Below are 118,060 nucleotides of genomic sequence, written 5' to 3'. Positions count from 1 at the left end.
CCAATTTGATACTCACTACAAGGCTTTCTGTCTAAACACCACTTGATTCAGTTAATATAGAAAACTACAATGGACACGAATAAGATTTCGGGTCACTGTCATTTCCGATGTGGTCAGAAACTGCCATCACTTCTTCCCTTCTGTTTTACCCTTTTATCAGAATTGCATGAGGTAGGGGCACAACAATGGAAGTATAACAGATGATTTCTGGTTCCACAGAACAGTACAGAGCTAAAATATTAATATTGTCAGTTCTCTTGGGAGGATTTTCCAGGTTTCCTTTAGATTGATCAAGAAAATGTAGTTTCAGAGAAAATAAACTTTTGCAGCCCATGAAAGCAGAGACTTTTTACTTTTCAGGATCCTTGTTTTCTAATGCCTGACTGCTGGACATCCGCGGTGATAATGGAAGGCTTATATAATGTCATTGCAGACACAGCTGGAGGAGGCTCATGGTGTGACTCTACTAACAGCACTTGTGTGGCCTTTGGTGACAAATCAGATGACTTACTGAAGCTAAATGACATTTGTCTTTAACACATTTATAGTAAAGGTATCAGCATATCTGGGGTTAAAGTGGAACTTAACTTTCTAACAACTTTTGATTTTCTGTCAGTATTTGTAGCATTAATACATTTTGTAATTTCATTTATTAACAGATTTTGTCTTTTTTTTTGTGACATCCTGTGCTTCTTTATTCTATCTCTTGTTTGCCGGGAAGTGGAGGCTGAAGGGAGAAGGGGTCACTTCCAACAGTTACATCTGGATCATTCCAAAACCTAAAAATGTGAAATTGTCATCTTTGATAGGACACCAAGACTGACCTACCGATATTATTTTCAGAGACATCTACCGCTGATAACACAGTCCGGATGGAGAGCAGCTGCAGCTGTGTATGAATCTGGCAATCCTTGTATTTTCATCTGGTGATTCCCCTGGAAATTTTACAAGAAGAACTGCAATCTCGATGTCATATGAAACTGGGAATCATATTTTATATCACAGAACTTTTCTCAATTTTCTAATTCCTGAATAACTGAAGTGACCCTCCATCCAGCCTCAGCTTCCCTGCATTATACAAGAACCCCCTCCTATACCTAGAAAGTGCCTATACCCCAAAAGGTAAACCAGAGAAAGTGCATAATTTCACAGAAAGGAACTAAAGTATGTTAAGAAAATACATTAAAAGCTGTAATAGTGACACAAATGCTGCCAGAAAACCTAAAGTTGTAAGGTGTAGTAACATTTTAAGGATAAATAGTGCTGTTTGTATGAGGCTTTTGTTTCAATATATAGTAGATGAATCTGTAAATATATTTTGTTGGACACTTGTCATTTGTTGCAATTTTAAAGGGAGGAAAGTCTGCACAACATGTCTGCACAACATGTCTGTCCTCACACAACCGCCTCCAAGATTTCTCCCGTGCATCCCCCATACTCTGGAACTCATTACCACGACACATAAGACTGATCCCCACAATCACAGGCTTCAAGAAGGCCCTGAAGACTCACCTATTCAGGAAGGCCTACAACCTCCAATAACACTATCACCACACTGCCATCTGTACAATCTCCCCCTCTCCTTCTGTCCCTACCCCCTTCCCTCATAGATTGTAAACCCTCGCGGGCAGGGCCCTCTACCCCACTGTGCCAGTCGGTCATTGTTAGTATTATACCTACCTGTATATTTTGTATATTGTGTGTAAACCCCCAAATGTAAAGCACCATGGAATTAATGGTGCTATATATATATATATATAAATAAACAATAATAATAATAACTTAGTCTTGTGTATTGGAATGGGCGCTGCTCCAGTTTGCAGATTAATGAATATGAAAATATATCCAAATGAAAATATGTTTATCCAATCAGTGAGAAGCAACCCATCATGTGACTGAGTAACATTACTCTGAAACTTACCTGAATAGGTGGGGTATACTAGATTCATTTTCATTATATATTCAGTAGCAGGGGAAGGTTCACATCTGCATTCGGTATTCTGTTCAGGGAGTCCGCTTGGGGACCCTTGAATGGAATACTGAATGCATTAAAAAGCGGTGAGCAATGAAAGCACATGGACCCCATAGATCGTGTTTTCTGTGCAGTGTTCACACAAATCATGTGGACATCACACAGAAAATACAAGGACCCCATTACAGTCTATGGAGTCCGTGTGCTTTCATTGCTCACTGCTTTTTAATGTGTTCGGTGTTCTGTTTGGTGGGTCCCCAAGCGGACTCCCCGAATGGCATACCAAATGCAGATTTGAATTGGGCCTTACACAAAACTCTTTTAGCCAAAACCCTTCATCTTTTCTCAAACACATGCACTAGCACTGGATAGAGAGGAAGGAAAGGGAAATAGAATGGATATCTCTTTACAGTATTTAGAATATTGGAACAAACAATATTGAGAAAGAGGCAGATGTCATATTTTAACTAAATCGAGAAAATGAAATTAGTTAATATTCATTAATGATATAATGAACTGAGTTACACAATACACAAAATACAGACACCAAGCTAATTTATGTCCTACCATTATAAAGACTTTATGTCCATCAGCTTTGTGTCTAAAGTAACCAAATCCAACATCTCCTAATTGTGTTCCATTTGTTTAATTGCGCTATATCACTTACTTTCTGCTATAGCTACCAATAAATGTAGTAATCACCATATATTTCAACACCATTTTAATTTGGTATTACATATCCCTATGTGGAGCCCAGCTTTATATGACTCTGCCAATGAATGTTTAAAAATAGACACCTTAAAAGATTGCTCTTGACAGATGTCTGTGCGGAGTGAGCAATTATTGGATTACTGCTAAAGCCCACTCTGCCTCAGGGATCGCACTATCCATACAACTGACCCAGATTCTCCATTGTAAATTAACAATAACAGGCCATGTGTTTACAGACCTCTAAATGAATTGGGAGCAGAAAGCCTCCTCTTGTTAACAAGGCTCTTATATTTGCTAATTTAAAAGTGACATGTAATACATAATGCAGAAACCCAATATGCCTTTTGGGACAGCAATGGCAATACTTGAATATTTCTATTTCTTATGTAACTGTGTGGAATATGGTATATTATTTTGTGTGGTCACACAGGCAAAATTATGAAAAATCAGATAAAATATCATGTTTTACTAATTTCTGAAAATATTTATTAAGATTTATGGTAATTATCAGGTGTGTAACTTCCAGGTTAACAGACATAGCAGCTGTAATGGCCCCCAACAACTAAGGGGGTCCATTTCCATTGTGTCCTAGGGTGCAATCAGTGATAACTATGAATAATCGTAGGGAAGATGGGAAACCGAATGAGACACATTTATACTGTGCTTTTCTCAGCAAGGGACTGATAGCACAGGGAGCATTGTGGACTGGGGGAGTTAGCGGCTGTGATACAGACGCTCATCTACAACACCCACAAGGGTCTGGTGTTTCACAGTAACCCAATGTACCAATCAGTATAATTTGGCACCTCTATTACTTTACTGGGACATCATAATGCCAGCATGTGACATGAATATAATTACTGTATTACATATGCTGTGATGTCACAGTGCACACGGTGATCTTTTTGTGTGTGCATTATCACTGTATAAATTATCCCTATACTGTGACATCATCTGTGTATATCATAATTGTAGTGTGACATGACTGTGTGCATTAACTTAATACTGTGACATCATCTGTGTATATTATAACTGTAGTGTGACATCACTGTGTGAATTACCCTAATACTGTGGCATCACTGCATTTATGTTCCCTATGCTGTGACATGACTGCGTGTATAATTTGTATTGTAAAATCACCATGGGTGTTATCCCTGCATGTAAAAAAAACATAAAAATATCTGATACTTTTCAGTTTTTGAACTTTCCACTTAAGTTGGTCATGACAGAGTCTGGCCCTATGGTTACTTATTACACCCCTTGGAATAATTGTTGGTATAGTTTAAATATTCCTCCAATGGAAGAAAAGGCATTTTTTTTATTTTTTATTTCTTTTTAATTATCAATAGGAATATTTAGAGAAATGATTTTTTTTTAGGAAATTGCATTTTAATGTTTTATTTCAGGTTTTTTTCTGTTTATTTCCATTAAAATCAATGGATAAAAATAATTGATAGAACATCTTCACACTGCAGATTTTTCTGATATCACTGAAAAACTGCAAAAAAATAAAATGGAAGGGTCATACATCATTTTAACTACAGTTAAAAAAAAACTATTTAAGCAACTAAAAGAAATTCAGTTATTTTCTATACTTACTGTATTTATGCATTTATTTTATTAGTTATTATCTTGGCTATTAAATGGATTTTGTAAACATCAGGCCAAATAAGGATTTTTTAAAGCAAAAAAAAATAATAAAAATATACAACAACATTACTTTCAATTTTTTTGCCCTAGGGCACCATAAAAGCGCATTTCTTTTAAAAGCATTCCCTTTCCTAATAGTCCATTACAGTGATGCTCTATATCATCTTAAAATTGATAGAAGTTTGCAATGCTTCCTCTACAGGGGCAGCTCGGCCTGATCTATGACTACTGACTGCAATATTTCATTATACAGTTGCTTATCATTATGAACTTGGTGACTTCCTTTGTCTGTGACACATGTGACTCAGTCAGCCAAGGGAACACGCTGTGCTCTAGTGAAAAACAGAGTGGCACAAACAAACCGAAAAACAGACACAAAGCAGACACTTGAGCTGGCAGATGATAGGGCACAAGATGGATTTCTCTATGTAAAATATATTTGGCTTCTTAAATAGATTTTAGATTAAGACAAACAAATTCTTCCTATTGCAAATGTAGTAAATTTGAAAATCACAACAACTTGGCACAGAATGTTAATGCATTTTCCTGATACGGGCTTTTATGTCTTCTGTGATAAGATATCACACCGCAGAGTGTCACGTGAACTCTGCTACTTATGTGTCCTTCCATTACTAGAACTGCATTGGCAAATGGAAAGGTTTTGGGACAACTCAGTAATAATTTCCCAGTGTCAAGAACAATATAAAACAGTTCTCCCTAGTATTATTAGATGGAGTATATTTCTTTAATATTTTAATTAAACCTATTATATGGAGGATTATTGTTACAATAATTTGACTGTCGTATGTATCCGAGCAGAATTTCAGAAATCCACATGCTGGACACTATAACAATCTCAACTAGATTAATACTGACTTCCCATTGCAGACATTTTCTCAATATAATCTGTTGGCTGTGAATCCATCTCAAGACTGACCCCCTTATATTATACAGTGCCAGAGTATGGAAAGTATCTTTGAATTATCTTAAATAGACTAAATTTTAAATTTCTCAAGAAATATAGAACCATTTCTGTCATTTTCAAATAATGTTGTGCACCCATCAAAATCTGTGATGTAGTGACTTGGCTTCTGTCTTTATAAATCTCTGTACACAATACATGTGTGAACTTTGCTCTGTGGATTCACAAGGGAAAGCGCCACAGTGCCCCATTTACATACTGAATACTACAACACTTTATAATACAATATAAAAATGTTTGGCATACTGTCTGTCACAGTCTTCCATCTGTATTATATGTCTAGAATAGAGATGAGCAAGTAGTGAAATATTTGAGATTCGATATTCGTTTCGAGTAGAGCCTCAATAATCGACTACTCAATCGAATATCGAATCCCATTATAGTCTATGGGAAAAAATGCTCGTTTCAGGGGAAACCACTATTCAACTAAAGGAGAGTCACCAAGTCCACGAGTAGCAAGAGGAGAGTGTTTAGGAGGAGCGCTGTGCAATTAAAGCGCAAGGACCCCATAGACTAAAACAGGTCCGTACGCTTTAACTGCACAGCGCTCGTAGTTGCACTGATATTCCGTTTGGGGGGAGTCCTCCTGCGGACTCCTTCCAGATGGGAGGCGAGCGCTAATGTGAACTTACTCGTCCTGCAGAACCAGCATTGATTGGCCGAATGCTATACAGTGTATAGCATTCGGCCAATCAACGCTGGTTCTACTGCAGGCTCTTCTTTTCTAGTCGGGAGAGCTGGCAGCTTGCGTTATGCGGGAGCTGACTTTTTCTCATAGGAATGCATTGACCAGCGTTGATTGGCTGAATGCTATACAGTGTACAGCATTCGGCCAATCAATGCTGGTTCTGCCGGAGGCTCGTCTGTGACGAGGCGGAGTCTAAGATTGGAACACAATGGAGACTTCTGTGGTTCGATCTTAGACTCCACCTCGTCACAGACGATCCTCCGGCAGAACCAGCGTTGATTGGCCAAATGCTGTACACTGTATAGCATTCGGCCAATCAATGCTGGTTCTGAATCGACTCTTTACTGTGAATAGCGAGTAGTATTCGAACAAGTATGAGTATTTCGAATACTGTAGTATTCTATCAAATACCTACTCGATGGAATACTACTCGCTCATCTCTAGTCAAGAAGTCTTCCCAATATATTATTAGCTGTAAGGCTGAAACATAATGGGGGGATTCATGAAGACCATTGTGTTGCACCCCAGTCTTATTGTCCCCTGCAACAACAGAGGGCGTGCTTAATTCATGATGAGACTCCTCTAGAATTTGGTACATCATCTCAGCATCCTTGTACTAGGCGGAAAACATCACCAGTGCCTCGCCTCTTTGCCATAAATGATGATAAATTTGGCCTAGGCGATAGCTCCCCCACTCCCTGCCCACCCCTGGAAAAGAGGCGATGCCGCAGTAAAAACACCACTTCTGACTATTTAAGTTGCAAGTGGAGTTAAATAGTTGCAAATAGATGCAAACGTTGAATGTGGAAAAAGTGGCATAACATTAATATTGTCCCTGAGATTTTTGTAATCTCATATTAATACTTTAATTGTAACATAGGAAACATTAAAGTTGGTTGCTAAAGTTATGGTGAAATAAAGATGTATTACTATTGTTTCCCTAGTCTTTCTACATCAGACAACTTTGACATTATTCTCAGTTTGAGGATGACGACTGAGCAATAAATATATGGTTAGCACCATCTGGCTGACCTGACTTTTGAAGTTCTGGTGTGACCGTGTACTTAGCGACTAAATTCAAGAAAGCAATCATTTAGCTTCAATAGCAACTGCCTTTATTAAGGAGGAACAGCAGCAGACACGTTTAGCGAGATGATGTCCATGTTCTTTCTATAATGCCTGTATCCCAGGCCAACCAAAATCCAGGTCATCATTCACTTAGCAACAAGATCTATTGTATTCTGCTTCCCTGGTGTCAGAACAAACACAAGGAACTAACAAAGCAGATGGGAAGTTAAGACTGTTGAGAATATTATTTAAAGGGATCCTATCATTAGATACTCTTTTTTTTCTAAATAACAAGTAGGAATAGCCTTAAGAAAGGCTATTCTACTCCTACCTTTAGGTGTCTTCTCCGCACTGCCATTTGGTAGAAATCCGTTTTCTTTTTCGGTATGCAAATGAGTTCTCTCACAGCACTGGGGGCGGTCCCCAATGCTGCAGGAGAAATCTCCAGCGACGCCTCTATCTTCTTCTGGAACGCTCTCCCCATGATGTCTTCTTGCGTCCTGGGTTTCAATCTACTAGACATGCGCAGTCGACCCTGGCATTGGGCCTTGGGCAGAGCTGACTGCGCATGCCCACGGCCCCAAGAAAATGGCCGCTTACACAGTTATTGTGTAAGCGGCCATTTTCTTGTGGCTGTGGGCATGCGCAGTCGGCTCTGCCCGAGGCCCGATGGCAGAGCCAACTACGCATGCCTAGAAGACTGAAACCCAGGCTTAAGGCTATTCCTACGTGTTAGTCAGAAAAAAAAGGGTATCCAATGATAAAATCCCTTTAAGGAATTCTGAAATTCATATTATTCAATATCAGTTTTCCAAACAGTATTTTGGACATTACACATATTAGAAGATAATACAAGTAGGAGAATCAATGATCAGTTTTGTTAAGTGTGCCTACGTAATGCGTGCCAATGCTTAGTTGCGTTTGAGGAACAAGTCCAGCCTATATGTTCTGATACCAAGGATGAGCTACTATAGTAGTGAGTACTATTGGGATAGTGAGTACAAAAGGTCTAATATATTGAATTACATTACATTTTTACATATTAATCAGAATTGCTAAAAAACTTACTGTTATGTGCAGCAGGACCTCTGTGTCTCGCTCAGCTCCTCCTCTCCTCTATGTACATTTCTATGTATCAGATCTGTCGGTGAGTTGCTAACCTGTCTTCAGTGAAAGACGGAACAGAACAGCTGAGAAAGAACCATTTCATCAATAAGATATACAACAGCGTTGTAAAATTAAATAACCGGTACTTTTTATAGGGAGGGTATCAGAAAATGCTGAACTGATATTTCAAGCTCCTTGGTCAAGTCATATTTTACTGTGTATTGCAAAATGTAAATGAATGTCTTACAGATGGTAGAATATGGAAGTTGTATAAGACCAGGCAGATGTGTACACAGATGTGAGACTTCACTGTATTATTCCACCAACAGCTGGGGTGAAGTTTGGCTATTCTCTATGAGAAATGAGATAATGGAAGATTGTTCTCTGAATTACTCTTTAAGGCGTCTTTCTACTGTAGAGGATGGTGTAGGGGTAGACAGTAAAAATGTCAAAATACTTGAATTGAGGAACAATAACTGGCACTGTCCGCGTAAGAGAGAGGTGTATTTGTCGCTGTCATTGTGACGACAATTGGAAATATATCAGTGGATTCAGGGAAGACATGACTAAGCACTTACATATAACATATGAGAGTACTAAGCAGTTCTGTTATGAATAGCATTGGAGGGATTGTATGCGACAAAGGCTTATATGTGTCACGTATATATGACTCTATGGAGAAAAACGGTGACCTCTGTAGAAATTATTGGATATGCTTTTATTAATGTATATTAATAGATAATAACTGGCTTAGAAGTTTACTATGTGACAATACTATTATTTGGAAATGTATCGATGGGTGTAATGTTTCTTGTGTGCTTAAGGGATGAAATATTATTTTACAGTTCAGTGAGAAGCCTGATATTGTTGTGTCATACGTTAGTCTTAAAGGGGTTTTCTGAGGTTTATAGATATTGATTACCTATCCCTAGCATGGGTTATCCATATCAAATCAATAGGGGTCCCACACATAGAAACTCCACCAATCTCCTATACCCAGCAGCCACCTGATATTACACTAAGGACAGAGCTGGAAGCAAAGTAGGAGAGAGTTATATTGTAATTCAGCACTGTGCAGAGCCCCATAGAAATGCACACATAGTAGTTACAGCACCATATCAGGGACATGTGCATAAGCCATTTAAATATTTTTTCCCAAGGTATATTTAATGGCTCATTGTCCATGCCTAAACTACATTCATTGACAAATAAAATAAAAATCAAACAGAGAAAAATGTTGAATGGCTGTAAAATTCATCCGACATGTAAATGTTTACAGGAGTGGTCTGATCAGGCACTTGGTCTCAAAAAAAGTGCATCCCTGCAACCCTATATAAAGACTTCTTTTGGGTAGTGTACTGCTTGGTGATAAATCATTGACTATTAGACATTATTTTGTGAGCAGGGGTTACATGAGAGCAAGCAAATATGGTGAACAAGGTCTGGAGACAGACAGACTACTAGTATAGAAGATTAGAGATGAGCGAACAGTGAAATGTTCGATATTCATTTCGAGTAGCCCTGCAATATTCGACTACTCGAATCGAATATCGAATCCTATTATACTCTATGGGGGGGAAAATGCTCGTTTCAGGGGTAGGCAACATTCGATCAAATAGAACTTACCAAGTACACGAGCGAGGGTCAGGCTGGATCCGCCGAGAAGTCTTCTCCGTGCAGCGTCCCCCAGCTCTGAATTCTCTCTGCCAGGCACCTGGCCTGGGCAGAGCCGACTGCGCATGTCCGCACTACAAGAAAATGGCCGCTTACAGTCAAAGTGGCCATTTTCTTGTAGCGCAGGCATGCACAGTCGGCTCTGCCCAGGCCCGATGCCTGGCAGAGTGAATTCAGAGCCGGAAGACGCCGTGGGGATGCTGCGCGGAGAAGACTTCTAAAGGTAGGAGAAGAACCAGCGTTGACTGGCCGATTGTATAGCATTCGGCGAATCAATGCTGGTTCTGCATCGAATTTTTCCATTCGAATAGCGAGTAGTATTCGATCGAGTACGAGTATTTCGAATACCGTAGTATTCGATCGAATACCTACTCGATCGAATACTACTCGCTCATCTCTATAGAAGATCGTATAATCCAGCGAAAAGCATAAGTATCTCCCACAGTTTCCATGTCCATGATGTAGACACAGGGGATACCATTATTACAAACCCTTGTCTCTTCTCAGGTCATTTCCAGGCTCATTGACAGCCAACCACCAGTGCCTTCTCTTGCAGGGATGTTTTGAACAAGAAACATGGACTGCTAAGAACTGGAACCATGTCATCTTAAGTGACAAATCCAGGTTCTGTTTGGGATCCAATGGCGGTTGGATGTGAATATGGAGGCACACGGTGAGTGCTTCAGTCCTGTCATTGCTGTGGATTTACAAACTGCCCCCACTCCTGGTGTGATGTTCTTGGGAGCTATTGCCAATTACAGTCAGTCACCCCTAGTAATTATATGAGGAACACTATGGGCAAGTTCACACAGAGTGTGCTACAGGAAGATTTTGAGGAATCTCCCATCCATTTCAATGGGGTTCAAGTACAGATTTTTCCCCCCTGATTTTTCTGCTAATGGAAAAAAGAAGCTTCATGACTTCCTCTTCAGGCAGATTTTTCCTTGCAGACCCCATTGAGTTGATTGTAAGACAGAAAAAAATGCTAGCTTTTTGTGCAGTGGTTTTTGCAAAGTACAGCCTCAAAAAAAATTCGTGTTTTATTCTGTCCCCCATTCATTTTAAGGGGATCCGCCTGCAGATAAATCCTGAAGTTCTTTTTTTGCCCCCAGTTGCAAAAATCCTGCCAGACTCCCTTTAAAATGAATGGGAGAAATGGGAAACCTATGTTAAGGCAGATTCTGCCTCAAAAATCCACCTGCAAAAAAACTCAGAGTGAATTTACTGTAACATCTCAGCAATTTATGCTGGACATCCTGCAGCCACGTGTGTTGCCTCCTATGGCAAGGCTTTTTTTTCAGCAGGATAAAACTCAACAAACACACAGCAAATCTTTCCGTAATGGCTCCACCAGATTGCATCAATCCCTCGACCTGTTTGGCCTCCAGATTTCTCGCCAATAAAGAATTTATGGGATCAGGTGGGATGCCGGTGTTCAGGATCTTCAGGCCCAGCTGCAACATCTGTGGGCAAATGTGCTGCAGGATGCCATACACAACCTGTATTACATTCATACATGCTTTACTACCATTATGAGCCTATTGCATTTATAGCTTCCACCATTATATGTTGTGCAATGGCTGAGGTGAATTGTGTCCAATCTTTAGTCTACTTTAAGACTCATTTTTGGCTGATAAGTTTTCCAACGTATCATGTTTTATGGAGCTGTAGTAAGTAAAGAAGTTTTGCCAAACCTCTCTCACACCATCTTGAAGCAATTTTAAAATCTTACATTGTATGTTGTAATATTGAAGGGAAACCCCAAATAATAAAAAAAAAATGCCTCAGATTACTATGTCTCCTCCTCAGGCCTCCTGGTCTCAGTTTCACAGCTACAAAAACACAAGTTATGAAACTCCTTAAAGGTATCTAATCATTGGAATCCCATTTTTTCTCACTAACACGTAGGAATAACCTTAAGAAAGGCTATTCTTCTCCTACCTTCAGAGGTCTTCTCCGTGCCACCGTTCGGTAGAAATCCAGGCTTTCTTCTGTATGCAAATGAGTTCTCTCGCAGCACTGGGGACGGTCCTAAGCGCTTAAATGGCACTGGGGTCTCCTCAATGCTGCGAGAGAACTCTCCAGTAACGCCTCTATCTTCATCTGGAAAGCCTCCATTCGCCTCTTCTTCCGGCGCTGGGCTTAAACCTTCTAGGCATGCCCACGGCCATTTCTTTTTGTGGCAACTTACGCACGCGTAGCGCACATGTGCAGCGCGCTCCAGTAGCTCTATGGGGCACAGAGCATACTGAGCATGCACGTAAGTAAGCCAGGAGTGGATTGAAGCGAAGGGAAAAGTATAATAACTTCCTATATATTTCCCATTCTTTTGTAGTCATTCTTGGCTTTGGCTCAAAAAAACACAGCAAAATCTGCAACAACAAAAAACTGTGTTTTTGCAATGTTGGGCCCCAGCCTTTGTCAATGTTTCCTTCAGGTATTATGAAACCTGGGATAAAGTACTGTAAGGACAGAGTCCATTCTTGAGACTCAAAGGATAAAGAACATGGTTGTTTGTTCCATTTTAGCTATGGGTGTTGCTGAAATGTCTAAACTAGTGCCATGATTCACAAATTTTGGTCAGGCACTGTCTTATTAGAATGTAAATATCAGTTCTGATGCACTATCCATTTGTAAGAAATAAATGTGCTGCCAAATGTAATGCAATGCTACTCTTCCCTGCGGCGGTGTGGTATGCACAGGGCCAACATACGTGGGAGCATGGCACCTAAGAATTAATGATTTTATAGTTTGCGACTTGGAGAACGTGTCATGCTTTGGAGTAGATGAAATTCCACCTCCATCTTATCAGAAATGGAAGCATTCACTTTGTGAAGAAAGAAAACAGTTTTCTCGACTGCTCCCTCTAAATATTCAAAGTGCAAAATGTCACTCTTTTCCCAGGCCAGCATTGCCCTCAACACAAACATAAAAATGCCTGTGGCAGAGCAGAATAATGTTGGTGTTATTGTCTGCTGGATTTACTTGCCCATCCGAAATATATTATTCTAATTACAGAGTCGGTGGACAAGACTCCCTTTCACTTGTCCTTTTGGTGGCATCGAGAAAGGGTTAATTATCGAGGACACCCTGGTTTTAATAACATTAGGTTTGAGTTAGAAGCTTGATGTGTGGGAAATCTCTGCAAATCAAATACTGTCAGAAGATGCCAGAGACGTTGTATTCCAGCCTCTTTATGCAAAGAATTTTTGGGAACTTAAATAAGACGATGACAATAACTGGCATTGTTGGTCACTTGAAAAATGTAATCTGAAAAATGTTTAACGCCCAAGTAAACAGCTTAGTAATTCAACAACGTTCTTCTTTATCCCCAAAAATCAAATAATTCATGGTTGACGTACATGAATACTTTTTCTAAGAATGATGGCTATCTCTGTGGTTTAACAAATCCCAACACATAAGACGTCAATGAATATGTACTATTCATATATGCCAAATATGATTTATTGGATAAAAATAGTGAGAATAATGGTTGTAATGTTTTGTCACTCAGTTTCATTCCTTAAGGTGCTGAGAAAAGGCACTCATAGGTACTTTCAAAAGAAATGTGTTTCATTGCATCCAAACAGTGATAAGTAAACGTTTCTGTCTAGTCGACCTTCTTCAGTACAACGGATGCATAGCAGTGATAGAGGTGAGGTGGAAGTCACATGGAAAGTCTCTCACGAATCAGGAAACACATTTCATCCTCTCACTCACATGGTTTTTCCACTTGTGTGAGGTTACAAGAATTCCACTTTAAAATCTTATCAAGATGGTACAGAACCCCCACCTAGCTATTCAATAGGAAACTGTCAGACTCAGTTATTTGTTGGAGGTGCAAAAAGTGCCCAGGATCAGAGTTACACATATGGGGGGAATGTGAAATTATCCAGAAATATTGGAAAGAAGTCCTATACCAGATTGCCTTAATTCTAGGTAAGAGACAGTCCCTCAGACCAGACTCAATTCTCCTAGCGAGGCCCTTGAATCACTACTTACCTTAAAAAATTAACCTACTGACATCTACTTGGAGCAGCCAAATGGCTCATCCCGTTACAATGGCTCCAAACAAGTCCACCGAACATGCAAATGTGATGGAAAAAATCCACCAGATAGCAAGATTTGAGGAGCTAATAAGTTGGAAAGAAAGAACCCACGACACATATAACCAAATATGGACTCCTTAGTGGCGATACTGTTCTCATAAAACACATACTTTTACATCCTCCTAAAATACACACAATCCGTGCTATGTAGTTACTTCTAACATTGACATCTCCCCCCCCCCCTCGTCTCTCCATCCCCCAGTCTCACCACTCTCCCCCTGTTTTGTTAAATACACTAGAAAGGTACTTCTGATCAATGTTTTATACCAATTTAGTATTATCACAAACGCTATTATCACTAATGTCTCAATGAATATCCAAATGTTGAATGTAGGGAGGAAAGTGTTGGGATATGGTTGCGCTCCTTCTGCTTCAATATAAGGTTTGGCTGGCTGTTTCTTGATTATTCTCAAATCTTGGGATTACCTGCCAGGCCCCTTGGGGTATGGAACTTGAAGTTTAATGTAGCTTGTGGGCAGGGGTTGAATTCACCTGGTGGAACGGGTCGTCTTGATTGACTAACAGTGTAGCACGTACTGTAGATACACACTTGGAGCCAAAGACTCTCTTGATCCCAGGTATTGATATGCTCAACCACAGTGATACAATAGGATGCCTCAGTTAGATAGAACTAGGCTTTATTAATGTGATAACACGTTTCAAGGTAAATATCCAAATGTTACTATAAGGACTGTTGTTACGTCAAACATTCATATGTAGATGTTATGTTTCTGTTATGAAGAATGACCGAAAAAGCAATTTTTACTGTTTTATGTGAACTCATACTTGTAAAAATCGTAATAAAATTAGAATTGAAAAAAACAAAACAAAACAAAACAAAACAAAATCCAGGCAAGACCTACGCCAAAACACTTTCCCTTAAGGTCCATTCATACGGAGGAATACCGATGCATCGTGGTATTCTGCTCCAGATTAGTCCCGAATAATTGGGCCTAATTGGGACGGAGTTTCGCACCACGGCTGAGTCCGCCGCAGAATCTGCGACAAGATAGGGCATTTCGCTTCTTTTTTCTGTTAGTAGCTAGTGGAAAACAGATGCGAGCGGCTCCCATTGAAGTCAATGGGAGACGTTTTGGCAAGCAGATTTTGAGGTCGATTCTGCATCAAAATCCACTGCCAAAAAATTCCGTGTGAACATACCGAATTCCGTGTGAACATACCCGTGTGAAAAATGAAACGAAATTCATATCACTAGTTAATAATAATAAAAAAGAAGCTATAGCTGTTATAATAACCGTGCAAAAAAAAAGGATATTCTTGGAGGACCATAATAGTCTGGACTGAAATTGGTTAATCTCATCTAAACTATCTACTTTAAAAGAAAGCAGAAAAGTTATTATTAAGTGAAAGTTAAAAATCCTATTATTAATCCTAAGGGAATATGACTTTAAATTAGAAATTAAGTCCTTGTGCTGTGGTGTCCATTAAATTGTGCCCCTGTTCAATAAGCATGCAGAAGCAGATTTAGCTCCACTATGGCTGTAGATTTAGGCCTGACTTGTTGCAAGACACAGCAGAAGCAGCAAATATTAATCCCCTTTTCAGTGAAAATGAAAAATGTTTCTTTTAATGCAGTAAAACCAAGTGGCTGTATGTAGACAAGATCATCTGGCTTGTTCATTACTCTTAATAAGTGGTGTTCCAGTTCTTTAGAAGTGAATGCCTATGTTTAGGTTTGGCCATCAACATCAGATCGGAGGAGGGGTTTGTTAAATAGAACCCCCCTTCCCCAAGCAGCTGATGAAGGGGCTGCTGCAATTGGGAAAATCCTGTTGCTTCTTCATCATTCAAGTCAATACACAAAGCCACAATTGCCTGCGCAGCCAACACTAAATTTATGGCTTGGTGGTATATGCAGCAACGTAAACCACATCCCGAAATATGAGAGGGGGACCCAAAAGTTTCCAGAATGAGGCTGCTGCGCGCCCAGTTTTCGTAGTACGCGATTCTGCAGCTAGTTATTTGTTCAACCACGCCTTCTCAGACAGTGTGCCAAGCGGCGTTGATGTGGAATGTTTCGTCTACCCGCAGTAAATTTTCTTGCAAGAGCCATTTTGTCCAGCTGTTTTTTTTTTTCATGGAGAAGTTTTATGAGCAGCGCGCGGCTGTGAAGCTTTGTTTTCTGCTCGGGAAAAAAGCATCGGAAACCGTTCAATTGTTGAAGACCGCTTAAAAGGATGACGCTATGTGTCAAGCTCAAGTTTACTCGTGCTTCACCCACTTTAAAAATAGAGATGAGCGAACACTGTTCGGATCAGCCGATCCGAACAGCACGCACCCATAGAAATGAATGGAAGCACCTGTAACACTGACTTTGCAGGCGGCCGGCCAGGGTCACAGGTGTTTCCATTCATTTCTATGGGTGCGTGCTGTTCGGATTGGCTGATCCGAACAGTGTTCGCTCATCTCTGTTTAAAAATGATGAAATGTCAATTGATGATCAACCGCGTTCTGATTGTCTGTCAACTTCCCGAACGGATGAAAGTGTCCAAAAAAAAAACCAAAAAAAAAACAACCAACGAGCTCATGCGTGAAGATCGACGACGAACCATTGAGGAACTCGAAGAGTTGTCTGGAGTGAGTTGGAACTCGATTCAGTGCATTTTATCGGAGGATTTGGGCATGTCACGGGTCGCTGCAAAGTTTGTGCCGTGGCTCTTGACTGATCAACAGAAACAGCGTCGCATCGAAACATGCCGTGCCATGAAACAACATGCTGAAACTGACCCAGAATTTTTTTCTAAAACTATTATGGTAGATGAGTCTTGGTGCTATGCTTACGACCCGGAAACCAAACAACAATCAAGCCACTGGAAGACGCCATCCTCGCCAAAAAGGCTCGTCCAGTGAAGTCCAATGTTAAGACAATGGTCATTTGTTTTTTAGATGCAAAAGAGATTGTGCACTCGGAATTCGTTCCAACAGGTCAGACCGTCAGTGTGCGGCGAAAAAGGCCCGAAATGTGGAAGTCTAGTCATTGGTTTTTCCACCACGATAATGCCCCAGCCCAAACCGCCATCTCACCACTTTCATGGCAAGAAATGCATGGCTGTCTTGCCCCACCCACCCTATTCACCCGATATGGCTCCCAGTGTCTTTTTTTTTTTTATTCCCACGAATGAATGAAGAGGAACCTCAAGGGGAAGCGTTTCGCCCACGTGGAAGAGGTGAAGAGGAAAACGACAGAGGCGCTTGCATACATCAAAGTAGATGAGTTTAAAAAATGTTTTGAACAATGGCAGACGAGATTTGACAAGTGTATTGCCGCTAAAGGAGAGTACTTTGAAGGAGATTGAAGGAATTTTGTACAAAAACAATAAATACACGCTTCAAAAACAACTTTTCTGGAAACTTTTGGGTACCCTCTCGTATTTAAGACCTGTAAATTTATCCAGAGGACAGAACATCAGTTTGTGATCTGTTGGGTTTCAACACCTGGAAGCTTCACCAATCAGATGACCTGTGTGTCGGTGGAAGGAGGTATTTGTGGACCAAGAATGTGCGCAGCATTGCTCTTATTGAAGTGATAGAAGCAGAACTGCAATTGCTCTGAAGCACTGCTATGCAGTGAATGGACCAGCATTCGGCATGCAGAGGCTGCTAGAATATCTTATCTGTGGATATCAGTATGAAAAATCACTTTGGGGCTGTAAAATCTCTTTAAGCAAATGCGTGCAATGATTATTTTTACCATCTTTCTTAAAAGTAATAAATTGCTGACCACGTTTCCATGAAATAAAAGGGGTTTATTTAACTTACAAAGGTAAACTAACAATGACTCTCTCCTTTCTATACATACTTTATACCTTTACATCGTCTTTGAGGAAGGCAAAGTTATAAGAGAAAGGTGCATGAAATGCCATTATATTTTACAGTACAATACACACAAAACTCTGCATTAAAAATAATAGGACAACTTGGATGACAGGTAAATACACAGACAGTCAGTAGTCCTGGATAGCTTATTAACAATGTGTTTACAACAGAGAAAATACATCAAAATAAGACAACACCGCTTAGTATTTTACAAGCCAACAATATTCAACTCTGCATAGTTATACATATGCTGTGTAATAATTTAGTTTATATCGCTTTCCACTATTCACTATCTGGCCACAGGAAGCCTGACATTCATTTTATAATGTGTTACTGTGAAATCTATCAGACCAGTGCTTAGATCCTGTTCGGATCTGTTCAATGCCAGATAGATGGGCATCCAGCAGGTTGTAATCATTTATGTGCGCAGACTTAAAAAAAAATGCAGAAAAAAAAAAAAAAAAAAAAAGACTAAAAGCATGAATGCAGAGAACTATGGTCACGTTCACTACAACCAACACATAGATTTCAAAGAATAAAAACGACTTAAAGCCAACATTTCATACGGACAAGTGGTCATGTGCAAAGTAAAGGTTCTGGTAAACAACAGTTAAAGTGTGCAAATTACAATGTCTGATAACAAAATATAAATAAAACGATATAAAACAATAAAAAGATGCCCAAGGAAGGATAATAATGATAATAATCACCGGCTCAAAAATAGACGAAGGGTCTTCTGGCCCTAGACAGCTATAAATGAGTTTTAGGTAAATTTCAGTACTGCCCATCTTGGTTGTTGTATCTGAAAGAGACGCTACACATACATTACCTTCATTGGAAATTTGAGAAAAAACAGAGACATGCCTTCTGAAAAACACAAGAGTCTGGAAGCAAATGTCTAGAATATGTGTAAACAGTTTAAAAAGTTAAAAAAGGAAAGAACTTCAAAGTTTTACTCTCTAAAGTGACCACAAGGAGAAGGTGAATGACAACCTTTTTGGTGGACTTGGATCCATCTATGATTTGTGTATATGTACTTGACTCCAGTGATTCTCCTGCGGTGTAGAGTGGTTACGTGTTTGCAGGCATTTACGACTAAAACCATGTAAACCTTAAAGATCACTGCATCCCTTTTGGTCCTTTGTCCATCCCTTTTTATAATCAATCTATAAACCATAAAGATTACAGCAGTTTATGGTGTTCTGATCTACCTCAAAATAAATTGTAGCATCTCAACAAGAAATGTGGATGATGCTAAAAAGTTCTTGCACGCGTGCCCGAGGCTCACCAGGAAAACCTTCATGTACTCGGTATTACAGATCTATATGGCAGACATGCATATCCATTTTGTTCAGCAGCACGAAACCTGGCTCTAATGTGAAGAAACCCTTTTATGCCTCTCCCCTAAGAAGCTTCTAACGCCTCAGTTTCTAAATCTTCCTACACATTTTGCATCAGTGGATTGACATCTGGCGGTGGAGACGAGCCTAAAAGTTGAAATGTCTAGAGAATATCGAAAATGCCCGACTGGGTCCTCAAGGCAGTAGGCAACATCCGCATTTTCAGAGTGCCATCTGCTCCACAGGAAAAGATTCTCTTTTTCTCTCCTACTTCAATCTGCATGACACCAGCACCAATATTCCGGAATATGGACTGCTTTGCATGCTCATTTTTAAAGGAATGAAGTAGACCATGGCCTGTTAACTTCCATACCTGCATCAAATAAGACAATTGTTTTAGAAATTGTTTTAGTGGATCTTTATATAATGTGACACAATCAGGCACATACGGGACAAGTCTATGTTTTACCTTCATATTTCCCTCTGCTGAGCCAGTGACAAAACATTCTTCAGAAATATCCAGGGCAAGAGCTTTTACTGCAGAGTCGTGGGCCTGGAACGTATGAAGGATCTGCCTTTGTCTAATGTCGAAGATACAGACGTACCCTTTCCTGCCACCGGTTATCAAGAGCTGCTGTTTTGGTGCATATTGAAGAACGGTGGCACCATTATCATGGCAGTTGAAAGCTAAAATAGAAGAAAAATCATTACAGAATAGTCAAAGTTACAGGCACAACACCTATACGAATGATAGGTGGATTTTATATTAGTGACAGAAGATTTTGTCCCGTGTGAAGAGTGTTTGTGGTACATCCTACAGGAAGTCTCATTTTCTCCTGCATAATTCCATGTCCTATTTGTTAGGTCTGAGTGAGATCAGTGCTGAAACTAACAGCACTGATATCTCCAGAACTGTGGTGCCCACCGGGAAAGCTGAGTGTCCTGAATTCAATGCACTGTCGGGATCACACACAAACATTGGACGCAACGACATAATTCATAGCTTCCGGGCCCCAATACAAAATCTGTAACAGGGCCTTTTGGGGTCTCTTAAGGTCCAGGGCCTGTCTGCAACTGCTATCACTGCACCCACTATATCTATTTCCATTATTGGACGCCTCTATTAGTAAACATTAGGATATTTTTAATTCAGGACTAGCTGGTGGTTTAGTGTTCATAAGTCATGTGACTGTGGCATCTACATTACAATACAATACCCTTTATTAGCATATAAACACAGTACTGTAGTTATTTCTTACCATGAACAAGACTGTTACTTGGTGATATCAAAGTGTCCCACAGACAAACATTTCTAAAACAAATAAATACAGTGTTAAAATAAAATAGTCATGATATAGGCAGCAGAAACTTAGTGTAACGCATAGGAAAGGTATAACGTCCAAGCAACAGGGATCTCAGTTGCAAGATGAAAGTGATTTTTATTTTTATAGGATAACACTAAGGTAAAACAATGCTCAATGAATGGACAGGTATTTACAGGTATCACACATACGTATAGGTAGTCTGGAAATTATTATTTGGTCAGTTTATTTTTTAGAATATAGCCCATACAGTGCTCAGTAAGCCAAGGGTTACTCTCATGCCCCGGCAACCAATCAGAAGGCAAAATGTAGTGTTCTATGGATATCCTGGTAAGACAAGTGCAGCTTGAGTCTGGCAGAACGAGAGCTAGTTGCACAGAGTAGTCGTATAGGGCAAGGGGACAGGTGTCGTCTTTATGAGACAACCCCTTTAATTGTTTACACTTCATTGTTTACACTGCGTTTCCATAACCAAAGGACCTGGTGATGGTCTTATCTCTCCGCCCAGCCCTGCTCTCAGGGAGGAGGGGGGCTGAGTGCTCAAAGCAGCTTATATTTCTGAGCTATTTATCTCCCTCTTCCAGTTATCAGGTCTGCTAATTGAATTTTGCTGGTAAGGGCTGAGATAGGGAGTCTGCTACCACTGTATGTAAGCACAGACCTAAAACGTTGTTTATTGCAAGCTGACCCTTGGTCCTGTAGCATGTAAATTTGGGATTCTCATCACCTATCAAATCCAGCTCTGCTACATCAGCTTTATATTGTGCATCTTCCAGTGATACTGTGCTAATTTATTTACAACCATCCCTCATTACTGACTGCAAACATGTACTGCTATGAAGAGAGCTAAGCAGAGCTGGCTTTGTCTGGGAGACAGCAAGTCAAACCCCGACCAAAAAAAACCCTGCGAAAACCAGGAAGTGAACAAAGCAGACAGCCTGCAGGTTGGTGAACAAACAAGTTGGAAATAGCCTTTTAAAAGGCCTATATCTGTATAGAGTTATTATACAATACTACTATACCGGGGAGAATTATTACTGCTCTGCAGACAACTCTTGAATAAAAACATATGATAAAGACTAGTACCACTAGTACCAATAATACATAATATACAAGTCTCAGATAGTAAAATACTTCCATTACCACTACATAGTGACACAAAGATAATAGTAGTTCACACCAAAAAGTAACTCTGCATTCACACAACAAAGTTTCTCCCAGGACTCTTAGCATTATAGGTATCTACAGTCCGACCTATAGTCACTACCAAACAATATATCACTGGGTCGTAGGAACTCCTGACATTATAGGTAACTAAACTGCTAGGAGTTCCTCTTCCGGCATACTGTTCACATTGATAAATCTGGTGAACACATGGACTGAATTTGACGGCTGAAACTCTGCCGTGTGAATGCGGGGTAATAGTGCCCACATGCTTGTATCCTAATAAAAATCAGATCAATTAAAAAACTGATTTAATATCATCCCCTTTCTGCCCCCAAAACAGTAATAACCCTTTTTTACTGACACAGAATACAAATGACCATCTTATTAGTTATTATAAATAATAGTCCTTGCATATAAATAATAGTCTCCCCTTATCAGTAACAGTACCCCCTATCTAAACAATAGTTCCACAGCATTATTAGTACTCTTTACTTTTAAAGGGGGCTAATTAGAAGGAAGAATTATTAATATTAAATCTGGGGGAACTATTATTTATAGGGGGGAGGGGGGGGGGGTCAATTTATAAGAGCTTCCCCGTATAAATTGTTCCCCCTTAGAAATAATAGTTTCCCTGCTGCCTTATTAATAAAAGTTCTTCCATATAAATACTTCTACATAATAGTTCCTCCAGCCTTATTATTAATAGTTCCTCTTTACGTATAAGGGGTTATTTATTGTTCGTATAGTGTCCCCTTCATATCCTTTAATAACGCCCTGATGAGTGGAGCAGTCGGAGTCTCCCCTGCCTCACTATCTGCCTACACTCAAACTACACAGCTCTATATTATGTATACTATTACTTCATACAATGTTGCTTAGCTACCAAGACGAAACTTCTAGAGGTTAGTAGCCTTCAGATTTACCCATGAACTCATTTTAAAGATCGACATGAAACAATAAAGAACATGGACTGAATACATTATGGAAATCGGTTCTCTCCTTGGGAACATTTATACTGGTATATGTACAATACAGAGGACATTTACTTCCACTGTGCAAAATGGAAATTCTCTAAGAATTGACAGGCAAATGCACAAAACTGTGAAACGTTATCAGAAACAATGAAAGGTTAAAACTTAACGAAAAAAAACCACATTATTTGTAGTTTGTCAGGATTTGCCATGAAATGTGAACTATGACATGCATCTTACCTATTATCATTGGATTGTCCTGTTGTAGCAACCAAACTCGATGAGGTAATAAATGCAAAGTCACTTGTGGTTTTAGTATGACACTGCCAAGTCTGAAACAAATGCAATACATAAAAAAATATATGGAAGGAAATTTCTGGGAATATTATAAGTTATTGTGATTGTCAGCTAATATTTGATACACATACAAGACCAAGATGATCAAATGTCGGGCAACCTAAAAACAGATTTCTCTCTTGAGTTGCATTTGATGAATATTATAGTCATTTTTAGTGAATGTGTTTAATAACTGCACATGTAACCAACACTAGGACAAAGGATTACTGACAATATAGACCTAGCTGGGCCAAGTTTACTAAACTAGGGGAAAGACTGTCAAAAGCATCACTTTCCACGTCACATACATTAACCAACACTTGTACGTAACAATGTGGTGAAACATAATGTCTAAAAATAGCTTAAACTAATCATAACAACCCACAGGTCACGTATACTGTGAAAAAACAATGGTGAATTGCTTTTCCCCACCCTTACCCCCGGCCACCCCCTCCCCAAAAAAGAATTACTCTAGACCAGGGGTGCCCAATACGTCGATCGCGATCTACTGGTAGATCGCAATGGACGTATGGGTCGATCGCGGGATGCAGCCAGGGATCCCCGGTGTCTGCTTGTTCACAGTGCAGGCTGAGAGTCGACTCTCAGCCTGCGCTGTGAACAAGCACTCCGGACACTTGCAGGCCGCTCTTAGGGATGGAGGGGGCCGGGGTGCTGCTTGTTCACATCTACGGACACTGGCAGGCGGGGAAGCCGCAGCCCCAGCCTGCCAGTGTCCAGAGATAACTCTCAGCCTGCGCTGTGAATAAGCAGACAGCTGGGATCCCTGGGCGGCCACAGAATGCTGCTGTCTCCTGCTCTCACGCTCCGTCCGCCCCCGCCCACAAGAAGTGGGTAGTAGATCTTTCAACTTGGTCATGTTATAAAGTAGCTCACATGCTGACAAAGTGTGAGCACCCCTGCTCTAGACTATGTATAATGGATCCATTGTCTGCTCTTCTTCAAATAGAATTAAAAAAAAAATTGTTGTGTTATGAAGTCCTAATGTCAGGAACCATGACAGAAGCCCAGTTCACATTACAGCCAATGACGCTGTACATATCAGTTGTGCAACAAATCCACTGCTTCTATTATTTTTGATCTGCTCTCATAACAGTGATGTGAAGGAAGCCTTAGCTACAAACTGGTACACTAGTACAGTCTTCTCATAGGCATATTTGGTTTGTGGCATACAAGTCATATTTACTAGTGCGATTCTAAGCATCATACTTATCTATGATACCAAGAGTCCCACCTCATCGCAGGACTATTATCTTGTACGACTGACATCCGGTCTGTATCTCACGTACAGAATATGCCCATGTGAAGCTGGTCTTACTGGTATAGTAAAAGATGCCTATGCATAGTAAAATGTGCTACACGCTACTACAATAAAAAATAAAAATATGTAGTTATTGATTTTTAAATCACTTTAAATCTGGCATATTTTAGTTTGACGTGCCTTTGGTCCTACAAGTGGAATAATAAATTTTTTTTAATAAGCCAAACAAATCAAAAACATAAGTCACAAAACCCTATTTAGCAACTTATTGACGCCAGAATTTCACGCATGACTTGATGGATTCCCCCAATTTATTTTCACATATGTGGAACCTAACCCACAATGTGGAAAAGCAAGGTCTATGCTACATTTCCTTCCAGAAGCACACTGGTTAAATCCGTCAAGATGTACCACTCTGCAATCAGGAAGCTTTAGAGAAAAAAAAATGGCTGATTACTTTGAGTTTTACGGAAAAAAGTAACGTAATTGTGCAGAATATACTAACGGAGTCACAGAAATAGCATGCGAGTAATTTTAAGGTTTGCTGGAAGCCCATGATTATAATTGAATTCAACATCTTCAATGTGAATACATAATCGAAACCATTATAATGGGAAAGTTTAATCCGGTTATCGCTCCGTCTGCAGCTGTAAACAGAAAAACTCCTTTTCTAACTATACCTTGGTAATTTTTTTAGGTACTTGGCCATGGACGTGCACAGCACTAGCTTCTGGATGAAAGGGTTCTCAGTTCAGACCAGTGCTGAAAGCCATAACCAGAATAAAAGTTCCTGATTTTACTTTAAATCTCAAAAAAATAAAATAAAAATGGGAATGCAGCATTTTCATCGTCAAGTGTAACCTTGACTTTGTCCTGACGACAGAAAGCCTGATAAACTAGACTAAAATGAATATTATACAAGTGTGCCCATTTATCACACATCTGTAGACTACACAGGCTCACTACCATACAATAAATGATTAAGAGAAACCTTTCAGGAAAATGGACTTTGTAGATGCAGTTAAAGGGCTATACATACACACACATTTTATAATTTTATATATATATATATATATATATATATATATATATATATATATACATACATACTGTATATATACACATATATATGGGTGTGTTCGTCATTCAGATATTACTGCCCCATTTTAAAGATAGGTTATCAATATAAAAATCTTTTACGACTCCTTTAAACAGAAATTGGTAGAATTTGTGCAAGGGATACACATGAGTATTTTTTTTTCATAGTACGCAACAAATGTCTGATTTCAAGATGATATTCTGCATTATTAAAATGGTTTAATAAAGCTGGGATTACTTCGTTATATAATCAGCAGTTTGGACAACCTACAAAACAAATAAGACTTTAATAGAATGTGTATAAGTGTGAAGGTGTACAGACTGTGACCTTCTTTAGATAAGTGAAGTCCTTCATATTATCAGGGGAATGTTCAAGAATTGCGTAACTGTTCATTCTAGTGATGCTGTGTGTATTGATGTAATTGTAGGGACTGTGGCATATTACAGCATGGGCAGCACTGTATAGTAGTCTGCTGTCTAGACCTTGTCTTAGATTGTTTCTGTCCTAGGGTTAAGTCAGTAGTCTGCTGCCTGGTTCTTGCCTTGAAATAGGGCTCTCTTAGCAATGGTGATATGTCCCCCTTACCCCCCACAGTAGAAGGCCTCAAGCCACAGCAAGATAACTGGGGAACCTGCTGGGCAATTCAGAAGATGGGGCTCAGAGAGGAAAGATACTGGTTGGCGTGACTCTGCACTTACAGTAGATGTCATCTTAGACACCCAATGTGAAAATAAATATAGTAGTTTCTTAAATTCTACCAACTATATATTATACGAATGTGTAGCCTGTACTATAACGGTCTCCATAAAGTACAATGAGTGCACTGTGCCATGCTAGGATGAACTCACTTTTACATTTGGGCCATTACAAGCATGTATGAAAAATTTACAGGGTAAGCCCTTTTTGGGACGGTGAGTGACAACAATGTCTGTAAGGCATTTGGAATAGGTTGGTGCTATATAATAAGCAAAATAAAGGAAAATAAAATCTCTCGGATATGCCATTAGTGCTGGAGACCAGTTACTGTTTTTCCTACACATTGGTCTTCAACAAACTGCATTGTGGCCCAATTCATTACTAAAAAACGATGCCGCAGTTTCTCTACACAGGGCCACTGAGCATATGTGGAAGTGCCATCATTCAATGAAATAGGAAGACGTCTTTGAAAATACCTCAATAATTATTTTTCTAAAGATATAGAATTCATAAAAAAATAGATTCTTCCAGATAATATACTGATAAACTAGAGTTACTTACCAAGTAAGGTTTAGGACTGGAGACTGTCTGATTAACTTGCCAAATGCTCAAGAATCCTTCTCCATCAGCAACACCGCACTGCAGATGACAAAGCCACATTATATTACAATGACAGAAAACTGGGGCCTATCTGATCAACATAATCTTGGGCCCTGCCAATTCAACTGTATCAATAACAGAATGAAAACAATGACAAACCTTATTGCCTTGGGAATTAAAGTACAATCTTGTAACACGGGCGTTCCCAGCTTGACGGAAACAAATAAGCTGCTGGGGCCGACTCCACTCAAACATGCGGACACTGCCATCTTGAGCTCCAGTAAGATCTAGCATAAATGACATTTCATAAAAATTGGAAATTGTGTAAAAATTTTAATTTTTTGGACACACTAGATTTTCAGTCAGGGTACTTACAGTACTGGTGGACAGGGTGCGATGCCATTCTTTTAACATTATTTAAATTCCTTTTTATCAGCTTTCAGAAGAGAGAGAGAAAAGAAAAACTACATATAAGAGATCTATATATTTGAAAAGCTCCTTGAGGGTTAGAATAAATGAGGCAAATGTATGACAGTGCTGCATCCACAGCCCCTCCTCCACAGCGTGCGGCCCACTGGTCACAGTGCTGGATCCTGGGCTAGCTACATTGTGTGTCCTTACCCTCAAAATACACTGCATAATCTAAGTAACATTTACATGAAAATTACGTCATGCATCTAGCACATTATGCACCGTACATTGGACATTTGATTTGTCCGGCATACTTGTAAGCAACCCTAATTAACCCCTTAAAGGGTTGTGCAGGACTTCAAAAACATGGCTGCTTTCTTCTCAGAAAGTGACATCATGTCCATTAATCACAGGGCCATGCTGCAGCTCAGTCCCATTCATCTTAATTGGATGGAACTGCGGTATTGCCAAATGTCAAACAGACGTGAAGTCACTTCCTGAGAAGAAGAAAGCAGCCATGTTTTTGAAGTCCTGAACAATGACTTAAAGAGGACCTTTCATGGTTTGGGGCACAGGCAGTTCTATATACTGCTGGAAGGCCGACATTGCGCTGAATTCAGCAACACCGCATCTGTGCCACGGGTGAAGAGCTTTAGGTCTCGATACCGTAGCTCTTTACAGTCTGAAGGGCGTTCCTGACAGTCAGCCAGGTACATCCTGCTTCAAAGCAGCACCTATCGCGCTGTACAGTGTGAGCAGGGAGGAACTCCTCCTCCCCTCCTGATAATACTCGTCTATGGACAAGCACTGTGAGAAGAGGGAGGAGGCGTTCCTCCCCGCTCACACTGTACAGTGCGATAGGCGCTGCTGTGGAGAAGGACGTACCTGGCTGACTGTCAGGAACGCGCTTCTGACTGTAAAGAGCTACGGTACTGGGACAGAAAGCTCTTTACCCAGGGCACAGATCGTATATAGCAGCAGCAGTATATAGAATTGCCTGTGCCCCAAACCATGAAAGGTCCTCTTTAAAGAATTGCTACTAGGCTGATCCTTAATTTTTCAGTAAATGTAACTTGAGGGCTTGTTTATCATGACAATTTCTTTATTTTATGTATCAATTAACTTTCAGAAATGTTTTTGGAAGGAAATGAAACAATTCTGCCATTTTTTTTCTCCTTTTTCTTATTTTTGTGAAGCAAAGATAATATAAAAAGAATAATTCCATACAAACAAGAAAATCCAAAATATGCATGCAAGTATGTTTTTCCATTAAAATGGGGAGGGGGAGATGAGCCTCTGTATTTACTGGTTACATTTTGGGGTACTTAAAAATTTACTAACTAATTTTTACAAAAATGAGAAAACAGCCCCTATCCTCGCAATAGATAATAAATTAACAAGAAGTATCTAAGGACACTTTTACACGGCAGTATATTTTGCATCATTATTTGTAAACCAAAGTGAACCATGAGCAGGTCCAAAATATGGAAGAGGTAGAAATCTTTCCATTCTAGATTTTTTTTGGCGTAAGTTCCATTCTTCCTTATGGCTTCCAAAACAATGAAGCAAAATACTGATTAAGGCCGGGGCCACACGGGACATAAACACCACAATTTGCACACGGCGGCAAAGTGGATGGAATCCCATGCCCACTTTGCCATAAAATCCGCGGTGCAGACATGACGCGATATCCAAAACCCGCACAATTTTGGAAATCGCAGCATGTCAATTATATCTATGGAAATACTGGTGGTTTCCCCATAGGTATAATTGTAACAAGGTTCGCAGAGGAAAACTCCGCAAACTCTCTGTTTAAAGTGCTACAGGAAGAACCGTGATGCGTTGCTGTCACGGTTTTTCCTACAGCGCGTTTTTGCTGTGGGTTTTTGATGTGGGGCTTTAGCCTAAAGGGGTTTCCTGGTTCCTGGAATGACTTTAGTATCGCTCACCAAATCTCAGCTGTCCAGCTGATTGCAAACGTACATATTTTGCCCAAAAATTACAACAACAACAAATCGTTGTGGCAGGATGTGGCCAGGTCCTGTTATATTGGTTGAAGGGGAATGAAGTGCTAGTACTAGTTGGGTATATAGGTGCTAGATAGCCTGCCTGCTGCCTGATCAAATAGTATGGGCATCACTAATAGGCTGTAAGTCAACACTGTGCACCTTGCATTATATGGCACCATATACAAATCTCATCTGAGTCCATTAGGAAAACTAGGCAAACACAGTTCATGGACTGATGTGTAAGGGGATGTTTTATCAGTATTTTTCACCTGTGAGCCTCCTCCATATACCATTTAGGCTTTCTGCATCCTGAAGCAAACCACTGCTTCACCGAATATCAGGTAAATGTGACCGATTTTCAGTAATATGATTTATAAGTAGGGGCTGGGCAAATACGACCAAATTCAAAATCACAACTAATTGAATATTTTATCCCTTTTTATATGCCACAATCCCTATTTATAGGTTTTGATTATTAACATATTAGCAATCCTGGTTGGACAATGTACAGATAGTGATGTATCCTTTAGCAAGTGGCTGTGGAAGGCTGTATCCAGATCATATTTTTATTACATCCATTTAACGGTTGCAAAAAAGGATGTAAGTTTACCATCAGTTTTGGTTATTTTTCGATTAATCGCCCAATTATTATTATTATATAAATATGCCTTGCCATTGTGGTTCTGGCAGTAGTATTTCAATATTTCATATCTCAAAACACTATTGCCTGTCGGTGTTAGGGTAACTTTACACCATAGTAAGTCAATTTTAATGTGCTGCATGGCATACATATATTTTTTACTGGATGAGACTACATGCAGTTGTGAAACTGGCACAGAAGGTTGCAGTTTCCATGAAGAAAAAAACAAAAACCTTCTTGATTTTACTTGAAGCAATTTTTGAGGCCGCCCTTCTTGCCAGTCAAGTTCAAATGCTGCAGTTGCATTTCGACAGCACCATTTAAGAAGAGAAATGGCAGGAATAACCCTTTGTGTCTGTATGAGCCCCTGCCTACACAGCATGGAGCCTTTGGACAAGGCATTCCATGATGTCAATAATGTAATTAAATCTCCTTACAATTTAAGACTTTTTAACAACCATATTAATATATATATGAGTAATTATCATGAAACCTGCAAAATATACATACAATGCCCGCTCCTGTGCTTGTCTGTCCACTCCCCAGCCAAGGCATGGATGAAGATGGCTGCATCTGTCCTAGGTGAAAGGGAGTCACACCGGACTGATGAATGGCTGTAGTAGACCCTCTGAAGTCGTCATCAGAACTAAGGGGAACAGCAGAATAATTAGAATGATCAGATTTATTCTAAACATCTAAAAAAATAGACATTGAGAGAGGCTGACCTTTTAGATTCTCTGTCATATTCCTCTCCAATCCATATGTAAGGTTGAGCAGCCAAAAGACTTGACACATCCAGTTCTTGCACATCGTGTGTAGAAGCCAGGACAATTTCATTGTTGTTAGCCTTAAGAAAAAAACAAAACAAAAAAATTCTTTAGGTCTAATTTAATAAAACAATTTTTTTTTTTTTTTTTAAAGTAGTAAGCCATAAAGCATAAGTAAACCAAATAAAACTATCATGGTGAAAATTGGTGACCATAATCTAGAATTTTAATGCATGGCCTTTCAAAAAAAAAAAAAATAACCCCAATATGAAAAGATTTTCTGCTCCTGACATGGCTCAATCTTCTGCCCCGGTCGAGCACATTCTGCCACATCCACTTAAAGGGATTCTACCATTAAACTACTTTTTTTTCTAATGAACACGTCGGAATAGCCTTAAGAAAGGCTATTCGTCTCCTACCTTTAGACGTGGTCTCCGCCGCGCCGTTCCGTAGAAATACTGGTTTTAACCGGTATGCAAATGAGCTCTCCGCAGCAATGATGGCGGGCCCCAGCGCTGAAAGGCCGATGACCGCATCCCTATTGCTGCCCGAGAGCTCTTTTCTGCGCCGCCTCCTTCTGCAGCAACTCCGCCTCTTCTGGCTTCTCTTGCTCTTGTAGTTCATTTTTGGGTAGCCGCTGTTGCAGTTCAATACAGGAGCCGGCCGGCGGCCATTTTGGGGTGGACTCTCTATGCTTCTGTATCGAACTACAAGGGCAAGAAAAGCGAGAAGAGGCGGAGTTGCTGTAGAAGAAGGAGGCGGCGCAGGAAAGAGCTCTGGGCAGCAATGGGGACGCGCTCATCGGTGTTTCAGCACTGGGGCCCGCCCTCATTGCTGCGGAGAGCTCATTTGCATACCGGTTAAAATCGGTATTTCTACGGAACGGCGCGGTGGAGACCACGTCTAAAGGTAGGAGACGAATAGCCTTTAAGGCTATTCCGACGTGTTCATTAAAAAAAAAAAGGTAGTTTAATGGTAGAATCCCTTTAAGGAATCGGCCAATGTTTGCTTCTTCTCATCTATTAGAAGGCACTTTTTTGGTCATTTCCTTCTGTCATCACATACTTAATAACAATGGGCAGTACACAGACTATAGTTTAGGCAGAAAAACAACTGTAGTACATCAGAGAAACCTTTTGGGATTTGGTTTTCTGAAAAAATGAAATTATTCTTTATTGTTTGCCTGAATGAGGTCCAATAATGCAATCGGTATTTATTTTGATGGCAATGACTACATCTTGATCTTAAAGCTGTTCAGTTGTGATTTACTTGTGAAGTCTTTGGTCTCATCAATCTTGAATCAATTTTCTTTTGGCCTCAGTCCCATTTGCCCTTAGCTTGTCAATAAGAATGGCAAAAGTGGTCTGTGGGTTATGGACCTCTTTAGAGATGGCCTTAAGCTTCTATAGCTACCGTACTTTGAAATTTTTGGTTCAATGTTTAGTGATGCACAAATGTACTGTGAGAATCCTTCAATTGCCAGTTTGTGATCTACTTTCCTACTGTTCAATTTCCACTTTCATTTATTTGTATTGTATCATTCTGGTTCTGAATTTTACCCTTGTGATACTCGTGCCCCTATTGTTATTTTACTTACTGGCTGCAGATATCTGGCACACATACAACTATATGTTATATATAATATAGATTATATTATAGCCTTCATATAGAAAGTTATTTGGCCAGTAAAGATTAAGAAAAAAATGGTCAGAATGACGGACTGGCATAAAGATAATCATAAACGACAATAACTTCACCAATCCTCTTCTTCTCGCTAGTATAGGAAAAGACTGCCAGCCTGCTGTGACTAGCGACTGTCTGAGCGGACATATCCAATGTGTCAAGAGGGTTTAGGGAACAGAAACCAGTTCAGAACTGATCATGTATCACACGGTAGGTTTTTTTTATTCCATCCAGACAAGTCCTTATAACTTACCCCTCACTTTTTTTTTTTTTTTCAATTTGCTTATATTTACAGTATTTTGCAACCATTTTCATGGCCAATAATGCATAAATAGGACAATTAATATATACAGTCACCTTGTATATTAAGCGTAAATGTCCTTACCTTATTAATCGCAAAAGCCATTATTATATCAGACTCCTTGTGAATTATTTTTGCCTTTCCACCTGGATATCCAAGGTCAGCTTCAACCTGAAAATAAAATCTGTGCATCACCACTGCAACTTGTGCAACATACTTTCTTACATTCACAGACTCGTATGTAACAAGATTACGTTAGTGCGGCTACAAGTTACAAGTTCACTTGTTCCAGCATTTCAAAGATATTATAGTTTTTATTAACTCTTTATTTGAAGGCCCAGCACAGAAATAATCCCCAAACCATATTGAAAGAAAGCACCAAAGTAGTTATTAGTATGAAACAGAAAGTTAAAAAGGATGGAACAGAACATTGCCTGTCAGTTTGGTGCCGTCAGACGTTGCTGAGGGTAGGCACACTTGCTGTTATTCACCACAAACGCTTACTTAATCCGGAATTGCAAACGGAAGACTATTTCAATGTGGAGTGATATTAGTTGTAGCACTGCGTACCATCAGCAAGTAATGTGAAACATTTAACAAAGCAATGAACTAGGAGAAGCCAGGAGAAAAAAATGAACATAATATACTGGTACCAGTGAACATATAGGTAAGTGCGAGAGGAGTAGGAGCCTTTGTAGGACATACTACCTGTTTTTTCTGACGAACTGCTATGGAGTCTATTCTGAAACGCTCCGCACTGTCTTCTACAGACTACATGACACCACACAGTCACAAACACGAAAACACATGCACAAAGAAACACACATAAAAAAAGAAAATGTATGAGACATTCCAGATCACTATTAAAAAACAATCATATCAGCATGACAAATATTTGTGTGATGCTTTGTCATGCACAATAAATGCAAGTCTACAGCAACCACACAATGATCAGACAACACATGAAATTATAATAAAAGACAAAAATAATTAAAAAACAAAAAAAACAGGGAATGGTAAATAATCAAGGAAACAACAGGATGGAAATATCATACTTACACAGACATTTCCCAAACTCTGTGTTCCGCTAGCAGTATTTACCATCTACATCTATTGCAATTCTCAAGTGGACATAGTTAGGAAGTCCAGATGTTTTTAGAGATGCTTTCTAGTCATATAGGCCTTTTCAGTGTCCATTATAATAGACTGTTCAAATTAGCATTGTGATACATAAGCAGAAAATTGGAGGACAATGGGGTAATAGCTGCAAGGACGCAAACCAAAAAGCCAATAGCGTAACACAAGGTAAGAATACCTCACTCTGTTTCCTTTTCTTGGTAAAGATGTATCTAATAAAAGTTTCTTGGAGAAGTTCTTGCTTGACGAGATAATGCCAGAGGCGCTTGACAGGAAGTGCGGTGTAATCTTTGGATCTGTATTAAAATGGCACAATTACATATTCAACATTACAATAATTATGAACTGATAAAATATTGAGAACTACTGAATTTTATTGTACTTCCAACTTTGGACATATTTTTCTGCTAAGTTGTTATAACACCAAAAGATATAATAATTTTTTTTTAATAAGTGATAACTGGCTACACAGGCTGATGCAGAGCATATGCAGGAGGAACGGTTGGTAAAGAGATTGTTCCGTGGGCATATAATTTCATTGTTTGCTAGTAGCACGGCGACTATTACATAGTATGATGTGCTGCTCACGGACAAGGATTTTTTTTGTCTTGCCCCAATGAACGCACAAATGTTCAGCAGGTGATTGGATGCAATATTTTGGGAATGAGCGCTAGTACAATGGTTTGTTCCTTAATAAATGGTCCTGAATATTAGAGTCTTTGACATTTTGAATGCTAAAATCGTGGACAACAACAGAGCCTGATGGAACCCATTGATTATAATGGGACATGCCAGGTATCCATTCTTTAAAACTGAAAATGGCAGCTGAAAAAGCTGAACATGCAGGATTTTTTCTCCTGGTGATTTTCAATGTACACTTTGACCAAACACAGACTCTAATGCAGATATCAACGTAGCCTAAAAGGGTTTTCCTATGAAGGTAACCATATTTAAATTCATAGACAATGAAAAGTTAAACATTTTTGAAAATATTAATGATTAAAAATTATCTAATAAATTCTAAGTAATGTCAAGACAATTTTTAAATGACTAAAAATAATTTTTAATGAACTTAGTTCCCTACTTGAATGGTGTATTTTCAGGATCCAGCATAGCCTTGTGACGCAGAATGGCAGGTCCAGTCCCTACGGTCAGTTCACTAGGAATGGTATTAATATAATTTGGTGGTGGGCCCCCAAACTGGTCCATCGTTTCATGGAGAATTTGTTCCCAGTTTTCTAAGTTTTTGACAACGCCAATGCCAAGTGGAGATGTTACAGGAAGATCTAATAAAATAATGAAAATCAGCAATCATATTGGATTGTACAAAGTAGTAAAAATTAATATTGAATAAATTCATGAAAACCGCTATAAATATATATATATATATATCTTTTTAATCCAGAATGCAACAAACCTGTGAGCTCTAATCCAGCAATCGGGAAGAAACTCTTCAGATTCTGGATTGCAAGTTTCACCATTGCTAAACGGATAAGTGTCCAACTGAAAATAGACCAACCAACAAATATAGTAGCTTAACATTCCATTTCATGAGCAGTTCAGTAAACATATACAGGGAAGAAACATAAAGGAACTGCATTAATAGAAATCTTCTTATATTGTACTAGTAATTGGCTTTATGTAACGCAGCCCAATGAGTAACTATTACTTTGTCTATATTGAAATTGCTGACCACTCTGACATAAAGTTTAATCAGATTTCCCTTTCTTATGCACATTGGGGTGGATTTAAAATCCCGAAAAAGAACCCTCCTCTGTTCACGCTCACATTACTCCTACAGGTATGATATTGTATCGGACTGCAATTTTATATGTCCAGGCACCATCTGCACATTATAGGACACAACTGTGATGGCTCATGAAAAGTAACCTCTATCACAAACTGGTTCTCCACTGTATAAGCAATGCTACCTCCGATGTGGCCCCTGCTACCTCTTGTGTCACCCCCTCTACCTCATAGATTGTAAGCTTTTACGAGCAGGGACCTCAGTCCCATTGTGTGAATTGACTATTACTCTGTAATGTATCTTTGTCTGTACTTGAACCTTACAATTTGCACAGTGCTACAGAATATGTTGGCACTATATAAATAAAAATGTATTCTTATTATTTAATAATATATGCCTGACAGACTTTGCTGACATAGACTAGGTAATGTACCACATCATTGGCTAACGCTGGAAGATAACATTGGTGTATCATTTGACTGTCTAATCTAAATTTATACCACCTTATTTCAGAATTTTGGAGTGCATTGTTGAATATTAAGCCATGCTTCTTCGACAAGCCACACCCCCTTATCCAATATGGTTTAAAACCCGCGTAAAACATATTAACAGAAAATAACCAGGATTCTGCTGCATTTACAACAAGAGGTATTAACCTCTGAAGACCTAGTACTATAGACTACTGTAGACATATGCAGGAAAAGAAAAGGAAGATTTCCAGCACCCAGGACTTCAGATGTAGCAGTTAAAACTTTCTTTTTATTTTTATATCATTAAAAAAGGAACATCTCAGATGTATGAATAGATAGATGGTGTGCGGAGGTGAAGCCACTGTGCCTACGCGTTTCGGTGCCGTGGCACCTTAGTCATGCCATGACTAAGGTGCCACGGCACTGAAACGCATAGGCACAGCAGCTTCACCTCCGCACACCATCTATTCATACATCTGAGATGTTCCTTTTTTAATGATATAAAAATAAAAAGAAAGTTTTAACTGCTACATCTGAAGTCCTGGGTGCTGGAAATCTTCCTTTTCTTTTCCTGCATATGCTACGACTCTTACCGGAGAGAGTCTTTTTTCCCTGCATCTCTAAGGATCTTCACGTTGAACACCGACTGAGGCATACTGACTGTAAGTGCATACTTACCTCCTTAATATTGTGTTGGGGCTGAGTACATACATCTGTATTTTTGACTTATTGTAGACATATACCTTGGCTAGCTAGTATGGCCTCCAACTATACCTACACGTGGCTGAAAGCGCACTTACGTAATCTCTCTCTCTCTCTCTCTCTCTCTCTCTCTCTATATATATATATTATACTTAATGTATATATTTAATTTCCTTATGTAGCACCATCATATTCAACACTGTTCCATATAGGGCTTACAATCTAAATTCCCCATCACTAAGTCTTTGGAGTGCAAAAGGAGTGTTAAAGGAAATCCATGCAAACACTGGGCGAACCTAGAAACACATGTTATATAGATAAACACAGTATAAAATGTATAATGTCGGTCTATTAATTTACTTCATCATCATCATGTCAGTTAATCTGTTTAGAGGGTGCAAACATTTATCTTTACCTGTAAGAACTAGAATCGATATGCTCTTGTATTTGAGTATCAGAAAGGAATGCATCATCATCATCCTCATCATCATCACTTGGGATACTTTCATCTGAGTCATAAATGACGCCACTGTCTGATAGAGGAAGAAATGGCTGCAAGAGAATGAAGACAGACAATTCAGAAAAATGTCTCTGGTTTACAAAGCTTAGATAATGGTAGATACATTTCCGCATGACAGTCTGTAAACTTAAATCCTCAAGTCCCTAAGAAACCCAAGAACATAAGCAGCCGGTGGTAGAGATCACTGACAAATAAGATAGGAAACCAAACGTGATTTACAAAGTCAATTTAAAGTGGTCATACGAGAGGCAAGACACAGGCTTGAGGTCACAGTCAAAAGCTACAATTCCAGGCATCAGCATGCAGGATTTTGACAAGGGGAAAGTTCTCGGGACAGTTATATAACACGCTAAACTATAAATGAATGTACAGCTACACGATCTGTGTCCTGGTTGATGGTTTACTGTAGATGATGCTAGATAATGCTGAAATACTGTACACAAAATCCCATTATAATGTATATTACCACCTACATATAACACTGCCATACTGTACAAATAGTGGCATACTCACATCGAAATCAGGCGTTTAGACCATTTAAAAGAACAAAGCATGCCGTGATATTCTAACCAGTAACATGGATCCTATGAGGATTGGCTTATCATAAGCCAATCAGGATCAAATTTTGTGTGTGTACATATTAGATTAGTATTTCTAACCTGCATAAAACACCATACTATCTGCAGCGGGAAGGGAAGTGTATAAATGATAGAAAATAACCATAGTAGTGCCACTTATAGATGGTTAACCTGACTTATAGTGCAAAGTAGCACAGTTTTCTTCCTCCTGAAGGAGAGCTATTTTGTATGTATATAGTTTGTAACTGGAAGGTTTATTTTATGGGCAAACTAGTACAATGTCTACATTGTGCACTTTTCACAAATTTTCTACATCTGCTTATGCCACAGAGTGATATAAAAAAAATAAAAATACAAAAACTGATGTAATAATGCTTTAGGACTGCAATATTGTGTCTTGTGGATAATAAAAAGGAAGGCAAAGAGAACAAAGTACATTTGTAACCTTGAAATATTATGTCTGCTGAACAGAGTGGAGTATGACGTACAATGCAGCACCGTCATTCGAAGTCGTGTCTGTCCAACTACTTCATAGATTAAAGACGTCTAATAATAATAACAATGCGCAAGTAACAAAACCTATCAAGCCTCATAACTGCTTAAGAATGTCCCGCTAACAAACTAGTCTTATTTAACCCACAGAAAATGATTTTTGTTTCAGCTCTGCTACAGAAGAGAATAATGTACCCAATAACCCGCAGACTGACCTCTAGCAAGTAATTTAGTAGATCACTTTGAGGGTATGTACAGAGATGGAGGAATATTTCCAGCACAGATCATTGAATATTGTTCTACATGAAGATTCACAGTGGATTTCACCCCTGCTAAACTCAAAAGTAATGAATTCTGAAATGAAAATCTACTGCATGTCTGCAACTAAATGTGCACGTAGCTCATGTGAATTCTCAGTTAAAGGGAGTCTGTCCCCAACACAACCCCACAGACAGATAGTTAAACCCAGGGCTGTAACTTTAAGGGATGCAAAGGGTGAAGGCTTAGCTGGCTCAGGAGCCCATAGGATGATTTTTCTTCCAAATATGAGTACTAATAAAGATATATTATAGCTAGAGGGCCTAATACAAATTTCGCACTAGGCCCAAGAGCTTGAGGTTACACCTTTGTTACTGTCGCCTCAATGAAACGGCGTTTTCTTCTTGTGAATCAGTGCCTTTATCTGACCCTGACTTATCTATCTGCAGGACTATATCAATCTATTGGGTTCTGGTAACAAACTCCCTTCAAGAAGCCACAATCTGCTGTAGATGTATATTAGACGAAATGTAGGTAGGGATTATTTTTTAACCTGCCTCTCTTGGTTACATTTCAATAGATTTTTTTGTATTCCTTTTGAGTGAACTTGCTCTTCCTGGTGTGAGGTTTACTTTTTTTTTTTAAGAGCACAGCACCAAATCTTCGATTCATTGTTTCACTACAGAAAGACTTGTGGCACACTGAGGTGGCCTCTGGACCTTTACAGATAGCCTGCAGGCACTAATGTGGAAGGTCAAAAGATATCAATTTTAACATTTATATATTTGTATATGTCACCGATTTATGTAGAAAAACTAGGTAATATGTTTCGTAATGGGACTGGCCATATCATGGGCTACGCTAACTAATGTACGATTAAGACGAATATACCTCACTTAGTGACATAACCTTTTGTAAGTTCTACACTACTTTGTTTAATTTTTGCTTAGTAAGGCAAAATTACTTAGTAAGACCTGGTTCACATCTGCGCATGGGTTTCTGTTCGGAGAGTCTGCTTTAGGGACCCTAAGCGGAGTCCCCGAACTAAAACCTAATCCGCATAAAAAAAGCAGTTACCTTAGAAAACCGGCAGACTTCATAGACTATAATGGAGTCTGTGATAGTTCCACACAAAAAATGCGGAGAGAAAAGTGGGGAGAGGGGAACGGAATGGCACGAACGCAGATGTGAACTGGGTCCAAGTGTGTTGTCTCTGGCTCATGTCCATAAGATGGTTCCTGATAATGGTATGTGTGGCCATACACATCATTTGAGATTTCTGCCCTATGAACGTTTCAGTGCTTTTGAAGGGGGGAGACTAAATAACCTCTATGGTGACATGGCCCTCCATCAGCGGCCATCTTTTGGATGTAAGCCAAGTGCAAACTTGGTCTGCCAAACAATGGGACATAAATTAAAAAAAAAAAAAAAAAAAAAAAAAAAAAAAAAAGGGCAGAGCAAAAAAACCTAACACAAAGTGTGGTATATTCATATTAAATATAACATTTACACTCATTGCCCATAAACTGGAGAACCCCATTTAACATTTCCGATCAGTATAACTACATTGTGATAACTTAGAAGAAACACAACTAAACAGCACACACTAATAAACATACTTTGGCCACAAAATAGTCCCACATGCTTAGTTCTGGGGGAATGAATTTCTCTTTGTAGGTTGGTCTCTCAGCAGGGACTGGTGGTGGGGTAGCCACATCTTTCACTGGTCTTCCCGGCACTAGCATTCTCATATTAAAGCGACGGCGATGCTTGTCTATTTCTTCAGACAGGACAGGGATTGCTGGAAAAAAAGCAGATCAAATCTCTTAAGATTCAGCATCACTTTACTGCTTATAATTGCACATGCAAGATTAAGCAACTAATTGAAGACTTGCAATAGTGATGTAAAATAGAGACTTTAGCAGTGAAATTTTAACAGCAATTTCTAATTTGGTCTCATTTTGTAACATGCAGTAATTACAAGATAGTGCTTGAAGGAAAAGAATTCCAAACACGGCAGCCATCACGCTGGTTTCTCACCGCACACTTGAGACTCCTGCCCTTTATCAATGACACAAGCATTGTTTCTAGTGTTAGATAAAGCACTTTCTGCTGCAGGTTGCTCCTCATTTGGCAATGGCAGAGCACACTGTGGTCTTTGCACATCAATGCTCTCACTTCTACCTGGATGAGATACACCAGTTTTTGACATATCAACTTTATGCCAAGGTCAGTAGGCATAACTAGTTTAAAGGTAGCAAAAACAAATGAAACTAAAGAATATCAGTATTATACAGGAAAATAACTAAAATAAATACATAAATAAATAAATTATATATTTCTGCAATGAGGAAATTATACCTGGAATACTCTCTGGTGGTTTTCTTGGTTTCACTACAAGCTTAACACCGCCCCCAAAAACAGCAGCCCACATGCGGTTGTTCAGAGGATGAGCAGCAAGACGAAAGAGTTCAGTGCTAGAGTCGGTAGCAAGGGCGTGAATCAGCAGGCTCACATAGACAGCCACAACAGCTTCACACAGCAACACATTGAGCTTTGGCTGGTCCTCATCTTGGGCTGTATTTAGTAGATTTATTAGAGAGCTAACACCTGCAAAAGTAAAGGTGAAAAATTAAAGAAAAATCCCAAACAAAAAAAACAAACAAAAAAAAAACCCCAAAGAAAACAAAAAACAAAACCTGCATTAGCAAAAAAAACACTTCAAAACCTGCATTATTATGTATACAAAAAAAATATTCCGTCATTACACACTGAAAAGGAAAATCTAGTAACAATTAATATTAACAAGTAAATACACCTGTTAAATAAAACAGAGATTACTAGTTGTTAAAGGGATTTTCTGGCCCCAAAGGATAGGACACCACTATGTAATCCGTGGGGGTCTGACACACTGGACCTTGCACAGATCAGCTGTTCCAGCATCCTCTTCCAGGTGGGTTGCAATCCAACTCTCAGCACTCCAACTGAATGACTGTTTAAAAGGGCTGATCTCTATTGAACACATTTGTCTGTACCCAACAACTCCATGCACATAAGATAGGCTATCAAATAGTACAAATTTGCAATACCAGAACCACCATTACTAAGGATAGAACATCTTTGTTGTGATTCAGAAAATCTCTTGAATACTGAGGACTCACGGTGCAGAAACTCAGCTTTTTTTGTTGCAGATTTTGCTGCGTTTTTTTTTTTTTTTTTAGCCAAAGCCGGGATTGGATTGAGCAAAAGGTAGAAGTATAAGAGCTTCCTATATATTTCCCATTCCTTTTGTAGCCATTCTTCACTATGCTCCTGTAACATGCTGAAATTTCCCCACTGTGGGACTATTAAAGGATTATCTCATCTTATTCTTGGCTTTGGCTCAAAAAAACAAAAAAAAACAAAACAAAAAAAAAAACGCAGCAAAATCTGCAACAAAAAAGAGCTGCATTTCTGCAAAATGGGGCCTCAACTTAAAAAGGTTAACAAAAATCTGACGAACCAGCACTAATCATAATGCAAGGATGGAAAGATCTCAAACAGTATTCACTATTATAAATAGGAATTCATGTTTATTTAGAAATGACCTCCCTCCCACCTTCAGAAGTTCCCCAATGGTCAGTCCAAGTTAAGGGAAAAACATGTGACATGGCTACAGAGGAGGGGGTTCAATATAGTTGTTACCGCAAGCTAGCAGTGTTCTGCTGTCTTGGTGTTGAATGGGGCAGTAGGGTGCACGCCCAAATGCTACTCCATTAATGCTCCTGCTCCTCTTCAATGTTTAGGGTGCTCAAGTAATTGGTGAGTCCCAGAGCTGCCAGCAGTCAGACCTTCATCACTTATCCTGAGGATACGTGAGAAGTGTCCATTGTGGCTCCACACTTTTAGGGGCATATAAAAATACATGTTGTAGTTTATTTGGCCACTTATTAGCTGAAATTAAGATTTCTTATAGTGAAGGTGTCCCCAGACAACAGTCTTACCTGGCCATGAGGCGGGTGCTGAATTTGGAGTAGCATGTTCCTCAATACTTTCTGTTCGAAGCCTCCTACGTTCACTAAGGAGGAGGCCTTGGTAAACCATTCCTGTGAACTGATTTGCATCTGTCTGACTGCTGCATAAAAATAAATGAGAGAAGATGATGACACATGAGCAAGCAGAAGCAGTAATATAAAGCTGTTCGAGCTCTCCAGCTTAGGTCTGACTGAGGGTTTCATTTCATTTCCCATGTAAATTGAGTATTTTTTTTTTTTTATTGCCACATTGGCATTTGAAAGGTGTGGGAAAAACACTCATGTATACACAATTTAGAAAAATGTATTTCCACCTATTTCTTCAGATTTTTACTGCAGTGCACTGGTAATGCCCTAGATATAAATCCCACGGTTACATTTTCCTCCATATTTCAGCCTTTATTTTTCCTAGCTTTGCAGAATATTCACAAAATATAGATGTAGAAAAAAGCTTATGTTTTATTTAGCAAAATATGCCGGTCAGATAACATTTCAATCAATTTAGCTGAAAAGCCAGTACACACGGAAAAGATGAAAGTCTGCTCATCCCACATAGTAAATCCTTTCATCAGGGTCAACCCTTCACAGGCCTGAAAGAACTTTTCCTTTTAAGATTACATTCTGCACTTTGTATTTTCATCTAATGGATTTGCCAAAAACAAATGATCTTCTAAGGTTACTTTGATATATAGTTGCTGTTTCTGCAATCATACAAGAGGATGATGGCAGGCACAAGATGCTGGCACCTCACAAGTCAATAGCTAAGGAAGCTCAGAGAATGGTGACATGTCCTGTACATAAATTTATCACTAGTGCACAGATGTCGGCAGTACAACACGGAGACCAAGAAAGCTTTATTCTGCTGACTGTGGATTTTATCATGGTGATATCTGAGAAGTGACACCATGGGCGCTCACAGGATCTCTACATGTACATACAGGTGGGTCTGGCATAACAAATGCATGTGAAAATATCATTTGCAAACAACAGAAACCAAGCCTGTAGCTAAAATATAGTAAAATATCTCACACATACACTCTCATTTTATACTGCATGGTACCTATCTAGATCTATCTATCTATCTATCTATCTATCTATCTATCTATCTATCTATCTATCTATCTATCTCTATCTATCTCTATCTATCTCTATCTATATCTATCTATATCTATCTATATCTATCTATATCTATCTATATCTATCTATCTATCTATCTATCTATCTATCTATCTATCTATCTATCTATCTATCTATCCCCTGTAAATATTCTCCTTATAAAGGCTTGTAGATACAGAGTAGCAGACAAGGTGCTGTCCCATTACCAGGGCTCTCCCACTAAATGCACGAGTTCCTAATAAGTGCCATATTTTGGAACATTTCGGGCACTTTTCAGTGCATAGTCTGTTCTGCAATATGACAACTACCAAATTCTATTGTACAGCAGAATGCAGCACTGCATCCGTAGTCATCTGAATCATTCTATAGAGTAATGAATACCATATAAGACACAGGAGATCTTGATATACCTGTAGCTGTGACTGTCACAAAGTGCTTGGTATATTGATGCAGAAAGTGAAGCTGCCAACAAATGAAGTGTGTAAACCTATTGGAGAAAAACATAGTGAGAAAACTATGGCAATAATTATATACCGTCAGAAGTCACTTATCTTATTGTGTGTGATACAGAGAGCAAACAATGCTGAAACGGCTGAATAAATAAATTGACAAGTTGGTGCTACCATATTCTATCCAATGGCCATGTCCCTCCATAGTCTAACACTGTCAGACCACAATGGAGAGCACAAGTAAACACCCTCAACTAGCAAGGCCCACTTGTCAATGTATTCATACCCTTCCAAAAGAAATAAGAGAGGAACAAGAAAAGTTATACAGTTCCTTTTTGGCATTTACTAAAACAGGAGGTGCCATGGCCTGAGACCCCTAACAGGCAGCAGAAACACATGATGAATCTCCTGCTGTGGGAGTCGCACTTGGTAAGTCCTTAGACAGAATTTTTTAGAACTTTGGAATTTTGTGGTTTAATAACAGATTTTACAAATTTTCAGCAGCAATCTCTGTAAGAAAATGTCAATATCCAAATGATAGAATGTCCTAACTAGTCATGAAGAAAATAAAAGGCGAAAGCTGGCCGTACATATTAGACTCATGTCTGCCAGGCTAACCAACAATATAAATGTATAGGGGACCCTTTATGTTCGCTACCCCAACAGCAAAAGTTGTGGGGTGGGTAAGATCAGGCATTGGATTTCAGCATACACAGTCCTTTTGTTCTCAGGGAAAATAAGGCCAAAGGTATCGGATCCAGAACATATAATGCTTGGCTGAGTGGAGCGTGTATGTGTGTATATGGGTAGATGTTGAAATGAATGTATATATGTCAATTTACTACAAAAATAACACATTATAACCAACAAAGAAGAACAGTCTAGAATATACTGGAAGAGTAAAACAAAAAAAACCTGAAAGTGATCCAATAATTTTACCACCAAGATTAAATATCTGTGGGCTCTCCCTACCTTTGGATCCTGGCTGTCTGGGTGTGGAGGATTCTTCATCTGAACAATGGTATAGAGAATGTCATGGATATGATTGTTAAGGTAAAGCACCGGATTAGCAATCACAGTTTTTGTCACAGCAATGCTGGCCGACAGTAACGGAAGTGTTGTAGGAAGAGGAAGTGGAGACTGAAGCTGCTTCACCGTTGTTTCCTGTGGGTAAAAGTGAGAAAACCACTGAAAAATGTACACGTAAAATGACTTCTATAGGAAGTACTTATACTTCTACTTTTGCTCAATCCACTCCTAGCTTTGGCTCAAAAAAACGCAACAAAATCTGCAAAAAAAAAATGGGGCCACACGGTGGTTCAGTGGTTAGCACTGCAGCCTTGCAGCGCTGGGGTCCTGGTGTTCAAATCCCGCCAAGGGCAAAAAAAAAAAAAAACACATCTGCAAGGAGTTTGTATGTTCTCCCCGTGTTTGCATGGATTTCCATCCCATATTCCAAAAAAGACATACTGATAGGGAAAAAATGTACATTGTGAGCTCTGTGTGGGGCTCACAATCTACATTTAAAAAAAAAAAAAAATCTGCAAAAAAAAAAAAAAAAATTGCAAACGTGGGGCCCCGGTCTAAAGGTGTTTTCCATAAACGCAACCATATTTAAATTTGTCGACAAGTGTTAAACATTTTTACAAATGTCATTTAAAATTTTGGCATTTCAAAGATTTTCTCTAACCATCTTAGTGGTGACATCTGTTGTCTTCGGCAGTTGCCAATGAATACGACCATAAATGCAGGAACTTTCTATGACCTGAGGAATTGTCAAACCCCCAGCCATATTGTGGACAGGTTATCAGTCAGGGACACTGCATATATGAGAAGGTAATCCAGCCACAATATGGAAATCATGGCTTTGTTTCTGAGAAGTCCTAGATCATAGTAAGAGTTTTGCATTCATGGTCATTTTTATTGGCAACTAGAGATGAGCAAACAGTAAAATGTTCTAGGTTCGATATTCGTTTCGAGTAGCCCCCTCAATATTCGACTACTCGAATCGAATATCGAACCCTATTATAGTCTATGGGGGGAAAATGCTCGTTTCAGGCATTCGGCAAATCAATGCTGGTTCTGCTTCGAACTTTTACATTCGAACAGCGAGTGGTACTCAATCGAGTACGAGTATTTCGAATACCGTAGTATTCGATCGAATACCTACTCGATCGAGTACTACTCGCTCATCTCTATTGGCAACCAATCAAGACAAAGTCTGTCACCAATAAGATAATTAGAGAAAATCTTTAAAACTTTATTTGCAAAAATTTTAACTTAATTGTCTATAGATTTAAATAGGGTTCTTTTCATGGGAAAATCCCTTCAAGGCTGGGTCCCTGTGTATGGGATTCTAGCAAATCCGATACACACATTGCAGAAAAATACCCTCAGCAGAAGTGATGCCATTTCCACAACCGTTGCATTAGCTAGAATTAAAAGCTTGTGAAAAGCGCTGCAGGAAAAAAACTGTCATGCGTTTCCACTCCAGTTTTTTTTGTTTTTTTTTTTTGCAGCAGAACACTATGTGGGGCCTTATTGATCACACGAGGGGGGAGGAAGCTCCTCGTTAGTGTCAGAACTAATCTGGAAGTGAATTTTTCCATATCAATAGGATTACTTTAGTTTCCACCGCAACTTAGTTATATAAATTGAAGTTGATTTTATACTCTGTGAACATGGCAGCATAGTTAGGACCTCTCTTTTTTTTTTTTTGATAATCAGAATTACCGTATATACTCGAGTATAAGCCAACCCGAATATAAGCTGAGGCCTCTAATTTTACCACAAAAAACTGGGAAAACTCAAGTATAAGCCGAGGGGGTGAGCGGAATGCAGCAGCTACTGGAAAATTTCAAAAATTAAAATGGAGTTTTTGGGTGCAGTAGTTACTGGGTGCTTGGGAAGGGTAGGGGGTGTTTTGGTTGTCTGTCTGCCCCTTCCCTGAGTTTGAGGACTGCTTTTTTTCCTCCCACTTGGAATTCAGCCTGGCTGAATATAGGGGATCTTCGGTGCTCCTATTAACCCCTTCCCAACGGAACAAGAGCACTGCAGATACCCTATATTCAGTAGACTGGGCACTTCAGACACGAGGGATACCTAGCGTGCACAAAAACTGTGCTGAAAAATTTGGCTTATACTCGAGTATATATGGTAATCCCTCCTATGATTTCCCCAAGATCTACACTAAAATTATGCTGTAGGAAATGAACTTGCTGCACTTTAATCTGAAACTATAAAGAAGCAGCAACTGTATTGTCTTACTGTAAAAATAAACAAAAAGAAACAAAGATCCATATTCAATAAAATAACAAATTAAAAAAACAGTAAACTTGACAAAAACTCTTTCACCCCTTTCTGTCCACCTTATCTATATAAATGAGGTAATACCACATTTCCCATTAACCTATATCCTGGCTTTGCTGGCACTGCACGCCGCTGCACTTTGTACAATTGGTACTGACAGCCAGATCCTTTATAGTGTTTGGGAACAGAGTGTGTGACATACTTTATATGAGAAGTCTCCTTCCCGTTTGTTTGCCTTTTATCCGGATCCTAGCTATACACTACATAGATTGGTAAGTGTTCCAGGTTTCTAGAACTTGTGCTGCTTAGTTTATGTGTCTGTCTTACGGAGCTTGGCTTTGTATTCCACTGGAGTGATTTATTTAGGTCAGCTCTATTTGATATATCCTCTACTAATCTGTGCCACTTGCTTTCTTTGGATGTGCAGCACCTACATTGTTACCCTATGAGTCCTGCCCAATTCTGTTTTGTTAAATAAAAAAAACAAAAAACAAAAAACCCAAATCCTGAAAATGTGAAGGATAAATGAAAAACATGTTATGCACCTTGTTGACCCAATTAGGTTTCCTTTTCAATAGTGAAAACCATAAAAGAACAGAGGAGATCTGCAATGTCACTTTCTAAGTCAGTCTTGGATTAAATGTAGCTGTACATGGAAGGTGAGTTAATTGAATGTTCTAGGGTGGGGCTAGGTATTCTGTAAATATGATTTTATCATTAAAATGAAGCTAATATGAGGTAGTTACAGGACAGGTTCGGTATTCAATCAACCAATATGTGTCTGAATTTGCAAGACACTGCTATAATGTTTAACGGTATTTATAGTGTAGATGAACCAGGTCATAATTTCTCAGTGGACATATTATCCCTAATTTTCTTTGCAGGATTTGTTTCCTAAAATACCTTTCCTATTATACTTAAAATTGCTAATATTCTTCAATAAAAATATATCAAACCTCAATATAAGTCGGAATAGTAGAGAAAAAACAAAACACCACCACAAACTACTGCTTACAGCCTTTGTTTAACAAAAGCCATGACCCAGGTCCAGATTTGGTGTACAATGGTTTTCAGCACGGAACAAGTTCGAGAACATTTTTTTTTTTTCACAATGTGTGAACTTAAACGGGTATTCCCATCACACTTGTTCATCAACCTCCAGGCTCTGTGCTCTCTTCACTTCCTGGCTTTCTCAGCACATTGGTGGGCAGGGTTTCACTTGCTCTATCTGCTATGTTTGCAGTCAGTAATGAGGGATTGGTTGTAAATGAATTACTACAGTATGTAGCTGATGTAGAAGAGCTGGATTTAAGTCAGTTTGTAATACATACAGAGGTACAGAGGACTCCCTATCTCAGCCCTTATCACTCAAATTCGATTAAACAGACTGATAAGTGGAAGAGCAGGAGATAGAACAGCTCAGAAATACCGGAGCTCTCACCTCCCCTATCTGAGAAGCTCTGTTATTTGTCAGACATACACAGCTCAGAGCTGCTCCCAGCCCCCCCCTCCCCCTGAGAGCGGGCAGCTACATCACTTGGGGACTCAGCAGATTGTGGTCTGGGGCCCAGGGTCATAGAAACGCATGTAAACAATGAAGTGAATAAATTAAGATAGCGGCCAAACAAAGCAGTTTTGATAAAGCAATGTATTTAGAAAAAGTCTTATATCCACATAAACTAACAGTATAGATAGGATCCTTGTTATGGGACAACCCCTTTAAGATCTGAGCATAAACTCCAAAGCTGCGTTCACACAGAGTTGTTTGGTCAGGAATACGCCTCAAAATCAGCCTCCAAAAAAAGCTTCTCAAAGGAACTCTATTGGGAGGGGTTTTTTTGGAGACTGATTTTGAGGTGGAATCCTGACCAAAAAAACTCAGCGTGAACTTAACCTAAATCAGCAGTTCTCTATGGTGGAAACCTTCCTAAAGTGGCTTGATGCTCTGGGGGACCCCTCTGTACACTGTAACAAGCCATAGGGAAGATACTGGACATATGGAAATAAAATTACATGCATAAAAGCTTTACGTCAAAATAAAAAAAAAAAAAAAACAAAACAAAATCTTAAACAATTAATGATTAGCAAATGAATTTGACTGGATTAAAAATATGATCTTTCTATTGTAATGGTAATGAGTCCTAAAGTATGTACTAAACACAGAGATAAAAAAAGTGTCATGTTATTTATTACCTGCTGAGACTCTTGTAATAAAAACTTCAGCTCCATCCTTACAGAGGCCAAGCCACCACCCTGTGCACCATGTAAACTGCAGTAGCTCAGAAAGACTCGAAGAAGAGCCTGGTTCTTCTGTAACCACCATTTCCGTTTTTCAGCATGCTCGCGCTTAGCTTGTAACCTGCGGCGTTCAATTTGATGTCGTTCATAGGATCCTATATCTGATTTATCTGAGAATTCCTGACTGTCCAACATATCCACAGGTGGAGGAGTTTCAATTGTGAAGTCTTTGCTATCCGCTTCATGGTTGAATATTTTATGCATTGCAGCTATTTCTTTCTCCAGCCAGTTATACAGCTGGAATCTCAGTTTTCCACCGTCTACTTCATGTCCTGTAGCCAACGTCCTCAGTTCTGTCATGAGAATCTTCAAGCAAGCTCTAAATTTAAGCTGTTCTGCAATTACGTCAACTTCATTCCCGGTTGGTATAGAGTGGTCTATGGTTGGCGTTTCAGAACTGATGTCTTTTGGGCTTTGATCCTTTTGCTCCAAATTTAAACATTTTAACACCAAACCTTCATCCTCTTCCTCTTTTTCGCTCTCTTTATCCTCTCCCCAATCCAGCTGAAGTGGCTCGTCCTCAATTTTAATAAGTGGAGATCCCCAGTCAAAATCATTTACAGATTCTTCAAGATTTGGCTGCTGTGTTGATGACGTTGCAGGGGTGAACCATCCCGATTCACTCCCTTCCTCAAAGCTAGCTTTTGCCATAAACTGCAAACTGTCTGGCCCAACAGATCCCACGCTTAGAAGATCTTCGTTATTAAAGATTGATTTACTTAGCTTCGGTATCTTAGACAGAACTTCTAAAGCAAGAACTGGACATCCTACTTTGAAGTGAGCATTTGCAGTGGTAAAAAATAATTTCCTTTCTATAAGATTTATTTCATCTGCATAGTTTTTGTCTGTTTTTAAGCCAGCAGTTGCAACATTCGCTTCTGGAGTAGCGAAACGTCGGCGGATTAGAATAGGATGGGTGCGAAGGAAGTTGTAAAAACTAAACACCACAGGATTGCATGACTTGACCAGAACTATGAAAAAAAAAATTAAAAAAAATGCACAATTAAGCCCAGCAAAAATACATCATATGTACATTTGCCTCTACGTATACATACTAGATAGATAGATAGATAGTAAAATAAATATCAGAACTAACAGTGCTGTGGAGTCAGCAGGCCAAACTGACTACAGTTTTGTACAGCCCAAAGCTGTAAAGCTTCTCTGATTCATTAAAAAGCTAGTAACTGAATTCCTATGAAAGTAAATGTGCAGCAAACCATGTATCTAATTAATAACACGATATTAATCATAATTAAACATTTTAGTTTGAAGCCAGAGTCTATCTAGACTCCATAGGCCTGAAGACTAAATGCACAAAAAGTTTGCTGTAAAGGAAGATATATCTACCAGGGTTTTCATCATCTTCCTTAGGCGTTTGCTCCAATAACGTATCCAAGGCCTTGGTGTAGTCTTTCATTATCCAATAAGAAATACTCCGAAGGAAAGGGTCAGGATGCAGCTTTGAACAGCAGAACCCTGTGCCATCTTTCTGACATCCCAGAACTCTTTCATAGAGGAGAGATTCATATGTGGAACATGTGTCAAATTCTGATTCATACAACCGAGCAATAACCAGTGCCAGCTGAATGTCCTCCATTTTTTCCAGACAGACCTATCAAACAAACAAAAAAAAGTTTCCACTTCACAAATGCAACTTCTGGAATAAAAAAAAAAAAAATACGGTAATAAAAACTAACAATATAAATGGTATCACTGTTTACCTCAATAGCATCCTTTAGTGAGCCAGCAAGTAAAAAGAATGCTGCAGACTGCTCAAAGCGCTGCTTGCCAAGCAAAGAAAATGCATTCTTAAGGGCAGCTTTTCTCCATCGGTCCTCTTTAAAACTATGGCTAAAAAATTGTGTCATTTTCTCATCATGTTGGGACCTACAAAAAATATATATAAATTAATAAATAAAATCAATATATAAATAAATATTACAGAACAAAATGTGTAATCTGCACAGCTAAAGAGGGAAACAAAACTAAAATGTTTAATAAAGAAGCAGATTTACAACTGCTGTTTTGTAGATGTTTTATATAAGCTCCTAGGGAACCATTACAGCCTTTAGGCTGAGGCCCCATGTTGTGGAAACAACTTTTGTTGTTGTTGCAGATTTTGCTGCGATTTATTGAGCCAAAGCCAGTAGTGCACTGAAGAGAAGGGAGAAGTAGGGGCACTTCTTTTAGATTTCCCATTCCTTATGTAGTCATTCTTGGCTTTGGCTCAAAAAACTGTAGCAAAATTTGCAAAAAAAAAAAAAAGCTGTGTTTCCGCAACTTGAGGCCTCAGCCTTAAAAGGTTATTTTCTAGGATAAATGGTTGGCCTGTTCTCTTGTACGGCAAGACCCTCACCAGTCAGAAGAACAGGGAACTTGTCCACACAAAGCTTCCTTTATTTCAATTGAAGCAACAGAGATCGTTGAGTACTTCGGTTTTCTCAGGCACTACCACTGAAATGAATGGAGAGATGTGCTCCCTACCGACCATTGCTCAGAGCAGTCAGACCCCCAATATAATGTTAATATATGCAAGATATTCCCCGCCATATGAATGGCGGATAACATTCTTTGGCGGAAGTCCTCTTTAAAGCTAAGGCCGTACGTTGCAGAAACAGCATTTTTTGGTTGCAGATTTTGCTGCAGTTGTTTGTGCCACAGCCAGGAGTGGATTGAGCAAAAGGTAGAAGTTATTGCTATATCGTTTCTATTCCTTTTGTAGCCATTCTGTAACGTGGGGCCACAGCCTTAGGCTGGAACCACACAGACAATTTTATACAGCCAAACACTGGATTGTATTAAAAAAACACAAGCAGTATAGTGCTTTTCTTGACAGGCTACTATGGTGTAATCCCGATATTCAAGCTAAACATTTTCAAAAGATCATATTATTTAGATGGAGGCCAAAACTGTTTTCTTTTTGCCCCAATCTGGTCTTTATATACCAGTATAAACCACTACAAAAAGAGGATGAAATCGTACAGTGAACTATGCTGTGCCATACAATGGTATAAAGTTACCTTCTGCTTACATGAGAAGAGCATGTGTTGCAAACAGTCTTAGGCAGAAAGTAAACCACATAATGATTTACAATCTCATACTTTACATTCCATGCATCATCCAAGTAATGGGAAGAGTGGAGCACCTTTGTAAAGTCATCAGTGTAGAATTACATGGACAGTAAACACATATAGCATTTATTTCCCCTACGATTTCTCTCTGAATTACATCACTATGAATTACAACATGGTAATGTTTTGAAGAAAATACATAAATAAAATTACATATATATGTATGGAATTAAATGAAATTTCTTTACAGAGTACTTGCCTGAATAAACCCCACAAAACTGCCTTTTTCTTCATGGCTAAATAGAAAATTGCAGCATCTAATGGATCATTGTTTCTCTGAAATGCTGCTTTAGCAACCTGTTGAAACAAGTACATTCAAATTAAATACATGAGATCATACAAAGACATTAAGAGGTATTCACCTGCTCTGCTGTCTCCTCTCCACCTCCTGGTTCCATTTACAACTTGCTGGTTGATCTTAGCCCATGTGATGCACAGGTCAGGCCAGAAGGGCCAAGATTAAACTGCACACCGTTATACCTGGTTATATATACAGTATACATACAGAGATAGCATGGGCAGTGATCAAGCACTGTTCTAGCCCTTACCAGGGATCAGCAGCTAAGTGCCCTTTGAAGAGCTGACAGATTGCTGCTCCATTAGCAGTCAAGCACAGTGACTGGGAGCAGGGAATCTGATGTCAACAGCCCGAACACTGCAGCTAGATGGTACTAGGCTAAGTTCACACTTGCGCTAGAGTGTCCGTTGGAGACTCTACTGCAGAAACCAAAAAAAAATAAAAAAAAATAGGTGAGGGGGAAAGTCCTGCATGGAAGACTTTTCTCTCTGCTGTTTTCAATATGAAACCAGTAGACACCCAGGGGACCCCATTATAGTCAATGGGGTTTGCCAGTGTCTGCATGTAACTGCTGTTTTAGAGGTCTGACTCTACGTTGCTTGACCCTGAAATGGGAATACCCCTTTAAATATATATTGGCAGATTACCCATGTAGAAGTTTACATATTTTACTGAATCTCCTGTTAGTTACCCACACTACAGTCAGCCTCTTTTTTCCTCATTTTGATGGCAGACAGACACCTAAGGGTATGTTCACACAGAATTTTTTGCAGGTGGATTTTGACACGAAATCAGCCTCAAAATCTGCCTACAAAAACATCTCCCATTCATTTCAATGGGAGTCGCTCACTTTTTTTTTTTCCCCGCTAGCGATTTTTTTCAGCTAGCAGGAAAAAGAAGCAACACGCCCTATCTTCCCATGGATTCCATGGCTGAATCAGCCTCGGTGTCCGCGGCTCGAGACTCACTCCCTATTAGGCCCACTCATTCGGGCCTAATTAGGAGCGGGATACCATGACGGGATGCCGATGCACTGCAGGAAAGTCACATGCTGAAAAGGTTTCCGCCGTGTGAACATACATACCCTAACCAAATTAGATTCTATTGTGATTGTCAGAAGATGGAGGTTGTTTTGTCAACCCAAATAGCAACCTGTAATGTATGTGCAGGAGTTTTCAGTTTCCCAATATATTCATGTACATATAAAGTCTTCAGCAGAGATGAGCTACCCTGGGGGGCATAAAAAATTAATTCTTGTACAGAATGTCTGCTTACAGTGCTTTGGACTAGATTTCTCAGCTTGGGCTAGAAGCGCTGCTTGCATACGATCAATACATACCACCATAGCCATTCCGCTAATTAAGTAGAGACACCAATGACCTCTGAAGAAGGTTCAATATATATTAGGGTCAGCCACATTTTTCAGCATCTATTACTAACCACCAACAAATCGGGTTTGCACAGAAGACGGTGAGAGTAAAATAATATTCATCTGTGAGTCTAAAGTGATACCACATTAAATAATTGCGAAACTGCAGTTTTCCCATGATCTTTTTTTTCTTAAAGGGGTATTCTGGGTTCTTATATTGAAGGCCTAGCCTCAGTATAGGTTATCAATATGAGACTGGTGGGACTGCAACACCTGGCACCTCCATGACCAATGACTAAATGGGCTGAGGTCCTTCGAAACAAGCTGTCGCAACACAGACATATCTCTAAGGATTGTCTGTCAATATAAAAACTCAGAAAACCTCTTTACAATAGTTCATTAACAGGCGATAGACTCCAGCATACTTAAGTCTTTTGTCCTTAATATGCATCTGTAGCAAGTTTATATGCAAAATACACAGATTCCTTCATGTAACGATAAGGAACTGTGTAATGGATGAGATTCTACAACATAATTAACAAAAGGAAGCCAAATCGCTGTGAATGAAGTTTAAGTCTTTTTATGTACAATTTTGTAAAGATATATTAAACATTTATTTTCTAGGCAACTACCTTTTCTATGCATCTGCGCAGGGTGTTGATATTCCTCACCCACCAGCCAATTCCCATTGCTCTCAGTTCGGACCACTGTGGATCACCCTTCTGAATTGCTGGGATCATATTGATTACTTCTTCTTCGGCCTCTGAGTGAAAAGCCCATGCAAAATGACACGTAGACAACCCTACGGAATAAGTGAGAAAATGTAAAGACATGCAATCCAATAATATATATATATATATATATATATATATATATATATATATATATATATGACTGAAATAACTTGTTTTGGTGCCTTACACTACTCCCTGCCTTGAAGTCTGAATTATCTTGTCAACTCCAATTCTATGATCTCCTCCACCTGAAATCTGTTGCTGATATATCAGCCTCTGCTGGTTAGGCCTTGCCATACTACATGATGATACTAACCAGAGTGTAACTTCCTATACAGATTCCAGGTAGTGTTGAGCAAATCGTATTCGAAACTATTCGTCGAATACCTCGCTCCCATAGGAATGCGTGGAAGCGGCAGAGCACCAAGGGGTTAAGCGCAGTGAATATTTGGCGGCCACTAACATGCATTCCTACGGGAGCGAGGTATTCGACGAATGGTATTCGCTCAACACTAATTTCCAGGGTATGAATATTAACTTTATTATATTAGGATGTAACGTGGGAGTGAAGAATGGCGGCACATTCTGTAGAATAAAAGGAAGTCTTTTTATTCACCCTCATCTTACAGACCTGTGGATTTTATCTAAAGCACTACTATATAAAGCTGTGGTTTTCATATCTTCCACTGGTGGAGAATAACAAGTCTGTAATAGCTAAACTGAGAAAAACCATCTGTGCAATACACCAGGGCTTCTGGATATACAGTTTTCAAGATTGGTATAAACCACTAATTCTCAAGTGTCTGGCCAGATATGAAGATTAATCTCATAGTCTTTCAGATCAGAAGTAACTTCTGTTATAAAAGCATAAAAACAGTACCTTGGTGGAGCAGCTGAAGACGATACAATGGAGGAAGGGACGTTAATAGACAAGTGTGCAACCTCATAGCCAATAAGTATCTTAAGCCACATTCATCAAGGTTATCTCCTCCTAGAAACACAACATATAAAGAGTAAGTACAAGCTTCATGCTGTGATTTACTGTATACAGGAATATACTAATAGTAGGTTTTACTGTAAACCACCAAAGCAGGGTCAGGTCTGAGATCCACACCAATAGCAGCGAAACATAAATCATATGTGTTATCTTTATTAAATATGCAGCATGCTACTGTGGTAGTATTAAACAAAAGCTTAAACTGTTACTGCCTTTTCAGGCATCTATAGGAAAGGTATTTCTGGACACCATTTTCTTTCTAAGGAAAAAAAAAAAAATCACCAGAAATAAAACCTAAGCAAAATAAAATGCTGGCCTTTCCAATTTTCTGGAGGATAGTTCAATGCAGCAGCTACCTCACTTATTTGTACACTGAGCTGCTGCTGTACCATGTAACCGATGGACGTGACGTCATCAGTATAGGGAAGAGGCTATGGCTTCTTCACACAGTTGAAGAGAGGGGGTCCTGAATGTTGGACCCAAAACAATCACTTACTGACGATCTATACTAAGGATAGGTTATCAATATACAAGTCCCAGAAAACCCCTTTAAGAAATCATCATCTGTCTTGACTATTAGTTTCCAAGGATTACCTGTGTAGGTGTTATCTCTGGTTTCCCCGAGCTCTGTGCTGGTTGTTGCCACTGTGTCAGCTAGAGCCACTAGAAACATTTGTTCTAACCGGGTCAGGCCAGGTAAACTGGAGTGCATGAGATGGCTTGAAAGTACACTGGCATGCTCACGGCCAAAGAAAGTAGGCCCGTACTGAGACAAGTTGATAACTTTTGATTTGCTTTCTCTTTTTTCCATTTCAAAGCCTATGTAGTCATCAGTGGTCACATGTTGTATCTGAAATAAGTCAGAATACTGGTCATCTGTTTTATTATTAAAACTAAGTTTGGTGGTTTGTGATTTTTTGGTGGATTCCTCTGGAGCAGAGTAAGGTGCGTCTTGATCAGCAGATAGTAGTGCATAAAGTGGTAGCGGAGGAATGGAGTCAATCTCTGTGTACTCTCGCGTTCCATCTTTTCCAGTGATAATCATGTCCTTAGCGGTGCTGCCGCTTACGCTGATAGTCCGAGAGAGGTGACGTTTTGGAGCAGCGTCATCCCCAGCATCTAAATCTTTTACAATTGCAACCTCCCCAGCAATGCACTTAACTAAATGTGAAAGGATGGCTTTTGCTCGTCTAACTTTTCCCAAGTCCATCAGTTCAAGCAGCTGAGTTGGGTGATACTGAGGAAGAGTTGGAGAAAGCACATGGGCAGCCTCAAAAAGACCACCATCCTGAATAACAGTTGGGCTGCCAAAGACATCATCGACAATAGCTGCTCCATCAATTACACTGGTTTTCTTGGAAATTGTTTCAGACTGTTTTGTATCATCTTCAGAGGCTGAGACATCGGCGACACCTAACTTCACGTTGTGTTTCCACTGAGCGTAGACATGCATTTCACAATCCATCCCAACTACTAATATGCCATCTCTAACCCAAGACAAAGATACTGGTAATGAAGGTGTCCCATCCACTGAAGACACCAGGTCGATGGATCTGAGCAGTACCCATTTGGATTTTATGCCCTGTTTTATACTACCACCTAGTGGTAAAGTGATGACAGCAATCCCATCCTTGCTATTGGTCTGGTCAGTAACAATCCCTGACAATCGTCCATACATAAAAATATTGGATCCAACTCCAACAGTAAGTACATGTGAGCCGTCTTCTTTTGATACCCAGTCCAAGTGGACCAAATGTTTAATGTTCGGCATGAGATGCTTGTCTCTATTTAGAAATACATCTGATTTAGAGTATACAAATAAATTACTATCTACGCTCACATGAGCGTCGAGCATGGTGCCAACTCTTATTAAGTCATCAAGATGGATGGTTTGTTCTAAAACCCATTCTGATCCGCCAGTGGATTCACATTCAAAGAGACATACGTGCATAGAAAATTCTTTGGAGACACAGCCATTATGCTGAATGGGCCGCTTATATGCCACAGCAAGTCTTCCAGTGTACGAACAACTTACTGCAACGGGTTTGCCCGCTACACTCACTGAACTGCTGTCCTCATCATGCCCTTCATTCATTAAAGACCACTGTTTCCAGCAATAGCTATACTGGTCTTCATTCCCGTCAAGCTCTTGCACGCTGCATCTCCAGAATCGCACTTTGTTGTCTGAGCATGTAGTAACCACTAAGTATGGGGCAAGGCACACTGGGTAAATCGATGAAGAACTAAGATGGCCTGTTAAAACAAAACAGAAAACCCTTTAATAATTGATCACAACCATCTTGAAAATGATTACAAAACAGAAAGTGACAACAAAAACACAGACTCACCTGCCGAAGGCGTCGCTCTTATTACTTCTACACCATCAGGGATATCCAGTGGATGGCTATATACTAGCTTGGAGCTCAGAATCAATTTACTGGCTGTCTGAAGATTCGCTATTGAAGCAGAGCGCGTCATGGGGCTTGTTCCAGGAGATGTTTCTGGAGAGGACTCAACAACAGTTTGTCCAGGAATAGTAAGAAAGTTTTCTGATGGAGCGGTCTCTGCAGGTTTTGCTTTAAAATAAGAATAAAAGTTACAGTGCTTGTAAGCAAAGGTTAATGGCCTTATCAGGATAACAAGTAACAACTTGCTTCAAGCAAGTGAAAAAAAAGTCTATTTTTACTTTTTTCATGCAAAACGACTGGAGCATAGGGGTCAAATGACAAGTATGCTTTCTGATTAATAATGGGGGTGCTAACATGAACAAAAGTTCATGGCCTTTCTGCAGGATATATGTGGATATGTTATACACACACACACACACACACACACACACACTTACCAACACATGCCTGGACAGACTTCAAGTGAAGATGCCACATATTAAGAATTGAACGGTTTTTGCCATCTTTCTCTATGACAACTAAGAAAAATTTTTCTGAAAACGGAGGTGGCCGGTAACCTGTACACAATAAAACACATGCATGTCATAAGTAATATTTACCATTATAAAATGTACTTTTCTGACCTTCAAGAGGGTTTTTTTTTTTTTTTTTTAAATATATTAGCCCAAGGAAGGTGAAAAAAAAACTAAACCAAGATGAAGTCACCTGTCCCTGGTGCTCTGGTGCCTCCTAGAGCAATCCGGCTCTGCAGCTACAATGTTTTCTTTTATCAGAATTATTTGCTGGCTGTGATATCATATCAACAGCCTAAGGCAGAGGTAGGGAACCTTCGGCTCTCCAGCTGCTGTGAAACTACAACTCCCAACATGCTCCATTGACTTGCATGGGAGTTCCAAGAACAGCAGAGCAAGTATGCATGCCGAGAGTTGTAGTTTTGCAACAGCTGGAGAGACTAAGGTTCCTTACCTCTGGTCTAAGGAAAGGACTTAGGGAAGTCACAGGTAGTGACATCCCGTGACCTTCACTGAGGCCACTTATCGGCCTCGTTGGTCAAGTGCAACAGGGACTTTCCCCGGAAGAAAACACCGGAGTAGCAGAACCAGACTATACTGGAAGACACTGGAGCACCAAGGACAGGCGAGTATGTATTTTTTTTTCACCTTCTCTGCCTAATGTAATATATATATATATATATATATATATATATATATATATATATATATATATATATATATATATATATATATATATATATATATATATATATATATATATATATATATAGTGAAAAAAAAAAAAAACAGTCATTTTATGAAGCTCGATATTAAAGGGGTTTTCCGGGCAAAAATGTTTATTTTCTATTTAAAAAAAAAAAAAAAAGAAAAAAAAAAAGGTCTGATGGGGCTATTTAGGGTATTATGTGTTAACAAATGCACCCATATACCTTTAGCAGTGTTTTGAGATATTTCTTAGTGTCCTTGGGAGCTCCGGGTATCTTCTGTGTTTGTTTATTTGGTTCAGCTTCCTGCTATGTAACTTCCACTCTAACCTCTCCCACCATATTCCCCCCTTCCATTCTCCCATACACCCCCCTAACTGTCTCTCTAGCTATTCCACCCAATACTAGCTCTTCCAAACCTACTTAGCCTAACCTGCGACCCCATTATATACTTACCTCTCTCCATTCCTTCCGGCGCAGAGCGGCGCTCGGAAAAGCACCGGCAGTCAGAAAAGAAGGAGGAGCCATCCCGCAAGAAGAGGCCTGGAATGTAAATACGATGGAGTGGATGAGGGAGGGGGGTAGTATTGATGTTCTGGTTCCGGAAACAGGGAAATGGAACGTCACCGGATAACCAGCAAATGTCCCTGGGGTGGTCACATGACGCCCCAGGTATATAGATAAATATACATTTTTGATTAATTATGTTATTTAGAAAGTAAGAAGGTGTTTAGATTAGTGTAGGGATTTCCATTTATCCCGGATAACCCCTTTAAGTAGAAATTAATAGAAAATGATGTTAATTTAACCCCATAGTCAGTAGAAATAAAGTGATATTAAATATAGATATTATTTATAAGCGTTAAAACTTTTCTAAACAAAAATTTGTTTCTAGAGAATAAAAAAAATAAAAAATAAAATATACCAGCACCCGATCTCGAGCTCATACCTTGTGATGGCTGGAAGAAAACCTCAGGTTCCTTCACTTTTTCTTCATCTTTGTGTGGCTTGTATCCCAAAATGAAGTCTTCTTGAAACACGTGAAGTAGCTGAGTCCGTGATCCACACTGTAAATATTAAATTACATGGTGGTCATCTCTGTAAAATGTGTTTGTTATCACACAATTCAATCCAATCCAGTCTTCTACTTAACAGATCTCCCAGAACTGTATATTAAAATGATCAGGGCTATAAGTGAATTGTTCAATGGTTGACACACCATACAAACGTAAACCATAGAGACGAGTCTACTTACAGGTATGAATTATAATTAAAAAAAAAAAAAAAAGGTAGAGCCATCCCCACAGAATACGATAGGCTAGGCGAACGTTTGAAGCAAGATTGTGCCAAACGTACGCCACCTCATGCCTCTAGGCCAGGGATGGGCAATTAATTTTCCCATGGGGCCACGTGAGAAATTTTAACAGTTCTAGAGGGCTATGCGCGCCATGGCAAGTTTAGCTCCACCCACTTCTACGCTGACTCTGCCCATTCTCAATCATCTTTCCATGTGCCCCCACAAAGTATAATCCTCCTACAGTCACCCGTACATTATATGCCCCCACATTATAATGTTCCCTTCCAACTGCCCCACAGTATTAAGTCCCTCTCCTAGTGCTCCAGTATAAACTAGTAGAAACTAGAGGGGACATTAAACAGTGGGGATAGTTGGAGGAGGACATTAAACTGGGGGCAACTAGAGGCAGACATGCCCCCCTCCAGCTACCCCCCCATGGTTTAATATTCTCCTCCAGTTGACACCAGTTTAATGTCTCCGCTCCATCTGCTTTCAGTTTAACTGCCCCCCTACATCTGCCCCTAGTTCCCCCCTCTTGCTCATACATGCTATCTCTTCTCTCTTCTTTATTATCCAGCAGCCTCCATTGCCGTCAGCTTGAAGCAAGCGTCCTGTGTGGCTCCGCTCAATAAAGAGTCATAGCCTATCCTGGTGATAGGCTGTGATGACGGCATCACAGGTCCTTAAACAAACTTCCAAAAGCTAAGGGGGCCGGACAGAAGCAGTCAGAGGGCCGAATGTGGCCCGCGGGCTGTACATTGCCCAAGTCTGCTCTAGGCCATAAAATTGGCAGAGGGAATGATTAATTCCCTCCGATACATGCAAATTTTGTTGCAAATTGTGCTGTAAACTTCCCCCTAGATATTGAAGGGGTAAAACCTGTGGTGAAAAACTGCAACGTTTCTGCAGATGTTAAAATCTTCTGCTTATGGATGGTATTTTTTCTAAACTCTCTCCAGATGTATTGCACTGTAACTTACTGCAAATCTGCGCTGCAGAATCCCTTACACTTTAAGGTTCTCACTTACACGCCTTTTTAACTTAAACAGTTTGTCAATCCATGGAAAATAAAGCATACATTTCAGAAATACTGAACTACTTACCTTGCTAGTGATGGCATCAAGCTCAATGATGCAGCCAGGGCGCGCTGTAGACTGTTGGCTGACAATGTTAAACACCTCACCAATAAGTTTCTGAAATAATCAAATAGAAATAGCATTTTGCTTTGAAAAAGGTTTAGGATGGAATACAGATAATAAGGCATATTTTAATCATTGATCTCTGTTGCACTGAACCACGGCCACTGCTTCCTTCAGTGATGACAACACAGACATGTGACTCTTGTAGCCAACCACTCAATGGTTCACTACTGTGGACAATGTGGTTATCGCAGAACCAGGAAATACAAAGATCAGTGTGGGACTAAGAACCGGCAGAGTGGCAACGATAAGTGAAGGATGATTTTTTTTTTTTTTTTTTAACCACTTCCGGACAACGCAAAGACTATAAATGTCTCGAAGGTGGTTGCCTTATTCTGACAGGACGTACCGGTATGTCCTGTCAGAACACAGCAGCTACACAAGATTGTGCAGCTACTGATATTGGGAGCCGGCTGTAACTTCAGCCGGAGCTCCCAGAGAGAAGGCAGGGAAGGTTTATTTCCTTCCCTGCCTTTTCGATCGCTGTGTATACAGCGCTGTATACACAGCTATGCGCGCCGCTATGATGGGGCCACCCTCTGACCTGGCGGTCCCATGATCTGCCGGGTCCTACAGGGCCCAGATCAGCTCTGTAAGTCTAAAGAACAGCGTGCAGGAGGATGGATTCCTCCTGCAACTGGAGCTAAATGTACCAGCTCCAGTTGCAGGGAAATCAGCCTCCCTAACAAAGAAGAAGTGCTCAGATGTCCCCAAAGGTCTCTTATGACCTTATGGAGGCACAACCTGAAAAAACAAAACAAAAACAAAAACAATTTAAAAAAAATAAATAAAAATGCCGTTATTATAAAGGTTATAGCCCCACCCCCAACGACAACATACAAAATAACCGTAACGTACTGTAATGGAGAGGAATAACTATTTTATCAAGTTTTTCAGTAGAACTTTATGTTAAAGCAAAGCAAAGCAAAAAAAGTAGTTGAATGAGACGTATGAGAAAAATGTTACAGCCCCCACTGCACATAGAAAATAAGCCAAAAATGTGTCTGGTCCTGGACCACAAATTGGGCCAGTACTGAAGTGGTTAAAGTATTTTATACCATTCTTTACCAAATCAGACTTCCAGTCTTAGCAGCCCTTTACTGTTACTATTTCACAAGATATGATAAAAGGTATTAAGCACATTCTGAGCTGATTAAAGATAGAACAGAAACTGCATAAGTAAATCTTCCATTTCTGGCATCAGTAAGATTAGTCAATCATCATTTATCTAGTAAAAAAAGACAACACACTCTCACTCATGTCATAATAGCTTTAGATATAAGATATGGTTCGAAAGACAGAACACATGCTCTAAAACTTACCGATGATTCAGGATCTGAGAGTTCATCAAGTAACTTTCGAGCATCAACCACAGCCTGGTACAGCCTCAAATTTGTTCCATCAGAAGCTACAAAGCAGGCACTGGCTGAATTACAGTATGTGCCTGAAAAGAAAAAGGATGGCATCTAGTTTATAGAACAGGACAGACTATTGATATGCTCTTAAAAACCACTTAGGAATACTGCTGGTAAAACCAGAAGCTTACTGCCATAAACTGCATCGGAATATGGAATCTTAATGCTATAGTTTATCTCAGTACAGAGGAGCAATGACTTAGCAATATCTGGCACATGAACCATCATTCTTTATTTCATTCTCCAAGTAGAGATTTCATCTTTTCTCTAGAACACTGAGTGCCATTGGCTTTTCTTTATTTGGATATATGACAGACTCTTTTAGTGACACCATTTGTATTTTGGTCCTTATGGAGTTAAAGGGGGCTCTATCAGCAAAATCATGCTGATAGAGCCCCACATATGCGTGAATAGCCTTTAAAAAGGCTATTCAGGCACCGTAAATGTTATATTAAACTAACCCCCGTTTTAAAATAAAACAGAATGTGATAAACTTACCAAACGTACACGCTGGACGGGCATTCAGGGTGCGCCTCCTCTTCCAGCGATGTCCTCGGGTCCAGTCTTCCTCCGGCGCTCGCGAACTGACATTTGCTAAAAAAAAATTGCCTGGGCGCATGTGCAGTAGCATGCTGCTTCTACTACGACTACTGCGCATGCGCCCAGGCCATTTTTTTTTTTTTTTTTTTTTTTTTTTTTAGCAAATGTCAGTTTGCGAGCGCCGGAGGAAGACGGGACCCGAGGACATCGCAAGAAGAGGAGGCGTGGATGAAGAAGAAAGCGCACCCTGAATGCCCGCCCATCGTGCACATTCGGTAAGTTTATCACATTCTGTTTTAGGGTTTTATTTTAAAACGGGGGGGGGGGTAGTTTAATATAACATTTACGGTGCCTGAATGGCCTTTTTAAAGGCTATTCACGCATATGTGGGGCTCTATCAGCATGATTTTGCTGATAAAGCCCCTTTAAATTAGGGAACGTTCTATGGTTTACCACCAGCACATCAGCAAACATTCTGGGGTGGATTTACTAATACTGACACTGCAAACAGATTAATCAGTCCTAAACTCAGATTTATCATTGTCTAGCACATTGTTGGCTTATTTTACTCCATAAAATGCTCAAAAGGTTGCAATATATTGCATTTTAAGCCATGTCCTTTTTCTGTTGCGCCATGCCCTTTATTGAACAAGACATGAAGAGCGTCTGAAGTAATACATGTGGTGCGCAGCATTGAATGATAAACCCAGGACAGATTACCATAAACAGAGCCTCTTACTGCTAACATATACATGAGGGAATATTAGGACTTTCATTTAAAGAGTACCTTTCACCACTTCCAACAAGCCCAGCTCTTTATATAATTTAATAGCCGCTGCTCCACTGATTTTGGCACTTGGAACTTTTTCTCTAGCCCCCACCATTCCTGAGCAATCAATGCTGTTAGTTTAGGTGCCTGATATGAAGGGACTCTTCATTGACTTTCATATAGTTTCCAAGAACAACTGAGCCTGCCTTGGGTGACAGACCCCCATTCTTGAGAGGTCTGGGTCTTTTGACCCACATGAGAATACCTTTTTAAAGTCAATATGTAACCAGAAAATTTAAATAGATATCACTTTAGAAAATAAAAACATCACCAAAAATTATTAAAAAATATGCTTAACATAAAAATGCAATTTAAACAACAGATAATTTCCTGACAGCACATTCCCTTTAAGGAGATTGCAGCACCTTCTAGTGTGCACGTGTATTTAATATAATGTAGCACAGACAAAATTGCAATAGATACTTTCAGACACTCACCTAGACAATAACTTGGTATAAGTGTTGGAAGCCATGCCACATTACAAAAGGCAGCAGTACGAAGAGAGTTAATGCGGGCTAGTTCAGATACTCCCCCACTGTATGATAAGGGTCCAATTGGATCAACTCGCCATAATATAAGTTCACTGTAAATTGCATTTGGGTCATGAAAAGTCTGAGTAGCTGCATTTCTAAAATGTTCCTTGGGGAAACCTTTTAAATTTTTCACAGGATCTACTACTTTACCCGCATGTTCCATCTCCCATGGATTGACTTCAGAGTCTGGAGTCACCAGCACATTATGGTGAGATGAGGTCAGCAGCAAAGGAAGTACAGAATGACATGCCAAATCATTCAAGTGGAATCTGTGGCCACAATATCGAAATTTGTGTGACACTGTGAGCACTGATGAAAAGGCAGACTTATTTGCGAAGGTCACAGCCCATTGATTCAATGACCCATCAATATGCTTTGAGACCATCATGACAGTTGGCGCCATACTGGTTCCATGTGGAAGCGCATTCAGATTATTTACAGTTATGTCACTTGTCATCATTGTTTTCTGCAGGAGAGCAGAAGCAGCTTCCTTGGCAGAGGTAGTACAAGCATACATCATTATGTTTTTGCTAAGTGAGCTAGCATCTCCCGATGGAAAAGCGACTGGTATCCGAGAAGCGAAGGAAACCTGAAAACGGAATACACCAATGATCAAATAGGTATAAACATTCTAATAGATTATGTTAATGGACAGATCTAAAGATGAATAGCAAAAAAACAGGTAAACGCTACAAAACCGAAAAGTTACTAGCCTTTAGCAGGTTACTCTGGAAATCCAGATATGCCAGAGGGCCTGGAATAAATCAAGTTTTGCTCTCTCCTGCTTAAGAGATGGAACATCTCTGAGGCTATTATTCCACCCTTGCAAAGTGATAGCATTAGTACAGCCTCCCAGCATCGAGAAATAAATGCTTGGTACCGGGGGCTATATATTTTTTGGTTTTTCAGAGATGTAGAAAGAAACAGAAATGGGGATAGAAAAAGCATATTATACACTGGGAGAAAAGCCTCAGGATCTGAAAACAAAAGAACTGGGAGTCAAATGATGTGTCATTTTAATAAAGGGACAACGACGCTAACAGGAACATCCCCTGATGGATGGTGAAATCACTATGGAGTCCAAAATAACTAAAATACGTGACTACCTAGTCCTATGGCTCTAATACGTTAAAGGGATCTATCATACAACAGGTTTTTTTTTTCTGAGTAACACATCGGAATAGCCTTAAGAAAGGCTATTCTTCTCCTACCTTTCATTGTCTATTCCGCGCCGCCGTTCGCCTAAAATCCCGGTTTCTGTCAGTATGAAAATGAGTTCTCTTGCAACACTGGGGGTGTCACCAATGCTGCGAGAGAACTCTCTCCAGCACTGCCTCCATCTTCGTCCGCAACGGCATCTTCACCTTCTTCTTCTGGCTGGGTCAAATTTAAACGCATGCGCAAGTCAGCTCTGCCAGCGGAGTTCGGGTAGAGTCGACTTCACATGCGGAAGGGGAATTTTTTTTGTGGCTGCTTACACGAGCATGTGCAGTACGCTCCTGTAGTAAGCCACAAAAAAAAAAAAAAAAAAAATGGACGCCCACATGTGAAGTCGACTCTGCCCTAGCCAGAAGAAGAAGGTGAAGGTGCTGTTGTTGACGAAGATGGAGGTGGCGCTGGAGAGAGTTCTTTTGCAGCACTGGGCCCGCCCCCAGTGCTACGACAGAACTCATTTGCATACCGACAGAAACCGGGATTTTAGGCGAACGGCGACGAAGAGAAGACAATGAAAGGTAGGAGAAGAATAGCCTTTCTTAAGGCTATTCCGACGTGTTACTTAGAAAAAAAAATGTTTGTATCATAGGATCCCTTTAAAAGAAAAAAGCAACTGCAGCCAACTGATATAAAGTGACAAAAGGTTACACAACTGTTATATTGTCATCAGATATGATTTTAGGGATTATGTTGATGTCAGCTCTTGTTCTTTATATATCTTAAACACATTGACAAAAAAATAATAATGTACACAGATCAGATTGCTGCAAAACTTGGCATATGTAGTTATGATTCAGGTATATTAACAATAACAGATGTGGCCTACCTAGACACTAGGGCTTGCCATAAGACACTGCAAAAATGATTACCCTGCTGTACTATAAAATAAGAGGCTACTTTTAGAGTCTACTTTGGGTAGTGTACCTCCTGGTGAGACATGGTTGACTAAGATATGGCTCTAAAACACAGACATTTTGTCCAGATGACTAATTGAAGGATGACAATTTTGACAAATTACCCAACACCTAGGCCTAGCTGTTAGGAGGTATTGAGATCAGTGGTTTGGCGATGGCACGTGCACAGACACAGATTCAATACACTAGCCTTTAGATACAACATGCTTGGCTCCAATTCAGTAAAGGAAGACCTGAAGGAGCAGTACGCCTGATGTGACAACAAGGCGTCAGGATGTAACAAGCAAATAATATAGGATGAGTGGCACCAAAGGGGCATTGCGTGTTTGGAGGATCATCACGCTGCAATTTTTCCAAAAAGTACCATACTGGCAATTAAAGTGACAGTGAAACATCATACAGTCCAATAACTCAACATAAAATTCAGAAAAATACATGCCACAAAATGTAGAGCAAAAGTAAATCTACTAAGGAGTCAGGAGTTTGTAGGGAGTTTTCAGCAAAATTACTCCTGCTATATTAACATCTGTGACATTTTTTATTAAACTTTGCATGAAATCTACAACAGAATGAACATGCTATAAATCTGAGGCTTGCACATTTGTCTACACAGAAAATATCCATGGTATAACGGAGATTCATAAATCCTCATTCATTTCCCTGTTGAAATCCACTGCAAATTTTATTGAAAGACATGGCAGATTTCTCTTTACAAACTCAATGGAGGTAAGCAAGGTTTTCCCATCTTCGGCATTCAGGGCATACGCACAGGATAGGTCTGATATGGTAGGATGCAGAGGTGGGGCTCCTAACTGAAATATGAAATGCTTTTATGGAGAAAGCCATCCACCTCACCATCATTTATTCTCCTGATATTTGGGTATCCCAGAGGATAGTTATATACTGTAAATACAACATAAAGGTCTACAATAGGAAAACCCCATTATGAAGCTATATAGCAGAAAACAAATACCTGAACTTGTCTGAAGATTCCAGGATTATATTCATCTAAGTAGTTAACATGCCACAGTAAAAAGGTACCATCCACGGGGTGAATAGTGAAGAGCATGTCTGCATTCTTGTTCCACTCTGTGAGGAGGGCTTCAATTTTCCGCTCTAATAACACGGTGGGTAGAGGAAGGGTAGCATCAGGTGAAGACGCTTTTGTACTCAGATCTTTTTCCGCTTCTTCATGCTCAGGAGATCCGGTCAATGATCTTTCACCCTCTGGCTCACCTAGAATAAAGATTTAGAATGTCTGTAGATATCTACTGATGGACAAATAATCCTATATTTTATTATTAAAATCTTCCCATTAAAATTAACCAAGCTGTATATTAAGGTATGAATTACGAATATGTAGAAGTGTATATTTATGTATGAGTTTAATATTTATGGCTTATCCATAAAATAGGTCTCATTATCACATCGGTGTGGGCCAGGCATGTAGCACCCGCACCGATCATCTGTTTGAAGACAAGTGGTGCACCCACTTAACTGCATAGCAAGCAAAGCGCCATAAACTGCATAGGGCGGGTTCACAACGGTGCCCGGTCTCCGCTTTAGCCAATCCAAAGGGTTTCCGTATTCTGCCCGAGAAACTGGGCAGGGGACGAAAACCCGGGAGTCAGTTTTCATTCACTTGAATGGGTTTGTAAAGTGACTGCCTGTGTGCGTCTTCTGCCTCTCTGCAGTGAAACTTTCTTTTTTAACAGGACACAAAGTTGGATATGCAGGACTTTGTGTCTGGTTTAAAAAAAATATATATATAGGTTTTGCCGTGGAGAAGCAGAAGACGCACAGGGGCGGTAACTTTGAAAACTGACTTCCGGGTTTCCGACTCCTGTCTAGTTTCTTGGGGCAAAAGATGGAAATTAGCCAGATTAGCTAAAACGGAGACTGGGTGCAGGTGTGAACCCGCCCATAGTGACTGTACTTGGTATTGCAGCTCAGTCCCATTCATTTAAAGAGGACCTTTCATCAGATCGGGCACATGCAGTTTTATATACTGCTGGAAAGCTGACAGTGCGCTGAATTCAGCGCACTATCGGCTTTCCCGATCTGTGCCTGGTGTAAAGCGCTATCGGTCCCGGTAAAGTAGCGCTTTACAGTCAGAAGGGCGTTTCTGACACTTAGCCAGGGACGCCCTTCTGCCCAGCAGCGCCTATCGCGCTGTACTGTGGAGCGGGGAGGAACGCCCCCTCCCTCTCCTGATAATACTCGTCTATGGACGAGCTGTCTGAGCAGAGGCAGGGGGCGTTCCTCCCCGCTCCACAGTACAGCGCGATAGGCGCTGCTGGGCAGAAGGGCGTCCCTGGCTAAGTGTCAGAAACGCCCTTCTGACACTAAAACGCTACGGTAACGTGACCGATCGCGCTTTACACCGGGCACAGATCGGGAAAGCCGACAGTGCGCTGAATTCAGCGTACTGTCAGCTTCCCAGCAGTATATAAAACTGCATGTGCCCGATCTGATGAAAGATTCTCTTTAAAAGGAATTAAGCTGGTCATGTGACCCATGAATGTGAAACTGCAGGACTGTTAAAGGGAACCCTGAGTAGTAAGGCCCCTTCAAACAGCTGATCGGCAGCAATGACGGGGGCTGGACAACCACCAATCTGATATTAATGGTCTATTTTTAGTATACGTCACGAATATTAAACTCTCAGAAAACCCCTTTAAAAAGTGTTACAGAACTTTCAAACAACTTTTGATTAACTGACAGTATTTGAGTCATTAACACATTTTCATTTGACCCCAAGGTTATAGTTATACCGGTTGTATTTACAGCAACATGATCAGAAAGCACAGTTGGGATTGGGACATTTATATGCAGCAGCTCCCTGGTTAAACTGATATTATCTCTGGAACAAACACTGGTAGAATTGCAACGTAAGTAGGACACCAGAAGCATGTTTCTATGTTTTATAATGCCCATTTGAATAGGCCCCCTGCCCTTATTATCCCTGTATTACACACAAGCCCATACACTATATACAGTGAGAAGCAGGTACAAAAGAGAATGGAGAAGCAGCAAGGGAAATAATGAGAAGGATTTTACAGAAAGGAATCAACAAAAATATAAAAGTTACAAAATTTACTAATAAAACAAATGTTGCCAAATGTATCTGGAAGTCTAGTTACACTTTATAGTTAATAAGGCCTTTACGGAGTCAAAGTCATACTAACCATTATCTAATTTCATTAATAAACATTCTTCATCCTCCTCGTCTTCAGGGGTCTCAGACTGCTGTTCCACAATGGTTTTCAGATGCTGTATAAATATTTCAATGGAAGATGTAAAGTGCAATTCCTTGTTGTTTAGCCAGTGAACTACAAAACCTCCAAACCCTTCATCCAAATTAAAAGCAGCTCCAGCCAAGACAGAAGGAATATCTGAAAAAAATAATATTCATTTTAAGCAACAAGTAAAAAAAAAAAGCTTTTCATCAGTACTATTATTATTTATTTACTTTTAAATCCAATTGCTGTACAAAACAATATTTTCACATATTTACAACTTGCACACAGAATATTATTCTATATAGCAGACTTCTCAGTAAATCCTGTAATGGACATTACTATGTACATGACTAGTGTAGCTATGTATAAAATATTTATTACTCAGAATTTATAATTGTAGATTATATTTTCTCATAACACTAAATTGCACTTTTCCTATGTAAATCTTCCTAAATATTTATGGCTAAGATGAAAACTGGGCGTTACCATTCCCTTTGCCAGAGGTACCGTATATACTCGAGTATAAGCCGAGTTTTTCAGCACAGTTTTTGTGCTGAAAAAGTCCGCCTCAACTTATACTTGCGTCATTACAGTAATTCAGCAATATTATAGCTACAGACCGGGCATACATACACCGGGGTGGGTGCCGGGCCGGCAGCATCACCACACTCTTGGCAGGAGTTTGGCGATGCTATTCATTTCAAACCGCAGAAGTACTTACGGTACTTCTGCTAGCAGGCCCAGAATGCAGACCTCCCCCCCCCCCCCCCCCCAAACCCCTGCCAGGAGTGTGGCTATGCTGCAGGCCCGGCACCCGGCCTGGTGTATGTATGCCAGGTCCGGATGCCGGGTCTGTAGCTATAATGGCGCTGCTGTGCTCCAGAACGGTCGCCATCGCAGCTGGGACCTACACTGTAACTCTTACAGCGGTAATGTTGGAGCTGTAAGAGTTACAGCGGCGATGCCCTCCACGGGTGGAACTTGAAGCTTCCGAGGGGAACCACTGCGGGAAGGCGGCAGGCGCCGCCATGCCCCTGGAGAGAGGAGGGAGCAGACGCGAAAGCTCTCTCAAGGGCCGGCCTGAAGCGCTGAGGGAGATCCTCTGGGGCCGGCAGGAGAGCAGAGGGCGGACCTGAAGGAAGACCTCGGCCGCCGGACCTGAAGGAGAACTGCGGCCAGCCGCCGGCAGAAACGTTGAGGGGAATCCCTGGCAGCCGGGGATTCCCCTCAGCGCTTCTGCTTGTGGCCGGCTACAGTTCCCTTTCAGGTCCGGCCAGCCGAGGTTCTCCTTCAGGACCGCCCCTCAGCGCTCCTGCCGGGGATTCCCATCAGCACTTCTGTAAAGGCTCCCCGGCCTGCAGTGCTTTTCTTTTGCAGGCTGCTCTATGCTGCTTCCCTGAGACTGTTTTTTTCCCCCCTACTTGGAATTCAGCCTGACTACAGCCTGGCTGAATATAGGGTATCTGCAGTGCTCCTGTTCCGTCAGGAAGAGGTCAATAGGAGCACTGCAGATACGCTATATTCAGCCAGGCTGAATTCCAGGTGAAAAAAACCCAGTCCTCAAGCTCAGGGAAGGGGCAGACAGACAACTAAAACACCCCCTCCCCTTCTCCAGCATCTACTGCACCCAAAAACTCCGATCATTTTAATTTTTGAAATTTTCCAGTAGCTGTTTCATTTCCCCCCATTGGCTTATACTCGAGTCAATAAGTTTTCCCAGTTTTTGTGGTAAAATTAGGGGCCTCGGCTTATATTTGGGTCGGCTTATACCTGAGTATATACGGTATGTCCCTACCCGACAAGGTTTAGACATAAGACTAACACCATGAACAGAGTGAAAAAACAAACAAACTCATAAACCTGGGAGGAGAAGGAGTCAGAGAGAAGGTAAGGCAGCTTAACACAAAGTAGCCAAAAAGGATTTGCAGTCTAGGAATCAGTCATATGAATTGTGGTCATAGACAATTCAATGTAAATTGGCATGAGGCCTGTCCAGCAGTGACTGAGTGGCAATTTGATCTATATAAATTAGTAAGCCAGGCCTTACAGATGCAGAAAAACATCACACGTGGCCTAAGCTCCCAGTGTGACAGTTCTTACGGTCTGTTTATCTGCTGGTGCGTTGAAAGGATCCCAGGTGACTTACCATAAAGGGCAAAAACTATATACTACAGTGAAGGTATCAGCAGAGTGATGTTATGTAATGGAGAATACAAGAGGCATTTAGGAGAGGTGACAAATCTTCAAGTCACAATCCTTATGTACATTACAATAAGACCCATAAAGAAGCATATACAATATAAAGGTACAGAAAGGTAAATGAAATATATCAGCTACTACATTACCAGTGTTTGGATTTATGCTTGCTGCTATGTGAAAATGACACAAAGAATTAGCGTGATGTGAGATGTGCCTGTGGGCTTCCTGCTGGCTTGGCTGACTGGGTAGCAATTCCGTGTGAGCAGCCAGAACAGAAGACCGTCTCCTGCCCCTTCTCAAGTGTTTCAAGTGATGAATTGTCTGAAGAAATGCAAAAAACAAACATTTTACATTTCATAATCAGCAAAAATATGTAACTAAGGAAACATACAGAAGAAAACTGCATGAGCATTCATCACTAAAGACAGATTACAATTAGGAGCAAGCATTGCTATAAAACCACAACTAAAAATTACTGGTGGACCCGTCACATTTCCTGACATCTAATTTTTGTAAATACCTATATTTTTCAACAAATAATTCTGGAATATTTTCTCTCAGAGCTTTATGGTGGCATTGGTCCTCTTTCATTCTACCTATAGATTTACAGTATGAAAATACTGACAACTGTTAATGACATCCAACATTACCAGTTGGGGGCATGTCCCTACTCTCTGACATTACCCAATCAGTACTGAATGAAATTTTGTGGAGATATACTACTTTGGATAACACCCAGTTGCCAATATATTCATAAATTTACATGAGAAACATCAAAACACAGTTATTAAAACAAATAAAATAAAAAATCCATCATGGTGAACAAATGTTTCATTTAATAGAGAATGTGATTCTGGACTAAAATGTAATGCACTTTAAACCCAGGGACTCCTACTTCCTATTACACTACAAAGACATATTGATGTGAATGTACATTGTGAGCCCTGTATGGGACAGTGAATGCCAATGTCCGTAAAAGCACTGCGGAAAGTGATGGCCCTATATAAGGAATAAAAAAATAATTAAAATGCTGCAGTTTTCTACCACATCTCAATGAAAAGCAAGACGTTGTCACAGAGAGTAGAGAGATCAGCAACCTGAATAGAACGCAGAGCCTGTAATACCCTGCTCACTCTTTTTATAGCTGATCAGTGTCCTATCAAGAGTTAAAAACCCACCAATCTTATATAGATAACAATGACAGGACATGTGGTGACCTCAGAGAAAGATGCAGTAGATAGCAACTTGCTGGACGTTCTCTATGACAACGGTGGAGACTTTGAGGATCTCTCAGACACTGGAATGTAAATTTTTTAAGCTTTTTTTTTTTTTTTTTTTTTTTTTTTTTTTAAATCAAAGGGAAATATCCTCATGTCTTCCAATCCACAGATATGGCAGATGTGACTGAACATTTCTTTTAGTAATTGCTAGCCTTCTTTCCTATTCGCAAAGATGCCACATCGAATAGGTGATTGCATGACCTACTGGGACTACACAAAGGGATGGGGCTCACTAGTGTAGTTCTGCATCAGCTCTGCCATTGCAGTTGGTGGGGTGATGGTTTATAGTGATAACCAGGAGACTAACATGGCCCCAGAGATGTGCTGCCATAATTCAGTCAAATTCTTACATAAGGATACACTAAAAGACTGGTCATCAGTAGCTTTTTTTTTTTTTAGGGTTTCCAATTAAAAAGAAAACATTTCTTCTACAGAAGACAGTGTAAAAGCAGCAAACAACTATTAATGAATAATATATATATATATATTTTAAATATATATATATATATATATATATATATATATATATATATATATATATATATATATATCTAACAATATAGACTAAACTAAATAGCCAATAATAATCAAAGGGAGAAGATTCATTTACTTGCATGGCATTTACACTCTGCTTTCTAGGTTTATTATTGAAAACCCATATATCTATCTATGTCCATGCTAAAATAAAACTTACCTCAAGAGCATGTTCAATCTTGTCCTTCTGCTTCCCTACATTTGACAAACTGCTGCTGGAACTGCTATAGTCAACTATTTGGCCTCCAAGTAGGCTATCCTCCGGCAATAGCGTCTCAGCCCAGAGGCGACAGATGCCATCTTGACAGGATGTCAGTAGTACATTGCACACAGATCCCCTGAAATAGAAGAAGTAAATGCTCAGCTAGGAAAGTGCAGCAAGAGTGATGGAGGTTATAGGGCACAGCAGTTAACAGATTTATGTGCAGATCCCAAGAAGAAATCTGAAGCTGACACCATTTCTAAGAGGCTACAAGGAATACATATTCCTGATCCATGTGGGCAAGGTAAACTGTAAGGAACAGAGCTCCAATACCAGGCACAGCCATTAACCAGAGTACAAAGTTGCAATAAAAAGGATGTGGCTCTTTTAGCTATAATGCAAAGAGCTGGACCTGGTGAAGGTGGCGAAAGGTAGATTCTTTCATTGCACTTAAGTTTATTTTAATGTAATTTCCACCTTTTGGCTTTTGTATAGAAAAAATATATATTAAGATTACTGTGACAACCAAGGTAAATGTTCATTGCAGTGAAAGAGCTTTCAGTCATCACATACAAAGCATACATGGCAAGATCCTCTCTCCCACCGTGCCAGTTCAGACATCTAGTTAGATCTGAGGTTATTGTACTTGTCTTTGTACATATGATGAGTGTTTACATACATAGTATAATGCCATGAGATTGATGGTGCTCTAAAAATAAATTGCAATTAAAAAAAACAAAACAAAAAAACAATGTAATGAAATAGCACACCCTTGTTCTCCAGATAAAAATGTACCTTGGCATAAACCTGCTTGTGTTCCTCCAAGAAAAACCAACCACTGATCGAGGGTGCGCCAGGTATACAAATGAAAAGCTGATATCAACAGGACTCCCCTTTTTATCTTGAACTTCATGAGGTAAAAAAGAGGCTTTCCATCCCGTCAAAGGATACCAGACCTTCAGAAGGCAGTCATCCTGTGGAGAGATTTGTGGTTATCATGCAGCCTGGTGACAGTCCAGCAATAACATAGAATATTCTGTTCAGTCAGACTATTCACAAGGATCTTTTTAGACATTTTCCTGTCTAACCTGCGAGGTCAATAAATTTCACAACTGTTGTCCTTGATTTTAAGAAAACATCTGTTTGTAGTGAATTGTCTTAAATTGCTGCTCTATACAACCCTCAGGGGTTACAGATAGTAACTCGACCCCAAACTGATACGTCTATTCAATAAACCACTTCTAACTAATCCACCTTCCTACACAAACTGATCCTTAAAGGGGTTGTCCAGGCAAATCTTTTATAGTTTAAATCTGCTGGACGACCTGCAGCATCAAGAAGAGGACCTGTGATGTCACAGGTAGCGACATTTAGGCTCTTCACCAATTGGATTCACAACACCAAAAGACGCCACTGGAGTAGATGAACCCAGGAGGCTTGGGAGGACACCGGAGCAACGGGGACAGGCGAGTGTGGTGTTTTTTTTTTGTTTTTTTTTCCACTGCCCCCAGCTTATTTAAACTTTAAAAGGATTGTCTATTTTTGTCTGAACAACCCCTTTAAAGCAAAACAGTTGACAGTCTAACTGAATAGTTGAACAGATGCCAACTCTTACTCAATGTTTAATATGTACGAAGATGCTTCAACTTTACCAGATATAAGGACCATGGCTAATCAGGACGATATGTCAAACCACAGCAGTCGAATAGTTGTTTCCCCTGAAACGAGCATTTTTCACATAGACTATAATGGGATTCAATACTCGATCGAGTAGTCGAATATTGAGGCTCTACTCGAAACGAATATCGAATCTCGAATATGTCACTGTTCGCTCATCTCTAGATCCTATCATTAGAATCCCTTTTTTTTTCTAACTAACACGTACGAATAGCCTTAAGAAAGGCTATTCATCTCCTACCTTTAGAGGTCTTCTCTAGGCTGCCATTCAGTTAAAATCCTGTTTTTCGCCGGTATGCAGAGGAGTTCTCTCGCAGCACTGGGGGCGGGCCCCAGCGCTTAAAAAGCACTGCAGGCGTCCCCAATGCTGCAATAGAACTTTCTAGCGCCGCCTCCATCTTCTTCAGGAATGGGGTCTTCACTCGTCTTCTTCCAGTGGTTGACTTCAAACTTCTAGGTCTTGGGCAAAGCCGACTGTGCATGTCCGCCGACCACAAGAAGATGGTCGCTTGCACAGTATTGTAAGCGGCCATTTTCTTGTGGCCGGCGGGCATACGCAGTCGGCTTTGCCCTAGGTCCGAGGTCAAGAAGTTTGAAGCCAACCCCCAGATGATGCGTCAAGACCCCGTTCCTGAAGAAGATGGAGGCGGCGCTAGAGAGTTCTCTCACAGCATTGGGGATGCCCCCAGTGCTATTTGAGCACTGGGGCCCGCCCCCAGTGCAACGAGAGAACTCATCTGCATACCAGCGAAAAACGGGATTTTAACCAAACGGTGGCCCAGAGAAGGTACCTAAAGGTAGGCGATGAATAGCCTTTCTTAAGGCTATTCCTACGTGTCAACCAGAAAAAATAAGTGTTTAAATGATAGGATCCCTTTAAAAAAACAACAACAACAACAACAAAAAAAAACTACATTTTCAACTACAGTCAAAGCCTGAGCAACATTCAGAACATACAAGCTTAATATCCAATCTCTAGAGGTACCTATTAGAAGAAAAGCCCCCTCAATGTGATGTTTAGAAGTTAATCTGGTAGTCTCCAATGTATACTGTACCGTGAGGGCACAAACAAATCCAAATAGTACTGGATGGTTTTCAATTGTGTATACAGCTCTGGGCTGCAACATACACTTTAGCTGAAGACCAGTACATTATAAGTGTAATTTTACACTACCTGATAAAATGCCTGATTGACAGTAAAGCAAATCGATTGGCACACAGTTATATGCTGCAATGATGTACAGTCATTTGTTACCATTTCTAAGAGTTTACATTATTTTATTTTTTTTAGCAACGTGTCCCCTTTACACAAGACGATGTGCTGAGAAGAAGCAAAGATTTTCATATCATGATAATAAGAGATCAACATCAAACAATCAAATCACTTCCCGATCGCTGGACATGTTCACATGAGGAACCAATCAGGAACAAACATTTGTAACACCAATCGCTCTGACAGTTAAAGGGGTTGTCCCATCTCAAGGATCCTATCTATACAGGTAACTTATGTAAATTAAAGACTTTTCCGAAATATTTTACTTTAGAAATGAAGGTTAGTTTTCCTGCTATGTCAAATTACTCCTACCATTTGTTTACACAGCGTTTGCTTAACGCCAGACCTGTGTGACAGGACAAGTGATGTCACTCACAGCTCTGCCAGCAAGACAATCAGTTCAGCTAATTGCAGTTTGCTGATAAAGGAGTCTGTTATCTCTCAATGTTAACACACAGGTAACACTGAGTCCATTCTCTACAAGCATATGCACATAATCTAGAGTGAGAAAAAGAGACAGCAGGCAAACTGCTGAAACGGGGAGATAGGAAAACCCTTTAACAAACCTTGTACAATCCTCTTAGCCATGTATATAAGAAGTTAAACTTTTTTTAATGCAAACTATATAATATACGATAAACACTTTATGCAGACTATAGAAACTGCAAATTGGTGTTTACAAATGTACATTCTTTGCAGTGATTTTCTGATGTTACTTTACAGCAATCTTGAACTCAAGTTAATCTTGGGCAACAACAAGTTCTGCATTTTCTTAGCATAGAGGTAATCCCCTAGGTTAGGATGTTCAGGGGAGCAAGACAAGCAGAGATGAGTCACACCCATGATAGAAAAAGAAAAACTGGCATCTGAAGCGGAGGCAGTAAACGCCTTCTAGCTGGAAGTCTAATGATGCCATCTGTCACAGAATCATATGCCTGGATAATCATGGACGCTGCAGCATGACTTTAGAGGATAGAGGAAAACAAATCTGGCATTACTAAGCTGCTAAGATATGCATCATATAAAACCTAACTCACTACCATCATGTTGTTTTATTTATTTTTATTTTTAAGTCCTCCCATACTCCCAGTCCAATATAGAAAAAAGGCAAATATATGAGCATTACATTCAGATATGGTCAACTGCAATATCACTAAAAGTTTAGCTCAGGCGCAGAGGGTATAATACTGGAGCTGCAAAGAATACCATAACACTACCTATAAAGCAATAATACATGAATTAGTAGAGCCAAGGGATCAAACTACAAATATCATGTTTGCTTTAGCTCGCATTTATGACTATTGCTTAAGTGCCACAAACACAAAATGCATGTTTAGTCACCTAGTTTCTGAACAGTGACCTTTAATAAAAACCTAGCGCAGACATCTTACCTTCCCTGCAGTTGCAAAGTATTCACCATCTGGGGACCATTTCATCAAAAGCACAGGCACTGCAGTTCTGTGAGCAAAGAGACATTAAATATTCATTGCCATGGTCTGCCGTTTTGCAACATATGTAAATGAGATCAATAAATAAGGAGAACTTGCTTGTTATAGTAGGCTATTAATCATTTATGCTACAAGCTAAATGATAGATGGCAAAAGATTTTAGTGTGGTGCAGCAGAAGGTCAAATATTCTGTATATTAAAGAAAAATGGTTCATAGTTATTTTCCAAAGTATAACAGCTCCAATAATAAATGGCCCCCTGTTCTCGCTCATGCCCATGATTTATCCTAAAGGTTAAAGTCTGGGTTAGTTTTCCTGAATGTCACTGTTACTTTGTAATCCTGAATAAAGGCATAATAGGATGTAACATTAAGCACTTTGTACACTAAATACATGCATGTTCTACATCTACTTTGCCAAGATTCATGACCTATGTTTGCTCTGATAAGGTGTATAGTCAAGGATCAACAATCCTCATGCTTAAAAGAAAATCCTGTAACTTAGCTAATTATAAAACCATCCTTGTAAATGCAAGGACATCTCAAAATAGACTCGAGGCTTTACTGTTACAAAGTACAAGTGTTTAGGAAAGCTAAACACAGAAAATGCACTCCATCACCTTGCAGCTTTTAGTTACATTTTTGTCTATTCCTACTGATATATAAAGAACAATATCTTCTCTATGTGTCTCAGAAGTTCACTCATGACCCTCCCCCCACCTCCTTGTCAATGTCTTGTGTATGGTTGTAAGACAACTGGATGGGGCAACAGCCTTCCCAAATACACGGTCTGTGATAAGACAAAAGACTGTTAAAGGGGTTATCCAGCTTCCAAAAATGATCTGGAAATACATCCATAGCAGTGCTAAATACTCACTGTTCCCTTGTGTACCCTTTTCTTGGCTTTTTTTTTTACTTGTATCGCTGCCATTTCCATGCAGTGAATCTGTGAACTAACTACAGTTCCCATGATTCATCTCCCTGCTCTCAATCTCTGTGTACCCCTACCTTCTCCATTCTCCCCTGCAATGAAATTAAAGATAATAAAACACAACCAAATCTGAGGACACATGATGCTGTGATGTTTTATTTGCAAGTTCACTCCCCCCCACGAGCAGCAAAAACGAAGAATGAGAGCAGGCAGATGCATCTTGGGAACTGTAGTTTGTCCACAGATTCACTGCATCTAAATAACAGTGATATATGGAACAACAAATAAAATAAAGCCAAAACAAAGACTGTATAAGTAAACAGTGCGTATTTAGCACTGCTGTGGATGTATTTGCAGATCATTTTTGGAAGCTACATAATCCCCTTAAGCTCCTTTCCATAACTAAGCCTACTATCAAAGTGTGAGGCCAATTCTATGACTTTCTTACTGTTATTCATTTATAGGTTTAGTGTTCCTTTAAAGTACATAAAAACTCTTTTCTACATTGTTTTTAACAGAAAATGCCAAGAAACCAGTAAAAATACTTTAAGTTCAACGTGTACAACTTAAATATGTCATTAAAGAGGTTAATACTGGAAAATGTAATGTAATACATAATGCACCAGCTCCTGGGAAATATTCCTCATGAATCCTCGGTAGCTCTTGTATACAATGCACACAGTATTATGACAGCTCAATTTCTGCTTGAGTTCACAATAGAGATCTATAATGATTCCATAATATATTTATATGCTGATAGCCACCTCATTCCTGAAGGACATTATGATATCAACACATTATGTCGCAAAACAAATGACATGTGTAATTTTAGAACATGTTCAGAACTGATGCAGCATGACCAGAGTCTCTTCTCAACTTACTTGCATTGCCAGATACAGTTCCAGTCATTCAGGGCTGGTTGAACTTTATCCTCTATGACGTCTCCGTCAAGATCATCCTCATCCTCTTCTAGAATATCACTAGAAGGTGGTGCCCATAATTGCAAGTAATCAGTGGCTGTCAGCAGTCTGTTACCTGCAGATTATTCATGAGGACAAAGAAGATACCAAAATGACTCTTTATAGCTCCTGGATTAGTAAAGTCATAAATAGTTCAGAAAATGGGTATATACCGTATATACTCGAGTATAAGCCGACCCGAATATAAGCAGAGACCCCTAATTTTACCACAAAAAAAAATGGGAAAACTTATTGACTTGAGTATAAGCCTAGGGGGGAAATCCACCATTGCAGATAAAAAGTCTGGTCATGTGAATTGCAGCTTAGTAACTCCATGGGGATCATAGTAATAGCAGTTAACCCCATCATGTCCCTCACATTAACCCCCTGTGTGCCTCACATAAAAGAGTTACTGATATGTGGGACATATGGAGGTAAGAATTAGGTATCTTCATAATTAAGGTCCTTCATTAGTACCCTCATGTGTCTCACAGATTAGTAACCCTTATATGGGGCACACAGGTTTTAATATGAGGGGCATGATGGGTTATCTGTTATTAATGTGAGGCATATGGAGTTACTGAAACTAAATTAATAACCCCAAATGCCTGACATTACTAGGCAGAGTAACTAAAGGAAGGTCCCTGTGTGTCACGTTACTGCAGCTTCCTCTCCTCCATACAACAGACATCTTCCATAAGACACAATGAATCCTAGCCACTCATCTGCAGGGCAGATGCTAAATCCTAGTGTGCTAAAGGACCTCTGATGACGTCATGACCATGTGATCGGACTCTGGTGTGGGCGGAGCTACTAGGATTTAGACTCAACCTTATCTGCAGATGTTACATACCAGTGGCTACAGGACCTTTGATGACATCACAGTCACGTGACCGCATGACAAGCCAATCACAGAGCAGTAGCAGTAAAGAACCTCCCAGTTCCAGGTCCTTCAAGTTTTCTGTGCTCCGTGGACCCTGACTCGTGTATAAGCCGAGGAGAGCTTTTTCAGCATGAAAAATGTGCTGAAAAAGTCAGCTTATACTCGAGTATATACGGTAATTGTATCCTATATTACTACCCTGCGGTTACATTAAAAAAAAAAACATAACATATATACACTGAATCAAATGAGTCATTACTTTAAGATCTTATCCACAATTAGTATGCACCCATTTTAGTGAAGACACACTACTATAGACTCACTTCTGCCAAACTACCACTACTCATTACTGTACAACACTTATACAGCAGGCTACATACACCCCAGCAGTATCAATAATAAAGTGCCAAAGGAGATCAGTAATGGATACGGTCTACAATTCAATGCCTGGTTAACCCCTTAAGGACCAGGCCATTTTTTGGTTTCGCATTTTCGTTTTTCCCTCCTCACATTTCAAGAGCCATAACTTTTTCATTTTTCAGTTCACAGAGTCACATGATGGCTTATTGTTTGCGGGACAAATTGTACTTTGTAATGGCACCATTCAATATGCTGTGCAATGTACTGGGAAGCTGGAAAAAAATTCAGAATGAGGTGCAATTGGAGAAAAAATGCATTTGCGCCATTTTCTTATGGGTTTAATTTTTACAGCGTTCACTGTTTGGTACAAATGACATGTTACCTGTGTTCTACGTGTCAGTACGAACGCGGTGATACCAAATTTATATAGTATTTGAAATGTTTTGATACTTTTTAAAAAATGTTAAACTTTGCAAAATAGAAAAAAAAATTTGTGTCATCATGTTCTAACACCTGTAACTTTTTCATATTTCCATGTATGGAGCTGGTTGTGGTATCTTTTTATGCGGGACAAGATGATGTTTCTATTGATACCATTTGGGGAAAGATCTGATGGTTTGATCACTTTTTATTCAATTTTTTATAGGAGGCAAAGTGTTGAAAAAAACGCTTTTTGGCAGTTTTTATTTTTTTTGCCGCTACGCCGTTCGCAGTACGGGATAAATGTTTTAATATTCTAATAGTTCAGGCATTTTGGAGCGCGGGGATACCTAATATGTTTATGTTTAATGTTCTTTAATTACTTTTATAGCTAATCTAGGGAAAGGGGGGTGATTTGAACTTTTATATTTTTTTTATACTTTTAAAAACTTTTTTTTTTTCTTCTGTTACATTTATGATCAGACCCCTTAGGTACCTTGAAACCTAGGGGGTCTGATCGCTCATACTATTCACTGCAATACTACAGTATTGCAGTGAATAGGAAAATCGCAGCACTTCTATTAGACGATGCCTCTGGCATCGTGTAATAGATCTCGTGCAGAGACAAGCCTGGAAGCCTTCAATAGGCTTCCGGCTGTCATAGCAACTGATCACCGCCCTCTTGTGACGTTCAGGAGGGCGGCGATCGGCGAAACATGGCGGCGCCCGTGCCGCCGTTTACACACTGCGGTCACGTTTGACCGCAGTGTGTAAAGGGTTAACAGCAGCGATCGGCTCGGGCACCGACCGCTGCTGTTAGTGGCAGGTCCTGGCTGTATGATACAGCCGGCATCTGCCGTGTATGGAGCGAGCTCAGCGTGTGAGCTCGCTCCATACATCCCCATGCGACCCATGACGTACAGTTACGTCAAGGGTCGCTAAGGGGTTAATATCACATGTCCCTAAATAAAGAACTAAAAAAGAAAACAAAAAAAAACCTTACAAGATAATGGAGTCTCTCACAACATTATAGCACAACTCGAAATGCTTACTCTGTTCTTAAAGGACTGCCAGTGGAGATATATGGCGGAGATCTTACACCAAACTGGACAAAGAACACAGGCTGAGCCATTGAACTGACCACTGGACGTCAAAAAAATTAAGTCTTAAAACTATAGAAAGGAACTATTACTTACTCACTGTAAACAACAGAAAAAGGGGTGCCAGCTAAAACTGAGAGAAAAACTTGGGTGTTATTAAAGGAAAACAAGGAATAATAGGGAGGCTCCTGCTGCAGACAGTTGTCTTGATGACGCTAGGTTCACACTAGCGTTCGGCAGTCCGTTCTCAGCTTTGCAGAAGACGGAAAGCTGTCAGACCAGGTCCGGCCGTGAGTGTTTTATGCTCTCCGCCGCAAAACCGTTTTTTTTTTTAAATTGGACACAGAGTACTGCATGTCCGACTCTGTGTCCGATTTTAAAAAAAAATGGTTTCGCGGCGGAGAGCATAAAACGCTCGCCGCCGCTCACGGCCGGACAGCTTTCAAACCCATTCAAATGAATGGGTTTGAAAGAGTCCTGCAGGTTTCCGTCTCCTGCTCTGTTTTGTGCAGGAAACGTAAACCTGCAGAACGGAGACCGGGCGCAGATGTGAACGAGCTTTGACTGTTACAGAGCACTGAGGATGAAGAGGAAGGATGGAGCTAAACTTTTGGGGTCCACAGAGAAGAATACTTTATATAGTCCTCTGTGTTCAACTGCAGAACGAGATAAAATAGGACCAAAATAAAGTAGCTGAAAGAGGAAGGACTGTAATATTTTTATTTATTGTTTGGATTTTCTATGTTAATTAGTCTTTAAGAATAGATCTATTAAAAATGGAAGTAAATTCAATACTTAAAAAAAACAAATAAAAAATACAAAACACCAAAACATACAAACAGATATATCGACTCACCTTGGGGGTCCCAGGCCAAATTGTAGGTCACTGAACTGAGGAAAAACTGTCCCATCCTAATCCACTGATATTTAAGTTGCTAGATGATAAAAGATATTTTATTTTAAAATTCATATATGAGGAGGTTTAGTAGTTTAATTCAGCCTTTATTTTGTACAAGAAATAGCCCACCACCAATAAAGAAAGTATGCAGTCATATCGGTTTCCAGGACTAGGTGTAAAGAACAAAAATGGGTATCTGGGATTAGAAAACAGCTGCTGTCTTTCATAAAGAGTTCGAAAGGACGGGACTGAGCTACTGCATGGTCATGTAACCAACAGATGTGACATCACTGTCTGAGACAATGGAGTGGAGCTCTGACAAAGACAGCAGACGTTTTTTCTAATCCTGGGTACCCCCCCCCTTTTTTTTTTTTCCTGGACCCATGTTGCGGAAACGCTGCTTTTTTTGTTGCAGTTTTTCGAGCTAAAGCCAAGAATGTCTACAAAAGGAATGGGAACTATATAGGAGGTTCTTCTACTTCCACTCCTGGCTTTGGCACAAAAAAAACTGCAACAAAAAAAGCTGCATTTCCGCAACGTGGGGCTTTAGCCTAAATGGCCATTTCAGATTAAACAGCAACCAAACTGGCAGACTACATCACACAACGAAATTAGTGAAACTGAAAGTGAAATGGTTTCAAAAAGTGGAAATCACTTTCAATGAGTTTTTATACATTTTATACAACAGCAAATCTGTCAGTTAGCAAATAGATCTAAAATATGAATAATACATTGTCATCAAATACAATGAGTCACATATTCTTGGTGTCTCTACAATAATATTAATACTAAACCAATCATTAATGAATATAGCCGCAAGTGGTTATTGCTTGGCATGGGTCCTACCGAATAACTTAAAATTAATTTACAATATTTACACAGGACAGGTAAAAATTTAAATTGTTCTGAGGATTCTCTAAACTGTAATTAAACTTAAACCAGCTCGGTGGCTCAGTGGTTAGCACTGTTGCCTTGCAGTGCTGGCCTCCTGGATTCGGACCCGAGCAAGGACAACATCTCCATTGTGTTTGTATGGTCTCCTAGTGTTTGTGTGGATTTCCTCCGGGTACAATAGTTCCTTCCCACATGCAAAAATATACTGAAATGCAAAATTGGCTCTCGTAAAAACAACTGTCCCCTGAGGATGTTGAGGAGGAGCGCCTGTATGGCAGTTACTAACTCCCCTACTCCACAACTCTCCTTGTACTTTGTTTGTGAAAAGTGCATAATAAATGTTTCTCATCTATTCCTTATTCAACCATTGCACAATTTTTTTCATAATGCAAAACTTCTTTAAATTGCAGAACAGGAAGTCTCCTTTTAATGAAATGGCTGACATAATACTGTAAAAGGTATGAACCCATAAACCTTGGTGGGAACAGTCGTAAATCCAACTTGGATGGGGAAGGGGGGGTGGGGTGGTAAAATTTTCCTTAGCAGCAGATGTCAGGAAAAAGAAAAGTGAGCATGTTGGATTTTTAACATGCCGATCTTTTATTGTCAAGGCAGATTAGATACCAGCAGAGGTGTCTGGCAGCAGTGATAGTAAGCTGTAATGCCCACCTTTCTGAATTCAGCGCACTGTCAGCTTTCTAGCAGGATGTAATACCACATCCCCGAAGACATGAAAGGTTCTATTTAACCTTTTTTTTTTCCCATCCTCTTTCTCAAGTTTGGCAAGTCTTATGCCTCCAGATTCCTCACTCTTGCCCCTTCATATTCTAGAAGGGATCAATTTTCAAATGCTAGGCAGCAGATCTAAAGCAGTGTCAGTTAGTATCCGAGCATTGCTCACCTACATGTAAGCAATACATTGTATTTGATAGTATAATTACAGCGCTCACTTATCTTGTAAGAGAGAGGTATACAGGCTGCCAGCTGTTAATAAAGGAAGCATCTGTGAGGAAGTAATAGAATAGAGGAACATCCAAACAACAATGATGTACTGAACATATAGATTTGTTTTTGCATTTTTTCCAAAAACTTTAAAACAAACTCTAAAAAACAATATTTTATAAACCTTGCAGAGAACGGAGCGGCTACGTTCCTGTTGGTCTGTTCCATTTTGAGCTGGGGAACTACTGAAGGATGGATTTATTCAAGAGACGGCTCTTACCTTCTCCTAAGCTCCTTCCTCTCAGCTGGTCTTCAGTTGAAGGCAAAGCTGACAAGCAGGAGATTATGGCCTTACTCACACATTCGCATAGCATGTATAGGTGGCATCCACATTTCTCAGATGCCATATGTACCCATTCATGGCAATATGTACAGATGCAGACATGTGAACGAGGCCTACCTTTGTTGCTATCTGCAATATTTCTATACTTTTCCATGAATAAAAAAAATTAATTTTTTTTTTAAACAGGCGAGAGAGGGAAGCATATTGTTGCAATCAGTTGTTATATAGCCACAAGATTGTGAGCAGCAGGGCAAACATGGATAACATACTGGAAAACATGGCGAAAGTTTCTTTATATACAGGTATTTTGTTCTTTCCGTTGCAATAAGAGAAAAAAAGTGATCAAGGAAAAGGTTGATAAGGAAAAATTTGCAGTTATTTCATATTTTTTGTTTAGTGTTCCTAAAGAAGTGTTAAAAAAAGTAAATGCTACCTATCTTGCAAGGATGAACTAAACACCTTATAAAACTACTTACACTGTTTCTTTTGTAAGAGTTCGTTGTAGCAAGTGGTTCAAAAATGCAAACAGTGTTTCCATAAGAAGCAGCAATCTGGAAGAAAAAGAAAATGAAATTAAAATGCTTATCATGTACACAATACAGTTAGTCATGACTCTCTTACTTTGTGGAATAACATTCATAGCAGACAAAGAAAAAATCTTTAAAAAAAACCCCCAGAATATTACCCGTCCTTGTTGTGGGGAACACTCCACACAGCTGACTTGGATATTTCCATGTTTAGCACCAGGAATGATCTGTACACACTCAAAGTCATGTGCTAGTACAACAATATCGCAGCCTGATCCATAGGCCTGTAGAGAAATAAAAAGCACCATCAGCACAAATATAAGGAACATTTGATTACATAATAATAAATACATTTTATTTATATAGCACAAACATATTACGCAGCACTGTACAATTTGCATTACATTACATAAAATAAATATGCGGCCTTAGCCTTAAAGGGGTTTTCCAGGCTAAATAATTAATGACCTATGCTTAGAATAGGTCATCCATTATCGATCGCCAGGGGCCTAATAACCAGACTTTTGGTCAATCAGATGTTTTCATTACAGTGTAGGTGTACAAAACTGTACACGACTGTCCCTATACTATACCGTGCACACTGCTACCCTAACAGTATATACTGTATAGTGTCTATATTATAAGAGAATCAGTGTAGAAGAACAACTATGATTCTAGCTAGCGCTGTGTAATTTATAAAAAAAAAAAAAAAAAGGGTTTATCTTTCAGTCTGTTCTTTATGCGCAACCAAACAACTTGACCGATCCTCACAAAATTTGGCACACAGGTGTATCATGTGTCCGGGAAGGTTTTAGACTGGGCCTCAACTCTCTCGGATGTACCATTCCTGAGATACAGTATTCCCAAAACAATGACCAGCATTAGCCAATACAAACCTGGAAGTCTTTCATTCCAACTACCATACACACCGTCACTCCACATTTACACAGCTTTACTCCAGGTTTCTATAACTGATATGTAACATTGATATCCAAAACGGAGATACACGCAACAGAGGATTAGATACACAGCTCAGCACACAGAATCACACATTGGAGGTTAGATACACAGATTAGATTACACATCAGGTGATTAGATACTCAGCTCAGAACACATCATCACACATCAGAGCTTTACACCAGGTTTCCATAACAACCCAGCCATTTTTTTTCACCGCTGTACGTCAGCTTTAAAGGGGCATGATGCTGTGGATGACACTGCTACACATGGTCACATACACACCGCTTTACTCCAGGTTTCCATAACAACCGATCACAGGTTTTTCAAACTGAGATTCACATGACGCTTATGGACATACACACAAATGACATACAAAATAGGCCAGTGCAAAACTGGGCAATTCTTATGGGGCCACTACACAAAAAAAATAAATAAATAAAAATATACCCGTGCGAAGCCGAGTCCTCCTGCTAATTAATAATATATATATATATATATATATATATATATATATATATATATATATATATATATATATATATATATATTAAGCCAATGGCTGGTCAAGTAAAGAAGGGGGTGTATATCTCACCCAGACTACTCAGGTGGGTGAGATGAGAAAACTCCAGAAGGAAGGTTTGTTCTCAGCAGTCAACTTTCGTCTGCTGAGCAGTTTGGTAAATGCTCAGTATTGGGCTGGATTTTTAGGAATGAGGTAGGTTGGTAGTGGGACCTGTCATTCCACTCTCCATCCAGTCCACACTTTGGGGATATTCCGGCAGCGACTCAGCTGTTGAGAGTCTCCTCGTCAAGGAGGCTTAAGAAGTTGCTCCAGCAGCAGAGCTTGGCTGGAGAGCTGACAGGTCATATTTTTGGAGCTGTGTCCTGAATGATTCTACTGGCTTTTGGATTTCTGTTATTCTAGGTGAGGAAACCTATTCTATGTTTAGTTAGAGCCTATCCAGGCAGGGATTTATTTATGTATTGTTTCCTTTTGTTGCTGCACTACTTTTTTGAGTGAAAATAAACTCTACCTTTGTTTTGGACTAAAGAATCTGGACTTTTGTGTCTATGCCACCCCACCTAGCAACCCCAGACCCTGACTATATCATATATATTACATTACACATACACACAGACAACACCCTTACACCACCGCACAGTAACATTATATAACTGCTGTCCCCGGCCCGTATATCATACATTACGTACTCTGCTCATACATGTCTATATGCCTGTACATAGCAGCCAAACCAAACAAGAGAAGAGTGCGTAATGCATTATATACAGGGCGGAAGCATTGGTCATATGGACGTGTAGAAAATAAAGAGGGTTGTCAAAACTAGATAAATATATTTGCATAAGAAAACTATCACAATAAATTCTGTTATAACAATTATAGCAACACAAATTTTAGTGACAGCTGTTGCTATATTACATAAGATCTAGCAAAACAATAACCCTCTCAGGGCCACTTATTTTTATACAATGGTCTTAAATGAAACATCAGAAAGTGGCCTGCTGCTTTAATGAAGTTTTATGCCCAACATTTTTTATTTAATTTTGCTGATATTTTTCAAATTTTTCAAGTCATTATCTATGATTTCAATCACAGCTCAGTAATTAGACATCTGCCTGGTAGTGTGCAGTGCACCTGTGCATCCATCACATGACCATGGACTGATCTTTATCCACTGAAGGTAAAGAATGAATGACAGCAAGCAAAGAGCTAGAAAACTGGGAGACATTAATACAGAAAATATATTAGAAAATTGGAGAACTTTTCATCATATAAACAATAACATTTATTTGCTGGAACTGGACAACCCCTTTAACATGTATTTGATTAAGGCGGAGAGACCCCACAGATTTTTTTTTTTTTCAGGGACAAATGTAATCTTATTGATGAATTTGTGTATTAGTTGTGTAATTGTTTGATGCAACTCTTGTCACTGCAATCTGAATGATGGTAAACATCTGGGTCACAGAGATAAACTTCCTGGTTATGTTCAGGGGGATGTTACATAAGAATACCCCTGGGGTTAGGCTCAAACGAGTACTGCATTATCCTTGTATGTGACAATAAGAAAGCATAAGTATAGTATGTTCCCTAATTGACAGAGGGGATTACATGGACAGAAGTTCCTGCTAACCCTACCCCTGGAGTCACATACAGGTTATTCACAGAGATATAGTCTCTGCAGTCTGCAGCTCTGGCTCCTTGCCCCTCACACAGATCTAAAATTATACCTGAGGTAGGGGGAGGGAGGACAATTCAGAGCCCCATATCTCAGAATCCATTATGACTATGAAGTTGAGCTTGAATTCATTTTAAAGATGAGAATCTCATCTATAAAGTGCTATCAATACCATCATGATATCAATATCATCATTATAGATTTGGAGCGATTTGCTGTTAAAAACACTACCAGGAATTGAGATCTGCATTGGGATCTCAATGTCCAATAGCCTTTTCACCAGTGAAAATCTGTAAGGGCCATAATGATGATTGTGATATTTTAAAGAGAAGATTCTCATCTTTAAAATGAATCCAAACTCATCTTCATAGCTCTAACCAATACTAAAAAATTAGCATTAGTATTAAGGACTTACTGCATATATCCTCTGGTACAGAAGTGCCACCCTAGTTGGATGTATAAATATGTGGGTAACAGAGAAAGGGTTAAAGGAAGTCTGTCAGCAGGAAACTTCATAATTAAGGTAATGACATTACCTTGTAGAGCTCTTTACAAGCTTTCCAAATATGCCTTTGAAATTCAGCATTGCAGCTCCATTAGCAAGAAAGCGAGCGTCTTATTCATATGCAAATTAGGCGAAAAGGGCTTTTGGGGCATTTCTTATCTTCCTCAGGCTTCACTTTGTGTTGCAGATTACTTCCCCTATCTAATGTATAAATTAGATGCATATCAAAGTCACTAAGTTTGGTTGCTCATATAATTTCATTAAATCTCCTTAAATCAGGATTCCCTTCTGGGTTAACCTAATAAAACCTCCTTTTACAAACAGATATCTGGCACCTGGCTCTGTTTTGAGGTTTAGTGCAATGAGCTGTCCCTTCACTTCCTGGTCTGTTTTGTGTGTCACCATACAGCAACACACAACCCATGCCCTGGGCAACAGTAGAAGCCTTTTTTTCCCCTGAAGGCTCGTTCACAACCGTACTCCGTTCTGCAGGTTTCAGTTTCCTGCACAAAACAGGGGCAGGAGACACAAACCTGCCGGCATGTTTCAATCCCATTCATTTGAATGGGCTTGAAAAGTCTCTGGACGTGTGCGCTGGTGAGCGCTTTATGCTCTCTGCGGCGAAAGTTTTTTTTTTAAACCGGACACAGGGTCGGACATGCAGTACTTTGTGTCTGGTTTAAAAAAAAAAAAAAAAAAACCGGTTTCACCGCAGAGCGCATAAAACGCTCACGGCCGGACTCAGCATGACAGGTTTCAGTCTTCAGCGTGCAGAAGACGGAAACCTGAAAACTGAGTTCAGGCGCTGGTGTGAACCCAGCGCAAGCCATCAAATATACAGTACTCATCTATCTGACAGTCAGGTATTTATCCAATAATTAAAATTCACCATTAAACCATCAATTTACACTTTGGATATTCCTTTAAGAAGCAGATTTACATTATTTATCTGGTACTGATCATGAGTTATAGTATTATAGTCAAGAGCTGCATTCACAACTCCGCTGGCTGCGACTGGTATCAGTCTGAAAGCTTGTTGAGAAACACACCTCTTACAACCTGTCTGTGCTCCCATAAAGTAGCAAAACAATGGATGCCATACACTAAGACAGGCATACACCTTTTAAAAAGTTTGCCGCAGATGCCAAAGTACACATTTGGGAGTAACATTCAGAAAATCAGATCAATGGCAGGGAGAGATAGGTGCCAAAATTTGTTCAATTTTTCACTCTTTTTAAACTTTTTTTTTTTTTTAATAGAGCAATTTGGACTGAACATGGAGCAATGAAACCGGAAGCTTCATGCTTCTGTTTACGGACCCCCGGCTGACGTCATCAGTGATGTTCCCTGTGTGTCACAAGACAACAGCAGCCAATCATGGGCCTCAGCAGTGACCTCTTCACAAATAGTACATGACTGACTAGTCTCAACAGTTCAATTTATGAAGAGGTCATCACCAAGCACAAAGGAGACCTCATTGCTATTATCAGCAGGGATAGTAAACCTATGTTCAGTCCAAATGAAACTAAATTACAAACATTTTAAGCAAAGTGTCTGGTAACCCCCTTACTAAATGTTACTAATCCTATATCTCTACATTTGTTTATCAATTGTCACTAATTTTAGTAATATGGTTTGCAACATCATGTTCATTATTTTTTTTTTTACACAGTTTTCATCAAAAACCTGTGTAACCTACTTACGCTGGGTTCACACCTGCGTTTGGGGTCTCCGTTCTATGGTTTCCGTCTTCTGCATGCCAGAAGACGGAAACCATAGACCGGGTCCGGCCGTGCGCGGTGGTGAGCGTTTTAGGCTCTCCGCCGCGAAACCGGATTTTTTTTATCCGGACACAGAGTACTGCATGTCCGACTCTGTGTCCGGATTATAAAACCCGGTTTCGCGGCGGAGAGCCTAAAACGCTCACCGCCGCGCACGGCCGGACATCTCTCTCACCCATTCAAATGAATGGGTGAGAGAGACTCCTGCAGGTTTCCGTATCCTGCCTGTGTTTTAGGCAGGAAACGGAAACCTAAGTACGGAGTGCCGGGCCGCAGATGTGAACGAGCCCTTAGTAGATTTGGGCCAATCTGATTAGTATACAGTGCTTGTACACTACTGTAGGAAAACTAGAACTACAAGGCAGGATCAAATCACATATTAGAGATGTGTAAATATTAGAAATATATAATAATTCTTCACATACATGTAATATTGTAGATACATACACAGTCTTCAAACAGAATCAGGATTTCAGCGGGCACCAAAGAAGATTTCTCACTGCGGCTGTAATTAAGGATCTGAGCCGGGTGGCAAATCCATGTAACACTCCTAAGCACTTTGAGGTTTCCAAGCTAAAAATATCTTTCTGGCAAGAAACCCAAACTGTCAGCTCAGAACCTACAGATGAATAGAAGAAACGCACTAATGTGGGAAGAATACTTTCCCTTGGCAGTATCCTTCATTTTCTTAATGCATGGCCTCTCCTCTCCAGCAAGAGGACTAAAACTGGCCTATACATACGACGCCAAGTAATCAATATTTTATGGCCAATCCTCCAGATATGTCACAGTAGAAAAAAAAAAAAACCTTTTATGATGCTACTAAGGTGCTGTCAAATAGTCATATGGTTGACAGCTATTTCTGCCAACCTCCCCTCATGCACATATGCAATATGTTTGAGAAGAGTACCTAGAGTAAGGCGCTGCCAGAATGAACAAAAAAATTGGGAGCTGAAATTCATCATGCCGAATTCCTCTTTCTCCCATTATTATTAGAGATGAGCGAGTACTGTTCGGATCAGCCGATCCGACCAGCACGCACCATAGAAATGAATGGATGCACCTGGTACTTCCGCTTTGACGGCGGCCGGACGCTTAACCCCCCGTGTGCCGGCTACGTCCATTCATTTCTATGCGAGCGTGCTGTTCGGATCGGCTGATCCGAACAGTACTCGCTCATCTCTAATTATTATCTATTAGGGGCCAGTTGGGAGGCCTATATACACTTTGAGAAATGTTGCCCAAACTTCAGATGAATGGGGTCTGATCTGCAGTAACTTGGGCTGGCTACTACAGAGCGTGTTGGTGGTCAGATCTCCACATGTCTGATATTGATGACCTATAAAATATTTAAAAAAATAAAATAAAAAAAAATATGGAGTCTTCAGTAGTTGATACTTTTTTAATGGCTAACTAATAATGATGACAGATTCCAAGCTTTCGAAGCTCTTGGCTTCTTCCTCAGGTAGAGCTTCGTAAGCTTGTAATCTGTCATCATTATTAGTTAGCCATAAAAAAAAGGTATCAACTACTGAAAATTTTTTTTATATATATATATATATATATATATATATATATATATATATATTTCATACCCACTGGCTAACATGATACAAAAACAAACGTTTTCCTTATACATTGATGACCTATACATAGAATAAGGCATAAACATTTTTTAGCCTAGAAAACCCCTTAAAGGGGCTCTATCAGCAAAATCATGCTGATAGAGCCCCACATATGCGTGAATAGCCTTTAAAAAGGCTATTCAGTCATCGTAAAAGTTATATTAAACTACCCCCCCCCCCGTTTTAAAATAATAACCTAAAAAAGAATGTGCTCTACTTACCAAACGTGCACCCTGGGCGGGCATTCTGGGTGTGTCTTCATCTTCTTCCCCGCCTCTTCTTCCTCCGATGTCCTCCGGTCCCGTCTTCCTCCAGCGCTCGCGAATGGCCAGTGATAGCCGGGGCGCATGCGCAGTAGCCGTAGTAGAAGCTGCATGCTACTGCGCATGCTCCCAGGCCGGTTTTTCATATCAGTGTCCGCGAGCGAGCGCTGGAAGAAGACGGGACCGGAGGACATCGGAGGAAGAAGAGGCGGGGAAGAACATGAAGACACACCCAGAATGCCCGCCCAGCGTGCACGATCCGTAAGTAGAGCACATTCTTTTTTAGGTTATTTTTTTAAAACGGGGGGGGGGGGGGGGGTAGTTTAATATAACATTACCGATGCCTGAATAGCCTTTTTAAAGGCTATGCACGCATATGTGGGGCTCTAGCAGCATGATTTTGCTGATAGAGCCCCTTTAAAGTGAGCTAAAGTAAGCCAGCCATTAGACAGGTGTTTTTCACACAAAGTGGGAGAACCGCGACAATTTGGAAATCATAGCATGATTTTTCTGTAATGTGTGAATAGGATTCATTAGACTGTATAAAAAAATTAAAAAAAAAAATTGCAGGGACTGTACAATGCTGCAGTTTTTGCCATGGCATTTACACCACAAGGGGCCCCGTCCTAAAAGGGATTTTCTCCTCTCAGGCTTTCAGCTTTCCTCTCGTCTCCTCTCTCCTCCACTTCCTGGTTTCCAGCTTATACCTCCTGTTTTCTCTAAACAGCACAGTTATCTCTGGATTTACATACACAGGTAACAGAGACATTGCTAAAGAACCTTATCTACCCCTTATCAGTGCTGTAAAGGGAGTCTGTCACTGGGGAAACATTTTTAACTGAAGCCACATCAGTCATTTGTCCAAAAAACTGTTTTATTTGTACAAATGGCAGCGAGGAGAACAGAAATAAAATAGTCTTTATAAAAGCTATTGCAACGTGGCTTCAGTTAAAACCAAACATGTTTCCCCAATAATAGACTCCCTTTAAAACTGAAAGCCAAATGCCTGTAACCTAGGCATTAAACAATGAGAAGAGAAATGTAGCCGTATCTGTCAAACAGAGGTATAGATAAAGCAATGTATTGGGTAAAACACTTCTGTCAACTTCGGCTCCCAAGTCTGAGTGTGATCCTTGGAATTTGAATACCCCTTTAAAATGCTATTAAAAATGTGCACTAGTTATATTCAAAGAAATACAATAAAAATTAAGTTTGGCAAAACTGACCAAGCATCTAAAGTGTATTTAATTATTTTATTTTTGATCAATGTTCATTCAGTCCATGTTCGATTTAAATTGACAATTATTTTTTTATTATTTCACAAACATCGAACCAAGCTTCCATCGTTTTCTTTATTACACCAACTTACTGCTAGTAAAGATTCAGACAACCAAAAAAACATGAACAAAATATTTTCATATGGTACTCTTGAACATGAGGTGGTCATAAGTGACAGTTATCAACCAATACTCAAGGAGAATACGGAAGGAATGACCCCACAGTAGGGATCTGGTGATTTCACCAAGTCCCCCTGCGGCCAACTCAAGAACATTTGCAATAATGTTGAAAAAAATAAAAAGCAGTATTGAATAGTTGTCCTGATGGGTTGACCAAGATAACCAACCTATGGATAACATGACCTAAGGATTATGAATTGATATACGGACAGATGACCAATGGAAAAAAAATATCTAGATTGTTTATAATGAATTGCTTCAATGCAGCAGAATGGGTCACACAATGTCACAGTCTGTCTAGCCAGCTATAAGGTAACATACAGGCTGCGCGATGAGAATATACACGGTTACCCAATTCCATGATGTGATCTGATGCCGCACACGTATAGCATCAAGGACACACTGAGTGATTCATCAATGATTCACCTCCCTCCCACTCAGATAGCACACAATACATATAGTTTGCTTGTGAATCCAGCAGGTAGCTCACTACTTTATGGTATATTTTTCCTAATTTTTCCTATAATCTTCTGTACATATGTGAACTGAATATCATAATATATATATTTTATATATAAACAAACAACACTTACATTATTATATGCAACACTATTTATGGATATATGTATCATCACCACATTCTAAATGAATCCTGTTACGGTATTTAGCTGTATAGCTCATATGCATTGTGGTGCCTGCAGTACTGCAGTGCTTCAGTCTGAGATACAGAATACATTTCTTACAGAGAACCGCTTATCTAACCCGTCAAGTCTGTTTTAGTAAATACGTCCATATCTCATAAAATGACAGTTCCAGATTTTCTTTTCTGATAATTCTGCATTGTGCGGTTTCACTTTTATTCCACCTATGAAATCATGAATACATTAACTGGCTGTTATTATTCTCTTTGTCAAAGAGGTAAGTCTGCACACAGTCTTGTGCTGGGTTCACACCAGCGTCCGGTCTCCATGCTCACGTAAGCGGCCACAAAAAAAAAAAAAAACAGCCACCAGCATGTGCACTCGGCTCTGCCTGCAGCCCGATGGCAGAGCCGACTGCGCAGGCATACAGGTGTGACCCCCAACGGGTCATTCCATATCAAGTGATCCAAATAGGAATATTTTTTTTACCTGACGTCTTTAGATTTTTTTTATTTTTTATGAAGTACAACTTAAGTTAATTACAAATAAAAAGTTTTGAATTTTTTTCTTCATCAGTTAATTTTTTATAGACTTCTAAAGTTTTGAAAAAGTGTGAATTTTGGCCTGGTATGGCTTTACATTTTTTAACATATCTTGGGCTAGAATTAAGATAAATAGGTGGGAGAGGCATCATTTTTCTCAGAGCGGTACCGGCTTTCATTTGATATGTCACAAGACGATGTTTCTTTATATTTTGTTTTGGAGAAATCAAATTCAAAATTTTGATGCGCAATTGTGAAAAAAAACGTATGTTCTAAAATTGTGAAAAAATGCATTTGTGTTACTTGTGTTCTTGGTTATATTTGTACAGGTTTTCAACTTGGGACCAAATTGGGATCAATTTTTTTAATTTTTTTTTTTTAAGCCTTGAATCATCTGATTTTATGTTTGTGTGAGCTTCTTCCTTTTTTCTTTTCAAATTACAACTTGCTGAATTCAACATTTATATGCAACAATAAAGAGAAACAAAAACAAATCCCATAAGTGCCAGAATAAATACATCTTATCATCATAACACAACTTGTCCAGCATTTTTAACCTGAATGCATTGAACAAACCGAAAGAAAAAAGCTGCTCAAGTGCGATTTTCTAAATAGTCTCATTCTAATTAGATGTTAACAAGAGTACAAGAACCAATATTTATAACACCTATTTCTACATGTAACAATTGTTTTTTATTATATCACTAAACATGTAATTAATTAAGAAAAATAGTCCAGTAGATAAATCCTCATTCCATAAAATATGAACCAATCAAACAATAGGACATTTTTAAACTACTGGCCTTTTATCATCAATTTGTCCTTTCTAGTGAGTGAAATGTAATCTTGTCCATAAGCGCTTACTAGCAATGGCCATTTCCTTTTGTGTCAAAGAGTATGTACGGCCTGTCATGGTGTTAGGCTCCACCTGAGTTAATATCTGATTTTTGTTGACTTGTAAAATGTCTGGTTTTCTTGGATACAAAAAGGATGGTGCTGGACCAGAAGGATGCAAAAAAGTCAATTTTATTGTCTTCATTTTCACAATCTTTGGAGAGTACAGTAGCCAGCCACCAGCACCGATCACATTCACAGGTCACATAACCAGTTATGTCATCCATTGCCAATCTTGTGCCGCCTTCTACCACTTCATGGACTTCACTGTCATCTTAGACCACAGGCTGAACAGATCTGAATTCAAGATTTTCGGAATGACACTGTAATAGTTATACTTTAAAATATTATCCCATCGCGATCCCAATTTGAATTTTGGTACAGATGTGGCTAAGGGCATAGCAGGCCCATGTGCATTTTTTTGAAATTTTTAAATAAAACATTTTTTTCGGAAATGCGTTTTAAAATTTTGCGTTTGCGTTCACATGGGTAAAATATTAACAAAGATACTCTTGTGACATATTTGGTGAAAGCCTGTATAGTTCTGAGTAGAATGGCGTTTATTTTGTTTCTCTATCTTTTTTCTAGCCTAAGTTATGAGGAGAAATGTAAAGGCAGGAAACACCGAAATTCGCACTTTTTCTGAACTTTGAAAATCAATTAAAAATCCAAAAAAAATTCTAGAATTTTTTTTTCTTCACATTTTGCATTCTCTGACACACTATTACCAAATGACAAAATCTCAAAAGAATTAAAAATATAGAGGGAAAAATCATTGGTTCACTTGACACGGAATGACCCCAACGCCAGAAGAAGATGAAGAGGCCGTTGCTGACGAAGATGGAGGCAGCGCTGGAGAGAGTTCTCTCGCAGGATTGGGGATGCCCCCAGTGCTGTTTGAGTGCTGGGGTCCGCCCCCAGTGCTGCGAAAGAACTAATTTGCATACCGACGAAAAACGGATTTTTAACCGAATGGAGGGGCGAAGAAGACATCTAAAGGTAGGAGAAGAATAGCCTTTCTTAAGGCTATTCCAACGTGTCAACTAGAAAAAAAAAGTTTTGAATGGTAGAATTCATTTAATGAAACAGCACTGAAGTACCTACACTCAATGCTACTGTTTGTACAGCAAGTGAGTGCCACAGCTGGCGGTGTGAAAATATTACAGAGAGCTGTGCTGTGTTGGTACAGGTGTCGGACAACTGCATATCTAATATTGATGGCCCATCCATACTAAACACCAGATAACCTTTAAACATAACTAAACACTGGAGGGATTATTATGAATGGCACCTATTCCAGTCTTAAAGAGGTTGTCCAAGCAACACAGATTTTTCTTTGGAAGCCCAGGAAAGTGAAAAATGAAATAAAAAATACTCACCTGCCCACAATGCTCCAGTGTCTCCCAATGCTGTCTGGTCCTGCAGTACTCTGGGGCTTCTATCGGCAGAAGTTTTCACAGCACGTGACCACTGAAACCAAACAGCAGCCTCTGGACATCACTCACATAAGTCACCTACAATACCAGGTCCTTTCCTGCTGAGGAGACTTCCGTCGGAACAAGCCCACAGCCCAGCAGGACCGGACAGCAGCCTGGGACAATGGAGCACCAGAGATAGAAGAGTATTTATTTATTTATTTTTTTTTTTAATTGTTCACCTTTCCAGCCTCCAGAGAAGAATAAAACAGTTTTTCCTTAAAGGGGTTGGCCACTTTAAGACCAATATTGACAAACAAATGTACAATAAACAGATATACAGTTTTCCAATATACTTTCTGTATCAATTCCTCACGGTTTTCTAGATTTCGGCTTGCTGTCATTCATTCTGTTACTTCTAGAGGATAAAACTCTGACCATGGTCATGTGATGTACGGTCCATGGTCATGTGATCAGTACACAGGTGCCGCTCGTTACAGTCACAGCACCGTAATCAGACATCTGCCTGGTAATCAGCTGTGCACCTGTGTGTCATCACATGACAACGGACCGTAAATCACATGACCACGGTCAGAATTTTATCCTCTAGAAGTAACAGAATGAATGACAGCAAGCCGAGATCTAGAAAACTGTGAGGAATTGATACAGAAAGTATATTGGAAAATTGTATATCGCTTTATTGTACATTTGTTTGTCAATATTGGTCTGAAGGTGGCCAATCCCTTTAATAGAGGCTCTGACTGGCACAAGGCATGCCTGAATTATGAAATAGTTCCAACCTCTTAATAAATCAGATGCACGCCTGCGTACCAGATTTCCTGTATAACTTATGGCAGGTTTCTGGAGAGAGTTAAAATAAATATGTTGGACAAGAGTCCCTGTCGCACCCATTATCACAAAAAGTGGTGAGCAAGGTGCAGAGTGGCTTATTTACCAAAGTCCACCCACGTACATGCTCACTGTATAACCCCAGACACAATGCGAATAATGAGAGTGAGCCTCGTATTGTGGATTCTGCAGCAGTGTCAGCCACAGAATCTACAGAAAGATCGAGAAGGACACTTCTTTTTTCAGGCTCCAGATTCCAAACCGAAATTGGAGCTAATTTTCAGGTGGACTCACCCTAAAAATTACCTTCAAATTCTGCCATGTAAACCAGCCCTTACTATTGTCCTTTAGGCAAAAGTCCCAATTGTGAAAATGCAGGTTTTGTAGCAGATTTTGCTGCATTTTTTGCGCCAAAGCCAGGAGTGGATTGAACAAAAGATAGAAGTATAAGAGCTTTCTATAGATATCTCATTGTTTTTGTAGCCAGCCTTGGCTTTGGCTCAAAAAACCATTGCAAAATCTTCAGCAAAAATGGGGGACTCAACCTTACAGTTTGACAGACAGATCGTCTCCTGAAGAGCTAGTACTTTATATAGGCACTCATTAACAGGTTACCAGATTAGCAACTTTTTGGCCACCTCTAACTTGTGTTATTCAGATAAAATACGCACAGCCATTCACAAATTAATTAACACCATGGTGACTGGAAAATGCTGAATTACCACAAGTGGATAAACACTTTGGGAATTTCTCACTTGTGTAATTGTGAAACCACTGGGATGACAGGAAATAAGACTTCAATTTGTAAACATGACCTGGAAGATAACATGGAAGACACAAAGAATACAAAAAAAAAAAAAAAATACATTGCGGGGCTGATTTATTAAAAATTGTGAGTACTAATAAGAGGATATATGCTTAATATTCGGCTGCGTCAGAGTGAGATGTGCCAGAAGTACTAAGAGACTCGGGCTTCTTAATAATTCTGGCACATCTTGGGAGCTCCTGTGCGCCAGAAGTTATAATAAATCTGTCAGGCTGAGGAGCCTCTTTCCTGGCACACCTTGATTCCTGCCCGCTTTTAGTAAATGTGGCAATACTGGTTGAAAATAAGCCACAAAGAGGTTTGGTTTTTTTTGTGCAAAAACTGACTTTTTCCATTCCCTGAACACCACAAGGCATGATACATCAGCCCTTACGACTTATTTTCTCATTAAAAAAAAACAAAAACAAAACACATCTTGCCGATTCTCTTATGAAAGACCAGCGAACAAGTGAAACATCTCTTTTAGTAGATACTTGTATTCCATATGAAGTAACAATTCTGGAGTGGGCCCCCCTTAGTGTCTAGGGCCCAGTGACTGCTACGTCTGTATCCCCTATAGCTATGCCCTTGTGTAAGGGTTTGTAGAGATACATTCCCTTCTAAACCCAGGTGTGAAGTTATTCAGAACTTTCCGAGAGCATGAACTGTGCAATGGCACAATGACAAGTTTAATAAAAAAAAGTTCCAGGATTGTTATTGGTTACTAAAGCAAACAAGTTAGGAAGGGTGATACGGTGGAAACCCAGCATTTTTTGTTGAAGTTTCGTGAGCTAAAACCAGAAGTTACCCATTCCTGTTGTAGCCATTCTTGGCTTTAGATAAAAAAAAAAAAAAAAAAAAAAACACAACAAAATCTGCAACAAAAAAAGCTGCGGTTCCACAACGTTCCAGGCTAGTTCACACGGGGGCAAAGAAGCTGATTTTGACTGCTGATTTCGCTTCAAAAATCAGCCCTAATTTTTTGATATTAAAAAGCAGCTCTGAAAGAAAGCTGTCAGCTCTGCTCTGTCCGAGTTGTGAGCTAAAATGGCGCCTAGAGGCAAAAAGGGGTGGGTTCTGGCCATGCCCAGTGGGCTGGCTAGTTAAAAAAAAAAATCAGCAACGAAACCAGCGTAAAAAAAAAAAAGCGTCAAAATCAGCGTGCAATGCAAAAAACAGCGACTGAATTTTCAGTGCCAAATTAAGCGAGGCTTTTATACGTGTGAACTAGCCCGCATTCACATGGGGGCAATGAGGCAAATTTTGACAGCAGATTTTGCCTCAAAATCTGACTCCATACAATGGTGGTCTATGGAAACTGCTAGCTTTTTTTTTTTTTTTTTTTCTGCTATCAGGAAAAGCAGCGACATGACCTTTCTTCAGGCAGAAAGCAATAGAAGTGAACAGGAGGTAAAAAACGCCTAGCGTTTTTTTGCAAAAAAAAAAATCCTAGCTTTTTTCTTTTGCAAAAAACAGCGACTGAAAACGCCTAGCATTTTTACAGTCCATTCACTTTAGGGGAGGGGAAACCCGCCTGGCGTTTTCTGAATCAGTTTTTACCAAAAACTGCTCCAGAAAAAGCTCCAAAAAATGCCTCAAGGTAAAAAAAAAACAGCTTCCTAATTAGGAAGCGTTTTTTGTTTTTTTTTTAGGACAAAAATAAGCCAAGCGATTTTTACGTGTGAACTAGGCCCCACATTGCGGAATCGCAGCTTTTTTTGTTGTTGCAGTTTTTGAGTCAAAGCCAGGTAAGGATTGAGCAAAAACTAGAAGTATAAGAACTTCCTATATATTTCCCATTCCTTTTGTAGCCATTCTTGCCTTTGGCTCAAAAAAAATTGCAACAAAACAAGCTGTATTTCCGCAGTGTGGGTTCCCAGCCTAAAAGGCATCTCACCAAGACAATTTTTATGAAAAAGCTGGGTCTTCCCACCACATCTGCTATGTAAAGAGACAAACCTACAGATGAAGATGATAGAAGTTGTAATGGCAGCCATACTACTTGGCACCCAGCTTCTCCAGAAACCGATAAAAGCGGAATGTGTATATTAGAGACTATGGAATAATTTATAAGACTGTTTGCAGCGCTGAACACAATGCAGGTACGTGCGCCATGTTGATATTCTGAATGCCACTGTTTTTCTCATATGTAACACTTTGAGGATAAGATCTGATTTGTTACACACGCCCCAGATTTAGGGTCATATGCAGCATTTTGTAGGTGTCAGATCCTTGCATTATATGGTACCTGTCCACAAATCTGGCACAGATGGCACATGTCTGCTCCACTCTGACAATCTACAAGTGATGGAGCAGATTGTGACTGGGCACCATCAATCACTGTGGTACCCTGGCTGTAACAATGACTGCCGATGGTCCCTGGTCCTGATCCTGGGCAGGCAGGAGATGGCAGGGCTGTGTGTCAGTATGTACCTGCTGCTCGCCACAACACTGCAGCAGATACCATCATGCCTGCCCTACCCCCTCCCCAGCACTGCTCTCCTCATGACTGAGCACATCCAGACCCCGGGCCTGCAGCAGCAGCTCCCTGCCCCCTGCCCCATGACTGCAGTGCTGATAAGAAGGTGAGTAGGGGGAATCCCAGGCGTGGGGGAGGGGGAGGCTCCATACCACACATAATAATAACAACAGCACGGCGACCTCTCCTCTCCCCGGAATCCCTTACCGTGAAGGGGACGTCATTGACGCTGCCCACGGAGTAGCAGTTATCCCCGGGGTTGACGGCTCCGGTGAGCACCTGGTGCAGATGCATGGTCGGCTGTGGTGAGTGGTGCCTTCAGTGATGGACGTGGGCTCCTTCTCCTCCTCCGCTCTGGTGCTCTCCCTCCATGTAATGCAGAGGCCCCGGCCTCAGCTGCGTCTTATCGTGGCAGCTGGAGACAGCCGCTCATTCTCAGGTGTTTGGCCAGCGGCCGCCCTTCTCCATGACCCGGGAGGCTGTGCGGCGTCCTCTCACTCTGCACGGCTGTTGCTTCCCGGATGCTGCTCTGTGTTGGCCCGGCTGTGAGAGGAGGAGAGCGGGGATCCCAGCTGATGGGCAGGGAGAAGGCGCGTCCACAGAAGGCGGGTTCACCGGGGAGGACGCGGGACTGCGCAGACGTGCCCACAGCTCTCCTGGACCCTGCTCTTACCTCCTGCGGCTCTCCCTGTGTCCCCTCCCGCTGCGTCCCTGTCCTCGGTGTCCCCTCCCCTCACTGTGTGTTCTCTGCGTGTCCCCTCCCCTCACAGTCTGTGCATGTCCTCTGTACATCTCCTCTCTTACTGTCCCTGTGCTCAGTGCATCTCCTTCATCTTACTGTACATTCCCTGTATCCTCTCATGGCCCCTCTATATCCCCCTCACCTCTATTCCTCACTGTACATTCCCTGTATCCTCTCATGGCCCCTCTATATCCCCCTCACCTCTATTCCTCACTGTACATTCCCTGTATCCTCTCATGGCCCCTCTATATCCCCCTCACCTCTATTCCTCACTGTACATTACCTGTATCCTCTCATGGCCCCTCTATATCCCCCTCACCTCTGTTCCTCACTGTACATTCCCCTGTATCCTCTCATGGCCCCTCTATATCCCCCTCACCTCTATTCCTCACTGTACATTACCTGTATCCTCTCATGGCCCCTCTATATCCCCCTCACCTCTATTCCTCACTGTACATTCCGTGTATCCTCTCATGGCCCCTCTATATCCCCCTCACCTCTATTCCTCGCTGTACATTCCCTGTATCCTCTCATGGCCCCTCTATATCCCCCTCACCTCTATTCCTCACTGTACATTCCCTGTATCCTCTCATGGCCCCTCTATATCCTCCTCACCTCTATATCTCACTGTATATTCCCTGTATCCTCTCATGGCCCCTCTATATCCCCCTCACCTCTATTCCTCACTGTACATTCCCTGTATCCTCACATGGTCTCACCTCTATTCCTCACTGTACATTCCCTGCATCCTCTCACTGGATAGTCTCAATGCATTCCTGCACCTGTCTCTGTATCTTCCTCATATTTTACCATTCCTCCCTGAATATTCCCCCTGTATCCTCTCATTGTCCCCATTTTATCTACCCTCACCTCAGTGTCTCTACCCCATGTATCCAGTTTCCTCCTTGTATATTTCCTCTGTACCCTCTTTCTCATTGTGTAATCCTCCTGTATCTTCTTATTAGCCTCTGCCTGCGACTTCGTCTGCGGGTTGTTGCTATCAATGATCCGCCTATATTCAGCAAATTGCTGTCGTCGAGGGTTTGCCTGCTCCGGTGTTTCGGCAGCTTTTAAGCTGAACTTGTTCCCTGCGCCGTGCCTGTGATTATCTCAGCAGCTCGCTGGGAAGCCATATAATGAGCGTATTGTTGGCGCTGATAATCCTCCTGCTCCGGCGTTTCGGCTGCTGTCAAGCTGGCCTGCTGCTAAACTCGTTCCTTGCCCTGTGCCTGTGATTGTTCCAGAATCTCAGCAGCTCGCTGGGACGCCATATAATTAGCGTGATCTCCCTTGGCTCCGCTTGAGGAGAACTCTGTTGATTTCTGGCTACCTTCATAGCTGTTGTTGTTTTAGAATTTTGCGACAAATTAGATTTTCTTATTCCAGGAATGTTTAAAAGTAGCAAATTTGGGTTAAAGGTGTTTTCCCTTCCAGTGTGTCAGCACTGCCTGGAGCATATAAGATAATATGCAAATGCATGTACACAATCCACTGAGGGTTCGCTGAGTGTTTACACAGAGAGATAACAGACCTGGCTTTATCAGAAGCTGAGATAAGCTGCTGCAAGAGCAGTGTAATATAGTATGTGAACATACATTCATAACAGTCGTGAAGCAATGTCATTTACCAGCATAAAAAGTAGCATATGTGTTAATCGAGATTACAAACTTTGTGCCAAATTTCATCCAAATCTGTTCAGCCATTTTTGCGTGATTGACTAACAAACATCCAAACACACACTTTCAGATTTATAATATTAGTAGGAAGGATTGCCTTTGTATCCTCTGTGTTGTCTCTATACATCTCCTCACCTCACTGTATGTACCTCATGTAGCCCCTTTATTTGCTGTATTTTCCCCTTGTATCTTTTTATTACCACTTCTATCCTCTACCCTCTCTGTATCATCTCAATGCATATCCTCACTTCACTGTATATTCTCCATGTATCCCCTTTCCTCCCTGAATCTTCCCGTGTCCCCTCATCTCTCTTTCTTCCCTATACACACTTAGTCTATGTTCTCCATATCCACCTATGCCCCCCATTGTATCTCCTCAATACATTCCCACATGTCACTGTATGCTCTCTGTGTATGCCCTCTCCTCACTTTATTTCCCCAGTTTCTTTTAACTTTGTGGTATTTCCTAGATCTCCTTTCCCTTATTGCCATTATATCCCACCTTCACCATCCCTGTCTTCACCATATCCTCTCATAATTTCTGACCACACTTTTAGCAGATTTGTATGATGTTCCCCTAGTGAGTATGAGCACCATAAAGAGAACCTGTCACCTAAATTTTGGAGACTAACCTACCAACAGGTCCTTATTAGTGTTGAGCGAGTAGTATTCGATCGAATACCTCGCCAGCATAGGAAAGCGTGTAATCGCCCGAACACCAAGGGGTTAAACGCTTCGAATATCGATGCCGGCGAGATATTCGATCGAATACTACTCACTCAACACTAGTCCTTATGAATCAGTGGTTAAGTGATCCAAATATCCTTACATAAAGCCTGTTCACACAGGGGTTAAATAAAAAGTTTTCTGTTTACCTGGAGGTGAGTTTGCTAAGTCTCATTGTACTCATCTCTGCTACTTCCAGTGTACACACAGTTCTGCAGTGTAGCCTAGACGTAGCCCTCGGCTTCACCTCGTGCCAGATAACAGGAGCATGTACAGTGAACCCGAGATGTACAGCTCTGGTATCATTGCATTTTTTTTCCCCACACAAGCTTAATATAGTGATATTTCGGACACTAAACCCTAAGATCCTGTTGGTGGTTTAATGTTTCAAATTTAGGTAACGGAATTTTATCCCCTTAACCCCTTCCCGCCGATGGCATTTTTTGATTTTCGTTTTTGACTCCCCTCCTTCTAAACCCCATAACTTTTTTATTTCTCCGCTCCCAGAGCCATATGAGGTCTTAATTTTTGCGGGACAAATTTTTCTTCATGATGCCACCATTAATTATTCTATATAATGTACTGGGAAGCAGGAAAAAAATTCAGAATGGGGTGGATTTGAAGAAAAAATGCATTCCTGCGACTTTCTTACGGGCTTTGGTTTTACGGCGTTCACTGTGCAGCCAAAATGACATGTCCCCTATATTCTGTGTTCCAGGGATACCAAATTTATATGGTTTTATTTACATTTTGACCCCTAAAAAAAATTTCCAAAACTGTGTTAAAAACTTTTTTTCTAAAAGTCGCCATATTCCGACAGCCGTAACTTTTTTATACGTAAGTGTACGGGGATGCATAGGGCGTCTTTTTTTTGCGGGGCTTTTTAGTTCTACCATTTTAGGGAAATGCTTTTGCTTTGATCACTTTTTATTCAAATTTTTATCAGAACCAAAACAGTGAAAAAATGGCGGTTTGGCACTTTCGACTATTTTTCCCGCTACGGCGTTTACCGTACAGGAAAAATATTTTTATAGATTTGTAGAGCGAGCGATTTCAGACGCGAGGATAGCTAACATGTATATGTTTCACAGTTTTTAACTACTTTTATATGTGTTCTAGGGAAAGGGGGGTGATTTGAACTTTTAATACTTTTTATATTTTTTTATATATTTTTCTTTTACTTTTTTTTAATTTTTTTTTTTTGCATTTATTAGACCCCCTAGGGGTGTTGAACCCCAGGGGGTCTGATCACTACTGCAATGCATTACAATGCTAATGCATTGCAAAAAATCATCCTTTCTTTTGCAGGCTGCATAGACCAGCCTGCAAAAGAGAGGATTTGCAGACAAGCCTGGGAGCCTAATACAGGCTCCCGGCTGTCATGGCAACGGGACATCAGCCCTGGAGCATGCTCCAGGAGCCGGCGATCCCGGCCAAAATGGCGGCGCCCATGCGCCGCCGGGAAAATGGCGCCTCCGGGGACCGATCGGAGGCATGAGAGCCGGTTGTCTACTGCTTAAAGCAGTAGACACCCGGCGGCTATGGCGGCCGCCCGGCTCCCGGGCGGTCGCCATAGTTACAGATCCGACATGCGCCGTACTATAACGGGGCATGTCGGGAAGGGGTTAAGAACACGGCTCCATTTTTTTTCAAAACGGACATGTCTCTTTATAGAGCAATAACTTTGAGATGCTTTAACTTACTCAAGTGATTTTGAGATTGTTTATTCGTGACACATTGTACTTCATGTTAGTGGTAAACATTGATTGATATTTTTTGCGTTTATTTATAAAAGAAAATAGGAAAATTGATGGAAGTGTGGAAAATTCACAATTTCCCAAAATGTGAAATGCTCTGCTTTTCAAACGGATAGTCATACCACCCAAATATGTTAATAAATATTATTTACTTTACCTCTGCTATATATCGGTATCATATGTTAATCATCCTTCAATTTATTTTGGAAATTAGAAGGCTTACAAGTATGACAGAGATTTTCCGGGAATCAAGAAAATTTTCCAAACACATTTGTTAGGGACCAATTCAGTTCTGAAGGGGATTTTAAAGGCCTATATTTAGAACCCCCCCCCCATCATAAATCACCCCATTTTCAAAACTGCACCCCTCAAAAAGTTCAAAAATCAGACTTTGCTGGAATAGTTTTCAGGTGCCATATCTCATTCGCAGAGTCCCTAGAGTACTAATACAATGCAAACCCCCCCAAAAGTGTTCCCCATTTGGAAACCTCCAACTCAGAATTTATCTAGGGGTATAGTGAGCATTTTGACCCAGTGGCTGTTTCACAGATTTTATTAGCATTAGGATGTGAAAATTAAAAATTATTTTTTTCAATAAACTGTCTACTCACCTCAATTGTTTTATTTTCACGGGGGTTAAGGGAAAAAAGAGTGCCCTACAGTCCGTTACACAATTTCTCCTGAACCCGGTAATACCCCAGATGTGGTTGTAGAATGTTGTATGGGTACATGGCAGGGCTCATAGTAGAAAGAGCGCTATTTGGCTTTTAGAGGCAGATTTTGCTGGAATAGTTTTCCAGGTCAATGTTGCAGTTGCCCCTAAGGTACTAGTACAATGGAAATTCCCAAAAAAGTGACCCCATTTTATAAACAGCATTTGTCAGGGAATTTCTCAATGGGTAGTATTATAATTTTTAGCCCAAGAGTGCTTCGCAAAAATTAATGTGCAAAGTAAAAATTTAATTTTTTAAAAAGAAATATGCCATTTCAATCCCCAATATATGGTGCCTACTTTGCATCAACAGAGCCACACAATCTTAAAAGTTTTAAGTGGGTTATCCTCGGTATTAAAAAAGTTGTTTATTTGGATGTTAAACTTCTGATTGGGCACACAGCAGGGCTTAGTATGGAATAAGCACTTCCCTTTTAGCTTTTGGAGTATAGATTGTTAGGGACTGGTTTCTGTGTGACATATTGTTTTTGTAGAGCCCCAGAGATAGCGGTAAATTGGAATTCTCCAAGTAGTGACCCCATTTTGTAAGGACAGTTTTAGGGTCTCTACAAACGTGACATGACACCCAAAAGCCAAGAGTCTAAATCTACTCTCCAAAAGGCATATAGCGCTCCTTCACATCTATGCCCTGCTGGGTGTCAAAACAACAATTTATGCACACATACACAGGTGGACAAAATTGTTGGTACCCCTTGTTTAATAAAAGAAAAACCCACAATAGCCACAGAGATAACTTGAATCGGACAAAAGTAATAAATAGAAATTCTAGGAAAATGAACAAATGATGGCAACATGGTGGCTCAGTGGTTAGCACTGCAGCTTTGCAGCGCTAGAGTCCTGGGTTCAATTCCTGCCAGGAAAAACATCTGCAAGGAATTTGTGTGTTCTCTCCGTGTTTGCGTGGCTTTCCTCCCATACCCCAAAGCCTTCCTGACAGGGGAAAATGTACATTGTGAGCCCTATATGGGGCTCACAATCTGCATTAAAATAAAAAAAAAAATAAATAAATAAATAAACAAATGAAAGTCAGACATTGCTTTCCAACTGGGCTTCCACAGAAGTTTAAAAAAATAAATAAAACTCATGAAACAGGCCTGCACAGAAATGAAGTTAAGTTAAGGTTCCCTTAACATAATATTTTGTTGCACATCCTTTTGAAGCAATCCCTGCAATCAAAAGATTCCTGTAACTGTCAATGAGACTTCTGCACCTCTCAGCAGGTATTTGGGCCCCCTCCTCATGAGCAAACTGCTCCAGTTGTCTCTGGTTTGAAGGGTGCCTTTTCCAGGCGGCATGTTTCAGCTCCTTCCAAAGATGCTCAATAAGATTTAGGTCGGGGCTCATAGAAGGCTACTTCAGAATAGTCCAGTGTTTTCCCCTTAGCCATTTATGGGTGTTTTTAGCTGTGTGTTTTGGATCATTATCCTGTTGCAAGACCCATGACCTGTGACTGAGACCAAGCTTTCTGACACTGGGCAGCAGATTTCTCTCTAGAATCCCTTGATAGTCTTGAGATTTCATTGTACCCTGCACAGATTCAAGACACCCTGTGCCAGATGTAGCAAAGCAGCCCCAGAATATAACAGAGCCTCCTCCATGTTTCACAGTAGGGACACTGTTCTTTTCAAGATATGCTTCATTTTCCCGTCTGTGAACATAGAGCTGATGTGCCTTGCTAAAAAGTTTGATTTTTGTCTCATCTATCCATAGGACATTCTCCCAGAAGCTTTGTGGCTTGTCAATATGTAGTTTGGTTATTATTACTTTTGTCAAATTCAAGTTATTTCTGTGACCATTGTGGGTTTTTCTTTCATTAAATGACGGGTACCTACAATTTTGTCCACGAGTGTATAGGACACTGTTTTACCCAGGAAAATCTTCTTAGCAACTTCATATATGGGTATAAACTGCTGTTTGGACACAGCTTGGCACAGAAGGGAAGGAGCACTATTTGATTTTTAGAAAACAGTTTGGTTTTTGGAAGTCATGCCACATTTATAGAGCCCCTGAAGTGGCAGTGAAGTGGGATCTGCAGACACATGAACCCATTTTGAAAACTACACCCCTCAAAGAATTTATCAAGCGGCGTAGTGGCGTAGGCTTGAGGGTTGTATTAATTTAATTTCCAAAAAAAGAATGGGCAACAGATAATGAAAAGTGCACCATTTGGGGGCCACTCGGTGGCCCAGTGGTTAGCTCTGCAGCCCTGCAGCGCTGGGGTCCTTGTGTTCAAATCCCACCAAGGGCAAAAACCATCTGCAAGGAGTTTGATGTTCTCCCCGTATTTGCATGGATTTCCATCCCATATTCCAAAAACACATACTGATTGGGGAAAAAAAATTTACATTGTGAGCTCTATGTGGGGCTCACAATCTACACAAAAAAAATAAAAGAACAGTGCATGATCTGTTGCACTCAACTTGTGTCAGCAAAGACACACGCCAAAGACTGTTAAGCGTAGCACAGCAGCTTTTGGAGTGTTTGTCTCAAACTCAAGCTGGGCACAATATACTGTGCACGATAATTACTTTTTTTTTAAATGTAGATTGTGAGCCACCCCCCACTTGCCCACTTGCCAGAGAGCATTTTGAAGGCAGCACTAATTCAGTTTGGGAACTGACCCTGAGGCCTCTTGCACACAACCGAGGACTAGGTCAGTGTGCTATCCAGTTTTTCCCGGATAGCAGACTTACCCATTCATACACCTATCAGTATGCGGGCCAATATTCTGGGCTGCAAAACTCTGGACAGGTGCTATTCCTCTCTGGTTTTGCGGCTGTGCTTCCACAGCCCCTATTCATTGAATGAATGGGGCCACAGAAGCACAAATGACATAATTTGGGCCATCTACGCACCGGCTGTGCCATTCAATCACGGCCAGTGGCTTACACACGGTTATGTGCAATGGGCCTTAAGTAATGGGACATGAGTAAACTGGTCAATTTCTGATATCAGTGAATAGCACCATGGGGAAGCAACAGTCAAATTATTAAATTCACAGGTGCAATTACATGTATATTCTACCACTAAGGGATCACCACGCTATAGACCTTCCAGAAATTATTAAAACACTGTGTGATGACCTATATAGCTGGCCACCAGCCTGCAAAGATGTGTTGGCTATATCACCTCTGGTTAAGGAGAACGTGCAGTAAGTCATTGGTAGCTGACCCAACAAGGGTAGATCAGGTCCAGTTATTGGCACATGCAGTGGTTGCGACACAGACAGTGAAGAAAAGAATCCAACCGAGGAGGCGAGCCTGGAGTGCCCTGTAAGAGAGAGATAGAGATAGAAATTCACAGGAGGCTGTAACAAGTATTTGGAGGCAAATTTATTAAAAAGGGACTGAAAGCAAAACTGTTTTAGTTGCCCATAGCAACCAATTCCAGTGCAGCTTTCATTTTGTATTATAATCCTGAAAAATGAAAGTCTTGTGATTGGTCATTATGGTGCTATGGATCTTTTAGACTATTTTAATAAAGGTGCCCCTTTGAGTTGTCTGTTATTAAATTCATTTCTTTATCGTTTCCACCCTTAGTGCTCTACTAGAAAACTGGTAAACCATTATATCTAAGTAGTGATGATTGGGGGAGAAGGCTAGAACTTATGAAACCTTTGCACTTGGTCCACCAACTGCCCTGAGGCGGACTGGCCCTTGTACACTTGGTGAATGTCACTGAACAAGAAGTGTAGTTACAATCTGCAGGACTGCTTTCTGAGCAGAAGAACTGGTTTGGGAAGATACAGACTGGATAATGTAATATACAGCTCCTTGTCCAACAACTTTGGAAGTGTAAATGAGTGTTCTGGAGTCAGCCTGTTGGAATGTAAGGTGTAAACATCACTTGACCACTTCCCTGCAATTACAATTTACATTTCATTAGGTGTCCAACAGCTGAGCTTTAGCCCTTTTTTTGTTGGGGTAATTAGATCAGATTAGACCATCTAGACAAACTCTCCCCCACTCTGGAAGATTTTTTTTTAGTTTTTTTCTAAACTGCAATTTTTATTAAAGGGTTTTTTCCAATATAATATACAACAGTAAAAATGAATAAAGTAGAGCCACAAAATGTGGCATAACAGGTTCACAAAATACACTATAATGAAAGAGTACAAAAACTAGTGATAGAGCAAGCAAAAACTGACAGGGCTAGACAGGGAATGGGGGAGGCAGCGAGGAGGAGGTGATTTAGACAAAGACCATGGAAAATGCAGTAGATATCCCAATGCGACCAGATCGAATCAAAGGTTTCCACCATCTGGTCCAGGGTAGCAGTCAAAAATTCCAGGCTACGAACATCTATCATGCGGGCAATTAACTCAGACCCCATGGGAGGGAATGTCCCCTTTTAGTGGTTGGCAATAAGGGTCTTTGCTGCAGTATATAAATAGAGAAACAGCTTAGACGTCTTCTTGCCTAAATGCCTGGGAGGCAAGTTGAGTAAGTAGGTTATAGAATCTTGCACCCAGGTCCACAAGACACTTGTTACGCTACTGGTCTTGCCAGCCAGTATCACAGAACGGGGTATACCATTGTGTGTAGCTTTCCAGATAAACTGGAAAATTGCCTTTTGAAGGGATTGCAGCTCATACCTCAGAACCGCCACTGGAAGGGTTTCGAAGTAATAGAGGAGCTTATAGAGGTGCTTGGGGAAGAGAGTCATTTTAAGCACTGTGATCCATCCTATTAAGGAGATGTGAATGGGGTGCCATTATCCAGGAGAGAGCGGAGTTCATTGAACGAGCCGGGATAGTTAGTTGAGTGTAGGGAGGAGTAAGCCGAAGAGAGCTGGATGCCCAAGAAGCAGAGCAGGCAATCTCTCCATTGGAAATTGTAATTGCAACTGCAATGTTGGGTCCATGACTTTAAAGGAAATGGCTTCAGTCTTAGTAGTGTTAACTTTGTAGGCTGACAGGCTACCGTAGTCCCTGAGACTACCCAGGAGATTTGGGAGGCTGGTGTGGGGTTTGGTGAGGGTTAGAAGGACATCATCAGTAAATAGGCATACTTCAAACTCCCTATCATGGACCACAACTCCAGTAATGTCCAGATTGGACGTAGTCCGGGATGGTAGTGGCTCAATACAAAGGGCAAAAATTAGGGCAAAAAGAGGATAATCCTGATGGGTCCCATCACAGATGGGGAAAGGGGAAGAGGTGGCGTTGGGGAGCTTAAGGACGGCAGAGGGAGTTGAGTACAAGGACCTAATTCCAGAGAATCCAAATCTCTCAAGAGTGGCCAGCATGAAGGAACATTCGGCGATCAAAGGCCTTTTCTGCGTCAAGGCTTAATATAAGAGTGGAAGAGGCTGAATGATTGGCAACATCAATTAAGTCCACAGCCCTTCTGGTGTTGTCTCCTCCCTGACAACAGGGGACAAAACCGACTTGGTCTTTGTTAAAGAGAGAGGGAAGCCAAATGCTAAGTCTATCAGCTAGGAGTTTAGTGAAGAGCTTAAGGTCATTGTTCAGAAGGACAATAGCGCAATAGTTAGAGCATTCCTGATGGTCTTTACCCAGCTTGGGGACTAGGGTAATGTGAGAGTGGAGCATAGTTTGAGGGACAGAGGTGTCATCCAGGAGCGAATTAAAGAGGCTACACAGATGAGGGACCAGTTCTGTCTGAAAGGCCTTATAATAAGAAAAAGTGAACCCATCTGGACCTGGGGTTTTACCATTGGGAAGGACCTTCATGATATTAGTAAGGTCCTTGCTACTGATGGGGGCGTTCGGGGAATTTAGCGCTGAGGGTGGGGGAGGAGACGACAAGTGTTTAGATTAGCATCCAATTCCAGATACCCTGATGTAGGACCCAGGGCAACAGACGGGGGAGGGTGTAAAGTTTGGTGTAGTACTCTTGGAAGTGAGTTGCTGTGATGTGAGGGTGGTGATGAAGAACTCCCCTAGAGTCACGGACAGCATGGGGGACAGAGGAGGCCTTATGTTTTCAAAGAGCTTTAGCAAGAGGGTATGGGCCTTGTTAACCCTCTCATAATATCGTTGTTTGCTATAAAGTAAGAGGTTCCTGGTGACCCGAGTGGTGACCACCCAGGTCAGCTCAAGCGAGGACTAGTTGGCAAAGGAGAGACATAGAGGGACATGCTGCCAGGAGCTCCATCAAGGATAGTATCAGGGCCACCTCCCTAGCCGCTCCATCTTTTTTTTAGCTATGGCTATACAGTGCCTCTCATCACTGCCTTGTGAGCCTACCAAAGATAAGATAATCCTTTAATAGTCGCACCATGGGCAAATTTTGTAGAGTAGAGGTACAGGACTGAGCCTATGTTGGTATTAAAGTAATCCAAGAGATGTGCGTGGAGTGAGTCACAGGAGAGGAGGGAATGTAAGAGGGACTCATTAAGATGCCAGTGGCAGCGTTGGGTAGGGAGTGGGGTGGAGGACAGGGAAACTTGAACAGGAGTGTGATTGGACCACGAAAGGGGGCTGATATGTGCACCAGTCATGAGACAAAGTGCAAGGGTGTTGCCAAAAGAATAATCTATTCTAGAGTGTTTGCTATGGGGGTGAGAGTAGAAAGTATAGTAGCGGGCAGAAGGGTTATCAACCCTCTAGAGATCGTATAGGGCTGTGGATAAGGCGACAGAACTCCCAGGCAAGGCACAGTTGGGAAGCACCCAGAGGAGTGTCAGCAAGGGACATCCTAACCATCCGCTCAGAGAAGATCATATTGAAATCTCCTCCTAGGAGCAACGCCACACTAGGAAAGTCCTGAATCCTCCGCACTATCTGCTTGAGGAAAGGGATCTGAGAGCAATTAGGAGCATAAACATTGTAAAGGACTATGGGCTGGCCATGAAGGAGACTCTCCAAGATAATGTGGCGGTCCTGGGGATCTAAGTGGTAAGTCATGATAGAGATGGGGCAGGAACGAGACAGTAAAATAGCTACACCTCCCTTACTACAATTATCATATACTGAATAGGTGGTGGGATAATTATGACAGGCAAAGTTAAAAGTGCCAGTGCAGTCAAAGTGGGTTTACTGCAAGAAAGCAACATCTGCCCGGAGGGACCGAAATTCATATATAACACCACGCGCAGTTTGAGGTTAGAGCTAATGCCCGTCACATTTAATGTGATACACTTAGCCATTAGGGAGGAATGGATATACAGTGGCAAATGTAGCATACAGTATAGCATAGACAGGTCTCATCCAAAAAGCAGCAGCAGGAGAAGGACTCAGGAGAAAGGAGGCTCAGGAATACGAAGAAACCAGGAAATTGCCAAGGTCGTGGGACTCCAAACCTAAAAGAAGAAGAGAAAGAGGGAGAGAAAGACAAGAAGAGGTACAGAAAACAAAAGACATAGCACATTAGTTATGACTAATGAACTACCGATTCCGAAACATGTATGCCTATCTAGATCCAGTATGGGCGGATTCACATCTGTGCCCATGCGCATTTTAGGCAATCCAACTGGGTTTCCGTCTTCTGCCCCGAGAAAATGGACAGGGGACGGAAACCTGGCAGTCAGTTTTTCAAACCCATTCAAGTGAGCGTCAGCGTTTTGTATCTTTCCGCGGCGAAACCGTGTTTATCACTTGTCCATGGATCATATATCACATGACCATGGATTGATTTTTATTCGCTAAAAGTAAGCAGAATGAGTGACAGCTAGCAGAGATTTAGAAATCAATTTTCAATCGCTACTGGTACTGGTTACCAGCAAGGCAGACTACACCTTTAATACAAATTGGCAGTTTGCTACTTTTAAACATACTGGGAAAAAGAAAATCTAATTTGTTGCAAAATTCTAAAACAACAAGAGCTATGAAGGCAGCCAGAAGTCACAGAGTTCACCTCAAGAAGAGCTGTCGGGGATCATCAGCACCAACAACACGCTCATTACATTGCGTCCCAGTGAGTTGCTGAGATGCTGGAACAAACACGGGCACAGCGCAAGAAACGAGTTTAGTGGCAGGCCAGCTTGACAGCTGCTGAAACACCGGAGCAGGTGAATCATCGACGCCAACAACACGCTCATTATATAGCGTCCCAGTGAGCTGCTGAGATGCCAGAACAATCATGAGCACAACACGAGGAATGAGTTCAGCGACAGGCCAGCTTAAGAACTGCCGAAACGCCGGAGCAGGCGGATTATCAGCGCCAACAACACGCTCATTATATGGCGTCTCAGCGAGCTGCTGAGATGCCGGAACAATTACAGGCATGGTGTGAGGAACAAGTTCAGCAGCACTACAGCTTAAGAGCTGCCAAAATGCCGGAGCAGGCAAACCATCGATGGCAGCAATTTGCTAGCTAGATGCTTTTCTCTA

The 118,060-nt window shown here is 40.3% G+C and overlaps 1 protein-coding gene across 1 annotated transcript; it reads right to left on the bottom strand.

The window, feature by feature from the left end:
- Window positions 1-18,252: 18,252 nt before the first annotated feature.
- Window positions 18,253-104,819, bottom strand: DMXL2 (Dmx like 2). Its single transcript, XM_075273440.1, has 44 exons — window positions 104,338-104,819; window positions 87,875-88,000; window positions 87,666-87,740; window positions 84,969-85,047; window positions 81,272-81,425; window positions 79,405-79,471; window positions 75,859-76,037; window positions 75,022-75,199; window positions 73,194-73,368; window positions 70,795-71,001; window positions 68,580-68,842; window positions 65,382-66,066; window positions 63,483-63,604; window positions 62,065-62,154; window positions 60,614-60,731; window positions 58,883-59,002; window positions 58,386-58,613; window positions 56,632-58,290; window positions 55,921-56,031; window positions 54,939-55,108; window positions 52,839-52,936; window positions 51,230-51,395; window positions 50,856-51,120; window positions 49,404-50,479; window positions 44,874-45,065; window positions 43,863-43,939; window positions 42,307-42,437; window positions 40,685-40,933; window positions 40,364-40,507; window positions 39,943-40,124; window positions 36,891-37,027; window positions 34,974-35,059; window positions 34,641-34,842; window positions 33,735-33,852; window positions 32,504-32,590; window positions 30,394-30,515; window positions 30,179-30,314; window positions 26,984-27,044; window positions 26,768-26,895; window positions 26,570-26,647; window positions 22,839-22,930; window positions 20,398-20,450; window positions 19,608-19,825; window positions 18,253-19,511 (listed from the first exon to the last, which is right to left on the bottom strand). The coding sequence occupies exons 1-44, from the start codon at window positions 104,422-104,424 to the stop codon at window positions 19,302-19,304; spliced, it is 9,201 nt and encodes a 3,066-aa protein (XP_075129541.1). The 5' UTR covers window positions 104,425-104,819; the 3' UTR covers window positions 18,253-19,301.
- Between the last annotated feature and the right edge of the window lie 13,241 nt (window positions 104,820-118,060).

The sequence above is a fragment of the Leptodactylus fuscus genome, chromosome 5 (assembly GCF_031893055.1).
Source record: "Leptodactylus fuscus isolate aLepFus1 chromosome 5, aLepFus1.hap2, whole genome shotgun sequence".
Classification (NCBI taxonomy): domain Eukaryota; kingdom Metazoa; phylum Chordata; class Amphibia; order Anura; family Leptodactylidae; genus Leptodactylus; species Leptodactylus fuscus.
This window is presented reverse-complemented; position numbering and strand designations above follow the sequence as displayed.

Excerpts from the sequence above, each read along its gene's own strand:
- DMXL2 (XM_075273440.1), bottom strand. The coding sequence starts at position 104,424 with ATGCATCTGCACCAGGTGCTCACCGGAGCCGTCAACCCCGGGGATAAC. Across the intron at positions 60,732-62,064 it reads TTGATGCCATCACTAGCAAG|TGTGGATCACGGACTCAGCT; the intron begins GTAAGTAGTTCA and ends TAATATTTACAG. Across the intron at positions 59,003-60,613 it reads TTTCTTCCAGCCATCACAAG|GTTACCGGCCACCTCCGTTT; the intron begins GTATGAGCTCGA and ends TATTGTGTACAG.